Source organism: Corythoichthys intestinalis, chromosome 7 (assembly GCF_030265065.1).
Source record: "Corythoichthys intestinalis isolate RoL2023-P3 chromosome 7, ASM3026506v1, whole genome shotgun sequence".
Classification (NCBI taxonomy): domain Eukaryota; kingdom Metazoa; phylum Chordata; class Actinopteri; order Syngnathiformes; family Syngnathidae; genus Corythoichthys; species Corythoichthys intestinalis.
Window position 1 is genome coordinate 35,163,691 of NC_080401.1, and position 144,179 is coordinate 35,307,869.

At 38.5% G+C, this 144,179-nt stretch overlaps 6 protein-coding genes and 1 long non-coding RNA gene across 12 annotated transcripts; 5 read left to right on the forward strand and 2 right to left on the reverse strand.

Moving 5' to 3' along the window:
• The first annotated feature begins 382 nt into the window (after positions 1-382).
• btf3l4 (basic transcription factor 3-like 4) lies at positions 383-7,346 on the forward strand. Of its 2 annotated transcripts, none has more exons than XM_057841149.1 (6): positions 383-536; positions 736-797; positions 1,425-1,538; positions 1,650-1,851; positions 5,049-5,111; positions 7,032-7,346. In XM_057841149.1, exons 2-6 carry the CDS (start codon positions 744-746, stop codon positions 7,076-7,078), a joined length of 480 nt encoding a protein of 159 aa, XP_057697132.1. In that variant the 5' UTR covers positions 383-536; positions 736-743; the 3' UTR covers positions 7,079-7,346. The 2 variants fall into 2 exon arrangements, with proteins under 2 accessions (XP_057697132.1, XP_057697133.1); XM_057841150.1 differs by having other exon boundaries at positions 422-545.
• Positions 7,347-12,701: 5,355 nt separating this feature from the next.
• Positions 12,702-53,615, forward strand: zfyve9b (zinc finger, FYVE domain containing 9b). The gene is made up of 16 exons (XM_057841845.1): positions 12,702-12,841; positions 21,561-22,159; positions 22,242-22,341; positions 22,421-22,623; positions 24,771-24,882; positions 30,635-30,757; positions 30,847-31,002; positions 32,499-32,723; positions 33,661-33,743; positions 33,850-33,954; positions 34,022-34,172; positions 43,666-43,746; positions 43,907-44,069; positions 44,824-44,929; positions 45,650-45,829; positions 50,587-53,615. The coding sequence occupies exons 1-16, from the start codon at positions 12,778-12,780 to the stop codon at positions 50,746-50,748; spliced, it is 2,613 nt and encodes an 870-aa protein (XP_057697828.1). The 5' UTR covers positions 12,702-12,777; the 3' UTR covers positions 50,749-53,615.
• LOC130919279 (uncharacterized) lies at positions 21,015-38,604 on the reverse strand. Its single transcript, XR_009063933.1, has 3 exons — positions 38,517-38,604; positions 32,516-32,711; positions 21,015-22,618 (listed from the first exon to the last, which is right to left on the reverse strand). It is a non-coding gene; the product is annotated as an uncharacterized LOC130919279 (long non-coding RNA).
• A 1,442-nt stretch (positions 53,616-55,057) lies between the features above and the next one.
• elovl1b (ELOVL fatty acid elongase 1b) lies at positions 55,058-92,936 on the reverse strand. Of its 4 annotated transcripts, XM_057841738.1 has the most exons (10): positions 92,753-92,936; positions 73,848-73,959; positions 71,100-71,194; positions 61,889-61,983; positions 61,571-61,761; positions 61,404-61,484; positions 57,734-57,790; positions 57,560-57,665; positions 57,257-57,393; positions 55,058-55,817 (listed from the first exon to the last, which is right to left on the reverse strand). In XM_057841738.1, exons 4-10 carry the CDS (start codon positions 61,956-61,958, stop codon positions 55,491-55,493), a joined length of 969 nt encoding a protein of 322 aa, XP_057697721.1. In that variant the 5' UTR covers positions 61,959-61,983; positions 71,100-71,194; positions 73,848-73,959; positions 92,753-92,936; the 3' UTR covers positions 55,058-55,490. The 4 variants fall into 4 exon arrangements, with proteins under 4 accessions (XP_057697721.1, XP_057697719.1, XP_057697720.1 ...); XM_057841736.1 differs by lacking the exon at positions 71,100-71,194; XM_057841737.1 differs by lacking the exons at positions 71,100-71,194; positions 92,753-92,936 and adding an exon at positions 74,072-74,214.
• A 4,708-nt stretch (positions 92,937-97,644) lies between these two features.
• mob3c (MOB kinase activator 3C) lies at positions 97,645-111,600 on the forward strand. 2 transcript variants are annotated; one of them, XM_057841709.1, is made up of 4 exons: positions 97,645-97,704; positions 107,685-108,258; positions 110,756-110,958; positions 111,118-111,600. In XM_057841709.1, the coding sequence occupies exons 2-4, from the start codon at positions 107,841-107,843 to the stop codon at positions 111,145-111,147; spliced, it is 651 nt and encodes a 216-aa protein (XP_057697692.1). In that variant the 5' UTR covers positions 97,645-97,704; positions 107,685-107,840; the 3' UTR covers positions 111,148-111,600. The 2 variants fall into 2 exon arrangements, with proteins under 2 accessions (XP_057697692.1, XP_057697691.1); XM_057841708.1 differs by lacking the exon at positions 97,645-97,704 and adding an exon at positions 104,019-104,129.
• Positions 111,601-115,428: 3,828 nt separating this feature from the next.
• On the forward strand, positions 115,429-132,631 carry mknk1 (MAPK interacting serine/threonine kinase 1). The gene is made up of 14 exons (XM_057842154.1): positions 115,429-115,573; positions 116,315-116,377; positions 116,774-116,879; positions 116,948-117,046; positions 117,114-117,211; positions 119,672-119,751; positions 119,833-119,906; positions 119,993-120,097; positions 120,180-120,235; positions 122,148-122,243; positions 122,408-122,602; positions 125,343-125,507; positions 125,588-125,631; positions 130,983-132,631. The coding sequence occupies exons 1-14, from the start codon at positions 115,454-115,456 to the stop codon at positions 131,209-131,211; spliced, it is 1,530 nt and encodes a 509-aa protein (XP_057698137.1). The 5' UTR covers positions 115,429-115,453; the 3' UTR covers positions 131,212-132,631.
• Positions 132,632-137,347: 4,716 nt separating this feature from the next.
• LOC130918397 (transmembrane protein 275-like) lies at positions 137,348-137,932 on the forward strand. Its single transcript, XM_057840078.1, has one exon. It carries the CDS (start codon positions 137,348-137,350, stop codon positions 137,930-137,932), a length of 585 nt encoding a protein of 194 aa, XP_057696061.1.
• Positions 137,933-144,179: the final 6,247 nt, after the last annotated feature.

Below are 144,179 nucleotides of genomic sequence, written 5' to 3' on the forward strand. Positions count from 1 at the left end.
GTCAGAATGTTAGGCAGTCTTTTAATTAGAGACCAAAAAAAGATTGGAATAACAAAAAATGATGTCAAATCCAAGTCAGGATATTGTTTCCCATTAATAAATTTGATGGGTTGATTAGAGGATATTCATGAAAGAGTGGCAAATGTGACAACCAACCCCGCTTTCCCCTACTGTACATTCTGGAAGACTATCTGGAGGTCTATCGTATAAAACCTACGGATTGTCTCTTAAGTAATGCTTCAATCTGTGTTTAGTGAGTTTATATACTATACTGGTCAAACTTTTGAAGTTTATTGAACTACTGAAATAAAACGAAGCTTCTACAATCCATCAACTTTTCGTGTCGTCCAAGGACGCTTTTTGCTGCAATACCACAACAGTCCAGACAATGGCAGCACCGCTTGCAAACACCTCCATAGTCCATTTAGTAACGAGGAAGAGGCAGGATCCACATCGATTTGTGCCTACTAAAACGTCTTCCGTATAATATAAATCTCTTCTTTTAACCCCGCATGCCTTCTTGGAAGCTTGAGCAGGTTTGAGGAGTAAATATTGCAATGTTTGATACGATGTTTGAATATGTTGTGTCACGTGGGAAATGTCGTCGTTGAATGCTGTCGTTGCGCTATGCTAACTTGAGGCTAGCACCTGGCTTTATGTTGCGCTTTTGCTTGTATCGAAAACAGCTAAATGCCCATTTTAACAGTAAGTCATTCATTGACATACCTTCTGCAGGTGACAAGATGAATCAAGAAAAATTGGCCAAACTTCAGGCCCAAGTGCGGATAGGAGGAAAGGTACGTGCTAACCCGGAAGACCGTTGAAGACTTATATCACCATGTGGTACATTTGGTTCGCTGGTTCTAAGTGGTATTTCCTCGTTTGTTTTCGTCGCATTGACATATAAAAACACTTTTGTTTCCCCAAAAATGTGGGTTTGTGGTCACGACTTTTAAAATTCTGTTTTCCAACTAATTTCTTTACTGTTGTACTTTCTAATGCTTATAAATGTACATTTTCTTCCTTATTTTATAGATTTAGTTTGACCTGAAACACGAAGAAATGACATTTCACAATTGTTTTCCGCATAAGTAGGACGTAAAATCGGAAATTTTGAATATAGCCTCAAATTTTAGCAAAATCAAACTGATACCTTTTTAGTGGCACTTTTTCATTTAGTTTGGACCCAAGCAACACAATTAAAAAAAAAATTATGTAACATGTTATTATCGTGTTGTATCCTATATGGTGTAAAGTAGATTAACACATAAATTGTATCTGCTATTTAGTGGAAAAGCATTTATTTTTCTGCATGTTATTGTCATACAAGATTAATGATACATTATTTTTTATGAATGATTTTAAAAAATGATACAGTAGTGCTTACTGTCAAAGACTTTTCAACATAGTGATGTTTTTTTCAGGGTACAGCACGTAGAAAGAAGAAGGTGGTACATAGAACCGCCACAGCAGATGACAAAAAGCTTCAAAGTTCCTTAAAGAAGTTGGCAGTCAACAACATTGCAGGGATTGAAGAGGTAAATACCCGAGAGCTCACTGAACAATTTGAAGCAAAGAACTGTATTTTCTTAAATTGTTGGGGTAGAGTGCAGGTGTCAGTAACTCATCATGTGGTATTCCCCGCTCAGGTCAACATGATCAAGGATGACGGCACAGTGATCCACTTCAACAACCCCAAGGTGCAGGCGTCGCTGTCTGCCAACACGTTTGCCGTCACAGGCCACGCTGAGACCAAACAGCTGTCAGAGATGATGCCAGCTATCCTCAGCCAGTTGGGGGCCGACAGCATACGCAACATGCGCAAACTGGCTGAGACGTTCTCGCGCTGTGGTGGGTTCAGTTCTAGTTATAGATGTTGCCATTATGGCTGCCTACATTATCGGTTTCAACCAAGCAGTAACAATAGTGACCAAATAACAGAATATTTTTATTACTGATGACTTAAAGGGGCTACCAAAAACCTGGTTCAGGTGGTTAAAAGTCTGAACAGATTTGGGATAAAATAGGTTTATCGACAATAAGAAATGGGAAAAATAAATGTTATTGTTTTAATTTTTATTTTCCAAATATTTTACCTGTAAATAGCATATTTGTAATTTATGTCACGTTTTAAAAGCAAAAATAACAAGGAAAAAAACGTGTAATAATAATATATACTGTACTGTACAATACTATTGAACTAGAATATTACTAGTTTTAACTTTTCTCAATTAGTGCATAGTTTTGCTACTAATGCTCATTTATATGAGCCTATTAGTTGACTACAGTGATCCCTCGTTTTTCGTGGTTAATGGGGACCAGAACCCACCGTGATAGTGAAAAACTGCAACATGTTCTGTTCAGCTGCTTGGATACAGGAGATTTTTTCTTTTTATGTGTAGTACATTCCGTATAATTTTTTTTGTGTATACAGTACACTAGGTTTAAACATTAATACAATATACATATACAATAACATGCATGAGATGGATAAAATGTACTCACCACACCGATGATCTTGATAAATGAAGAAAACACTGCAGAACAATGGAGATAAAGAGGATAAAGATGATTTACTGAGAAGCTTCTGCAGGAGATGTCCTGCGCACAAGGAACATTGTGAAAAGCAACGTCCTGGACGGCATTCTCTTCCAAAAAAAAGGCCAGTCTCATCCATGTTAAACACCTGCACTCTCCTCAATTAGTTTGGAAAATTGGTCCTCGACGTAACGAACAGCTGTGTCTTGGTCTGCCGAGGAGGCCTCCCCATACAACGTACAGCTAAAAAGTCCAAACCTCTTTTTGAGTTTTTCAAACCAGCCCTTGCTGGCAACAAAACCACAATTTTTTTTTCACTTGAAGCACTGATACTAGGCTGTGGTTCATCTTTGTCTTGGTCGTCATCACCGCCACCTTCATTCAACTCTTCTTCAGGATTAAGGCCATCGTACAGCGCTTTGGCTTTTGCCCGAATCATGTTTGTATCGAGACTCTCCTTGTTTTCCTGACAGTCCAATATCCACATTGTTAATGCATTATCCATTTTTTACAATCCTCTTGTTGCGAGGAGTCACAGCTCACTAAGTGTCCATGGAAAACGACATTGAGGCCGTCGTACGGATCTTTTTTTATGTAGCGAACTGTTGATTCGTTTAATCCATAATGGCTCGCAACAGACCCATAGCTGCGGCCGATAATTGAACTTTTTCATGCACTGTCATCATTTTTCTTGTGTTCTTCGGTTCGCTAGAGCATACAGCAGGTGTAGGACACTTTGGAGCCATTTTCAACGAAGTCAAAAACTCAAGAAGGCGAGCGAGAGAGGTCCTCTTCGAGAACAGCAAGGTTAAACATCTCGGCCAATCAGCTTGCGATATTCCCGAGCAGAGGTTGCGCTAGACTTTTTCGTTGTCTGTCATTTTGACTGACAGGGTAAAAAAAATCCGGTCATAATCTATTTTTACCCGTCACTTAAATTTTTAAAATGATAATAATGACATTCAATAGTATTTAGTTTTCATTCATTTTTAATTAATATTCTGTCCGAACAAGCTTAACAGAGAATCCACACCGTGCCATCACACATCAAGCAGATGAATATGTAACTTTTTCTCCGTAGTGACAAAAACAGCTGACTGTGGCCCCAGTAGGTAGGCTACATATGGAACAATGAAATTAACAGTTCACCTGCTGTGGCCTGAATGCAGTCTTCCTCCTGGTGCACATGGACTTGAATTGCGTGCCCGCTTGTGCATAATCAAATGTCTCAAGTGGGATTGCTGCAGAGGCTATTGTCATGAGGTTTTGGACTTTTGCCTTGGACAGACGACTTATCATGGCCGTTTTGATGTTGTTCTGGAGGCTGAATCCGCGCTCTGCGGCCACACTGGAGACTGGGATTACAAGCGCCACTTCAGCCAAAGTTTTGAAATCAGGGAACATTTCTCCAAGTGACCTGATCAAAAGTCGACAAGACTCTCTGAACGAGGGGTTTCCTGAACCCGCAAGCACCCGCTTCAGCGGAAGGAAATCCCTCAGCATGCGCTCCTTCGGACACTCAGTTGCCTTGACGTTTTTCCGAGTAAGGCCAACGACGTCATGCATCAAGAGAGACAATAGCTAATTAATATGCTCACTTGCCACCCTGTGGTCTGGGGTATGAATTGCAACCTGTCAAAATGACAGATGGACTTCAGTTTTTCCTGTCACCGTTTTAAAAAAATTGGTCAACGACGGAAAATATTGGGTTAACGCGACCTCTGTTCCCGAGTGATGCTGGCCAGCGAATCAGAGCGGTAGATTTTGAGTTTGACGGGCTCTCCTTGCCTTCTGCTAGGGAACGAGCAGCTTTTACACCATATTTTCTCAATTATTTTTTATGTATATATATTTATATATATTTTTTTTTTGACTGAAAAAAATCCGCGGTAGGCTGATGGTGAGAAATTCGAAGCGCGAAGTAGCGAGGGATCACTGTAATTGCAAATTAATCGATTATTTAACTACACTGGTCTACAAGCAAAATGCTTCGTGGATAAAAGTAGTGAGACTTTACTAAATTTGGATCACTAAACAAGAAAAAATACCGGTAGGTCAAACATGTCAATTAGCTATAGTTTTTGAGATGCAGTATCTCGCCGAAATTTTAAAATCCAAGCAAAGTAGGTGAAAATGGAAATAAATTGAAATGGTTATTTTTGGTTAGGTAAACTTTTATATTAAAAAAAGAAAACATGTTGACTACCATTTCAGAATAAAACCGTGTAGGCTTTGACATAATATGCTGTTTACAATGTATTCTGTAAATCCTGTTGCTTTGGAAGTGGACAAAATGCATTAATGTAGACACATTTCATAAGCGGTGCCACACACTGATAAATCTATCTCATGTCAAATGTAGCAACTTGTAAAACTGATATTACACCAATGTATCTTTGTAATCAAACTTTTACATTTAATATCTCGAATACTTTAGCCAACCAGCTAGCTGTTGTGAAGCCTTTAAATTCTTTCATTTGGGCACTAATGTTTTTTATTTTTCATTTCAGCACTTGACAGCAAAACTCTCAAAGAAGAAGGATTTGTGGAAGAGGATGATGATGATGTTCCAGGTAGATTTTTTTGTTGAGGGTTATCTAATGTGCAAAGCACTAAACAATTGGGGGGGGGGGGGTGACAGTATATCAAAATGTTGACGTATCGCAGAACTTTGTATCCCAAAAGGTTATCGATATGCTGCTGCCAAGAATTGATATATGAAAGAGGTGTAACTGGAAAAAATCTCAAAAGGGAACTAACAGATTGCTACCAAAATCTTCTACTACAATAGTGTCTGTGAGCTCATTGGGTGTCGTTGACAGCTTGGTTGACAGCTTGATGTTCAATACAAGAGTGTCAAAGATAGATTGGAAGTCTAGCACCAACAATGCAACCGAAGCGGAGCATTCACAGCCAGTCTTTCTGGTTTTGGGGGCATGTCACTTCATGTTGATTTTACGGCATTTACAGGTCACTTCTTGTAGATTTTGAGTCCTTTCGTATTCATTTCGGGACATTCCCAGGTCACTTTCTGTTCAGTAACCCAAAATCAACAGGAATGGATCTGTAAATGCTCCAAAATCCACAGAAAACGACCAAGAAATACCCCAAATCATCGTGACCAAACATCAATGTGTTGTGTAATGTAGAAAGATTTCCTGACTTATGAATCGAAAATTGTTGTAACTTAGAGCTGGGAATCTTTGGGCACCTAACGATTCGATTACGATTCAGAGGCTCCGATTCGATTATAAAACGATTATTGATGCACCCCCCCTCCTTTTTTATTTTTTTAAATATTTTTTTAATAAAGTTTTGTACATTAGTTCCAAAATTGTTCAAAAATACTCTCAGGCTAAACCAAACTACTATTTCAGTATCAAGTTAACATATAGCAGTAAACAAATATACAAAAATAACATTAAATAAAAAAAACTCCAGTCCCCATTCTGTATCAGCAGCTTTAAACTACATTCAATTCATTTAATGTTGTGAATCAACCGTTAAAGTTGTTAAAATTGCTCCCGTTATTCCATAATTTCCCTTTTGTCTACTTTTGACATGTGAAAGTTTTAAAACTATTTTAAAGATAGATTCAAGTCAATATTTTACCGATTTAGGAGTATTTTAGATAAAAAGTTAATTAGGTTTGCTTGGAAGGTTCGCTACAACAGCATTGCAGGGAAGTTTACTGCTTTAAGATGGCGGCCGTTTACTAACGCCCGCATCTAGCTTTTTGCAGATGTGCTGTTACCGCTACCGAGTCTATAATCCATCTAGTCCTATATAAATGATATCTACCGCAACATTATGTAGCTTAGCTGTACTTGTAGCAGCTTTTCGGCAGCAGTCAGGTATGTTGTTGTGTTTTTTTATCTCGTGGCATGAGTTGAGCTAGAGCCGTGAGTTGAGCGTTGGCATTACCCGAGGGGCCGGTTAATGAGAAGCATAATGTTTAGCTACTCCCGCTCCGTTCCGTCCCGAAGACCACGCGGCGCGCTGAGTGTGTTGTACTTCCGCTTTACTTGGCATATTTCAATAATCGGAATTTGGATGTTTGTGAATCGTCCTCGAATCTTCCACGGCCGAATCGCGAATAATCTAAGAATCAGAAATTTTGCACACCTCTATTGTAACTTGTATCGCAAATCGTATGGTGAGGAACTCAGAGGTTCCTTCTCCGACTACACAAGCAACAATTTAAAACATTTACTAATAAAAATAAATAAAGGGTACAGATATATATGTAACACAGAAAATGAGAAGTTTACATAAAATCATAATTTTATCTTTTAAATTGAAAATTTTCTAATTTGAATGTGATGAACTTTCCAATGTGATACATTTGTACATTTTAGTTTGATTAGTTTCATTGTTTTGTATCAGTTCTAGAGGCATCCGATAAGTAAGCCTCACTTTTATCAGACATACTGTATATATGTATATATACATATATAAGATTTAACTACCATAGAGATGATTCTTTGTTGCAGATTTGGTGGAAAACTTTGACGAGGCGTCCAAGAATGAAGCCAACTGACGACCGCAATGAGACCAGAAACACTTTGCAATGCTTTCACTTTTTCTGATCCACACATATCGGACTGGGATGGGGACGCACATACATTCTTGGTCAAAAGTTTTGAGACTCATTTATTTGAATAATAAAAAGTCTCAAAACCTAGACCGTGGGTGTTCACACAGCAAAGCCTTTTTTTTCCCCCTGCAGATGTACAAGTGGTAGTCATTTTAAAAAGTCTTAATTTGTTGTTTTTATGCAACACAATAAAGATTACAATTTTTAGAGACTGCTGTTGTCGTCGTTGATGATTGAAGCGGTAAAACAGTACGAGTTACATAACAAAATTACATTAGTTGCAAGTCATTACTTTGACATTGTACATATTAGAAAGCTTTTATTTTGTTTTTGGGGTTTTTCAAACTTGCGCTGCCCACTTTTTAATATGTCTGACCAGGTATTGGTCAGTACTATATTCCCAAACTCTTAACTGGCATTAACAATAGACATGCAATCATGTGGCTCTTTTCGTCCTGCTGTGAAGTTCATCACTAGTAGACGTCTAATCCATTTGAACTGGGATGGCCCTCCCAGTTCAAATGGATCAATGGCCACCAATGAGTTGAATGAATGAATGAATTTATTGTCATTGTCATCATCATCAGAATCATTGATAGTTACAGAGTGTGTGATAGTTTGGCCAGAACCGTTGGCTCCTCAGCCAAGCACATACACCAAATGTCTGTACCCGCAGGCGTGAACATATCACCCCAATTTTAGCATCTCTTCACTGGCTCCCGGTACATTACCGAATACATTTTAAGATATTATTATTTGTTTTTAAATGTTTGAATAATCTTGCGCCGCCATATTTGTCAGAACTGCTTCAGCCTTACAGTCCAACCAGAACCCTCAGATCAGCTGACCACCTGCTTCTAGTAGTCCCAAGATCAAGGCTGAAGCTTAGGGGTGACCGTGCATTTGCGGTGATGGCGCCCAGGCTGTGGAACCAATTACCACTTACTATTAGACAGGCCCCCTCACTTACGGATTTTAAATCACGTCTTAAAACATTTTATTTTTCGTCAGCTTTTAATGTGCAATGACAGTTTATGACCTCGTCTTTTATTTATTTTATTTTATGTGTTTGTTTTATCTTTCAAAGTTGACTTATTTTGCTGTGTTTTGCTATGTAAAGCACTTTGGTCTCCTTGGCGGATTTTTAAATGTGCTATACAAATAAAGTTGATTGATTGATTGATTGTACTTGCGGTTCCTCTCGTAGTAGGCAAGAATACTATGGCGACGACACATCATTAGTAGGGTAAAACTAACCTGGAGTTAAGGACTTAATTGGTCTAAAGCTTAGATCGGAATGATAAATTGGTACTTTATCTCTTCACTGGAAATAAAAACGTCCAGGAAAAGTGATTTTAAAAACTCCATTATTAACTCCTCGCCTGCCACTGACTGAGGATGACTTCCGATCCATTTGAACTCTGAGGGTTGGCAGTGAAAGACTATTTTTGAGTGCCACTGACAATCATAGATGTCCAAATCCATTTGGACCTGGCTGGCACAGTCATTGACCCTATTGACACACTAGTTTTCATTTTTCTTGATATAGTTTTGAGTTTATTAGTTTCTGTTTGTATTCATCAGGTGAGGGATTCTTGTGGAAGAGGATTATGGCCATTGAAGTGGGGAAAAAAGATGGCCAAGATTCTGATTTTAAATTCAGAATTCTAACTTTATTCTCCTAATCTTGGCTGTTTTTTTCTTCAGTGGCTCTAATCGTCTTCCGTAGATTCTAAATATATCAATTGAAAGCGCTCGTTTTTTAAAAATGTATTCAATCATTGAATTTTGTCACGTCAATGTATGTACACATTTGAAAAATGCCTCTGGAGAAAAAGACATAAATGATGGGATTAGATCTCTCTATTTTTTTTTTCTTTCCATGTTTGTGTGCCAAATTTAACCGAGCATTTTGTAAATCTTTACAATGATGTTAGGTTTTTCAAAAATGGGCAAAGATTAAGAGCTTTAGAAAGGCTCAACCTAAAATGTCATATTGTCTTAAGTAAAATGTTAGGCAGAAATCAGTGCAATTTCATTAGTTTTTAAAATATACAACCCCTAGCAAAAATTATGGAATCACCAGTCTCGGACGAGCACTCAGACATTTTATCATGTAGAACAAACTGATGAAAAGCTTGAAAAAATAATTAGTTCAAAAGAGCAACTCTTTAGCATTCAGAAACACTTAAAGAAATGAATAAAAAACATTGTGGTGGTCACTAAATGTTTTATTGCAAGTGCATATGGAATCCATTCTGAGGAAAAAAATATGGAATCGTGAGAAACAACTATCAAAACACATCTCTAGTATTTAGTAGCACCACTTCTGGCTTTTATGACAGCTTGCAGTCGCTGAGGCATGGACTTGAGTATTTTTCATCAATTTGGTGCCAACTCTCTTTGATTGCAGTTGCCAGATCATCCTTGGAGGTCGGAGCCTTGCTGTGGACCTTTTTTCTTCAATTTCCACCACAGTTTATCAATAGGTTTGTGTTCTGGGCTATTTGCAGGCCATGACATTGACTGGATGAGTCTTTTTCCAATGAATGCTTTTAACAGTTTTAGCTCTGTGGCATGATGCATTGTCATCTTGGAAAATGACAAATGTATTTTCAATTGAAGGGATAAGAAAGCTGTCTAAAATTTCAATGTAAACTTGTGCATTTATTGACGATTTAACCACAGTCATCTCCCCAGTGCCTTTGCCTGACATGCAGCCCCATATCATCAAGGAGTGAGGGAATTTTGATGTTTTCTTCATCCAGTCATCTTTGTAAATATCACTGGAACAGAACCAAACAAAAGTTCCAGCATCATCACCCTGTCCAATGCAGATTCTTGACTCTTGACAAGGTGATGATGCACATTGTCTCGTTTCCAAAACGGTGACAAAATCCGAATCGAGAAAAAAAACGTAATGCACGCAAAACGTACAGATTTTGAACGTACGGCGTACACATTTAAAAATCAGTGCTCACTTGTACAAATTACGCCGAAACCGTACAACTTGACAGGTATGGATATTTAACCTAATGATGACAGGTTATGTGATCATTGATCAGAAGCGGATTTTTTTGGGGGGGGGGGGCTGGTGGCCGAAAAGTGTCATTGCATGTAATTGACTTTCCTATACAGTATATGATTTTAAAATTAGGAATTTTCCGGTAACATATTGTCTATAAAAGTTGTAAAGCAATAAAACAAAAATGAATGAAATGAACAAAAAAGATATTTTTATAATGGGTCAAAATTTTTTGAAAAGATTTGACGAGCACCTTAGACGGTCATTTGCTTTGTTTAGCCAAAACCACCCGAGGGCCGAAAAGGCAAGATGGATATACATAATTTTTTTCAAATGTAAGTTTTCAAAAGTGACAACAACTACTGAGCAAGAACCAAGGATTGAAAATGTGGACCATGAAACTAGAGACCACCGTCAAAATGGTGAGCGGAGTTTCAATTTGCCCCACTAAAGACGCTAATTGTACAACAGAGCCACCACCGGTGTCTTGCCAATGTCGTTAACCGCGTCAAAAATTGTGTGGGAGCGCGCACACACACATCAGTTATGAGGGTTGTCGACTTAAACAATTAGTTGAAGCCAGAAAAGAACCACAGTTATATAGTTTGGACGTCGACATTTACTACACTGGAGAAACTCCATACTGGACTTGAATTATAGTTATAGGTCATCCTATGAGTAAAACAGTGAAACATTGCCTTTTTTAATGTTCAGTAAGTATGTTACAGTAAACGAAAGAAAGTTTTTTTTTTGATGGATGTGCCATGTTTTAAAACCTCGTGGATAACTACATCACCAAAACACGGAAATCAAGCAAATCAGTGCAGTGCAGTGGCTCCACCCAGACTGGGGTAACTACATTGGCACGTCAACGGTGGGCGTACCATATTCAATGGGTGACGATCTTGGAGAAAAGTATAGCCTAAGCAGCCTGATTTTAGAATTCCCCTTAAGAATGATGGGAAACAAAAACACTCATTTTCATCTAATTATTATAAATATTCTCTTAAGTTAATTTTATTGCTGACACTGCGTTTCAGGGTCATCAACATATTGTGCCCCCCCCGCCCCCCCCCCGCCCCAAAAGTCAAACTCCGCCTATGTTATTGATTTAAACTAATATTATGGCAATTTCATAGTGAATATGTAAGCATTTTTGTTTTTTTCTTTTTACCCTGAATCTGCAATAAGTCAAACACTTGGTGTAAAGAAAACAACTGTGGGAGCAATTACTAGAAAATGGAAGACATACACGACCACTGATAATCTCCCTCGATCTGGGGCTCCATGCAAGATCTCACCCCGTGGCGTCAAAATGTTAACAAGAACAGTGAGCAAAAATCCCAGAACCACACGGGGGGACCTAGTGAATGACCTACAGAGAGCTGGGACCACAGTAACAAAGGCCTACTATCAGTAACACACTGCGCCGCCAGGGACTCAAATCCTGCACTGCCAAACGTGTCCCCCTGCTGAAGCCAGTACACATCCAGGCCCATCTGCAGTTCACTAGAGAGCATTTGGATGATCCAGAAGAGGACTGGGAGAATGTGTTATGGTCAGATGAAACCAAAATAGAACTTTTTGGTAGAAACACGGGTTCTCGTGTTTGGAGGAGAAAGAATACTGATTTGCATCCGAAGAACACCATACCCACTGTGAAGTATGGGGGTGGAAACATCTTGCTTTAGGGCTGTTTTTCTGCAAAGGGACCGACCAGGACGACTGATCTGTGTAAAGGAAAGAATGAATGGGGCCCTGTATCGAGAGATTTTGAGTGGAAAATCTCCTTCCATCAGCAAGGGCATTGAAGATCAGACGTGGCTGGGTCTTTCAGCAAGACAATGATCCCAAACACACAGCCAGGGCAACAAAGGAGTGGCTTCGTAAGAAGCATTTCAAGGTCCTGGAGTGGCCTAGCCAGTCTCCAGATCTCAACCCCATAGAAAATCTGTGGAGGGAGTTGAAAGTCCATGTTGATCAACGACAGCCCCAAAACCTCACTGCTCTAGAGGAGATCTGCATGGAGGAATGGGCTAAAATACCAGCAACAGTGTGTGAAAAGCTTGTGTAGAGTTACAGAAAACGTTTGGCTTCCGTTATTGCCAGCAAAGGGTACATAACCAAGTATTGAGATGAACTTTTGGTATTGGCAAAATACTTAATTTCAACCATGATTTGCAAATAAATTCTTTAAACATCAAACAATGTGATTTTCTAGGTTTTTTCCCCCACATTCTGTCTCTCATGGTTGAGGTTTACCCATGTTGACGATTACAGGCCTCGCTAATATTTTCAAGTGGGAGAACTTGCACAATTAGTGGTTGACTAAATACTTATTTGCCCCACTGTATTTTAGGGGGGCTGAAGCCCTCCTAAAATCGACCTAACGACGCTACTGCGTGACGTCACATCATCTTGACGCAATTTGTGAGTTTCCTCCTTTTGAAGAGCCGCAGAGAAACACAAGAGAGGGGGTCGCTCGCAGAGGGGGCGGGGGGGTAGAGAGGCAACCCCCCCCCCCCCTCTCTTTCACCCCCATCTCCTCCCCCAACCCATCACAGTCATTTCTGCTTGCGCTGATGTTGCTGTGTGAGTGTGATGTAAGTGCAAGACCATGTTGAAGTTGTTCTCCGCGCGGGACGACGACAACGAAAGCCTCCTGGGGGGTGTCACAGAAGGTGAGAGGTGCACTCATATTTTTCTTGTATTCCCATCCATGTTGCCTGTGCATGTGCGTCATGATGACGGTGATGATGATGTGCGCGAAAAGCTGATGCGGCAATTATCCACCACGCGCCTTTTTCACGTTGACGCTCGCAAAAAATGAATGAATAGTTAAAATTGAAAGTACGAATTACTGGAGTGGAGGGTCCTGTTGGCGCTCACGGTACCGGATGAGTGTCGCATTGGCGACGGATTGGACTCAATGCGTCACACAACCTGCAGCAAGCGTGCTACTTTTATTGCCATGTTTTATTGCAAAATAGGGAACGTTGCATCCGTGATCTGCTGATTGTGGGTTTATGCTGCAACAATGTACGCAATTGTTGCGATTTAAAGGATGTGTTCGTAAGAAACCGTAATGTGGTTGCCATATACGATTTAGTTGGGATACAGGAGTAGTAGTCTGTTAATGGGCATGTATGTTGACGTTATGATGAGTCGGTAAATGCATGATAAGGGGTTCCTCGTTTTACGACGGGAATATGTACGTAAATCGGAACTGCAAGGTTTGTTTTTTTTTAAATGACCTGTACAAACGACAGAGGAGTGTCACAATGTCATTCGGTTCCTAAACTTTTTAGATCCATGCAGAATGGGCTCATTAACTCGTTGCCTGCCATTGACAACAATAGCCGTCCATTTCGACTGGGAGGAAAGGCTGTAAATTCTCATATTTCAATGCCATTGACGGTGCTAGACGGCTAATTCAATTTAACTGACAGGGCCGAATATTTGCCCCCTCCCAGTCAAAATGTCTAGCACCGTCAATGGCAGCCAGTGTTCAAAGTGAATCATCGCTGTCAGCTCTCCCAGTCAAAATCAATTGGATGCCTCACGGCGTCAATGGCTGCCAATGACTTAATTTGGCGTCAATGGCTGCCAATGACTTAATTTGATTTTAAATGTTTTTTTTTTTTTTTAACTGCACCCGAAAATCATAAAATTACATTTTTAGATTTAATCTCAATCCCTGATATATTTTCTATTTTAATCTCTGCCATATTCTTAATTTTAATTTTGATCTAGTATTCAATTTTAATTCTACTTAAATACCATCCCCGTGCATAGCATCAATCGCATTCTCAATCCCAACCTCAGTGCTGGTCGCAGTCTCATTTATTTAATCCCAACAGTAGCAATTTTGACCTCAGATCCAAATCAGTTTTTTTAATGTCAACATAATAGTAATTTCGAAATCAAGCCTAATATCCATTGTAATATTTACCGTATTTTTCGGAATATAAGACGCTACTTTTTTGCCCCTCATTTTGAATCCTGTGGCCTATTTGTTGATTTACTTGGGTTAATTGGTAACACTATTTGTAGCGTCATAAGACTGCCATAAGACCGTCATGATTATGACATGACATTATCATGGGCATTAATGAATGCTTATGACAGATTTCATTGTGTCATCCCGACTCATCCGGCAAATTATGTCACTAACTCCATTTATGTCCAGCTCGGATCTTTTACATCCATTCAAAAGGGAGATAATTTGTCGGATGACACAAAATTACATCTGTCATAAGCATTCAGTAATGCTCATGGCAGTGTCGTGTCATAATTATGATGGTCTTATGACAGTCTTATGGCGCCACTGTCAAATAAAGTGTTTCCAAATTTAATCACTAGTAATTAATTAAACAACTAGAACAGTAACTGACAAAATAATTAGCACAGATCATAAATTTTATTTGTTATTTACATCTGTAGCGCTGCAATATATGCTAGGAGGTATGTTGGACGACAACAGTATCGACAGCAGGTGGCAGCAGGTTGACATTCTCCTCCAAGAGAACAGTGATGGCCATATTGAAGCTTCTTGAAGCAATGAAGCTTTGATCCAATTGGCTGCAAAGCTTCATTGTTGTTCATTTGGTCATTTTGACAGTCTTATGATGTCGTTGTCAAAATAAAGTGTTATCTCTTGGTGTAAATATCCCATAATACAGTGAGGACAGCTGCGGTTTATAGTCCAGTGCTGCTTATCTATGAACAAGTGCCGTTTTCGTGTCAAATTTGGTTGGAGTCAGTTTATAGTCAGGTGCGCCTTATAGTGCGAAAATTATGATATATATCAATACCTCTTATTTTTCTTTCAACTTTTCCCTTCAGGGGTCGCCATAGCAAATCAACGTAATTCTATTCTCAATCTTAACTAAAAGCATAATGGTAATTTAACAATCTCGATTTAACAATCTAGTATCAATTCTAACCTCAGTCATAATCTCGAACACAATTTTAACATTGATGTAATGTCAATTTTAAATTTAAATGTACTCTTATTTTTGACCAAAAATCAAATCTCTATTTTGAATGCAAACATAATGCACTTTTAATTCAATTTAATCAATCTAGTACTATTATAAAAATAATGACTAAACTCTGAACTCTATATATAGATTAAACTATAGCCAGAGTAAACTATCTATATATAGATTAAATACACGTCAAACATAATCTTAGACCTAATGTGATTTTTACTATGGCCCAAAACCAATTCACAATGTAAATGTTAAGTGGTACAAATTTAATCTCAGTCATGAATTCTGTAATTTCAGTCTAAATCTCATCTCAGCCATAATAAATTCAATCCTGGTGTAAATTTTAAATCAAAGATGTAATAATTGTAACACTATTACCAATCCCAGGCCATGAATGGTATTATCAATATACTAGTAATCCATTGTATCTTAATTTTAGGCATACATTTATATCTTTTTGTAAAACCTCCTGAATCCCTAATCTTAATTCTGAAACAAAAGGTACATTTTCGCTTTGTCATTCATTTTTGCTGCAGTCTTGCTGGACAGACTGATGTCGTATAGACACTTTGTATAGGTGACTTTTGAGGCTGTTGCTACATCATCTTACGCGCCTCTCAAGGGCGACCTCCAGATAATTCAACACATGTGCTTTAATGGCCACTTAGGGAACCTGCACCTTTCTCCATTTATGAGGAGTTCTGTAAGGTTTGGCATATGTGCAGAGGTGACAAAAGTACTCAGATGCTGTGTTTTACGTTAAAGTACAGTACAAGATACAGTATGCACTCTTGCAATACTTGAACTTTTAACCATTTCACAAACTCATAAAAATAACACCATGATTAATTCCAAATCTATTTATGTGTCAATAAGAGCTCTAGCTCTCTGGGTCTAGAAGAAGATCTTGCCCCAGGCAGAAGAGTTTAAGTATCTTGGGGAAGAATGGAATGGGAAATTGACAGTGGTGCAGTGTCAGCAGTGATGCAAATGCTGCATTGGTTTGGGGTGGTGAAGGAGCTGAGCTGGAATGGCAATGCTCTCAATTTGACGGTCGATCCACAGTCCTACCCTCAACCAGGGGCCCCCAGGAGTTACACAGGATGTAAGTGAACGTAGCGTATAAGCACAAAACTTTACAAACAGCTAACGAAGACTGATAATACATATAAAATCATAGAGGCTAATGCCATGACTTTCACTCACCACACAGTAATTGTTTGTTCCAAAATAAATCGCACAGATTACGTTTTGGGCATATATATAACAAAAATGTCTAATTTCAAACCCTGACAAATGCTACTAATCACTTGAATTTCCGTAATATCTGGGTCGTGCTAATTTCCCATGCACACAAACATATATCCAAATATTATACATAACATATTTCGATACATGCATACATACAGTACAGTACATGCCTGGGGGGGGGGGTATGTATGCTATACATACAATCATGTTCTTGGCTTTCTCCACTTTCTCATCATTAGTCTCATACTCACTTTTTATGTAGAGGTCTCTCTCCTGTCACCCTCTTTGGTCCTCTGCTCTGACTCCAACAGGTCAATAAAGGTGATTATTAGTTGTGTATTATTATGACTATCCACTAGGGTTGTTCCGATCATGTTTTTTTTGCTCCCGATCCGATCGTTTTAGTTTGAGTATCTGCCGATCCCGATATTTCCCGATCCGATTGCTTTTTTTGCTCCCGATTCCAATCATTCCCGATAATTTTTCCTGATCATATACATTTTGGCAATGCATTAAGAAAAAAATGAATAAAACTTGGATGAATATATACATTCAACATACAGTACATAAGTACTGTATTTGTTTATTATGACAATAAATCCTCAAGATGGCATTTACATTATTAACATTCTTTCTGTGTGAGGGATCCACGGATAGAAAGACTTGTGACTTTGTATATCTTGACTAAATATTGCCATCTAGTGTATTTGTTGAGCTTTTAGTAAATGATACTGTAGCCATGGTCAAATGCATGATGGGAAGTGGAACCATGACTGTGCGTAGTGCTACCAATGGATATATCTTCTCTGCATTGGGAAATAACATAAGGTGTTAAGAAAAAGATCAATTGCTACCTTGCTTCCCCACATTGCTTCCTAAGATATTTCTAATCGTAGGGAGAGGGATTGTATGGCTTTAGCCAATTAAAATAAGGCTCCAAAGGCTGCCAAAATTCACTCTACTCATTATACGCTGCCTTTTATCTCTCTATATAGGTAAAATGGCGCCATTACAGATTGAGCGCGACAATGCATGAGTGAGTCGTGCAGCGCATGCATTAATTGCATTAAATATTTTAACGTGATACATTTTTTAAAAAATTAATTACTGCCGTTATCGGGATAAATTTGATAACCCTACCTTAAGCCTTAACTAAAGACTCTGGATGGCTGTAATATATTATGTTTGTAACCTTAAATACAATTAGAAAACAAACAAAAATACAGTATATTAGGGCTTTCAAACGATTAAAATTTTTAATCGAGTTAATTACAGCTTAAAAATTAATTAATCGGAATTAATCGCAATTCAAACCATCTATAAAATATGCCATATTTTTCTGTAAATTATTGTTGGAATGGAAAGATAAGACACAAGATGGATATTAGGGGTGCAACGGTTCAGTTAGCCCACGGTTCGGTTTGAACCTCGGTTTTGGGATCACGGTTTCGGTTCGGTTTCGGTTTGCGTTTTGCTTTTTTTTTTTTTTAAACTGCCTTTATTTTGCTTTTAAAAAATGAAATAAACACTTAAAATGTAAACATTTTCGACTGTTAAAATGCCTCTTAGTGTAGTAACTGACTACTGAAATACACACACAGTAGTAAAAAAAGTTACTTGGCAAAGTAACTGGTGATACCTTTCATGTTTTTTTTTCATTAAAACAAAACAAAACAAAAAAAAAAAAAACATAGTAACCTTTGCTATGTTTGGAGGTCATTTAATGTTGTGAATCAACCGTTAAAGTTGATAAAATTGCTCCCGTTTTTGCCTTAGTTCCCTTCTGTCTACTTTCGACATGTGAAAATTCCAAAACTGTTTCATCCTTTAAAGATAGACTCAAGTCAAGATTTTGCCGATTTACGAGTATTTTGGATAAAAAGTTGCTTAGGTTCGCTCGGAAGGTTTACTACAACAGAGCCTTTCTGAGAAGTTTACTGCTCTAAAATGGCGGCTGTTTACCAACGCTACCGTGTGTCATTTCGCATGTAGTTCTATATGCATGATATATCTAGGCGTAGATTGTATGATGTCGGCCACAGTCAGGAAATATTGGAGCCGCCTAGCATCGCGTTTGCTACAAACCAAACGCGTGACCAAATCCAAACGGATGGAAAAAAAAAAAAAAAAAAACGCAATGCACGAAAAACGTGCAGATTTTGAACGTAACGTACGGCGTACACATTTAAAAATCAGTGCTCACTTGTACAAATAACGCCGAGACCGTACAACTCGACAGGTATGAATTATAGTGGACCGTCACAGTTAGGTAGTAGCACTCTGTAGCACGGGACGTCCAACTATCAGCGGTCAGGGCGAAACTATGTGCTTTCGCGAAATCATCTTCGATGGCTTTGCGTGCCATTTCATAAATGTAGGGGATTATGTTGTTGGCGAAATATGTCCGCGAGGGAACAATATAACGCGGGTCAATTGCAATTAAATTAACCAAGCCCGCATCTTCAACCACGGAATATGGTTGCATGTGTTTTGCAATGTACATCCCCACTGCGTGGGTTATTTTCTTGTGTTTTTCTGACCTGATATTGTAAGGCTTTTGGAACGCCTCTTCTATAGAACCGTGTGTTTTCACTGGTGTCATCTTCGGGGTTGTCCTGCTCTGAGAAAGCGATGTCTGTGGGTGATGCCGGCTGAGGTGCCCATGTTAGAAGTGTTGCCGTTAGCGTAGGGAACAAGCGCTAAGCAATGCTTGCAATTATTATTATTTTTTTTTTCTCTCCGTCTGCATTGTAGTCCACGGGGAAACTGAAATGTTGCCACACTGCAGATTTGAAAGAAGCCGGTGCCTCCTCAAAAATCGGTCTGTCGACTCCTCCGCTCGCCATAACTTTTTTTGTTTTCTTTCTTGTTTCACTTTCACCTCGCTCGTAAGCGAGAGAGGGCGTTACTCGGCTCCTATTACACAGGTGCTTGACAGCGATTGGACATTTACTCGCGGGGCGGGAATTTCTCCACAGCTGCCCTTCACGTCACACACAGGCACACAGAGTTTGACCAATTCATTCCACAAGCGTTCGGAATAAATTACTGTAATTGCAAAACCAAAAAGGCGCGGTTCATATAGGCGTATTGAACCGTACAGGGCGAACCGTACGGTTCGGTTTTGAACCGCAAACCGTTGCACTGCTAATGGATATATACATTCAACATACGGTACATAAGGACTGTATTTGTTTATTATAACAATAAATCAACAAAATGGCATTAACATTATTAACATTCTGTTAAAGCGATCCATGGATAAAAAGACTTGGACTTCTTAAACGAAAAATGTGAGTACAAGTTATAGAAATTTTATATTAGAACCCTTTTTAATGTTTTCGTTTTAATAAAATTTGTAAAATTTTCAATCAAAAAATAAATTAGTAGCCCGCTATTGTTGATGTCACTAATTACTTACACAATGCTCATGGGTGCTGAAGCCTATAAAATCAGTTGCACCCAAGCGCCAGCAGAGGGTGGCAAAAACATAAAACACAACAAGTGAGCGTTTCACTGTACTGTCATTTAAATCTGTCTGAGCGGGGCATCTGCGTTAATTGCATCAAATATTTTAACGTGATTAATTTAAAAAATTAATTAACGCCCGTTAACGCGATCATTTTGACAGCCCTAATATATATTTAAAAAAGGCATGGCCGATATTTTTTTGCCGATTCCGATACTTTGAAAATGACGTGATCGGACCCGATCGATCGGCGATGGTAATCATACGTCAATGAGATCAGCTCCTGTACTCATCTATGCGTAAACTGAGAAACACAGCTGATGCTCCAGAAGGAAGTCACCCCAAAGATAGTGCTAACAAGAGTGCACACATAACTCTACTAGGACCTTCACAATGCATTTCAGACTAACTAGCTAGCAGCAGCTAAGTAGCAGCGTTAATTTAGAGCTGGGATGTAATTTTTGACCGTAAAACAACAAAGGAAGACGTGCGCAGAGACCGACTGCCTCCCAAAAAAAGGTAGTACCGACTGCTAGCAATGTCACAGGGAAAATGCAGACTGGATTTCAGAGATGTGGGTGTTCTCTATATGTACAAGTGGAATAAATTGGTTACAGACACACTGAAGGGGCGCTCTACCTTATTCAATGAAGTAAGGGGGAACTGACAGATTTGTGATAATTTTTAAGCTAATATTGACAGGTTATATGATTATTGATTTAAACTAATATTCTGGCAACTTTATTGTGAATATGTCAGCATTTTTGTTGTTGTTGTTGTTTTTTTTTTTTTAAATAAAACAACACCAAATTATTTAGGGGGTCTTAGGAATATTTTAGGGGGGCGCAACTATAGTTGTGATCCGATGTCAGGCACCTTGTAAGGATAGCTCCCACACTCTTCCCTAGTGAGGTTTTCAGGGCAGCAAGAAGAAGTGTGTGGGTCAAGCTGGAGAGATTACCATTTTACCATGCTTCTGTCCTTTTAAGTTTGTTGTTAAACCAGTTTCCATCTCCTGACTCTAAAGCTTTTAGTTTTAAACTTTTCATACTTTTTATTTTCTACTTGCTGGCCTAGGAATGCTTCAGGACCATTTATTTTTCCTATATGAATGGCTATGCAAAAAAGTCGTAATTAACGAAAAATCCGAATTGAAGTAGTCTTTGGAATCGAGAGTATGACAGTGCCTTTTGGGAGTTGGAATTTTGACAAAATTAATGACCTCAAAATGTGTGAGACCGGCCTTGAATACAAAACATTAGTTTTTTTGTTTGTTTTAAACCTGTCTTGTACAGCTTCTTGGACATGCGGAATGATAAATCTGAAAGTTGTTAAAAGCTGAACCAGTTTTAATGTGCCGCGAGGGAGTTTGGTATGCAGTACACACTTTGTGGTTGTTTATTAGGAAAATGCAGCTGAACAGAAATGGGACAGAGAAAAAAACAAAGGGAAAATATAACTGAATAAATATGCTATTTAGTTGTAATTAGTGTTGCAAGCCCTTGAAGGCGATCTTAATGAAGGGACACTATGCGGTAAGGGGTTACACCTAGTAACCAATAGAAGAGGAAGAGGGAGGATAGGTCAGACTAGGGTGTGACAGGGCAGAGTGAGTGTGCAAGCAGTCCAAGTGATGTGTAATGAGGAACCCACAACACTGATAATGATATGATCTTTTCGAAACAGATGAAGGAGACAACCCATCTCTCTGTGACACCAAGCTGCCCTGGATGAGCAGACCATATCTCCTCGTCCTCAAAGATGCGGGAGACATGTCCAAATCAGGGCAAATCAGACCAGAAGTCTCTCCTTCGAAGCCCTTCTCCGATAAAACGGTCACTCCGAGTGTAGAAAAACCTCCTGCAAAGATGCTCAATGTGGAGGAAGGTGGCTGCAAGGTGACACCATGGGTCGAAGGGCAAGGCGAGGAGTCTCCCAGCCCTCTAGTTCTGAGTTTGGCCGAGGAGGAGGGCAAGCTTAAGACTGTGCCTTCCAAGGAAGACTCGGTGATTGAGGAGAAGGAGATGGAGGAATCCGAAGACTTCCAGAATCATCTTAAAGATGTTTTGTCCATTGGAGAAGAGGAGGGAAAAGCCTCCACGTCCTCGCCAGTCAATCCTGACAATGAGTCCGGTCCGGTCGGGATCATGAGCAAGGAGCGATCTGACGCATTGGGAGAGGTGGCTCCGGTCTGGATCCCCGACGCCGAGGCCCACGTGTGCATGAAGTGCGGCATCAAGTTCACGTTTACCAAGCGGAGGCACCACTGTCGCGCCTGTGGCAAGGTGAGGCGCACACACTTTTGGCTTTTGGTGCACTATTCAAGTCATTCAATATGTGTGTGCATGCGCACGTGTGTGTCGTCAGGTGTTTTGTGCACTTTGCTCCGGCCTCAAGTTCAGACTTTCACATCTGGACGGCAAGGAGGGGCGGGTTTGTGTTTCCTGTCATTCAACTCTCATTAAAAGTGAGCCACTTACTGATTGTTTCTCGTTTTTAGTCTTTCATCCATTTCACAGCACCAACACCTGGCCTTTTCTTATCAGGCACATCGCCGAGGGTGAGAAGGAGGGTGTGGTTCGCAGACGAGCTCCTGATCCAAAAACAGTCAGAGTCCGCTCCCGCCACACCGGTCAGAGGGCCAGCTTTGCCACCTTTGAGGAGCCGAGCGGCACGCAGCGGGACTGTCAAAAGTCCGGGAGGGTCGCCACAGCTCAGGAGGGCCTCCAGACCACATGGGGGTGCTAATGTAGGATCATACAAAAGAATACATTACTATTATTCTGTTAACATCCATTGTAACCAAAAAGTCACATTTAAAGTTGTTCACAATCTTACATTAATCTGCAATACAATCCACACAACCTGTTTTCTTAACCCTTTACTGCCAAATGTATCACATTTGATACTTAGAATTTCATGATTTTGGGACTAATTCAGAATTTTGAAATATCTTTCCTCAAAAAAAAAAAAATGTATGCAAGTCAACGCATGCATCTGCAGGTTCCATGAGAAAAAAATTTGATTTAGCTAGGGTTATAGATATTAGAGCGCTTATTACACATATTCATTTTGTTTTTTCGTTTTTACAAATGTGAAAAAAAAAGTTGCATTAATAGCTTATTTTTCAAATTCTCTGATAATTACTTCATATTGCAGCATTTAAGGCAGGGGTGCCCATTACGTCGATCGCGATCGACCAGTCGATTCCAACGCTAGTGTGGGTAGCTCGCGGCATCAAAAAAAAAAAGAAAGAAATTTTTTTTTTTTTTAATGTACATAGTTAATTATGTTATGTGAGCAAGCATAATTTACCGTCAATTTTTTATTTATATATTTTTTAAAGTACACAGTTATTTGTGTTTTGTGAGCAACATAACCTCATATGTTGCTCACAAAGCATAATTACTGTAACTGTACATTTAAATTTTTTTTCTTTTTTTAGTTCACCCTCCTCTCTTATGGTAGATCGCGGGAGGTTGTCTCATTTAAAAGTAGAGCAAAAAACATTGAGCACCCCTGATTTAAGGGTTAAATCACCACCCCCCTACCCGACGCTAATTAACCTTAAAAATCCTAAACTTAAACCGTAGAGACAGACAACACTTAAAATTAATGAACTTCATGTGAAAGACTGTTGCTTAATTTAAGAATTTAGCAAATGTAAATTTCTTCGACCGCTGATTATGGAGAAAATGTTTAAATACAAAAAATGAGTGCGGTCATTTTGTGAGATCAGTTATATGCACGCAGATACACACTAACTACAGCACAGGTCCACGTGATATTGAGCAATGGAATACTCCATTTGATTGGCTAAATTAGTACCAGCATTACTACAATGATGTCCACCATTTACGATGGCCACTTCCTGCAAACTTTTCATTTTGATCTCAAATTGAGTGCTAATCTTGATATACAGTAGGTTTGAATTTTAGTCCTTGCCCGGATTCTAACATTTGACGTACCAACATTTCTTACAAATACCAATTTGTTCTCACCAGTTTATTCAGAATTTTAATATTTATTTATATGTTGGTATTAATATGTATTGCTGGTAAATTTCTATTTTCAATCTCAGCCTTGGCAGTGAATTACTACGTCAAATCCATTTCAACTGAAAAGAGCTGGGAGCAAATGATCGCTAACAGCCTTCCCGGTCGGAATTCATTGGACGTCTGTCACTGTCATTGGCAGCCAATGATTTAATCCTAATTTTATATTCGAAAATTTAATAGGGCGGTCAAAATTATCGCGTTAACGGGTGGTAATAAATTTTTTTAATTAGTCACGTTAAAATATTTGACGCATTTAACGCACATGCCCTGCTCAAGCAGATTAAAATGACAGCACAGTGTCATGCCCACTTGTTACTTGTGTTTTTTAGTGTTTTGTCGCCCTCAGCTGGCGCATGGGTGCGACTGAATTTATGGGTTTCAGCACCATGAGCGTTGAGTAATTATTGACATCAACAATGGGGAGCTACTAGTTTATTTTTTGCTTGAAAATATTACAAATTTTATTAACACGAAAACATTAAGAGGGGTTTTAATATGAAATTTCTATAACTTGTACTAACAATATCTTTTAAGAACTACAAGTCTTTCTATCCATGGATCGCTTTAACAGAATGTTAATAATGTTAATGCCATCTTGTTGATTTATTGTTATAATTAACAAATACAGTACTTATGTACAGTATGTTGAATTTATATATCCGTCCGGTGTCTTATCTTTTCATTCCAACTATAATTTACAGAAAAATATGGGATGTTTTAGAGATGGTTTGAATTGCGATTAATTACAATTAATTTTTAAACTGATTAACTCGATTAAAAATTTTAATCGTTTGACAGCCCTAGGAAATTACTATTTTGACTTGTGTCTTTCTATTAGGAGGCGTGTGCTGCTCGAAATTGGGGAACGTCTACTCTTGTGAGCAGCTCCTCTAACCTCATCCCGCTCGAAGGCCTGCCGCCCATCCTCACTTCCACAGGCGTCAAAGGAGGTGAACAGTGATTACACTCTCAGTGATGGCACTCTCATAATTATGTTTTGCCATTCATCAATAAATTGTTTTCCCTTATAATTGTCACAGAAAACTCCATTGAAGTGTTTCTGTACCCTAAAATCCCATAAGATGGCGACAAATTTCAGTGGAAAATGTAAAAGCGGCAATGGACCTATCGCAAATCGATGCTCCCAAATCACAAAAGTCGCACACCTAGAGTTGCACAGGAATACTGTGTGGTCGTGACATAAAACATCTTTTTTTCTCACTTTAAAATAGTAAAAACCCAATGGTTTAATGCTGTGCTGTGCCTGGTGCACCTGTAATTCTGACACCACGTACCCTGAAAGATTGGGAGTGGAATTGTTTTGTGAAAAAAAAAAAAAAAAAAAAAATTAAGCCATAGTTATGAGGTAGATATCCGTGACCAGTTTACAGACGCTATTTTTTCATTGTGATGTAATTTGTTTAAAAGTTTAAAATATGCGAGTGAGTCATTTTTTAAAGTCATTTTTTAAAAACAAAATATTAGACATCAATTAATGATTCTAAGCTAAAACGGATAGACATTTCAAATAATAAATATAATTACTTGGCTATTTTTTATGGCTGGGTTGAAACAAAAGCGGTTACTGGGTGTCTGTAAACGGGGGTCTCCAGGGTAAAACGGACACATTAAAAATAGTCTAGGCGCATAATGCGCCACGAAACTGCTATGGCAGCCTATAGACATATTGTTCTATCAAACACAACAGTTCTTTTGGCTTAAAATCCAGCAATTTATTTTAAAGAGCAGAAACTGCTTTTTCAGCCTTGTCTGTGTTTTCCACCATATTTGATAGCATGTAGTAAAAACGTAGACATAATTATTAACGTTAGTTAGCTAACATTTACTGCCTACTTGTATACTAGCCTGCCACTACACAAAAAAAAATTATATATATATAACTGAGCTGTTAAGACCCAAGCACCGAAAGTCCAAAGTAAACATCACAAACTTTCTATTAAAAAAAGGAAGATGTACTTACATTTGGTCACGGATGCACACAAAGGAAAGTTCTCATGCACACACCTAGCATTTGGCTGCTGCTGTCAACTCGAATGCACGCTGCTCTCTCAGCTTTGAGTATTTATCTCATATTCATGTTTCACATGTACTTTTATGATGTAAGTTGTTTATCCAGCACTTCTGGATGATTTTGAGAATCCAACTGAATGTAAAAGACTGCTTATTCATCGCCACAAAAGCTTTGGGAGAAAAATCTGACTGAACACATGACATAACGCCACTAAGTATTTATCGGAGCCAGATACTTGGGGGGGTCTTCAAACACCACTGAAATGCAGAGAAAACTACTTTTGGCACAGTTATAGCCATAACACATACACACAAAAAAATGGTTTTACACATGCATTAGGCTACTGTATTACACATACTATCACAAGGCAAACATGAGAAATTCATTTTCATTCAAAATTGTATTTTTCAATTATTTGAAAAATAACAGTTAACAAAAACAGCAGTAACCCCGATTTTCTCATCGCCTAATTTTTGTTTTCCTTCATTTATTCACATCTAAATGCATAACCTCAATTTCAACTACTTGAGAACATAGGATGTACATTAAAATTGAAGATATTGTAAAAATGTACTTATTTTTTTTAAATAAAGATATGAGTAAACATTCTCAAAAATAAATACAAATGACTTACATTATGCACAATGAAATGGTTTGAAGATAACACAAAGATTGACTGTTTTAAATTATAAAGAAATAAATAAGTAGCCTAACATAAATGAACAAAAATAAGTCCAAAGTGCACATTGACATGGAACATGTTCAGAACCTCTCCATCAAAGCAAATAAAATAAAATAAAATAAATTGGCCTCTACAAATATTTCCTTTCTCTTAAAGATCTGATCAATTTTCGGTTGCATTGCCCTTTTTTATCGCATTAATTCAACAAGCTTGTTGATTTTTTCTTTTTTTGCTGTTCCAGAAAATGTGCTTTTGAACTTATCAGAGCTAACTATCTTTGCTGATGTCAGCCAATTGAAAGGACAAGTGAGTCCATGCGCACGTCGACGCGATTGCTCGTACCTGGTCTCGTCAGACTCCGATAACTGCTGGAGCTGCGGAGAGTTCCGTGCTGTCCGTGAAATAAATAAATAATAAATATCGGTGAAAATGGATGACGCTACACAAGCACTTTATTATGCTTGTTGTTAACACTTGTGTATGCAAATCTGACGTTAGTAGATTGTTTTCCTCTCTGAGATGTTTTTAGCATGGGGTTTTTACAGTTGCCGTCATTTTTCGGGATCAAAGCACCGTTCCGCCCCACTTTCACCCCTGGTTATTGCTAGATAGATATTCGGCCAGTGGGGTTTCTCGTTTGAGCGAATGGTAGCATTTCGCCTCTATTATAATAATTGGTCTGCTCTCTGTAAAGTTTGATAACATGGACATAATGCTCCACTGCATACTGCAACCCACTCTTTCTGTTGCTAGACAAAATTCATGAACCCCCCCACCCCCAAAAAAAAACGTTTCATTTAAAAAAAAAAAAAAAAAAAAAAAAAAAAAAGGTCTATTGTCAGCTGTGGTAGTGGAAATTCAGAAAAATTGAACTCCCGCCATCATCCATAAATCGTTCGTTCACTCAATTACTGTCAGTGAGAGAATTTGATAGACCCTTGGGTTGACTAAGTTTTTCAAGGGGTGGGGCTAAACGATAGTTTGATTGGTGTTAAGGAAGTATATTAAAGTAATGCACGTGCATTTCCCCTAGCTCATAAAATAATGTTAAAATATTTTATTAATTAACCACCTAAACATACTTAGCTAGCCAAGTACACCATCATGCCCAACATTAAAATTCAGCAGTTTCCTTTTAAAAGCCTTCGTCTTAGTTTCCTTTCGGCTTTTCCCTTCAGGGGTTGCCACAGGGAATCAGTTATCTCCATCTAACCCTGTCCTAGCTGCATCGTCTGCTCTCACACCAACTACTGTACCTTCATATCAAGGGCGTAGGTTTGCATAGGGACGGTTGGGACAAAACACTACCAACTTTTCAGGATGCTCAAATTGTCTCCACCAACTTTTAAGCAACCTTATTTGCGTTATGTAATGACTTCAGTTATATAGGTCATATATATTGTGTTCCCATATGTTTTAATTGTTGTAATTGACCCCACCCATTAGAGATGCCCCGATTGATCGGGGATCGGGTCCGATCACGTCATTTTCAAAGTATTGGAATCGGCAAAAAAAATCGGACATGCCTTTTTTTAATATATATATATATTTTAATTAACTCGTTTTCTAATTGTATTTAATGTTACAGACCAAATGTCTTACACTCATCCAGAGTCTTTAGTTTTGGCTTAAAATAGGGCTATCAAATTTATCGCGTTAATGGCGGTAATAACTTTTAAATATTTAACGCAATTAATGCATGTGCTGCACTACCCACTCACACACATTGTCACGTTCAATCTATAATGGCACTGTTTTATACATAGAGTTAAAAGGCAACGTTAAATGAGTAGAGAGAATTTTGGCAGCCTTTGAAGCTTTATTTTTAATTGGCTAAAGCCTTACAATCCCTCTCTCATCAATTAGAAGTAGTTGTTCTTTTTCTTAACACCCTATTTATTTCCCAACGCAGAGAAGATATATCAATTGGTACCACTTCGCACAGTCATGCTTGCACTTCCCATCATGCATTTGGGCAGAAGTTAAATGGCTACAGTATCATTTACTGAAAACTTAACAAATACACTAGATGGCAATATTTAGTCACAATATACAAGGTCACATTTATCCTTTAATAATTACAAGTCTTTCTATCCGTGGATCCCTGTAACAGAAAGAATGTTAATAATGTAAATGCCATCTTGAGGATTTATTGTCATAATAAACAAATACAGTACTTATGTACTGTATGTTGAATGTATATATTCGTCCGAGTTTTATGCATTTTTTTCTTAATGCATTGCCAAAATGTATATGATCGGGAAAAATTATCGGGAATGATTGGAATTGAATCGGGAGCAAAAAAAAAAGCAATCGGATCGGGAAATATCGGGATCGGCAGATACTCAAACTAAAACGATCGGGATCGGATCGGGAGCAAAAAAACATGATCGGAACAACCCTACCACCCATATTAAGTGAATTATTTTCCATTATGTTTAGATTTTGAAGCCAGTATACATCTCGCCTAATGCAAGCTTATGATATGCTTGGAAGCATGACCAGTTGTTTTTCACAGAAAACCTCTGACAGTTAGTTTTGCCTCAGATAATCATGGACTTTTAACTGCCAACCAGCCAGGCTCATGACCTATTTTGTAAGATGAGTTAATCACCAAACAGACACACCTCCTTTTAAGTACAGCATATAAGCAACGCAGAGCTCTCTGTTCGGTGTGCATTTCTCCACACAGCTTTGTTCTGTCATTGAATGCCCCCAGAAATTTCTGAAATCTGCGCGGGAATGATTTCTTGCCTTCAGTCTTTTACTCTGCAATCCAGTCTAGCCGTCTCACCTGAATTGAAAACGAACACTCGGACGACCTGAAAGACTGCCTCCAACATTTTATATGTACATCTTTTCACTTGCTGAATGTGCTGTTCCATTTTTGCTCCTAAACGCACATTTGATTGGCTGATGACTTGACCCTCACACACACGCACAGTAGAAATTAGAGATATGAGAAGGTTTTTTTTCAGCCAGCAGCAGCCATTGTTAGAAATGTAAAAAGACATCATTGTTTTTTTGAAGTAGGGAACACACCATTAATTTTGCTACTGTAGGTCCGACCTGCATCAGTGTTAGCATAACATTAAACTGTGTGAACTTGCTAACCTGCAAAACTCAAACAAGAAGTTGCTTCGAGAGAAGTGTCCTTCTCATTGTGTTTTCTACTTTTAACATGTAGTGAACTCTGCTGGAAACTATGGAACTAGAAAAACGTTAGCAAGAAGCTGCTTAGAGAGAGAGGGGTGCTGCATAACCTCATATGTAGCTCACACAACACAAAATACACACAACAATCATAATTAATTAGGTACATTTTTTAAAAACTGGTTTTTGGGGCGGATGTCGTGAGCTACCCACACTAGCTTTGCGATTGACTGTTCGATTGTGATCGACATCATGAGCACCCCTGATTTACCATATCAATTAATTAGGTTCATATTCGTGAGAAATGTAGCCCTGACCCCCGTTCACCCAATCTGTTTGGTCTTATTAATGTCCCATCCCAAGCAAAAAGTGTACATACAGGTTATGCTGTAATGTCGTCCCTACCAATGTTGGGACCAAACCTACGTCCTTGCTTCATGTAACTACATCCATAAACCTCCTACTGTATTTTTATGCTTGCAAATAAAACAAACTTATTAATTACATCTGAACTGCATTTAACAGATTTCTTTCATTTAGTGAAACATACTTTGAGAACATTCCAAGAGGAGACATCAATGACTCATTTTTTCACTATTGGTGGCAGAGCTCGTTCTCTATCTCCCGCGAACAGCCTGCTATTCACGCTACCATAATTGCTTAAGACTTAAAGTTGCGACCTTGCAACTTGAGAAGAAACAATTGCACGGTGATTTATTGGAACGCAGCATGAATCCATTTGGAGGTCCCGTAGATAACAAATCCAATGTCGGAATAATTACTCTTTAGGATGCCCTTGGCCTGCTTAAAGCTCTTGAATCCGCTCTCTGCTCAGATTACACCGTAGAGGAGCAGCCCTCGGAGACGTTGCTCATCCACGAGCTGGAGAGCGGCCGCTCCAACCCCTTGGTGTTTGTCCTTAATGCTAATCTGCTCGCCATGGTCAAGATGGTCAACTGTAAGATGTTTTTTTTGTTTTGTTTTGTTTTGTTTTAGTTTCCTACCTGCGTTGACTACATGAGATCATACTGCATGCTTGTGGCTCAGATGTTAATAGGAAATGTTGGTGCGTGACCACCAAGGGGATGCACGCTGTTGGCCAGGTGGAAGTGATGGTGCTCCTGCAGTGTCTCCCAGAGGAGAAAAGCTTTCCTAGCGACATCTTCAACCACTTTATCCAACTGTATAAGGACAGCCTCACTGGTGAGAGACACTCAAATGACATTAAACCCCTGATATTTGAGTCATTCTAGAATTGGAGGACATTTGGGCTTGAAAATTGTTGAAATACTTTTCTGGTTTTCTACTGCATATTCATCAATAATAGGTAATAATAAACTATCAAAGGCTTGATTAACTCATCTTACAGATCAGTGGTAAAAATATATTACATAGGGCTGTCAAAATTATCGCGTTAACGGGCGTTAATTAATTTTTAAAATTAATTACGTTAAAATATTTGACACATTTAACGCACATGCCGCGCGCAAACAGATTAAAATGACAGTACAGTGTCATGTCCCCTTGTTACTTGTGTTTTTTGGTGTTTTTCCGCCCTCTGCTGGCGCTTGGGTGCGACTAATTTTATCGGTTTCAGCACCATAATTATTATTAACATCAACAATGGCGAGCTACTAGTTTATTTTTTGATTGGAAATTTTACAAACTTTATTAAAACAAAAACATTAAGAGGGGTTTTAATATAAAATTTCTATAACTTGTACTAACATTTATCTTTTAAGAACTACAAGTCTTTCTATCCATTGATCGCTTTATCAGAATGTTAATAATGTTAATGCCATCTTGTTGATTTATTGTTAGAATAAACAAATACAGTACTTATGTACAGTATGTTGAATGTATATATCCGTCTTGTGTCTTATCTTTCCATTCCAACAATAATTTACAGAAAAATATGGCATATTTTATAGATAGTTTGAATTGCGATTAATTACGATTAATTAATTTTTAAGCTGTGATTAACTCGATTAAAAATTTTAATCGTTTGACAGCCCTAATATTACATTATTTATCTGATCATATAATACTCAGCATAATCACAGTGACAGGGTTGCAAATTCATTCTTATGTTAGCTTTTTTTAAGGAGTAGAAGCTAGCTGTTACTGCTCGTCAATAGGACAATGTTACTTGTGGAAATAATGAAAGAAAATGCTCTTCTGAGCATATGCATAACAGGGTTGCACGAGTTAGATTGTGGCATTCAAACAAGGCTAACTACTTTATATAAAATTTTGAAAAATAGAAAGGACTTATCTAATTCTTTGGGAAAACTGATATCAAGTCTTTCAGATCATGTGACCCACTGATTTCTTCTTCTATTATGCTAAAAATGTATCGTAAGATTGTTGGAGGTAGGGATGCTCTGGTCACCTGATTTTGAGAATTTGCTGATACCGAATCCTGATCCTATACTGAAAAAAAGTGTTATTTATTTATTTATTTATTTATTTTTAAAGAAAAGTTCCAAACATGTTACAGTATTTAAGATTCACTTTGGTCATTAAAGTGAGTGAGACAAGAGAAAATGGCTTTTTAGGAGGTACCAGTCTTATTTGGTGTTTTATAACAATATTTTCAGCATAGTTTTCTATTTCTATTTGGTCTCAAGACTAGTTTCATTTTGGGAATGTATATCTTCTCTAATTTTGGAATGACTTTATCATCATCAAATCTGCAGGGAAGGTGATCAAGCACCTGTCACTGTCCCTGTCCACCGGCTGCTTCCTGGGCAGTGATGAACACGCGGGCTTCTTGTTTGTCCGTCCCACTCGTCAGTCCCTTCAGGGTCTTCCCCTACCCAGTCAGCCGTACCTCTTCGGTCTGCTGCTCCATAGGGCCGAAGTGGTTTGGGCCAAGATGTTCCCTCTCCGCCTCATGCTGCGCCTAGGGGCTGAGTACAGATGTGAGCTCTTTATTTCATGCTTTTACCCTTTAATTTGAATGATTTAAGTACAGGTTTTAATATTTTTCCTCAAGTTTGGTAATGTGACAATGTTTAAAGCAGCTCACTTTGCTCCCACATTACATGATAATTTCCGCCTAGCAACCTAGTCTCATAGATTATTTCTAGTAGGCGTTGTCTGAATACAAGTGGCAATGTAATAGTATATAATAATATAATATAATATATAAATAAATATAAATATAATAGTATAGGAGTGGGAACCTCTTGTTACCTCACGATACGATACGATACGATTTGCGATACAAAGCTCACGATAACGATGATCTGACAATACGGCGATACAACGATTATCGATACATTGTAGAATATCCTAGAATGATTTCCAGACCAAACAACTAATAAACAGAAAAACAAGCTTCTGCTGTGAATTGGAATGAGTTTATCACTAGTAAAACGGCCAATCCATTTGAACTGGGAGGGTGGCAGCGAATGAACATTCGTTCGTTCGCTGCCATCCCTCCCACTTCCTCGTATTTTCGGAATCAAAGCACCATGTACAGGAACAGCATTCCGGCTCTGAATCTTATACCGGAACTGTGTTCTGGTCCTGAATCATATACCGGAACTGCGTTCCTGACTGTTCTGGCCCACTTTCACCCCTGCACATTGTGAACATGTGACAGAAACTATGGAGATTTTTCGTCTCGTCAGACGAAAACTGGCATTCGCGTCGTTATGTTTTAGTCTCCCAAGACACATTTTTAGCTCGTTATCTTCTCGCTATCATCCTGAAAAAAATTGTTCGTCGACAATATATTTTCGTTATAGTCATTGTTAATGAAAAAAAAAAAGGTCTAATCACACATTAAATGTTGTGGTACTAATGTCTAAAATCAAGTTTTTTTTTTTTTTATCAACACAATATTTTCTACAGTTTACCCTTGCCCACTATACAGCGTGCGTTTTCGAAAGCCTTTGTTCGGAGACGTCGGCCACACAGTCATGAGGCTTTTAGTGGTGAGTGAGTATTGTGTGATCTTCGATCAAGCAACATTCATGCTATCAAACTTGCAAATTTTCCATAAATAGTTCTGAATATGAAAAATCCCTCCATCCTCGACAGGATTTTAGGAATTTCCGTTACAGTCTCCCAATGGTTCAGGGGCTCACCATGGACCTGGAGGCTCAAAAAACCTGCATAAAGATACCGACGACAGGGTACAATGAGGTGAGATGGAAGAACATTCCTTTTGTAGGACTTTTTCCATTCACATCACACATTTCTTGCCTGTCAGTTGATGAAAGCAATGAACAAGTGCAACGAGCACGTGCTGGCTATGGGAGCTTGCTTCAACGAGGAGGCCGACTCGCACCTCATCTGCGTGCAAAAAGATGACGGCCAGTATCAGACGCAAGCCATCAGTATCCATAACCAGCCCCGCAAAGGTAAGGCGTGTGACAAACTCAACAACTGTGAGGCAGATTTGTAAACCACCCTCCACCATGTTGCTGAGATATCAGGTTAGAATGAAGAAAAAAAATCGTTAAAGTTAAAAAAAAAAATTTGAGGAGAATATGAGTAATCTTGGGATCAACAATGTAAGAGATGCAAACTAAACAAGCAGCTGAAGTTGGACTATGTCAGAAAAGTTAATTTCAATAATTCAATTCAAAATGTAAAACTCCCAAATTACACATATACTTCAAACCACGGGCAAAACTTAGCAGGCTACTGGGGGTGCAGGCCTCTAAGGCAGTGGTTCATCAACCTTTTTTGCACTACGGTTCCGTGTGATATGGGCCATTTTTTCACGGACCGGCAATGTGTGGCAGGAAATGACAGTAAATATGAAATAATACGGCAGGACTAAAAACGAACATTAAGTGCGGGGAAAATGTAACTCACCATACGCCAAATAAACCTTTTTTAACAGCCGCCTCTCCAAAAACTTTATTGGAAATATCCTTGGCTGCAGGCATAATGAGTTCTCCAATCGTGAAAGGTTTCTTGGCTTTAGCCATACAGTTCGCCTCGAGGTATGATACTCTAAATGCATTTGCTTTTGTTGCCATGTTTGCTAGCTTTTAGCCACATATTCTGGAGAATGGACTTGTAGGCTCCCCGTCTGGCTCAGCAGGTGGCCTTTTCCCCGTAAAAAAGCTGTCCAATGAGCAGCCAACAGCAGCTAATGTTACTGTTTACATTGACTGACGCTGGGCAGCTACAGGCAGGGGCGTCGTACAGGGGTGAAAAGTGGTACTGATTCTAAGGGCCCATGCCCTGATGGGGGCCCACAAAGAAAATTATAATAGGTAATCGTTTGCAAATTTAAATATTGATCATTATCATTTTAATAGGAATAAAACGAAGGGTTTCATTTTCTTGTTTTGTTTTTGGCAAAAAGTAAACACCAAGAGAGCAAATTTATTGCCAGCCCTCCCTCCAAAACCCTCGTATTTTCATTAAAAGGTTTGGTCCGCCCTTCCTTCGATCAGACCAGGAGCAGAGCGGTGCACATTTACACCACTCAATGACTCGAAATGCACGCAGCGCAGTATTGCAGAAATGTTTTCAAAACAAAAATCGGGTTTTCAAAAGAGGAAAGAAAAGAAAGCAAAACCGGAAATGGGTAGAAAAGGCCAACAGGATGTGACAAAGTACTTCACAAAGGAAGGTTGGCGTCTTCTGTCAGTGTAGTGGTGAAAATTAACCTGTTCTCTTAGCTCCGAAGCGAGGTCCCAGCTCAATCCGTAGAAATACCGGATTTTCCCGGCCTCAATGAGCGACATGCACCTATTCAAAAACATGATTTCCAAATAATGACGTCATTTTTTTGGTATCCTACAGATGGTGAAAGTTGGTGTGGAAATCGTCTTGAATCCACTTTGTCAAGAATTTATTGAATTTAGTTTGTCATCAATTGAATTTAGTTTGTTAACAAGGGACCTCGCTTCGGAGCCGTAGCCTATAGAGGAGATCGCAAATTTCCAGATGAGGCTAAGCTTACTCCATAATGAAATACTGCAATTGTTTGCTAGCTAGTGTTTGCTCCATTTTTAGCTTACATTTAATCAGTACAGCAGGCAAATCTAAGCAATCTCTTCATACTGAAACAGTTGTATACTGTATACTGTGTTGTATACTGTCGTATAGTTAAGTTCAAACAAAATATTTATTCTAAGTCATTCATTATGGTATTTGCTTTGAGAATATTTCTAATAAAAATATATTTAGACTGTAAAAGATGGCCTTCAGTAAATTTCTTATAGATGATATCAGTCTATTCATTATTGCTCTATAAGCTGTATGTTTACTTAAATATATTTTCATCTTAAATCAATGCAGAAAATGTACAAATTAGTGTTTAAGGATTCACCAGAATACAGGGAATTACGTTGTTGATACTCTAAATGTGTGTGTGTGTCCTGGCACTGGTGGTGGGCCCCAAAGTGATATCTTTTCATGGAGTCCAAAATCCCTGGCAACGCCCCTGGCTACAGGTGTGCAAACACCGCAGTAATGATTGCCTGGTACACCAGACTCACCACTGTTCCAGCTATTGAGTCTGGCCACCATTCACGCGGATACAATTTCCAGGGCGGAGCAAGCCACAGCAAACAGACAGCGGAGTGGACCAATCAGCGACGGGCAGACGTGACGTTAGTAAAATGACGAGGGAAGGACGAGGGACTTGCGCGCGGAAGTAAACATACGAAGAGAGCGGAGTTTATTCAACATGGCTAGCGCGAGACAGACTGTTGTCAATGACTCGTGTCGATGTGTTTTTGGTAATTTAAAACGGACTTTACCGTGGACTGGAACATATTCTCGGCTCTCGCGTTCACCATCTGTGTTGGAGACGACTTTCGACGCGCAAGAGTGACGTTGCTCGTTAAGAACACGTCACGCAAATAAACAAATCTGATTTGTCGACTGATTTTGTACCTGCTCGAGAGGCCGTTAATGGGCTGGTTCCCAGACTATACTCTCAGTGTTTGAAAAATACAGGGATAATAGTCTGGCAGAGCCAGGCAACAGTAATGGTGGCCAACCACTAGAGGGTGACGTACACAAATCTCTGCTTGGATTAGTCAATTGAGTTACAGACATATTGATGTGTCAAGCGCAGTGTTGTTAATAACGGCGTTACAATATAACGGCGTTACTAACGGCGTTATTTTTTTCGTTAATGAGTAATCTAATTAATTACTTTTCTCATCTTGGCAACGCCGTTACCGTTACTGAGGCGGGAAAGGCGTGCGTTACTATGCGTTACTAAGTTGGTTGAATAAAAAAAAGTCTGAGAGAAACGGACTCACGGGGACGAGAGCAGAGCAGGAGTGGGGAAGACGCCGTTGCAACCGCGATGCTAGATGGCTCCAATAATACCTGACTGCAGCCATAGCCGACAAACTACGCCCACATGACACGGTAGATATCATATTATAGAACTAGATGCAGATGACAGACACTGCTGCATTGCCAACATGTTTTAAGGACTACATGCGTTTGTAAACAGCCGCCATCTTAAAGCAGTACACCTCTCAGGAAGGCCCTGATGTAGAGATCCTTCCTAGCGAACCTAAGTAATTTTTTTTTTATCTAAAATGCTCCTAAATCGGCAAAATCTTAACTTAAATCTATCTTTAAATGATGAAACAGTTTTAAAACTTACACATGTTTAAAGTAGACAGAAGGGAACTAATGCAATAACGGGAGAAATTTTAACAACTTTAACGATTGATTCACAACTTTAAATGACTTCCACACATAGCAAAGGTTACTAGCTAGTTATCGCAATACCCTTGTGTCTAGTTAAGTGGAGGGTAAAGAATTGGGCTTGGGCCAATTGTCCCCCAAACCCTTTAAGCTTCACATTGTGTGACCTGTTTTTTTTTTTTTTTTTTGGAGAAAAAAAAAATCCCTAGTTACTTTGCCAAGTAACTAATTACTCTTACATTCAGGTAACTGAGTTACTAACGCAATTACTTTTCTGGGAGAAGTAATTTGTAACTGTAATTAATTACCTTTTTAAAGTAAAATTAACAACACTGCATGGCACTAAATGCGTTAGTAGACAGCCGCCATCTTAAAGCAGTAGACTTTTTAGGACGGCTCTGTTGTAGACAACCTTCCTAGCGAACCTAGGTAACTTTTTATCTAAAATACTTCTAAATCGGCAAAATCTTGACTTGAATCTATCTTTAAATGATGAAACAGTTTTAAAACTTTCATATGTCGAAAGTAGAGAGAAGGGAACAAATGCAATAATGGGAGCAATTTTAACAACTTTTAACAGTTGATTCAGGGTAAAGGGTAAAGAATTGGGCTCAGGCCAATTGTACCAAAAACCTTCACAAAAAACTTCACATAGTGTGGCCAATGTTTTTTTTTTTTTTTTTTTTTTGAGGGAAAAAAAAAAGTAATTATCACCAATTACTTTGCCAAGTAACTAATTACTCTTACATTCAGGTAATTGAGTTACTAACGCAATTACTTTTTGGGAGAAGTAATTTGTAACTATAATTAATTACTTTTTTTCAGTAAGATTAACAACACTGGTCAAGCGGCATAAACCAGATTGCGGTCGTTAACAAATTATTTATTTCTCTGTGGCCCGGTAGCAAATGCGCCACGGACCGGTACAGGTCCCCGGCACGATAGTTGGGCATCACTGACCTAAATGGCCTGGTTTGTAGGTGTAAAGCGGGCGTGGGTGGCAAGGGGAGGGTCAAAGAGGGTTAAGATGATGCGCAGCGCTGTAATGTAGTGTTTAATTGTTAAAATACCTATTCCTTCTGTGTTGTCTGGAGGGGCCCGCAAGAATATTTCCACTTGCACCAACACACACACATCAGAAATCATCTTGAGAGGCCTGCGAAATATACAAACAATGATCCACTACGAACAATAAACTAAATCAAAAGTAAACCAAAACAATAATAACGACATGAAATTAGCATGATCGAGCGCTTTTCTGGGTTTTCCTCTCTCATTCCTCCCAAATCATTCATGTACTGAAGCCATGATGAAATATGTAATTTGTAACATTAGCCACTAGAATGCACTGCAACACTCCAATAACTCGACAAGGCTAACTTGTCTCTCGCCTCTGAACAAGAGTGGACAAATACAATTCTAATGTTCTTGCCTCCAGTGGTGTCCAAACTATTCCACACAGGGCCACAGTGGGTGCTGGATTTCATTCCTACAAAACAAGATGACATATTTTCACCAATCTGGTGTCTCACAAGTGTAATCAATCAGTTGATTGCAGTCAGGTGCTGCTTGTTTTAGCACAAACTTCACTGGTTCAACTGTCTGTGCTCAATTGGTAGGAACAAAAAACAGGACCCACAGCGGCCCTTGCGGACAGGTTTGGACACCCATGCTAACAGCTTTTTATAGCTAATAAATATGTATACAAAGCAAACAAGCTAGCTTATAACAGTGTGAAACCTTAAAATACCATGGAGAAAATTTACAAAAATATTGCAAAATATAAATGAATGAAAAATACAATACACGCAAAATTCTGATAATAAATGAAATAATGAATGAAAAAGAGGCTAATTGGTCCTTTGACACTGTAACTCAAGGGCGTAGGTTTGCATAGGGACGGTAGGGACATAACACTACCAACTTTTCTGGATGCTCAAATTGTCCTCACCAACTTTTAAGCAACCTTATTTCATTATATAAAGAGTTTAAATATATAGGTAATTTAGATTGTCTTAAGTTACCATATGTTTTAAGGATAGAATAGACCCTACCATTATTAAGTGAATTATTTTCAATATGTTCAGATCTTTATCCCCTTTCACTTGCTGAATGTGCCAGTCCATTTTTCCCCCCTCAAACGAACGTTTGGTTGGCTGATGACTTGAATCCCCCCGTGCCGCCACAAAGACACACACGCAGACATACTCACACAACCCCTACAGATTCATGTCGACAATATGCCACCCCCTTCGGAGAGGAGGGATATTGGAAGGTTGTTTTTTTTTTTGACCAGCAGCAGCCACTCATGTAAAAAGACGTCAATGTTGTGGAGGCAGGGGAAACACCACTAATTTTGCTACTGAAAGTCCGACCTGCAACCGTCAAAACTACTGCGGTCAGGCCAACCTCCACAAGGCACAAGGAACAATGAAGTCAAGCTAGTCATCCCTTTTTTGGATCATTGTTTGCATTATGTGCATTACAGTAATATTGTCCCTACCAATGTTGAGACCAAACCTACGTGCTTGCTGTAACTACTCCTTACTGTACTTTAACCACCAATTTTAGGCCTACTTATGCACCCATCCCAACCTACAAGGGGTGTCAACAAGGAAGTGACCCAAAATTAACTCTTTGGCTTCCATTGACAACGAGAGACGTCTAATTCACTTAAACTGAGAGGACTAACTGTAAATGCTCATATTTGAGTGCCAGTGGATTTATTTAATATATTTGGCCTAAAATAAACCGGTCCTAACTGAAATCCCTTGTACTACGCAATTTGTTTGTGGCGGAAAACACTCAGGTGACTTAAAGTTCCGCTCTGAGATGCCCAATTTGGCCAAATTTCAAAATGTCCCTATATGCATGTGTGATACATAATTGGAAAGCTTAAAATCTGTATTTTCTGGGGGAAGAAACATTTTGAACAGGGGGGCATTTTTTGACACCTTAAAAGTAGGTCAGATCAGGTGATTGAAAAATAGACATTTTTGAGACCTTTGAAATTTTCTCTAAGTTTCTTATTTTAAAAAAAAAAAGGTTTGGACACCCAACCTGGTACATAATAAATAACGAACACTTCAAGATGATCCCATTTTGTCTACTCAAGTCTCTGACAATCAATATGGATGCACCAAGACATGTGGGTGGATGTACATACCTGTCAACCCGAGGCCATTGGCAATCTTACAAACAGTGACGTATGCCCTTACAAATTGGTGACTAATCTTACAACGTTGTATATAGCGTGCAATATGAAACAAAAATAAAAATCAATTTTTAAAATAATATGAATTTATTGGTAATATTGTAAAATATAACCTGGTGCAATTAAAGAACAATCAATTTCTTCAGCTACATCATGATTACTAAAATTTAACAGTGACTTTTGTTATAATTGTATGTAGCACTTTTGGCAATTTCTATCATGTCTTGACGGCTGCACTTCAGCTCGCAATTCAATTTGACTTGAAGGTAGTTCGTTGTGTGTCCAATTATAAATTAAAAAGGTCAATTGATAACAATAACTTACCAATGCAATCTTTGAGTCAGGGAACATTTCTTATGCTAATTCAGAGAAATGATCAGCAAGAGTTGCGGGCAAATTGTGTTCGGCAACAAATTGGCAGGATAAGATCCCCGCTTTCGTCACTTTTCATTCTGCTGACTTCATCTTTATGACCAGTGTTGTTAATCTTGCTTTTAAAAATTACAGTTACTCCTCCCAAAAAGTAATTTAGCTAGTAACTCAGTTACCTGAATGTAAGAGTAATTAGTTACTTGGCAAAGAAACTGGTGTTACCTTTCATGTTTTTTTTTTTTTCATTTAAAATATAAAAAAACAACAAACATAGTAACCTTTGCTATGTTTGGAAATCGTTTAATGTTGAGAATCGACTGTTAAAAGTTGTTAAAATTGCTACCGTTTTTGCATTAGTTCCCTTCTACTTTCGACATGTCAAAGTTTTTAAACTGTTTCATCATTTAAAGATAGATTCAAGTCAAGATTTTGCCGATTTAGGAGTATTTTAGATAAAAAGTTACTTAAGTTCGCTAGGAAGGTTCACTACAACAGAGCCTTTCTGAGAAGTCTACTGCTTTAAAATGGCAGCTGTTTATTAATGCCGCCGTCTATCATTTCGCATGTAGTTCTATAAGTGTGTGATATCTAGGCGTAGCTTGTAGGCTGTCGGCTACAGTCAAGAAATATTCGAGCCACCTAGCCTAGCATCGTGATTGCTACAGCGTCACAACACGCTTCTCTCTCAGTGTCTGTGACTGTACCCGCGTCATTCAACCAACGTAGTAACGCATCGTAACGCAGTCTCGTCGAAATGGTGACAAAATCGGAAAGCAGAAAAAAAACGTAATGCATGAAAAACGTACAGATTTTGAACGTACGGCGTACACATTTAAACATCAGTGCTCATTTGTTCAAATTAAGCCGAAACCGTACAACTTCACAGGTATGGGTGTACAATAATGAAGGAAATTGGTGTGTGAGTAAATGTAGATTTATTTTAGCCCTGTGTTTTATTTAGTAAATAAACATGGCTAAACGGGGAGTTAGCTGTATAGTTAATAATAACTTGCAAAGAAAAAACATCTCCTGGGGAATTTTAGGGGTTAAATTCCAATACCATAATATTTTAATTTTTACAGTGGGCTTTTAAAATATTTTTTTCAATAATGATTAAAGAATGTGAATGCAAGATACTGAGAATAAAAAGCTCCATGTGCATAAAAGGAACATATAAATGTGAGTACATTACACTATCTATTTATTATATTTAGCCTTGAAGCCTAGGACCTAGGCTTTATGTTTTAAGCATCTAATGTATCTCATACATCGATATAATCCCATATTAAGCAATCCAAGCGGCAACAAGTGTCGAAAATATAATGGACAGCATGCTAGTCAGTTGGCCTGCTGTGTCCATAATTCTCGCACTAGCGTTCGACTGCAATGTATGTCTTTTTTGTGGCTTTCCGGTAACTCGAGCATCATTAAAGACATCATGATTTTAACAAGATTTTAACAAGTATGTATCACCGAGTGTCAAGATACAGCTGTGAATGGCCACAGTCGGACTTTGTGGGGATTTTATGGGTGAAACTTGGTAATATAACAAGGGTCACGATGCAGAATTCACAGACAACAAGGAGTGGTCGAGATTTTCAAATATTTACCCTTTTAAACGTTTTTGAAAAAAATGTCTTTGTTTGGATCCATTATTTATAATCTAAAAAATCAGGGAAAATGCGACAGTAACAACAACAACAAAAAAAGACAAGTGATAGTTAGGAGGTAGATCTCTGTGACCTGCTTACAGACGTTATTTTTTTCATTGTGATGTAATTTGGTTAAAAGTTTAAAATATACGAGTGAATCAGGGGCGTTACATTTTATCAGTTTTCACCAGTGTTCACCTGGCTGTTGAGTTTGGTGAGTTTTGAAGCATTCTGAGGGGGTCAAAATAGGGCTTAAAGCATCAGCGGGACAAAGAATTACTGCTAGGGGGCACTACATAGTGTATTTGGAAATTTTCTTTACACCGTACCAAAGATTGCACCTGTCTTGACCTGCCTGCTGATTTTGGTGCATTTTGAAACATTCTAAGAGGGTCAAATTGAGCTCAAAGGGGCAGCAGAACAAAGAAAAACTATAATAATAATAATTATAAAACCGAGGAACCACAATAGGTTACCTAAAAAAAACATTGTCACCTGCATGTCCATACTTTTCAGTTATGGATGTGTTCTAAGTCAAATAAAATTAAATCAACTTTTATTTGTTTAAACCAAATCACAACAACAGTTATCTCAAGGAGAAAACAAAACATGTTAAACTAAACATTAGACATTAATAATTCTAAGCTAAAACTGCTAGACATTTAAAATAATAAATATAATTACTTACCTTCTTTTTATGGCTGGGTTTAAGCAAAAGCGGTTGCGCAGTCTGTCAATGGGGGTCTCCAGGGTAAAACGGACAAATTAAAAATAGTCCTGGGGCATAATGCGCAATGAAACTGCAATGGCAGCATATAGACATATTGTTCTAACACAACAGTTCTTTTGGCTTAAAATACAAGTTTATTTTAAAGAGCAGAAACTGCTTTTTCAGCCTTGTCTGTGTTTTCCGCCATGTGTTATTATTGTCCAAAACTATTTTCCAACCGTGTTTGTTACCTTTTTTCCACTCTTCAACAGTCACCGGATCCTGTTTTTTCATCTTCAGCAGTGCCCTGAAAGCAACAGCAGGTTACTTTGCCAAATCCAGCATCGTAGAAGGTAACACCCCCCAAGACAAGGGAGATTTTACAAGAATTTGTGTTATTCACCTCTAATTCATCCCCAATGTTGACATAAAAGTGTTTGTGATCACGTGAATGGCCTCTTTTTCACTGTGTCTGTCAGTGATGACAAATCAGTGTGTATGTGCCTCCCCTAGATGGCTTAATGGTGCAAATCACCCCAGAGACCATGGCAGAGCTGCGCAGGTCTCTTCGGGAGATGAAGGACTACGTCGTCACTTGTGGCCGTGTGGATCGAGCGGACAGCCAGGAGCTTGTTTGTGTTCAGTGGGTGGAGGCCAAGTGCCTCCTCAATAAAGGGTGGGCAGGGCTCTTCAGTCATCTTATCGCAATCCTGATATCATGCACAACAGAGCTTATATGAAAGGGCTTGTTCATAATTTTCAAAATGACACAATGTTATATATGAATCATTAACGGATTTGTAAATAGGGGCTGCAAAGCAGTATATTAACGCCATCTTATGGCATTTTTCTTATGACAAACTATGTTGAAATGAGTTGATCGGCTTAATAGTGACAAAAATAGAATTTTGGTGCCAACTTGGTGCTTAATGGTGCCAAAGAATGAGCTAAAAGCAGTGCTTTGTGGTCATCTTGTGGCATATTTGTGCTGATTAAGTCTGTTGAAGTTAGTTGAGCAGCTTGACATATAAAAATGAGTGCTCATCTTGTGGCATTTTAATGCTGATAAACAATGTTGGAGTGAGTTGAGCTGCCTAAGAACCGATGAACTATGTAGAAGTAATTTCAGCATGTTAAAGTTGTTCTTCAGTACTGTTTTGTTACATCATTGTGCAGACAAAATCATCACATAACAGTGAATTGAGGAGCTTCATTTAGTCAAAAAGTAGTGTTTTGGTGTCACATTGGTGCAAAGAAATATTTTTTTCCCATGCACATTAGTTTCATTGTAAGTGACTCTTTAAGTTGAAGTCCCACCAGGTTTTTACTTTTTCTGCCACATTGTGTCAACATTTTTTCAATTTTTGTAAACTGTAAATCCTAATAGCAGTGAATTGTAAAAATGTGTTGTTGTTTTTTTATTGTTCAAGGGTTGTAAGTCCCATTGATGGTAAATCCATGGAATCCATAAGTAGCACAAAGATGTTCCAGAAATCCGAATACAAAGAAAATGGAAAGATTATCCACTGGACAGAGGTATGCTACTAAACTATGTTATTATTCATATATTTTTCAATTTTGACATCTTTTAACCTTTTTTCAGTCAAGTGACTATTTTCTGTAATTTAGAAAAAATCAATACATCCATAAAGACCTGGTGTGCAGGTACAGTGGTATGAAAATTATCTGAACCTTTTGAATTTCTCATATTTCTGCATAAAATCACCATCAAATGTGATCTGACCTTGTCAAAAATCACACAGATGTAAAAACAGTATCTGCTTTAACTAAAACCACCCAAACATTTATAGGTTTTCATACTTTAATGAGGATAGCATGCAAACAATGACAGAAGAGGGAAAATAAGTAAGTGAACCCTCTGTCTAAGGAAACTTGAGCAATTGAAACCAATTTTTACCAAATAAGTTAAGTCAGGTGTGTGCGCCCAATCACTGATGAGTGGTTAAGATATTAAATGTGATGGTTCACTTACTAATTTTTATCTATCCTCATTAAAATATGAAAACCTATAAATTTTTGGGTGGTTTTAGTTAAAGCAGACACTGTTTTTTTCATCTGTGTGACTTTGACAAAGATCGGATCACATTTGATGGTGATTTTATGCAGAAATGTGTGAAATTCCAAAAGGTTCAGATACTTTTGCTCATTCGCTCCTCCCAGTTAAAATGTCTACCTCCATCATTAACAGCTATTGAGCTCAATGAGTGCTCGATAATACATGCATGTCGTTTTTAGGTGTTCTACCTACAGCGGGCCGAGCCACCAAAAGGTATAGCAGCTAACGCACCGGAACACAACCGGCTGACGGAGCGGATAGCCAGAGCCTTTTGCTTGGCGCTGTGTCCGTACCTCAAACTACTCAAGGAGGACGGCATGGCCAAGTTGGGCCTGCGTGTCACCTTTGACCCCCAGCAGGTCAGTCCCTCTTTGCATTGTACATATATAAGACAGATGGCACTTCATTGAACAGCTGCACGTTTTCAAAACATTTGAACATTGTAAAGATAATAATAACAATGTTCGCTTTTGATTGATGCTGTCAAAGTGGTATTCGTTTATGTATGTTTTTTAATATGGTATGTTGTATTGTTGTAGTAGTTCACTGTGTCATACTGACAGCTGTTTCTTTTTCTTCATATTTATTTTCTTAAATTCCGCAAAAACAGCAACACTAGGATGACGTCTCTGTATGGAAAAATAAATATATATGGCGGAAAACACTCAGGTGACTTGAAGCTCCGCTCTGAGACACCGAATTTGGCCAGCTTTCAAAATTGTCCGGTATGCATGTGTGATACATCATTGGAAAGCTTAAAATCTCAATTTTCTGGGGAAGAAAAATTCTGAACAGGAGGGCATTTAAAAAAAAAAATTGTTTTTTAAACAGCAAAACTATCTGGAGGTGAGAGCACGCGAGAGCAGAATTACAGACGCCATGACTTTAACGAGATATTATCGCGTACTCAGAGGCGTAGCAAGGGTCCCAGGGGGCCCCAGGCAACAAGCAACATGGGGCCCTTTGAGCGTGTGCAAGTAAGGGGGACAGTTGGACTTGGAGCAATAGCATATTTAATAAAAGTATAATAACACCTCAGTCTCATAGAGTGCTTTTTAGGACACTCAAAGTGACCGGCTTCTACTACATTAGGACATAAAACTACAGTAGCATAGTACACTCACCGCTGTCTTGCTTCCTTTTCTCCTCTTCTGCTTTTTTTTCTTTCTTTTTTCATTTCCAGACGGATAACTTCCCTTCATTTTGCCAATTAAAAAAAGGCCCGATCGCCGCCCACTCTCACTCTGAGTCACGTGACACACATACATATTTGCGCAGTAAAATGAACACGAAGGTGGAGGGGGGGGGGGGGGGGTGGTTCGAGTACGCGCTGCGTGCGGTCATCTTGGCCATAAAAGTGGCGAAAACTAAGCACTTTACACTCATATGGATGTACAACATCATTTTAAGATGCTAAACTAACACCTTCCCTCTTAAAGCAAATGTGCAATACAAATATAATGTAAAGAACGCGCTCATCGACGCAGCGAGAACGAGTGGGATCAACCAGCCGACGTAACAGGAAAAACACGAAATGGTCGCGCTGATAACGGCTCTAACTTATCATAAGAACTTTATGGCATGAAGAGGAAATACTTACATTCGTTCATGGACGCACAGATTAATCCTCTAACAGGTGGGGTGGCCGTCCTCTGCTCAAAATGCGCACCTTACGCTTACGCCTATTCTCGTTCTCAGAATATGTAGCGCTTGTGACGTAGGACAAAAACAGGACTGGTTGCTATGGGAACGTACGCGGCGGCATACCGCATACCCAAGGAACCTTGCTAAAAGGAGTATTAAAATTGCTAATAAAATCATTTGGGATTATTTTAGATGCATATATGTTGAATTTTTCTTATAGAGTATTCAACGAGGAATACGATAGACCCATTAATAGACTTTCTTGGAAAAATCACCATCTCTTGAAGTAGTCACATGAATAATGACGTGGCCTGTGAAAACCAACATAAAATATTACAGCAAGGACTTTTCATACAGTTCTTAGGGAATCACTGTTTGCACATACATGCAGTGTTAAAACTGATTGGACTTGCTTAAACATGTATGCTAATTGGGACTGATAAAAGAATTGTTAGATAACCTGCCAAATGATTCCATGGTATTGATTCACTCCCAATACTTGTACGACAATGCGGTGAAGCCGAGTGTGCTAAATCTTTGTGTGCCAAATCTGTTGGCCCTCTGGGGGCCCCTGCTGGCTGGGGGCCCTAGGCAATTGCCTGCGTATGCCTAATGGGACGCTAGCCTCTGCGCGTACTTACCATGTTTCAACCCAAAAGCTCTGTGTAGCATGTATCACCGAGTGTCAAGACACAGCTCTGAATGGCCACAGCTGGATTTTGGGGGGATTTTATGGGTGAAACATGGTAATATAACAAGGGTCGCGATGCAGAAATCTCAGACATCAAAGAATGGTCTAGATTTTGTTTTTTATTATTTACCCTTATAAACGTTTTTTTTTTTTTTTCTCAATTTTTCTTTGTATGGATCGATTATTTATCCTCTAACATTGGAGAAAATGCGACAACAACAACAACAAAAAATACAATTAAGCGATAGTTATGAGTTGGATATCTGACTTATTTACAGACGCCATTTTTTTTTCATTGTGACATAATTTGTTTAAAAGTTTAAAATATGTGAGTGAATAATTTTTTTAAAGTCATTTTTGGGGGGGGCGAAATGTGAGACATCAATTAATGATTCTAAGCTAAAAATGACAGACATTTTGAATTATAAATATAATTAATTACCTTCGTTTTATGGCTGGGTTGAAACAAAAGCGGTTGCGGGACGTCTGTAAACGGGGGTTTTCAAGGTAAAACGCACAAATTAAAAATAGTTCGGGGGCTTAATGCGCCATGAATCTGCTATGGCAGCATATAGACATATTCTATTAAACACAACAGTTATTTTGGCTTAGAATACAGCAGTTTCTTTTAAAGAGGAGTGCAACAGCAGAAACGGGTTTTTCAGTCTTGTCTGTGTTTTCCGCCATTTACTGCATTTATACATTGTTGGAGTTGGCAAGTTGTATAACGTAAATATTATCACTCAAATATTCCCTTTTTAATTTTTTTTAAACACCCGTATTGGCCCAAATACAAGACGGTGTTTTTTGCATTGAAATAAGACTGAAAAAGTGGGAGTCGTCTTATATTCGGGGTCTAGACATTATAGACCCTACTCACCGACGTCACAGAATGTCGCTGTATCTGGCCGCCATATTGTCCGTCTCTGTTTAGCCCTATTCTCAATGGTTTCAATTAGTCGTTCAGTTTATAGAGCAATTCATGGAAGCCCCAGTGCTTTCAGACGCTGCATAAAAGGCGTTATGTGGAAAAGCTTCAGTCTATCCATTCGCCAGATCCATATTTGATGCCTAAATCGATATTTTTCGACCCGCTGTCTTCGCCCTCTCTGCCTGACATCTGCTACCCTGATATCTACAACTATCTTGTCCACACAAAATCAGCCTATTCTCACAAAAGTTTGAAAAACTTTAAGAGCAGCACTCTAAGCAACATTACCCTGTGTGATTTCTAAAATGGCGGCAATCAAAAAAAAAAAAAAAAAGTTGACTGCGATGGCCGACGCTTCAAGGATAGGTGGATATTGGACTATTTCTTCAATAAAACACGCAACAACTGTGTCTCCCTCATTTGCAAAGAGACAGTCGCTGTTTTCAAAGAGTTCGATGTGACGCGATAATATTACCGAACAAGACACGCTGACATGTACGACATTACTGGGAAGATATGCAGCGAGAAATTATAGCAACTAGAAGCTAGTTTAATTTCACAGCAGCAGTATTTCGCAAGAGCCCGAGTGTCGAAAGAGAACGCCACAAAGGCGAGATTGTTGAAATTATGAATTAATGAAAAAAAAAAATAAAGTAAATGTGACACACAGAAGGGCTTGCTAAAATTTGTTTAAATATATTGTTCTATGTAAATCAGCCAAGGTAGCCCCCCGTATTTTTACCACACCAAATCTGGCCCCCTTTGCAAAAGGTTTGGACACACCTGTTTAACTGGTGATCCGTAGACGAGGCCAGCTTCTTTCACTTGGTACCAGCTAAATATTATTCAAAATGTAATGATGGTGGAAGAAATAAGCATCCTAAATTTTGAAACTGTATGTTGTCGGCGATTAGCCTCACAATGATCTTAATTGTGGTTGTCAGCCAAAAACCCTCTAAATATATATTAAATGCATCTTACCAGATATAAAATGACTACTACATAATCCGTGGTAATCGTTTGGAGCCCAGTTTTCTCGTCCAATTGCAGCAGTTCATCTCGCTCTCCGGGTCTCTCGGAATACGGTAAAACTTCAAGTCTCTCCGTCTATCTTCTCTGTTACTGCAACCAACCGCCACACATGCCTTCACCATTATGATTATTAATGTTAACGAGAAGAAAAACACGCCATAATAGGAGGAATTTACGTAGCGGTAATGCGTATACACGACAAGTAGATGGACAAAACATGGCGCGGAGGCGTGGTTGTGACGTCATGCGAGTAGGGTCTATACCCATTCACGACGCTAGATGGCGCCAGATATCATTGAAGCGAATGCTGAATTTCAGGAGTAATGTTCTGTCATGACAGATCTCAGCGACTCTCAAGTTTAACCAGTTTGCATTATTTTTTTGCAATGTTTTTCCTTATTCATATTTGTTTCAAGACTACAGTTACAGAACTCACTTTGATGGTGAATGCAGTTATTGCAATTTTGTTGTTTTATCACAATAGATTGGTTTATTTACATTTCAAAAAGCAGAAGCCATTCATTTACAAATGTGATTGCACTTTAAGTTTTCATATTTAAATGTTCAGATATTAAGATTTGAATGAGGCAAAATAACATGCTTTTTCTCTCAAATATATTGTTATAATCATTTGTTTCAAATGTACTGTAGTTATTTTCTGTATAAAAAATTGGTGTTCAAAAAGTCTTTTTTTTCCCCAAACTTGAGTCTTGAAAAAGACGGGGTTGTCTTATAATCAGGGCCATCTTTTATTCGGGCCAATACGGTACGTATTTTAACTTTATGGACTATACCATATACTGTATCTGCAATTTCAGGTGGGCTTCGTGGCAGGTAGCAACGGGCACCCTCTGCCCCCTCAGTACCTGAACGCCCTGGACACCACTCTCATCCCCGTCATCCATAGCAGAGGGCGCAAGAGGGGCGACGAGCCCGTGGTGATGGAGCTCATCTTTTACATCCTGGAGTACATCACTTAAAACAAATCCCACCTGACGACAAGTTGATTTTTTTCCCCTGAAAGACAATCCACTCACGAGTGGTGAGAACTCACTCGTCGTAGTGGTTTTCAGAGCTTACCCAGCAGCAGCGTGGGTAGCGAGCAATCAACCAAGAAATCAAATAAACAGCATTAAGTAGCAACCCCACAGCTCGCGTGGGTAAAATACCTTTAACGTAGAAGCTGGAATCAGCCCATGCTAGTTGAAATCAAAGAGAATGACTTTTAGTGAGTAGTGGATGCACATTGAATGAATGCCTGAACGGTGGCCTTGCCTTGAATGGAATGTTCTAAAATTAAATTTTAAGCTTGGAAATAAACTTTGCAGCAAAATAAGTCATCTTTCTGTAGAAAGAATGGCGGAGTTTGACTTTTGGGGCAGGGGGGGCACAACATGTTGATAACCCCGAAACGCAGTGTCAGCAATAAAATTAACATATCAGAATATTCATAATAATAAGTTGAAAATAAGCGTTTTTTTTGTTTCCCATCATTTTTGAGGGGAATTCTTAAATCAGGATGCTTGGGACAGCTATACTTTTCGCCAAGATCGTCATTCATTGAATATGGTACGCCTGCCGGCGTTGTCAAATTTTGCACCCCATCTGAAATTGCAACTTTGTGTTAAAGATGGCCGCGAATACAGCGGTTACAAAGTAAACACTCCAAACTTTATTTAAATTAAGGAATATTTGCTTACGTTTGATCATGGACGGACATGTAGAAAAGTTCTACTCAGACACATCCTGCCATGTTAGCTGCACACAACAACTGCATGCCGCTCTCTCACTGTTTATGTCTTATGGCCCACGGGACAATATTTTGCGGCCCCCATTTGACATCCAACTGTAGTGTTACTGTTGCCTGCACGTAATTTTATTATTTTACAAGCAGAAAAGCCCGGCGTTTGCCGGGCCATATACTTCATTATCAGTTGACGAGACACTGGGCTCTAGGCGGATCTATAGGGGGCCTATTTTTTTTAAAACTTTCAAATTCAAATATTTTCATAACCAGAGCCGCTAGCGACTTAAAACCAGTTTCCCTAATAAAATCCCCAATAACAATTTTTTTTTTGTACAAGTATAACAAAACCTATAAAATTCTCAAATTTTACGCTAGATGCACAAAAATCCCCAAAAGCAGAGATAATCATTATAATAAGTTACCCTGCTAAGCCAGAAAACTGGCTTCGTAGTATAGGCCACTGGCCTCTGCCTATTACAGGCCTCTCTAATATTTTCAAGTGGGAGAACTTGCACAATTAGTGGTTGACTAAATAATTATTTGCCCCACTGTATGTGTTGTGGTTTTTGCTCAACTGGATTTCTAACATGGAGCTGAACGGCAAACTTCAAAGTGCAATGTTTATGACTTCAGTGGTATTTTTTTCAACTATGTGTTAATTATAATGGGTTGCAGGGGTGTTAAACTACAGTGCTCTCTGTCTTAGTGAGCATGCAGTCTCTTCTGATATTCTACAGAAGTTAAACATATTTGTAGAGGAAAAAATATACTAAAATGCTATATTGCTTCACCATGAAGTGTGCATAGACTTCATAACCTATTTACATGACACGGGAAACGGGGCTGATTCGTAGGGGGATTATTTTCAAGAACTTCAAATTCAATTATTTTCAAAACTAAAGCTGCTACCAACACAAACCTACAGTGAATCACAAAAGTGAGTACACCCCTTGCATTTCTGTATTTATCTCTTTTCATGGGACAACACTGACAAAATAACACTTTGACACAATGAAAAGTAGTCTGTGTGCAGCTTATATAATAGTTAATTTATTTCCCCCTCAAAATAACTCAAAATATAGCCATTAATATCCAGGCCCCTGGCAACAAAAGTGAGTACACCCCTTAGAAACTACGTACATCCCTAAATGTCCAAATTGAGTACTGCTTGTCATTTTCCCTACAAAATGTCATGTGTTACAGGAGTGCTGTCAGCATTGCTGCAGAGATTGAAGAGGTGTGTGTGTGTGTGTGTGTGTGGGAGTTCGGGTCAGCTTGTTAGTGCCCAGACCATACGCCGTACTCTACATCAAATTGGTGCGCATGGCTGTCACCCCAGGAGGAAGCCTCTTCTGAAGACGGTACACAAGAAAGCCCGCAAACAGTTTACTGAAGACATGTCAACAAAGCACACGGTTTACTGGAACTATGTCCTATGGTCTGATGAGACGAAGATTAATTTGTTTGGTTCCGATGAGCTCAAGCATGTGTGGCGGCGTCCAGGTGAGGAGTACAAAGATAAATGTGTCATGCGTACAATCAAGCATGGTGGTGGGAATGAATAGAATAGCCCTTTATTGTCATTATACAGATGTACAATAAAAACTGTGGAGCATTTCCCTTTGCAGTGCATGATAAGTTAAAATCTCAAAAGTGACTTGCGAGTACAAAATCAAAATAACTATAGAATGCATATGAGATTGCCCTATGTTCAGGCAGTGCAAATGATTGGAGTGAAGTAGCAGCATTTTGACAGTTAAGGCTTTGAATATTGCAGGTGAGTAAGTATTGCACTTAAAATATTGCACATAAATGATTATTGGACGATGCCTTGGAGCATTTCTCTTTGCAGTGCATGATAAAATCTCAAAAGTGACTTGCAAGTATAAAATCTAAATAAACAAATACAAAATGCGTATGAGATGGCCTTTTATAGATATGGACTTAAAACAGTTGATTCTTGGTTAAAAGCAAAAGAAACTGCGCAGGTAGCACTTATTTTACATAAAAATGGCGACTGTGCGGCTCAACCTTAAGTTCACTGTGGCGCCGTCTTACTCTCTTTATACGCTAAAATTCTTGGGAATAAATGCTTAAATCCCTAAAGTCTTTATAGATATGGACGTAAAGCAGTATCGATTCTTGGTTAAATGCAAAAAAAAAAAAAAAAAAAAAAAAAAAAAAAAAGGGGCAGTTTGAATTTACTTAAATCTGTCGAAGAATGATGCTAGTCTGTTAGCTCCTTGTTATGATAAGGGAGCTGCCACAACGGCTTTTTCCGTTCAAAATTCTAGTGAATAAATACTTAAATCACTGAATTCTTTATAGATATGGACATAACCTCCCAAAACGGGCAGTTATGCATCTACTATACAAATGTATGTCAAAGAATGACGCCAATGCCGTAGCGGTTGCCATTCTCCCATTGATTTTTTTCACTTTTCATAATGCATGCATGGAACGAAAAATATAATATTTACCTTGAATCCTCGGAAAAAAATCACTCCTGAGACAATCCTTCCTGTTTGTATGCGGTACAGCTTTCGTAGTTCAAAAATCCAAGCTTAAATCCAACATGAGTGTGTGCAGTCTTCTGCTATTACTAAATGAAGCTCAGCCCCCGATAAGGCGTGACACAAAGAATGACGAAGTGACAGGTCAATAGGAATTATGAAGTCTATGAAGTGTGATTCGAAAATATTTTTTGAAGCGGTAGGCCAATTAAAAACAAAGCAAATTAGTCTACTTTGAAAACATGAAAATGTTCAAAATGGCATTTAAAATACTGTATTCATCAGCAATACTCTGGATGTTATTCAATAAAATACATAAATCTTACTAAATAAACCATAAATAACACTACACATTAGGATTTTTGTTAAATCCATGAACCGATGTCTTGTAAATATAAGAGCAAATTTACCCTTAATAGGGCAATTTACTTTTTGGTAACTAAAAAGACCTGGCATTCTCAATTTTTTATTTATTTAATAGGGACATAATTAATCATTTTTCAAAATATGCTCTCAATGAATACATTTATATATAAAATGTTAATGAAAACGGGCAATGGCAAAGGCCTGCCATAGACAATAGACTTCCAATTCCTTTAAACTGTGCGCTAGATGTCCAATCCATATTGACTGGGGGGCTGGCGTCTTGCACCATCATCGGCTGCCGATGATTTCCCCAATAATTCATTTTTAATTCCAACTTGCCCATTACCAGAGTACCGAATGACACAAGCGTCTCTTTCTTTTTGTCAATGAACCAGCTGAACCGAGGGGGCGTTTTCTTTTCTACTTGAACAAAGCTGAATGCGTTGCTTGTGCAACTCCTACGAGCGAGCACCACATTCTTAGCATATCCCGGCCAGGAGGCACAAGACAAGCGCATGCTTTTCTCTTTGTTACGACACAGTAACTATCACACTCCAGGGTGAGGATGACACGATGGCCACGCGAGCGTTGAGTCACAAAGGTTAAAGATTAAAAAAATTCTCCCGACAGAAAGGCACCAAAAAAAAACAAAAAGGCATGAGATCATTTATAGCATGGTTTATTGGCAATTTATTTTTAAATACACAATTTAGAAAGTAGAAAGCCTTACCAATACAATTAGTCATTTTGTAGTAAAACTATTTACAGATAAAAGTATGTTCAAGTCTTCTGTACAGTCAACTGTCCACAAAGGGGTGGATGAGGTGAAAGGCAAACAGTGTGATACAAAAATGGCATGTCAGTGAACATCTTCTCTTCATACATTGTGCTTCCCAAAAACTCAGAGAGACAACCTGAACAACCGAATGTGGGATCCCCCTTCTATGTGGAAGTCTTGGACAGTGTCATTCCTCCCTCCCACCCCTCTACGTGGAAAACTACAAACAGGACAAGAAACAGCCAAAATCGTCTTTGGAATCCGCGGTAGGCGCAACGGGTTCGCGAGGTCATACTTTGTGAGTTTCCTTCCAGCGTCCTAGGCCTTCTTCATCTTGCCCATGGGCGCGCTGCCGTTTTCGTGGTGGGCCGAGCCATTGCTCGTGCCGTGTTTTACGCCGTTCTCGTAGCGCTTGCCATTGGCGTACACGGCGAGAGCGGGGGCGGAGCCGTTATGGCACGACTTGATGTCCTGCTTGGGTAGCCGCTTGCCCTTCACGTACGCCTGTACCCAAAAGTTGGAGAAGAGCACGAAGAAGAAGGTGCCGTACATCCACACCAAGTGAATGATCATGGGGAACTGGTAGTCGCAGCTGTCCATGAAGTAATACTGAGTCGCGTGAAGTGATACCAGGACAAATTGGGTCTGTTGGGACAGCGGAGCAAGCCGAATAAATCAGATTTGATTGAGTGAAAAGATGAAAAAATACAACCCAAAATGAAAAAAAAAAGTAGTAAAACTGAAAAACCCAGGAACATTAAAGAAAATAATAGAAAAATTAAGGAAAAATAAAGCAAATGACTCCCAAAAGAAAAAAGCAAAAGGGAAAAAAAACGGAATGAAAAAAAAAAACAAAATGTAAAAAAACGTACAAATGGAAATTAAACTGAAAGGTTAGAAAAAGGATTAAAAAATGGGCAAGGAAACTCAGCAAAAAAAGATTTAGAGGGAAAAACTGAAAAATACAAAAAAGGGCAAATGAAAAAAAACAAACAAAAACACAAAAAAAAAGGGGAAAAAAATTGAAAAATACTAAATATGAAAAAGAAACACTTAATGGATCAATTAAAAAAACATCCAAAAACATACAAGAAAAAAATGGTTGAAAAACAAAAGAAAACAAAACAGAAATAATACAAAAGAAGATGACTAAACCAAGAAAAAAAAAAGAAAAAAAACAACAATTCACCGTGAGCAGAAAACCAGATACCATAATTTTCGGACCATAAAGCCGCTACTTTTTTCCCTCCATTTTGAATCCAGCGGTTTATATTCCAGTGTCGCTCATTTAATGATTAATTTGGGTTAAAAGGTAACACTATTTGACAGCAGTGTCATAAGACTGTCATAATTATGGCATGACATTATCATGGGCATTAATGAATGCCTGTGATGGTTGTCATTTAGTGTCATCTGTCAAATTATGTCATTAACTCCATTTATGTCCAACTGGGATCTTTTACATCCATTCAAAAGTGAGATTATTTGCCAGCTGACACAAATGACAACCGTCACAGGCATTCATTAATGCTCATAGGCAATGTCATGTCATAGTTATGATGGTCTTATGCCAGTCTTATGGCACCAATTGTCAAATAAAGTGTCACCAAATACCACTACTAGCAATTAATGAATCAACTAGACCAGTAACTGAAGAAATAATTAGCACGGAACATGAATTTTGTTTGTAATTTACATCTGTAGCGCTGCAATGCATGCTAGGAGGCAGGTTGGATGACAACAGTGTTGACAGGAGGTGGCAGAAGAGGTTGACTGTCTCCCCCAAGGGAGCAGTGATGGCCAAATTAAGCTTTTTGAAGCAATGAAGCTTTGCAACCAATTGGTTCGAAGCTTCATTGGTTTCATTTGGTCTTATGATGCCGCCGTCCAATAAAGTGTTACTGGTAAATATCTTTTGGTGTAAATATCCCAAGATACAGTGAGGACAGCTGCGGCTTATAGGCGGCAGCTAATAGTCAGGTGCGCCATATAGTCCAAAAATTACGGTAAATATGGTAGAAAGGACTAAAAAAAAAAAAAGAACAAAAAAGGAAGGAGAAGATTAAAAAAAGGCAAGTACATACAAGCTGAATGGCAGTCATGTATTTCTTCCACCATAGGAACTTCTGAAAGCGAGGTCCGGCTGCAGCCAGGAAGTAGTAAAAGTACATGATGACGTGGACGGAAGAATTCACCATCGCGTGGAAGGATCCCATCCCACCTGATGACATAACAATCATAAAATAATCGTAAGCGGACATACCAGCTTGTCATCAGACCATGCTAAACACTTATCACCCAGTTTCCAGAGACAAAGGCTATGTGACAAGATAGCAAATGACTGGTATGCGAGAACGATCCCGTCGACTTCATTCGTGCGTACTCACCGGGAGCGTAGCCGACTCCCCACCACCAAGTCCAGGGCATAAAAGAGTGGTGGAAGATGTGGAGGAAGGTGATCTGGCCGCTCTTTTTTCTCAAAACAAAGAACATCTGCCATAGAGAAAAAAAAATATTAAGGACTGCAACAAAAACACTGTCTCCCTTTAAGTACAACTTACTGTGTCCATGAGCTCAATGATTTTGGAGAACCAGAATAGCCAAGCAACCTCGACCATCTGAGGGAAAAGATAGAGAAGTTGTCCCATCAGATTCATCCATAAATATTCACAATCACTTCATGCATAAAATTATATATATATAAGACTAGTGACCAAGATTGGTTCCAGCGCCCTCGTGGCACATACTATAAGTATAATGCCTTAAGCATGTTTATTGAATCACACAACTAGAAAATAATAGCCAACTAGGCCTGCAAGCAGGACTGAACGGGTCCTCGCAGTTTGATGAAACTGACGCCATGTAGGTCAGGGTGGTGGCAGATCATCCCCCTTTCATCGTCTCATGAGAACCTAACATGCTCGAAACTCCTCTTTTTTGGGATTAGAAATACATTCACACACCTAGGGAGGAAAAAACCCCTATTGAAGAGGTTAGGGTCCTACAAAAAGGTGGCGCTACCGAGCTGTGTAGCCACGTCCTTATTTGAAACCAAAATGAATCTTCTAATTGGGCCAATTCGACCAAGTGTGCTAAATTTTGTGGCTCTACAAGATGCTTATTCGTAAAGAAATCTACCGTACTTCCTTTTAATGGCGAACAATGGGTCATCACGGCAACAGACCGAAACATATGAACATGGGCCTTAAAATGGAATATTGCAAAGGTCTTGTAACTACAACGACCAATCTGAAAAGAACCATGACATGTATAAGTAAAATGAGTGACTTTCTGTTGCCACCAGTTGGTGCTGTAGGGATGATGCAAATGACCCCTACAGGACCTTTCAGGGTTCGACTCTCACGAAGCATGGGAAGTTTGGCGCAGATATGTTGTATGTCTGCCAAGTTATGACTGTTCAAAATTTGTGGCGAGACAAAATGGCGACAGTCATTTTCAATTTCTTGTCTGGACCCTTCTGCTTCAACGAAACCTCAATATTTTTCATCAAGCACTTGAACACGTGTCTTAAAGTGCATGCGACACGAAAAAGCATGTTTATTTCATAATACACGCGGTATTTTATGCTCCTGAATGATATGGACCGCTTGGATGTGTGTGGAAGCGCTTGCTATATTTATTTAGTTTTTTGAATCCAGCGCCATGAAAATGAGTGACTTCCGGCTTCGGTCTTGCATTGAGGAGGAGGGCGCTGTGACGGGTACGGGTGAAGCGGTCCTCTTCACTAAACAGCCGTACCGTTGTGTATGAGGACTAAGGATTCAGCTGATTTTGCGGATTAATACGTTTATTTTTCGCATCACGCCAGCCAAACGGCTGCAGAAAAATCTTGCTTTATGAGGGAGAGGCATGTGCGCCTTTTTGGAGTTTCAAAAGGTTCCCATTCACCGTGGATATTGGCCAAGCCCTACTACTGTGGGACCAATGGACTTACGAGGAAGTGAGTAAACATCTTGTTTTGTATTGTGTCAAATATTAATACAGCGATTACAAAGTAAACACTACAAACTTTCTTTAAATAAAGGACTACTTACGTTTAATCTTTGATAGGCATGAAAAAGCTCTCCTCGTGCACATTAGCTGCACGTTAGCTGCACAACAACTGCAGCCGCCCTCCTCCGGGGAACGAACTGTAAATTGCTCTCCACCGGGCGGTTTGCCGATCCGCAAAGACAATCGACGACCCAGTCGTTATGTCAAATAATCCGGGCTAGTTATGTGTGATTTTCCTCTTCGAAGACTTTGAAACATCACTCGGTTCAGGTTAGCATGTCGGCTAGCTGTCACGCCTCTTGGTTTGTTTACATTCTCCGAAGCCACGGAAGGGAAATGACATATGTCCGATTTAGGTGTCGGACACTTAAAATATCGTTCGTATCGGTCGACAGTTTTGACCATTATGGAGTAATTTTGCCATGTCGTCCTGAATAAGTGCATTTTTATTATTTCATATTCCATTTAGCACAAGCCTGTTATTTGTCATGACCATGCCATTTATTTAGCAATTGGGGAAAATACTTGGATAAAAAGAATATCCTCTAAAAATATTGAAGAGACAGAAACAATGACATTTTGCAGCTCTCTTCGTCGCGTTTTCCTCGTTGTGAATAGTTCCCCCTCGACGGGCTGACTGGTCCTTCTCAAGCCATTTATTTAGCTATTGGGGGAAAATACTTGGAGAAAAAGAATATCCTGTAAAAATATTGGAGTAGAGAGACTGAAACAATGACATTTTGCAGCTCTCTTTGTCGCGTTTTCCTCGTTCTGAATAATTTCCCCTCAATGGGCTGAAGAGTAAAACCGATGAGCCCAGTCTCCCGCTGACATCATCCACCTGTTGGGGACGCTAGAGCCCTATAAGGGTAGGCGTGGCTAACCGGCAGTTTAAAAGACATTCACAGAAATTCACATAATAACGCTATTTAAGACTTTTTTTCTCATGTCGTATGCTCTTTAAGGCTCCCCTGACGCAGGTTTGAGGTTAATTGATTTTTTTCCCCCTTGGATGAGGAGCCCGTCTAGTAAACAAGAGCGTTTCATGTTCCCAGCAGAGGGCGCCAGGCCTAAGAGGAAATATATTTCAATGCAGTCGTGTTCAGGCAGGAATACCTTCTATACATGCCAGATATGAAAAAGACTGAACGTGTTACCAAAAAATGGCCGACTTTAGCATCCCGCCCAGGTCAGGCCCGTGAATGAAAACTCACCATTTTGATAACTTAAGATCTCATAAGTCGCATGAATAGTCTCACCAATTTTGAGGAGGATCCAACTGACTCCCTAGGTGCCAATGTCTCAGATATGCTACATGTAACTCGATATAAATTTCACACTCAATCCAAAATACCCGATTTCCTGTTAGGTTTGGAATATGGGTGCAAGAGACTTTTTGGAGCGGTTTTACACAACGTATCGATTCCCCAAATTTCATCGCTTTACGTAAAAAATCCTAATAGGAGAGGCCTTTTTTTAATTTCAAGGATGTGCCACTAAGCCATTTTGTTATTGTTTTTGTGCAAGGTTGCAAAACTATTAAAATTTACGCCAAGTCGAATGTATGTGCAAATTTTGGTGAGTGTTTGAACATGTTAAGGCCTCCAAATTGGGCGTTTTTATTTGCCATGAAAAAATAATCGTTTGCATTACAATAGGGCTATCGCGCCAGTTGGTCTTCTGGCCCTAATAATAGGGGGTTGCGTGGTTCAGTGGTAGAGTAGTCATTCCCCAATCCAAAGGTTGTGGATTTGATCCTCAGTTCTGGTAACCTCATCTAAGTAATCTTGAGCATGATACTAAACCCCGCGCTGCTCCTGGTGCTTCGTTGGTAGGTATATGAGGATATAGTGTGAAGTGCTTTAAGTGCCTTAAAAAGGTGGAAAGGCACAATACAAGTGTAACTCCATTTACCATTATCCTTAACCAATTGGAGGACGGTGTAAATACTAGTGCAGGTGACAGAGGCGTGGCTGCATCTGTGGCGAAATAACTCAGTTGTAAATTGATATCCCAGCTGGTCGTATTTAAAAAAAAAAAAAAAAAAAAAACAGGCTAATACAGATACACGTTAAATTCCCAAATATCAGCGCCGATAATCGGTCTTTCTTTAATCTCTATAATATACAGCCCGCTATTTTTTAGTATCATAAATTATGTGTACATTCTCTGCACTCCAACCAGCGCATCTTGACTTGGCACAAACCCCGAACCTACCCTAAGTGCTTGAGGGCTGTCAGACGTATCGATTGCGTCACATCGCCAAGTATACGTCGTGGCCCATCCAGACATCAAGAACTAAAAATAAAAAGATTCACACTTAATAATTCAAATAATAGTCAAAATACAATCTCGACAGGGTTGAGGTTGAAAAATCGACCCACCTCATAGACGATATATATAGATAGGGCAACTAGAGCAAAGTTATAGACAATCATGGCTTCCTTCAGCTGGAAGGGTTTGCGATTGGCCATCATGCGAGGGCCCAGGTACAGTACAAAGAACAGGTAGCACAGCAAAATTACAGTCATAGGAATAGGACTTTGCATCAGGAAGTGATCCTTCAGCCGAGGATCTGAAGAAAGAAAACACTGAGTAAAGGATGCGAATTCAACTACACTTACAATAAATTTAAAAAAAACAACATGTCATTGACCAATTAAGACATTTTTAATGAAAAGTGAGTTAGGAAAGAGACTGACCAACTCCTGCGACGAGGTAGTCATAGATATCGATGGCATGCGAGCCAAACTCCTTGATCTCCTGCAGCATGCTTGCTATTTTGTGAGCCAGTTATCTGAGGGAAAAACAAAAATCAAGATATTACCTCCAAGCCAAACACCGAACATCACAAAAAAAAAAAAAAAAAAAAAATCCTGCAGTAAAATGTTTTGTTCCTCCAATCCTATACTATTATATGCAGGGTTTGTACACCTTTCTCATGACCAAATGCAAGTACTTTAAGACCAATTGTCTTGTTTTTTTCAGTAGGCTACTAATTAAATGTTATCCTATTGCTTCTTTTTTTTTTTTTTTTTTTTTTTGAGGCAGAAATAAAATCAGGCATCAAAATGGGTCAGGGGTTGAAAAGGTGAGAAGGGTGTGGAGGAAATATGTTCCAGTACACTGTACACCCCAACAAAATATTGAGCTCTGTCGACCCACACTGTGTTTCAGCAGGGCCGTGCAGAGACCGGTGGAGGGGCGGGTGCTCGTAGATCAAAAGGGGCACATGAACAAGTATTTAATACACCTTAAAACAACATAACTTCAATTTTAACCAGCTTTAGATAATTGGCTGCGACTGTGACATACTTTAATTGGGAGGGGGCAACAGTGTATAGAAATCAAAACTGTCATCAACACTTTCTGCCTGTGACTCAGTCAGTCTGCCTCTTTTCTTCCTTCAACCTCTGCATCAAAACTTCCTTCCTCAACTTGTTCATCTGAGAACAAACCACATCAGATGGTCACTGAGCCACCAACAGCAGTTTTCTTAAAACTATTATTTCATTATTATCCATACTTAACAACTCTAGCACCTAATGATTAATAAAGCAATGACATAAAAATCTTATAGAAAAATAACATTGTAATTGTGTTTATAATTGTATTTAATACCCGACTATCCTTGCAAACTTGTTCTTACCAGGTCTGCTATTCACCCAGCTGATGAGGTATCCACTGACTTTAGCAGCCTCATCTAACTCCTTTTTTTATCCCTCAATCTCCCTTCCCTACGACGCATGTCTATGTAATGAAATATAAATATTTAAAAAAACAAAAAAACAGACTCCACGGTGGCTTTTAGTTTTAAAGCTTTCTTATTATCTTTCTCTCTCAATAACGATGGAGGTAGATTTGTGTTTTTATTATTCAATCAAAAAACAAAGTTACTTCTATCAAAAACAAAGTTGCTTCAATCAAAATACAGTATATACTTTTAATCCCCAAAAAGTCACTTCAATTAAAAAAATTGTTTTTGATTGCAAAAATAAATTTGAGACAAAAAAAAAACATTTGAAAACTATTTTTCTTGATTGAAACAAATTTTCCCATTCAAGTAATGTTGTTTTGCGTTTGGGCCACATTTTGGCTAGGACAATTGTGTCTTTATTATTCAATCAAATAAGTTGCTTCAAACAAAAAAATATATATAAAAAGAAAAACTTTGCACATGTGTCAATCACCGTTTACCAAAGCCTGAGAGGGTCTGAGTAGACTCACTATGAAGCATTTAATAAAGCCAAGCATTTTCTTACTACTTTATTCTTGTTTAAAAATAATTCGGTGGGGCAGTAACATGTTTAAAAATCATAATTCTTACATTTTGAAGTGCTTGAAAACCATTTATAAATGATACTTTGGTGAAAAAAAGTGAAAAAACATGTCATATATATGTATCTTTTTTTTCCAATGTAAAATCTGAATAAATGCATTGAACACGCACAAAAAAATGGGGGGGGGGGGCGCTACTTCGCGGTTTTCACTTATTGCGGTGGGTTCTGGTCCCCATTAACCGCGAAAAACGAGGGATCCCTGTATTTCTGAAAAGCTTTAAGAAGCAGGACTCATTCCCACCACTCGTCGGGCCGGTGTTGTGCCGACACCGGCCGTCAGCTCAAATCCAAGCCGAAAATAACGCGGACGACGGGAGCGATGTGAGGCGCCCCCTCCATCCGAGAGCATGCCGCTTAATTTGACTCAACAGTGTGTTTCTTCGTTTATATTACCGCTAAATACACAAGCTTGACGCCAATTTAACGGGAGCTATTTTTTTCATGGGAGATTTGGCTATCTCTGGCAGTGTTCAACGCAAGCTGCAACGAATGGCAGTAACTTTTTTATATCGAAAAATGTGAAAACGATTGAAGCCATTACTCACCAAATTCAATCTGCTGGCAAATACAGGCAAGTGTGTATGCTGCGCTCTGGTCTGCCCCGGTGTGGATAAGGCCTACTTTTTGTTTTCGCAGCTTTGCAATGCAACCAAAGGCTCTCCGAGCACTCCATGTACAGTAAGGAGTGCGCGCGTTTGGAATAATGGAACGCAGCTTGGGCCGATGATTGGTTCTCGTCAGCGAAGCATCTAGAAGGATTTGCTGACTGTTCTTAAATGCTCAGTTTACGTACTAAGTTAATCACATGATGATAATAATAATGATAATTAAATAAAACCTCCCGACCCCCCCCAAAAAGAATTTCTCCTCGGATCTACGCAATTCACGTAGATCGCCCTTTTTGACTTCAAAACGGCGAATTTCGCCGAAAGGTGAGAGATTTTCATGCCTGAAAATATGCCTTCTCTCAAGTACGCAAATGTCTTCCAAAATGTTCTACAACCCCGTTTATCTAGTGTCCGACTCTGAACCCCCCATGGGAGGGTGCGTTCCCGGGCGCAGTGAGCGTTTTGTGGCAAACTTTGAAAGCATCCAATAGCAGTGATGCTGGCGTAGTGATGGCATGCTGTTCGGTGGATGGAGACACACGTCACGGCCGAGGAAACCTCGATAAATGCACTTTTCTTGGAAGTTTGGGACACTGGAAAAATTGTTCTCACGCCTTCAATTGCGCACTACATGATATCTGGATGGATGTTTGTGGGGAACTGTCGTTCAAAACAACAAAAAACGTCCGTTCTCGATGAAACTTGTAAATCTCTTTAAAAGGCAATTACTCTCCTACTCCTTAATATAAGTGGCTGTTTTCTTCTGAAATAAGGGAAGTCAGTGGAGAGCCAGGCGAGTACACAGTCCAAGTGGGGACGAAGCTGAGCAAAGTGGCTCCCAGCCAGAGGTCGCGGGAAAAAAAGTTACCAAAAAATAAAATGGAATTGGTCGTACAATAAAAGTACTAAATGACAGCAAATGCACGCGTATGCATTTAAATATTGCTCCATTTGCATTCGCTTGATTAAACGCCAAACTTCTCCGAACAGGCTCAAATGCACTGTACTTGGGTTCGTCAAGGGAAAGCAATTTTTGAAGGAGTGTGTAGCAGCGATGTAGTAAATTTATTTTCCTTCATTTAATAATAATTTTAGACAGGGTGCTGAGAAATATTGTATTCAGAAACAAATGTACGTGTCCCGTATTAAGCTTTAAAAAAGCACACACTTTGACGCTATCACGAAAATCCAAAATAGTGTTTTATTTATAGAACAAACGAATACTGGTATGGTTCTTTTGAAGAATATGTAAGGGACCACATTCCCCCACCTCTCCTGCTTTCTGACCAATGGGCTGACAGAACAATGACCATTCCACTCATTTTATTGGTCAAGGAGGTACTGTCGCGTAAACGGAAGACGACATAAGTGTGGGAAATCAGAAGTCTGAGTGAAGCGCAAGTAAAAAGCATGTTCAAAATGGTGATTATTTGTTTTCTTATTCTCTGTGTACTTTATTTTCATTGTTTGACAGTGCACAGAAATACAATTTCATTTGCATTCCCACAGCGATCATTTGCGAAACTTATTGCCGAGAGGACTTTGAACGTACAAAATTTTTTAAAAAAGTATACCTCAGGAGATTGTTTGCACGTTTTAAAAAAATATTTAAAAAAAAAAAAAACTGCCAAAAATAGACACGCACACACACAAGGCTTAAGACCTTAAGTTAAATTATACAGTTTTAAATTTAGCATGATAGATGCTCATTTTATTCTAGTATTTTTTGTATTAAAAATACATTGCTGATAATTATCGTTTTTCGCATATCACTCAAATATGTACCTAATTCAGGGGGGATTGGCAACCCTAATTGTGTGCCTAACACTTCCAAGTATTTTTAAGGACAAAGCAAAATTCAAGCATTTTTCAAACCTGCAAAACATGACAGTAAAATCCAAGCACTAAAGGATTTGGAGGGCCCATTCGAACCCCGTACTTGACACTTATTGCAATGACGGTACAAGTTCCTTCCCTGTTTCTTTGGCAGAACCTTGTGACATGTTTGACATTCTGCACGAGTTCACGCCTTGTTTAAATTTGGGGTGGGGGGTGGGGGGTTATTACAACATTGGAATTTCTAAAGATGTTGGGAAATTAAACAGTCACATGAATTTTCTGACACACTGTGTTTTTACTCTGGGACCTTACCAGAGGCAAATATTAAATGCAAGGAGCCCAATTTAAAAACAAGCCCCGATTAAGCTGGACAAAAATGAAATTTGAACCCAGCCAATTACTTCCCAACCCAACAACCCCATGAAAATCCCAGGATGCCATGCTTCTGCTCATGCGACATGGCCTGACATCAGTCGAGGAGGGGCTACGGGGGAAGTGGGCCGGCATTCCTAGCCCTGAGGCGAGAGGCACTCCTGGCTGCTTCCTCACCGCTTGTCGCAACACCCAAATATTGAGGTTAAAATTGTCAAAGTTCCTCAGCAGACAACGTTACTGCGGCTTTATTCAAACAGGTTAAGTGTTTCTACAAATAAGAATGTTAATCGTACAATTCACCCTAAAGGCTATAAGGACAAACGGGGCGTGTTTTCCTTTGAAAATCCAGCTGAAAGAGCAATTGTTTGATGTACAATTAACAATGACCGACCGCAGAGAAAGAGAAACGCTCCTTGAGCCAATATCATTACAAGCCGATACGATGTCAAGAAGGAACGCAAACAAAGGAGGGTTAAGTATTTACCTTAGATAAGGTTAGGAAAGAATATAGTATAAGGACTTAAAACATCCACAGCGATTCATTCAGCAGAAAAACATCTTGGGAAATAATTAGACATTTTTAAAAGTATTGTGCCTAACTGCCCTTAAGTCTGTTCAGCTTCATAACACCATAGTCGGGTGACAAATAGTATTAATATCACAACGTTATAAACCTTTCAGCAACAGATAGACTAATGGTGGAGCAACACTTGTAGACAGACAATATAACAGTCATTATTTATCCTGAGTAAAAAATGACCCAAAAAAACAGCACTTTGCTGACTCACTTGTAAATAGTTGTTAGTATATCTATTTTATAGGTCCAAAAGTGGCCAAGGCGTGTGAACTAGGCATGTGCCGGTTACAGTTTTCAAGACTTACAGTGGGATGAAAACGTCACGGTTTCATAACCACTAAAATTTTCCATCATACTGTATTTGCTATTTTTTTTCATCTCCCAAAAAATGCACCGAGAAATGGCTTGGCGCGGTAGCGCTCACCCATCCCCCTCCGGTTTTTGCTCCGTCAGTGACACTGCTGTTGCTATTGAAACTACACCAGTGGCCTATACTACGAAGCCGGTTTTCTGGCTTAGCAGGGTAACTTCGAGAGTAACTATCACGTGCTACGTAAGTTCGCGGCTATGCGAGACTACGAAAGGTGGATATGTTGGAACCGAGAAGTGTTGCCATGGCAACACACGCCACACGCCAAACCTGGTCGTGTCAGAGTTAGATCTTGCTTAACATCAGGATTCCAATTAACCACGCTCTATTTAAACAGCACTCCTCCGCGGACGTGTCCTCCTGACAATGACAGCGTACTTGGACGACCCATACGACATTGGCGCGCGGATTGTGAGGGGCTCTCTCCGGAGGGCACGGGTATTTCGGGACCGCCAGAATCCGCTGGCGTACCCGGAAGATGTTCTCCATGAAAGATATAGATTTTCAGCTGAGGGAATTCTTTACCTGTGCCAACTGATCTAGGCAGACGTCACTAATGTAACCCGCCGAGTCAGGCCCTCACAACCGCGCAGATTGTGTGTGCCTGTCCGTGCGCTCTTTCGCCAGGGACAATATATGTATTCCATCGGTGATGCTGAATATCTGCGTAAGAACACTGTATGCCGTGCGATTCGGAGTGGGGTATGGAAACGCTTCAAATTGATGCATTTATAATAATCATAGAAATATGTAGACTATTTAAACTTTGAGAAAACTTGCGTTTTTTTCTGCCAACTCGAGGAGATTAAATTAAATGTCAAATCCACTGATAGGACAGACGCACAAATATAAAAGATATAAATGTTTATTGAATATGCATCTTACTGTCTTGTTTAACTGTGAAAAATCATTACAAAAGACTGGCTTTTATTCACGCAACAACGCATGGCATCCCCGCATTTCCTTCTTCTCCTGAGTCCTCACAAATATAACATTTTTTTTTTGGGGGGGGGTCGGGCTCGGGCCTGCAAATCAAGTTTATTGATCAGACTCTGGTCGGGCTGGATTTTTTAGGCCCAAACTAAAAAAAAAAGAACATACGTATTCGTACAGTCAAGGGGACTAAACATACAATCATCCTGTTTCGTGTGGTGATGCGTGACAATTATTTCTTACTGTTAATGTACCAAATCTTATTTTATTGTCCTGAAAGCAGGCTTTATTTCTTTTCATGGACATAAGTAAACTGGCATATTGACGCATTCACAAATCACACGATCTGTAAATTTGCTGTCAACAGACCCATTGCGCTCTACTCGCCGAAGCGGTGTTGGATTTCGCGGTGAGGGTGGATTTTAATTCCTCATAATTCCGCATGATCATCGCGCATTCCTCCTCCGCGAAGTAAGGTGCCTGTGCCATCGTCACAAGTAGTGTTTGACTCTGGTCACCGCCCCCTTTTATGTGAACGCGCAGTAACTCTGACTGGGTTGACACAGGTTCGACTAATCAACCTCATAATCAGCGTCGTAGCACCGATTGACCACAAACGAGACAACCAGGTTTTGTCAACTCCGGTTACCCGATGGTAAACTGGATTACTTCTGGGGAGGTTGAACTCTGTTCGTAGTATAGGCCACAGGTCTAGTATGGGAGTTTTTCGGCTACCGAAAAGAAACAGACGGCCGTGGCTTAGAGGAGGAAGGACAGCCGACGTGCAGGCAATACATCCAACATTATTTCACATTTACGTGACCATCATCAGTCACTTTAAACAATATTTAAGGTAAGCAAACCCTATCATGAACGTTTCCCACCAGCTACGAGAGTTCACTCCAGTGTGTTTCGGGTGTCAAGCTATGGTAAAACAAATACAATAACGTAAGCTTGTTAACAAGGCTGTTAACGTGGCTGGTTAGCATGCCAAGATGGCCAACTAGTTTCCTCACTATAAGAGTACTTTTGCAAAGTTTTTCGCATTGGTTCAAAATAACATTTTCTTTATACAGCATGTGGTGTTTTTCCTCTCTGGTGACTTTGTGTTGCGAGAGGGTGTGTGTATAATGTGTAAATAATCATATGTGTCATGCACACACGCTCTATCTCTTGCTCTCACTCTCCATTGATATTTAACTATTTAATATTAATAGTAGTAGTGGTGTATTAACCGAGAAAACCATACTCGCATTCCTGCATCACAACTTGGACAGAGAAATATGTAGAAAATGAGCAAGTCTCAAAAAATGTTAAGATAGAGCTATAAAGTCAGTGAAATGCCTGCAATATTACATTTTAAGTTTTATTTAGAAGTGTTTTTAATTTTTTATGGAAAATATTTTTGTTCTAATATTGAGCAACTTGAGCTGTGGCTTGATTCTATATATTCTATTTCAATTTTATTTAAAATATTTCAGTTATTTTGTGATTTATTACAACGTTATATTCATGTTGATGTTGCACTTTACAAATACAGTGACCCCTCGCTACTCCGCGCTTCAAACACAGCACCCACAGTCCATCGCGGATTTTTTTTCCAATTTGAAAAATAAATAAAAAAGCTGTCCCGAGCCGATTGCGTAGTCTCACTTTTGTCCCTCCAGCCCTCCCGCTCTCCGCTTTTTGTTGGTCAGGCAGTGAGGGCACTGGAGTTGCTTATTAAAGTCAAGAATGATTGACAGACGATGTTTGATGTTGCCAGAGAAGCGAGCTTCAAAGCACTGCATGTGTCAATCATCGTTTAACTTGTTAAACAGTTGCTGTGGCAACTCTAAGTGAGCAGCTTGAGCGGATTTGAGTGGCCTCACTCAATGAAGCATTTAATAAAGCCAAGCATTTTTCTGCTTTATTCTTGTTTTAAAATTCAGTGGGACAGTAACATGTTTCAAACTTATAATTACTACATTTGAAGTGCTTTAAAACCATTTATTAAAATATATATATATACATATATATATATATATATGTTTCTTTTTAAAATTATATACATTAAAAATGTGTAAAAAGTTATATCTTATAATATTTCTTAATCTGAATACATTGAACACAAAAAAAAAAAAAAAACCACTAATTTTTTTGGGGGGGGTGCGCTACTTTGAGTTTTTTCACTAATCGCGGCGGGTTCTGGTCCCCATTAATCGTGAAAAATGAGGGCTCACTCTATGTTGTGAAAAATAAAACAATCCTGTTCAATTGATTTTTTTAACCCATACACCTCAAAATAACACATTTTAGAGCTATAACTGCAATACCATGATACCATGAAACCGCGGTATTTTTAAGGTTATAATACCGTCAACATCTCATACCGGCCCATGCCTAGTATAAACCAATTGAAAAAACTTACGACGCTACAGGGAGAACTCATACGATACTCTCCAAAGTCAAGATCCCACTGTGTCAGAATTTTACCTAGCTCACCAAATAAACCCACATGAGTTCTCAAAAAAAGTGTTCCAAAGTTCCAAAAATACATACAAAAGAATGTTGCGACTTGTATACAAAATGGACAATATTTTTGGTGGCATAAAATGGCCACCTTTAGTTTTGCAACATGTTTTGCACTTATGGGAATCTCTTTAGTATAAATCTTGGTACCACCAACTTCAAATATAAAAACATTTGGGCCTTCCTGTATGTAAAGACCACCACACTTCCAATCAATCATCAAGTTCACAAACGCACGCCTACTACCTCCCGCTGACCCGTCGAAACTCACATTATGTAGCAGTTTCGTCTGAGCATTATCACAAATGGCGGTGTGTGGCATGACAACATCAGATAAATGACATTTCACAAAACTCTTACACAAATGCTGTGGCTGTTTTTGAGCAACGGCACGGTATGTGGTATTCTGCAAGTGCACCCTCATGTCTGATGAGTGCAAACTTCAAGGTCTTGTTCTGAGGAAAAATGCTGAACAGTTAAGTAGACCAGAATCATCATCTGATCAGAGACACACGTGTGGAGAAAACAGAGGTATGCTGGACGTTTTTTTTGTTTTTTTTCCTAGCAGCAGCATGAGATTTACACTATTCTACTGACTTTCTTTAGCAGCGTTACGTGACTAAAATTATATATTAAAATTAGGGCTGCAGCTATCGATTATTTTAGTACTCGATTAATCGATGAACTAGTTAGTTCGAATAATCGTATAAGGAACATGAAAAATCAAAACACCTGAGCTGAGCATCAAACGGCATTAAAAACAAATAAGGATTTATGTACAAACAAATAATTGGCTAACTTACATAACAAAAGTCAAATAGTGTTTTATAGCATTTAAGCTAAGGTTTTTTTTTTTTTTTTTACACAATGCTCTTAACAAATGGTTCAGACACATATTTCCACAAAAAACTGCTAAATATACCGATGAACTAAATAACAAATGCATTAAAAAAAAAAACTCAAAAATTTAGCTTATGTTGGTTTTAACATGAAGCAGCTGGATTCAGCCATGTGAAATGAGGAAGACTAGAGGGCAGTGTATCCACCCAAATTAATAAAACTAAATGCAAACACTTTCAAAATAAATAAACCATTACAACGCCACTTTAATTAAACGAATACTCAAAGCAGCTAAATTTAATTCGAATATATATATATTGTTTAATCGAATACTCGAGTTAATCGATTAATCGTTGCAGCACTAATCAAAATCATGTCCACTGGATTTCAGGAATCAGGTGTAAAAATTTTCCAACCATGACAACCACAAGAAAAGGGAGAAACATGCCTGTCACCTGAGAGCCAGATAAAGAGCAAAACTGAAGGAAATTGCACCTTTGCACCTTGATGAAAAATCATACAACTTGACATTGACAGCCATTTTAATGGTCCTCTTTCCACTTTGTCAATAACTTTCACGCACCTAAATAGCACCACCATCTGTCCTCATCTGCCTTATAGTCTTGTAAGGGTGGTAAATTCGGCCATTTACCAGTCCTTTTAATCTCAACACCCAAACTGGCACTTTAATTCCCAGAAAGGACACACACACACAAACAAAACTGCTGTATAAAAAAATGGTAATGAACACTGACAAGAAAGGTTGACTGGAGATTCTTTGGGGTTGACGCCAAGCTGATGATATCATTGAAATTATTTTCAGATGCACACTCGCTTTGCCTCCAAACAAAACCAATCACCTTCGTTTTCAGTGGCCCTACACACGACTTGTTCAACCAATCACATTCAGACACGGCTTGACAGACTGTAGGAACTTGGATTTTTCTGACATCAGTTTACACATGACACTGACACAAGGTTGATAACTTGCAATTTGTAAAAGTATTCAAGAGTGACATAAGGATTTAACGGTATTTGTCAACTAGCTTTAGCTCTTGCGCTTTTGTTGTATTTAGAGCTGGATTATGTAACCCATTATAAAAAGTATTTTCACATAATTGAGATTTTGCCGATACTAAAACATGGCATTATCATCATGTGCGGTGTAGTTATTTGTTTCAAGTCAATATTAAAAAAAAAAAAAAAAAAAAAAAAACAATACCAAGAAAGTGTCCTGCTTTAAAATTGAATAAAAACAAAATGTGGGTGAATTTATTCAATTATGGCCAAAAAAAGCCATTTTCTTGTCTCTCTGACTGTTCTCAACTCCCATTTTCTTTCTAGTGTTGTATTGGGCAGATCATAATATGAATGACACTCAATTACCTGTTATTGACGTCATGTTATTCTTCGAAAGCAAGTGGAATGAATCAACAACTCTGCCGGTTTAAGCCAAGTAGTGGAGCGGCCACTGCCTCAATCGCATGAAGAGACTGTTCCACAATTTTTTAAATTTTTTTACAAATTCATTGACAAGAATGCCAATCCCTACTGACAAGTCAATAAAAGGTAGCTCACGACCCATATAGTGCAACAATCTCAATCTGTCAAAATGCTGCACCAGAAGAAAGGAACTTCTCTAATAGTCAAAAGATAGTTGCAAAAAAGCGTGTCGCTTTTTCCGACCTGCATGACACTGTAACCCATGATCTCCACAGCAACATATTCAGTGCTCCAACCAGTAAGACTAAAGTTCAACATTATGGCTACATTTGATATTTTTGACCATGAGTTGTTTTACGAGAGTTGAGCCTTGACAACAAAGTGACTGGTTTACACCCAGTGAAAGAGACAAAGTGGAGTGTTTCCTGTTCAGAGTCAATGAATCACCGGATGGAAAAGAGGTGGGAAGAGTTAATGATGAACCAACAAACAAGAACGGATCAGGGAGTTAAAAAAAAAAAAAAAAAAAAGGAACCACCAAAGTACATTTGTTAGGCAAAAGGCCAAAACATGAACCTCCAGCACCACAGTACAGATAAAAAAAAACTAGTAAACGCAAAATGAAAATGAATTGATACAAACAAACAAAAACTTAATGATGGACATACAGTGGGGAAAACAAGTATTTGATACACTGCCAAAGGGAAAACCACAGTGTATCAAATACTTGTTCTCCCCACTGTATGTCCATCATTAAGTTTTGTTTGTTTGTATTAATTCATTCACTGTATATAAACTTAGTTTGACTACAGGTGAGTGACTTACCTTACTGAAAAAAGGCACTCCAGCTTCGGTACACTAAAGCCAGTGTTGAGAGAATCCTCTTCGGGAAGCCTCTCTCTCTCTCTCCCAGAGAGAAGATTGGAGCAAGTGGAAACTGCAGTAGGATGAGTGAGAGAATGAAAGAGGGGGGGAAAAAAAAAAAAAAAATCAACCGACAAACGCGACTGGTACGGCCGTCTTCCGAATCTCCGCCCTGCCTGACTCACCCAGCTGGATGAATAACCAGCATAGAAACAGAAGAAGGAGGGAGAGAAGCTGAGAATGAGAGTCAATGAGAGTAGAGAGAAGAGCCAAGCAGACCCTATTTAAACATGCACCATCCAAAATGAATCTGCTCAGTATAACTACCTCCTGACTTTCAGCGTAACTACCCCCACCCTTTCATATCTCCTCCCACTCCGCAACAACCCTTCTGGCCACACCCTACAAACATACTCGCATGGAAACCTGGCTTTTCAGTTGCTATTTGTCCTCTAGGGTTAGCATATATTCGCATGCAGCGGGCGAGGAGTTACTAGAGTCCGTTATCATGAAGGGTGTCCATTGTTCTGGGTTTCTTGCAACATTTACTACACTGTGCTTAAGGTTAACTTCAGTTTTAGAAGAAGTAACAGCATAATGAGTTGTATGACAGTATTTAAACTGGTCCCAGATAGACATGGCTGTCATACCAGATGAAGAATTATGTTATTACACAGTTTTTATAAAGAACAATTTGTTAAGAGTACTATTCTCTTAATTGAAAAGTAAATCTCCCAACCTGATAGAGTGAGATTTGGAAGTTTTTTGTTTTTTTTTTTTTTTTACTGCGTTCTTACAGGGTTTATCAAGTCAAATTAATTATTTAAACCATTTATGACAGAATTTAATGACAATTCAGTGGCAAATTTCAGTGTTAAAAACAAACAAACAAAAAAACCTAAAAATCGGTAACTCATAGAATCAGAAAATTTTTCTGAGAATTTCCTGCAGTGCATGGTAATTTGAACTTTTAAGTTTTGACCAACTAACCAAAAATACCTTTTCCAAACACTTTATAAAGATTAAAAAGGCCACACACAAAATACAGCTTTTGTTTTAAAATGCAACAAGTGGTACCTTTAATACTGTATTTTTCTTATATAGGTCAACGTACATGACCACTGCGGCACAATATATATTATCCTGTTGGAATAGTTTTGTTCAAATTAAAAAAAAAAAAAAAAAATGGACGTGCTTTTCCCCACCCCCTTCATCCTTACATTGTCGAAGTATTGGCTCAGGACTTGGTATAAGCAGATCCTTAAAATCAGTTGAATGGGACCCATAAATATGTGATTGGAACATCGGCATCAAAATTTTAGGGAAGGATTTGACAAAAATGTATCTAAATTAAAATATTTAACTCAGAGTTTTTCGAATTACAAGCGTGGTCACAGAACTAAAGACTAAACATCCGCACAAGTAAATGTTTGAGTTTTAACGTACCGTAATTTTTTCACTATAAGGCGCACCTGACTATAAGGCCCTTCCCACCAACTGTGACACAAAAAAGGCATTTGTTCATAGATAAGCCGCAGCTGTCCTCACTGTATTATGGGATGTTTACACCAAAATATATTAACCAGTAAAACCTTATTTGACAGCGGCATCATACGACCGTCATGAGACCAAATGAACCACCATGAAGACTTGAACCAATTGGTTGCAAAGCTTCATTGCTTCAAGAAGCTTCATTTGGCCATCACTACTCTCTTGGGGGAGACAGTCAACCTCTTCTGCCACCTGTTATCAACACTGTTGTTGTCCAACATGCCTCCTACCATGCATTGCAGTGCTACAGATGTAAGATAATAAAAAAATTCATGTTCTGTGCGAATGATTTCTTCAGTTACTGTTCCAGTTGTTGTATTAATTGCTAGTTATGGTTTTTGGTAACACTTTATTTGACAGTGGTGTCTTAAGACTGTCATTAGACAACCATAATTATGACATGACACTGTCATGAGTATTAATGAATGCTTATAGCAGATGTCATTTAGTGTCATCCGGCAAATTATCTTACTTTTGAATGGATGTAAAAGATCCGAGCTGGACATAAATGGAGTTAATAACATAATTTGCCGGATGATGCTTAATGACATCTGTCATAAGCATTCAATAATGCCCATGATAGTGCCATGTCATAATTATGAGTCTTATGACGCCGCTGCCAAATAAAGTGTTACCAAATACCAAAAGAAACAATGAAACAACTGGAACAGGAACTGAATAAATTAGCATTGAACATAAACTTTGTTATTTACATCTGTAGCGCTGAGATGCATGCCCGGAGGGACGTGCTGCCTATCAACACAAATAAATCAACAAATAAGCCGCACTGGACGATAAGCCGCAGGATTCAAAATAAAGGAAAAAAGTCGCTGCTTATAGTCCGAAAATTAAGGTACGTTTTTGACAGGTTCGTGAAAGAAATAAAGCCTGAAAGTTGAATCATATTACCTGTCACTGTATAATTCCCATTACTGTACACTACAGTATTTTAAACATGACACTGCAGATGTGAGAGATGAGTTATAGTGAAACAACTAATATTGCGTACTGTATTTAACAAAACATTTGAAGAAAACCTAACTACCTTTGTGACAAAAATGTGGAGTGCCACAGGTCACAAAGAATATATATTTTTGCATGTTTTTATGATTTTTCTAATAGAGACACTGAAAAAATGACATTAAAACCAAGAAAAATCCATCCATCCATCCATCCATCTTCCGCTTGCTCCGGAGTCGGGTCGCGAGCCAAGAAAAATCACAAATCTAAATTAGTTCAATTGATGTCAGTTCTTCATACTTGATTTTATATTGTATGTATACTTCTCATTGTTGGATTTTGCAACATTGCCAACACATACATTTGAATTGGCACAGAAATTAACACCATAGCTTTGCGCCATTACAAGCCAACCATGCGGTTTGCAAAAGGGTTGGCAAGCACAGCTGATGGCATTCGATGACAACTGATGCTAAACTACATAACTTAATACGAGAATAATACCTCAAATTCTTCCAATTGTTTGTTGTTTTTCTCTATGATGAGCAACTTCCTAAATCTGACTTTACCGCCACACCTTTGTTTAGTCATAGTCCAAAAATTAAGCAATAGTCATGTCATATAATAGCAATCATGACATTATTTGGGATTCTTTTTGAGAAGACCTTAAATGGCCACTGAGGAGAACAATTTATGCGGAGAAGTCAGGCAATAAGAGTCAAGTGGCACTTAGGCTATGTTCATACTACAGGTCTTAATGCACGAATCCGATTTTTTCGTGTTTTTCCGACTCGAGTGAGGCATTAACTTGACGGTCCGAACGTGACAAGTCACATAGAACTGGACCATTTCAAATCCGATCTGGGTCATTTTCGTATGTGGTTCAAATCCGATCTGGGCCAAATTTTTCCAGACTGTCGTGGCGGTCTGTACTGTCCAGTCTCTCAAATCGGAATTCATGCAGCAATTACGTCATCAAAAAGCGAGAGCGACGCTACGGTAGCAGTACAGCTGTGCGTTAATAGCGCCTAGCTTGCCTTGAACATGGCTTTTTAGGAAGGGTCGGACTTGACAACCGTCATAAAAAAACATAATAATAAAAATGGGTTGAGGATAATCCTGAGAATGATCGGTTTTCTGTCTGCTCCATATGAGCAATATTTCAACATTGCTTACACGGCCGAGAGTCGGGGCAAACTGGCCATATGTGTGTGTGACATGCACGGACAGTGCGTGCATGCTATCGATCCATATACTTTGAATATAAGCCTAGACAGGGATTATTTATGTCTTATTTGTGTCCTCTTTTTAAAAAGCAAAATATGATATCCCTGGAATGACTGAAGACAGCCAGCATGTGGGTTCATTTGTTTTGATGCTTCTGCGAATGCGTAATACTTGAATGGTCTCAATGGACTAAGGCAGTCTGAATGGGCACGCCAAAAAAAACAGATATGATAAAAAATCGGATTTGTGCATTAAGACCTGTAGTATGAACCTAGCCTTAGACAAAACATGACTCGGCAAATGCTACATACAGTAAATAACAAAATAATTCAGCTTTTAAGTAAATATAGACTTGACTAAAAGAGGCACTTTGCAAAAAAAATTACAGACCGACTAGGCTGGTTTGACTTGTCACTCAAGCAAAGTAGGAGTGAAGGTTGGCGGGTGGGTAGGTGGCGGTGGAAGTGGCTGAGTGGCAGTAGTCCAGTGCCCCTCCTCCAAATACCACAACACACCTGACAACAGAATACATCATCGTATTGCGCCGCAGTCGCTGACAGCACTGTTTCAGTAATGATTGTCATCTCGTCCCGAGAGGCCAACGCCTCGTTAAGTGTATGACCTGAGAAATTGAGACCTTAAAGAGGAAGTGGAAATGCCAATTATTGTGGGTTTGTGTAAAAGTAATAATACAAGAAGATTTTGAATATTCATTCCAATAACCCTTTTTCTAGTGCAGAATATCAACTTCATACAGCGTTTAGCACAAAGTTTTTTTTTTGTTTTAATTTTTGTATATTATGTAAAAACTAGGGCTGTCAAAATTATCGCGTTAACGGGCGGTAATTAATTTTTTAAATTAATCACGTTAAAATATTTGACGCAATTAACGCACATGTCCCGCTCAGACCGATTTAAATGACAGTAGAGTGAAATGCCCACTTGTTAATTGTGTTTTATGGAGTTTTGCCGCCCTCTGCTGGCGCTTGGGTGCGACTGATTTTATAGGCTTCAGCACCCATGAGCATTGTGTAAGTAATTATTGACAACAATGGCGGGCTATTTGTTTATTTTTTTTGATTGAAAATTTTACAAATTTTATTACAATGAAAACATTAAGAGGGGTTTTAATATAAAATTTCTATAACTTGTACTTACATTTATCTTTTAAGAACTACAAGTCTTTCTATCCATGGATCGCTTTAACAGAATGTTAATAATGTTAATGCCATCTTGATTTATTGTTATAATAAACAAATACAGTCCTTATGTACCGTATGTTGAATGTATATATCCATCTTGTGTCTCATCTTTCCATTCCAACATTTTACAGAATATATATATAATTTACAGAAAAATATGGCATATTTTATAGATGGTTTGAATTGCGATTAATTGCGATTAATTACGATTAATTAATTTTGAAGCTGTAATTAACTTGATTAAAAATTTTGATAGTTTGACAGCCCTAGTAAAAACACTTTGCTGGCTTGTACTATATATGTTAGATACATTAAATTGCAGTTTTACGGTACGTTTTCTATTGCGACATTAACAATTTATTTGGGGGGAGGGGGATCATCAATACATGTACTATCAATCTAATGGATTGCGTTTACCTAAAATTTTGGCCAGTAACTATCCTACCAATCACAATGTGCTACTGGCTCAAGCCTAATTATATGTTAACGTGAAGATAACAGATTTTAATCATTATACAAAATTATCTGATTTGGTTAAACATTTACTGTAAAGTACATTTCCACTTGGTGTGAATTGAAACAAGCACTGTTGATCTAGGGTTTGGCAATCTAGAAAAAAAGGATTACTTTTTTTTCCCTTGTTGTCCAATCTTGATTGTTTTCAAACTTTTTTTTCTTCATTTTGGTTTTTGTAGTCATTGATTTATTTCAACTGTGGCATCACCACTCAGTTCCATGGGGTGCATTCAACAGAACTGTGCAATGTGATGGACCGCAAACACTGAAGGCCACGATTACCCTTCTTAATCTACTGCCGCTACTGAACAGATAAGCCACAACACGCAGAAGCCAACAAAATTCCATCAAAGAGAGGTAATGCAGACACACTTGGATGTCCTACATTGCACCTCCATTGATAACAACCTTAACAATGAGGTTGTGTACTAATGCATTACATGGTTAGGTGTGGAGTTAAATGGTTGTGATATGCTGCCACAATGATGATCATTATAATTTCTGTACATTTAAATACAGTTCAAGCGGCCATTTAAGGTCTTCTTAATAATACAACACACACTAAATTAAATATTCAGAACCTCAAGCATGTGGTGAATTAAGGCAGCACAACATTTATCGCCCTTTTCCATACTAGTGGGAGTCAAATATTGCTGCCAGGGCAAGACATGGTGCACAGGTCTCTTTAGTCGTACCGTGTGAAATGTTTGCGGTGCACTGAACATGAAATAAATCCAAGTTTAGAAAGACCACACATAGAAAAGTACTTAAAAAACAAAACAAAACAAAAAAAAACAAGTGTATGCCAAAGCAGCAAGTGGTGCAAGAACACCTCAACCTAAGGCCATTCTAGTGGTTCATTATCATTTCCATAAAATTCCTAAACATAAAAACAGGTATACAGGAGAATACACCTTACCTACTGATGAGATACTGGTTACAAAAGTTGGAATCTTTCAAGAAATTTGAAAGCTTTCAATTGGAACAGATGGGAATTCACAATAATACCATGAAAGTCATGAGAATTGGATCTAAACGGGTTTTACAGATCATCCCCATCAATGAGGTATCAATTTAACAACATACAGTATTCATAAATGTGGTTGGTGTTCAGGGAACAAAGACACTGAACAATTCGTTATGAAGCAGTACAATTCTACACTGATGCAGAACTGCAACCACAATAATGAAAAACTGGTTAAATTAATCCCTTAATGACAAGTGTCAAAACTTTATAAAATCTAGAATTGGAGTTCACAACAAAAAGCTTTTTGTCTTTGCATGGAAAATGTCTTCAAAATGAGCAAACATAAAAAGCCCCCCTTCAAAAACCAAAACAAAGCAACTTGTAGTTACATACCAACGTTGAAAGATACAGCACGTTATAGAATAACAAAAGAATGTTACTCGTGGAGCAGTTACTACTCTAGCGGTCACAAATGAAAAAGTAGAAACGTGTTTGACGTTGCAGAACACACGCCAATAGAATTTAACCACCTTAAAATTCAATAAATCAAATCAGTGGGAGGACAAAAATATATTAGGGTGACACCTGAGGCAACCACGGATGGAGCCAATGTAGAAAATGAGCAAGAACATAACAAGCAGGTGTCACTCTATGCTAGTGGCAATTCAATGTCAACAAGACTTGCTCTACTACTATGTCGTTACGAGAGAGGGGAAAAAAAACTTAAACATCCTCAGTTATGTAGTATGAGAGAAACACTTTCCAATGTTTAATTTACAAAAGGAAATCATATTATAATTCCCCCTTCAAATGAGGGATTATTTTGTGCATTGTGGTCAACACCATATAATTTGTAATTTATGAAAAAGGTCCAACAGTTCACAATACCATGTGTTTTTTTTTTTTTTCCATTTGGGGTGGTTGTTTGTACTGGAAAAACACAGCCAAAATAAATAATGTTGTAAATTCATAAATATGTGATGGATTTAACAACAACAAAAAAGGCTAGTTTATTTCCACCATTAATGCAACCTAAAACTAAAAATGATCTTTTCGAGGGGAACCAATCAAATAAAATAACGACACCTTCATATGTGACCATATTAAAACAAAAAGGGAAAAAAAGTTCTAACTAGGACTAAGCGATTTTAAGATCCAACATCAGAACATTTTCAGATCAATTTCAGTGGTCACTCGGGGTAATATTTAAATCGACTGTATGCATATGCAGAAACAAACCGACCAGTTTGGCTGATTTTGAACAGTACCTAAATGAGTAATGTTTTTTAAGAGGTTCATTGCCCTCCAGGTGAGGTAAACTGTGAAGCTAAACTTATGAAGAACATCACAAATATTGCGCACCAAATGTTTCAATTATTGAGCGCCTGCAAGACCAATGCTAAAACACAATGGCAGAAACAATTGTATTGAACTACCGGTAAAAAAAAAAAAAAAAAAAGGGGGGGGGGGACACCCATCCCTAGCTCAAACCCATGTTTTTATATATATATATATATATATATACAGTGGTACCTCTACATACGAAGTTAATCCGTTCCAGGAGCTTGTTTGTAAGTCGAAATGGTCGTATGTCGAGCAGGATTTTCCCATAGGAATACATTATAATTCCATTAATTCGTTCCACAGCCCAAAAACCTGCACTAAATCCTTAAAAAATACTGCTGGTACTATTACAAATGGCAATTACATATAGCAAAACAAATAAATAATAAATAAAAATCGGATTAATAATATAATAATAATAATAATAATAATTCCTGTAATAGTGTAACGAAACGGGTTCTAATAAGGCGGACGTTTTTTTCTGTACCTGAAGGCACCGCGGCGCTGACGTGACAAAGAGGGAGGGGAGCGAGAGGAGCGGGTGAAAGTTTACTTTCGCTTTCAATGCTTTCTTGAGAACATCGTCAATTGCGGCAGACAGCAGGCGTTTTGTGTTGAATAAGTTGTGAAAGAAATGATGAAAACGTGGCGAAGCTGGCGATTTCTCTGGAGATGTTACCACAATAAGAATTGTCAGCTTAACTTATAAAGACTGGCGAACGATGGTCGGAGGAGGACCGTGGAGATGTATTGTTGAGCCATTTCACGGATGCCCACCCTACGCTCATATTTTTCTGTCATTTGCATCTTCATTTAGAAGGTAAGCGTCAACTTTTTCCTTGTTTCACCACCTGTACCAACCTTTTCTGAAACCTGTGTTGATTTGTCACACAAGAAAATCCGCCATGCATTCGTCTGCGGTGCTGCCATTGTCGTCGTATTTCGAGCATGTCGTCGGATGTAGAAACAAATGGCGAGTCAAATTTTACGTCGGATGTCGAAGCGATCGTATGTAGATACCACTGTATATATATATATATATATATATTATATATATATATATATATCTTCCACCATGTAAAGCGCTTCTGATTAACACCGAAACAAATTTAAAAGGCTTTACTGAGCTATTTTTTTTAATTCTCAAAAAATATTAATAAAGGGGTACATTGATTTTTAATATCCATTGCACATTTTCTACAGGCCCAGAATTATTTTTTTAAAGAGTTGCTGATGCACCACTAGGGAAAATGACAGCTCAGGTCATGCAACTCCAAGCAGCAGTTAGCAGATTATATTGCAGATAAATGTCTGGGAACCCTAACCAAAGCAGGATTCTACTTGCGTTTGCAGTATTTGCAGGGGCTAGAGGCACCTCTGTTCCTTGTAGTTACAAAAGTTGAAGTTAAAATTATTCAAAAGGAAAATTAATGATTGTAATAACAGAAGACTAACTACTGAAGTTTACTGTTACAGCCCCCCCACCAGAATACTGGAATGTCGCACTACTAGCCTGAGGACTGAAATGTTCACACTCCTTTGTCTCATTGTGTTTGGGTGACTGTGGGTGTAGAAATGTGTATGAGGGTGGGCAGTTGAGAGAGCATCACCCCCATCTTGTTCAGACAAGGTAGATCTTTACCTGTCTCGTGCGCCCAATGCCACACCCTCCCTCCTCCGCAGGTTTCTCCCACTTTCACACTTCTGGAACTTTCCACAAACTACAAAAGTGCACAGCTCCATCTTTATGAATGAGCTACTGCCCGATGGTGGAGAAACTGCTTTTAAGAAGATGCAAGTCTATTTGCATGGTGGGTTGGCCAGTTTGAAATAAGAATTCTGTAAATGCATGGGCGTGGCTCTTCAATGAGAAACATTGTGATTACCTTACATCATGTCTGCAATGGACTGTTGGACAAAGTTGAACTGCTAATTTAGCATTGGGTGGATGTAAACTGGATGGTTTGCAATTAGTTTAATTAAAAACCCAGCCTTTTACTGTATGTACATTGTTGCAAGATTTTGTTTGCATTATAAAGGACATTTTTTTTTGGTGAAGCAAAACTATTAATGTTGAGAGATTTGCTGTAACATCATTAGAGTGCCAAGCTACAACTAATAATTCAAAGACACTCACGTGTCAAGAGGTGTGCGAAATTTCCGATTCTTAGATTATTTGCGATTCGGCTGTGGAAGATTCGAGAATGATTCTCAAACATCCAAATTCCAGTTGTTGAAATATGCTCAGTAAAGCAGGACTAATACACAGCCAGCGTGGTCTTCGGGACGCAATGAGGAACGGACTGAGGTAAACATCAAGCTCAACTCACGGCTCTGGCTCCACTCATGCCGCTAGATAAAAAATTTAATACCAGACTGTGGCAGACAACCGCTACAAACTACGCCCACATAATGCTACGGTAGATATCACATGTACAGTATGAAGAACTACATGCGAAATGACAGACTCTGCGGCGTTAGCAGCACATGTGTAGAAAACTAGATGCCAAATGACAGACTCACAACCATTAGTAAACAGCCGCCATCTTAAAGCAGTATATTTCTCTGGAAGGCTGTTGTAGCGAACCTTCCGAGCGAACCTAATTCACTTTTAATCTAAACTACTCCTAAATCTGCAAAACCTTGACTTGAATCTATCTTTAAATGAAGAAACAGTTTTAAAACTTTCACGTCGAAAGTAGACAGAAGGAAAATTATGGAATAACGTGAACAATTTTAACAACTTTAACCGTTGATTCACAACATTAAATTGTAGTTTAAAGCTGCTGATACAGAATGGGGACTTGAGTATTTTATTTACCGTTTTGAACGGTTAACTTGATACTGAAATTAGGGTTGTTCCGATCATGTTTTTTTGCTCCCGATCCGATCCCGATCGTTTTAGTTTGAGTATCTGCCGATCCCGATATTTCCCGATCCGATTGCTTTTTTTGGCTCCCGATTCAATTCCAATCATTCCCGATAATTTTTCCCGATCATATACATTTTGGCAATGCATTAAGAAAAAAATGAAAAAAATTGACGAATATATACATTCAACATACAGTACATAAGTATTGTATTTGTTTATTATGACAATAAATCCTCAAGATGGGATTTACATTATTAACATTCTTTCTGTTAGAGGGATCCACGGATAGAAAGACTTGGGACTTTGTGTATTGTGACTAAATACTGCCATCTAGTGTATTTGTTGAGCTTTCAGTATATGATACTGCAGTGCAGCATGCCCCAAGGCATGATGGGAAAGTTGAACCATGATGGAGACGTAAAACCATGACTGTGAGTCGTGCTAACAATGGATATATCATCTCTGCTTTATGAAATAAGTTGGAGTGTAAAGACAGAAATCAAATAATACCTTATTTCCCCAGAGCGCATCCCATACAAGTGCTAATCATAGGGAGAGGGTTAGCAAGGTTAAGTTAAAAAAGAAAATTAATTCCAAAGGCTGCTACCCTTCACCCTACTCATTTAGAACTGTATCTCTCCACTAAGCAAAACGGCGTCACAATTGATTGAGCGCCACATTAAATGGAATGGACATACAGCGCAGATATTAATCGCTATACAAAATCTAGCGTGAAACATTATTCAATAAATTATTTGCCACCATCTTCGGTATAGTTTGGATAATCCAACATTAAACCTAAACTAAAGCCTCTGGATGAATGTAACATATTATGTCTGTAACGTTAAATACAATTAGAAAACGATTTAATTAAAATATATATATTAAAAAAAAGGCACGGCCGATATTATTTTGCCGATTCCGATACTTTGAAAATGACGTGATAGGACCCGATCGATCGGCCAGTATATTAAGCCTGAGGGGATTTTTTATGAAATTGTTGTAACTAATGTAAGAAACGTTAAAAGCAGCTAATAGCTGGGGCGCATCAATAATCGATTTATTATCGTATCATAGCCTCTGAATCGTAATCGCAACAGAATTGTTAGGCGCCCCAAGATTCCCACCTCTAGGTGTAACGGTACATAAAAATTTAATTTCAATTCGGTTGTTGAAGTGCTCAAATCTGTTTATTTTTGGTACAAAAAAGGCAGGGGAAAAAATACTTAAAACGCTTTTATTTAGTTTAAATGTATTAAATAGAACTTGTGTAAATAAATAAAAGACCCTTCGGGGTGATATTTCAAATAAATTACACTCGAGTTAATAAAACTAAAAGAAATTAACATTTGTCACAATTATAAAATCTGAGGAAGCACAATAATGTTTAACAGCACTGGCATTGGCGGTAGCGTCTCAAGTCGATTGCGGCCCTGGCACTCACCCCAACAGCCACATGAGACGGGCCGGCCCAACAGTATTGAAGAAAGTCTTTTAGCTAAAGCTTCTCGCCTGCATTTGTCATGTCTATAATTTACAGGACTTTACGGGCTGTAAAGTCTTAACTACTTAAAGCCCTGTGTCCAACACTTACGGCATCCGGGCGAAAACTCCAACAGGAGTTTGGTTCCTCACAAACACTGACAATGCACGCTCCCTTCCCTTCCAGGAGGTAGGCATTTCTTCTTCTATTTGTCCAATCAACGAGTGTGCCTTTCGTCCACGTGATGTCACTCGGAAAGTTTGGTTGGCGCAGTGTGAATGCTGAACCTTTTCAACAAGTCATTTGCAAGTGTTTTTGCGAGGTAGCTCTCCAACCGGACCCTGGTCCTCTTGGTCTCATGTGAAACAGCACTAAATGTGCCTTTTCCAGGACCAGAAAACTGCAAGAATGCCTGCAAACTGTCAAAATGCATGTCAAGAGTACATTTCAACATCCCACAACTATTAAAATGGTAACCCTGAAGGTAAAACATTTTTGTTTCCAAGAGCATACGTATGGGACAAGACAAGTGGGGAAAGCGTAAAACTAACTCGGTAGACTAGTTTGCTTACTCGAGGGTTTTGGTATGAATGGTACGACATTCACTTCTGGTGCGTCACTTTTTCATTTTACGCGAACGAACTTTGATCTAATTCTTTCATGAATTAACATTCTTTCATCTTCTACCGCTTATTCTCATGAGGGTCGCATGGGTGTTGGAGCCCATCCCAGCTAACTATGGGCACTAGGAGAGGTACACCCTGAATTGTTGCCAGGCAATTCCAGGGCACAAGGAGAAGGATAACCATTAACTCACACACACATATCCATACACTGTAATTTTCGCACTATAAGGCGCACCTGACTATAAGCTGCCACCCACCAAATTTGACACGAAAACGGCGTTTGTTCTTCGTCATGAGATCAAATGAACCACCATGAAGCTTTGAACCAGTCCGCTGCAAAGCTTCATTGCTTCAAGAAGCTTCCTATGGCCATCACTGCGTAACACTTTATTTGACAGTGGCGCCATAAGACTGTCATTAGACAGTCATAATTATGACATTATCATGAGCATGAATGAATGCCTATTACAGATGTCATTTAGTGTTATATGGCAAATTATCTAACTTTTGAATGGATGTAAAAGATCCGAGCTGGACATTAATGGAGTTAATGACATAATTTGCCGGATGACACTTAATGACATCTGTCATAAGCATTCAGTAATGCCCATGATAGTGCCATGTCATAATTATGACGATTTTATGATGCCGCTGTCAAATAAAATGTTACCTATTAACCCAAATAAATCAACAAGTAAGCCGCAAGATTCAAAATGGAGGCGAAAAAGTATTTCTTATAGTCCGAAAAGTACGGTACTCACAATTTGAAGTGTTCAATCATGTTTTGGGGATCTGGAAGGAAACTGGACTACCCAGAAAAAAAAAAAAACTCACGAAGGCGTAGGGAGATCATGCAAACTCCACACAGGAAGCCCTTAATCTCAGAACTGTGAGGCGGACGTGCTAACCACTCGGACACAATGACGCCATGAATAAACATGTCTTTAAAAATCTGATGAATGACGGCATGAAAAGTTGCACCGTATAAACCATACAGTCAGTGAAATGAATCCCATTTGGAAATAGCAGATAAACAGTTTAAAAAAAAAAAAAAAAAAAGATCAAAAGTCATCATCGCTTAAAGCAATTTTATGATTATGCTTAACAAGACACACGAGACTAGGCATTTGAGCCATTGAAAATTCAGGACTGCATAATTATTATTTTTTTTTACATGTACTATATTTACACAGCAACAGGTTGAACAAGCAAACATTAGGCGCAGATCTAACCTTCAATTACAGAAGATGATTGATAATGCTAATTTTCAAATTTATTAGTCTGTTTTTACAGAAGGCTTGTCTACATAGTGTTTGGGCTTCCTGTCACTCATTGCAGGTTTCTCACTAAAGACTAAAGCAAAATATGAAAATCTCAACTTGACATTCTCAAATTCACCCTCGTAAAATGGAGGCTAATGATAAACTAATAGCTTTGGAACACAACTATGAGGGAACAATTTGCAAATTTAGCAAACACACACTTCCACTAATCTGACTTCCTGTGACAGGAAATTAATAGCTGTATTGACACGACTCTATAAAAGTCTCAAATTCAACCACTCAGAAGCAAGACTGCAACAAATAACACTTTAGATGAATGAGCTTGCCCCTTGCTCATTTTTCACTCAATTATCACAACTGACAGTCAGCAGCAGCTCTTTAACTGTTAAGAGTTTCCATAACTTGACCATCCAAACGTAGGGCTTTCTTTAAAATCTGTGCCAAAAACAGTATATGTATTTGTTTGCTCAGCTCACCTGTTTAACTGTCAAGTGGCTCAGGACTTCATATCCTGCCCACCCATTTTTGTGGCCTACATAGATCAAACTGCATCCTGGCTGGTGTGCATTACTTGCACAAACAACATAGCAGTGAACAGAGAGGAGCAAAGTGTTGCCAGCTTGGCAAATCCCTCTTGTGACTTTTATCTTTTAATTCACACTTATACAGAAAAGGAATAACATACTCATCATATCCAGAGTGCCAATTCTTAAGAGAGGATGATAAACTCTGATAGTTCACTCATGACTTATTGCAGTTGTGATGGTTGTTGTCAAAGATGGGGTTTTGTTTGTTGTGGTTTTAAGTGTTTGTGTAGGCAACATAACGATGGTGGTTGTACATTTGCTGGCTGCTTTGTTAGCAAAGAAATATTCACCCACTTTGATTCAACTTTATCCTTCTAGTAAGGACACATGCAAATATTAGCATTTAAAACCTCACTGTCTCGTAGTGGTCATTTTAACCTGCTGTTAGTAGATAATCAAGCACTGTACTGTATTTTGGCTAAAAATGACCCCAACAGTAACAGTTTGCTGTGTGAACCACTAGTTATACATAATCAAACACCCTGTGCAACACAATATGCCTCACTTGTAAATACAACTTCCTTCATATATACAGTGGGGAGAAGTATTTGATACACTGCCAATGGGTTTTCCCATTGGCAGTGTATCAAATACTTGTTCTCCCCACTGTATAAACCTTTACAAAGTGTGACAAAATAAGTATGACAAGGACATGACCTAATTGGGGGTTGGGAGAGGGGGATGAGCCCCGTTGCTCAGAGCAATTTACCATTAATGTTTACACATCATTACTTTGCATGTAACACAAAATGGCACTCGGGTTAATGTTACAAATAGTTAAGGATATGTTTCAGCGATAAATATTTTACAGTATTGGGTCAAGTTTGGATCAAAAACATGACCAGAAAAAGAAAAAATAAACAAGTACACAAGGCACGTGCCCGTATGATATTCTAACTATATGATAACCTTAAAGACCAAATGTGAAGTAAGGTTGGCCAACCATGTTTTTGAATAATATCAATGGCTAAACAATTATAAGCATATTTTCTTTCTTTTTTTTTTTTTTTTTAACGCAACCCTTCCAGATTCTTTGTTTAACCCATAGCAACGCCTTGACAACGAAAATGCTTTTCTTCAACAATCTTCGGAAATCTTCGGAAATTAAGTCACACAGAACTGCAAGGGAAGTCCGCCATAGAACAGTATTGTTGCATTGCTTCTCGGTAAGATGCCACTGTGGTGTGTGGCTATGTATTGTGCTCAATCTAAAGAAAAGTTATATGAGTGGCCAAAGGATAACAGGGCACGTAAATGGACATCTTTTATTCGCACGAAGCGAATGAATCACGCCATCATCAAGTAGTGTTCTCTGCTACAAACACTTCGAAGATGCCTGCTTCCTCAACTGGTCTGCTTATGATCAAGGATTTGCAAAAAAGTGTGATTTTTGGATAGATGACTGATGACTTTGTCAAAGCAGAGCTGCCAACTGTTGTGGAATGAACAGTAGATGGTAGCGACGTTAGCTGAAAGGTAACTAGAGTCATTTACTTGAATCATTGTTTGAAGGGCTTTGTAGGGCGGCCGTATGGAGCGCTGTCATCGCTGTTCTCGGTGTGACGTATCACTTCCGGGTTCGTCCCCTTTCAGGCTCGAACTTCGGAAACGCGATTATTTTGTCAAATATACGACATATAAATTATTTTTTTCATGCTTTATTTGTTGGACAACGTTTAATTACTTTCATTGTGACCCTATTTGGCATTTTATGAAATTACTTCACATTTGGTCTTTAAGCCAAAATTTAACGGTCTCACGGTATTGCAATTACAGCTCTAACATGTGTTTCTTTGAGATGGAGGGAAAAAATAATAATTCCATTGAACAGGATTTTTATTTTTCAAAACATTCGCAAATTGGAACATAAGTATAATGTTAAGTTAAAATACATTTTAAAAAATATTCTAAAATTAAAATAACTGCAGTCCTTTAGGTGAGCCTAAACTGACAGGCAGAGCTTAACATTGTTGCCATCAGAACTAAAATAATTGAATTATTTTCCATAAAACAGACGTGTGTATGACTCGTATCATGTTTACAATAAACACACACTCGCTCTTTCTCAACACAGACAGTTGCCAGAGAGAAAAAGGACACAACATGTTTTTTCACCGCTAGACACACTAAACATGCTGGAGTTAACTCTCGTAGCTCGTGGGAAACATTCATGACAGTGCTTGCTAACCTTTAATTTTACAAATGCGAAATCCTAGTGGAGGAATTTTTTTCTCGGGAGCCACCCTCCGCATACGTTTTACATGTCGGTTGTCCCTCCTCCTCTAAGCCACGGCAGTCTAACTTTTCTGTAGCCGAAGTATTCCCATACCAGTGATTTTGTTTTCTTCGATGGAGGAAAAATTTCAGGAGCTTCACCTCCTCCAGCCATTTTGTAGTACAGCTGACTCACTGACACTGATGGGGGAAGGTTGAGCCTTACAGCTGCAAGTGAGGGATTTCTCCATGCGTTTTTGGGACATAAAACATAACTAATACTTTAGGGACAGTATGACGGAAAATTTTTGCAGTTTTGAAACCTTGACGTTTTCATACCACCGTATACCTTGAAACCGGTAACAGGCACATGTCTAAAGAACACTTAACTTTTCAGAGTATTATCCAGCCAAGTACATCACATTGACGTCAAAAGCAAAATCTATATTTCTAAATACATGCAATTTATTTATAGATTTATAAAAGATTTTTACGAATTATGGTTTGGAAAGGGTTCCATCAAGTGAAATTTAGTTAAAGACCAAGTTTTTTCCAAATGTCAAGACAAATTTCAACCCCCCCCCCCCACACACACACACACACGCACAAAAAACCTCTATTAAGCAGCAAAAAATAAAATTTAATGAATTTCAGCCCTACCAGATTAAATTCAATGCCTTTTCAAAACACTTGCATAAGGGCACAGGTCAACAACAAAGCTACCAGGATTGCAGGTGACCCTACTCACCCATCTCAAAGACAATTCAGGTTGCTGCCGACTGATTGAGTTATTTGCACCACCACGTACAACCTTATCTTAACAACAACGGTCCTCATGTTGTCACCTGAACTTATTAATACTTTTTATTACCTTGTATGTTAAATGAATGTTGAAACATGAGAGTGGACCGCAACCTTTCATTGCATTTTACCTTGCGTTTTTGTGAATGAAGTCGAAAATCTCATCTGTGCGGTATGTTTGCTATTTATATACACACTTGACAATAGAGTTGACTTGATCAATTTAAACCCTACATACAAATTAACTTTTATGTTCAATATATTGCATTTAATCTATAAGAACTATTGGTTTAGCCCTTTATTTCGGAAGTGACACTTAGTAATTGAAAATTAAATATGATCAATTCTTATAAATTATCAAACATTTATTTTCACATATTTTACAAAAAATTACTTTTTGAATTTTGCAAACGAAATTGAGAACATTTAGATGAAGAAAAATACACCAGTTATGGCCTCCAATAACACACTAAAGTTTATTTTGTTTATTTCATAGTATTTTGCCTGCCATTTACAACGAGAAGACTTTGAATTCATTTAAACTGGAAGGACTGCAACATTAACGGCGCCAGACGTCCAATAAATTTTGACAAGGAGTGCCGTCAATGCAGCCAATGAGGACTGCCCTATTTGCAAGAAATAATTTTTCATTTATTAGCATTCTTGCCCAGCAGGTTCAAGGTCACCTGACCATGCTCATGTATGGCTTTTTAATGATGGGTTACAACAACAAGGCTGCAATTAACTACATTTACTATCGACCTAACATGCACAGTTACTTGGCACACATTGGCTGCAAGTGACGGCGATACACGTCCAATCCATTTTGACCAACCTTCCTAGTCAAAACGGATTGGACGTCAGGCGCTGACCATGGCACTCAAACATCAGCATTCACAACTATTCCTCCCAGTTGAAATGAATTGTACGTCTATCGTTGTCAATTGCAGGTAATGAGTTAAAGTGCGTGTCAATGAGCTCATATTATGTGGCTGCAGGTGCAAACCTATGACACCCAATGCCTGCAACGGGCATGATATCGACATTCACAGTTATTATGGCCACAAAAGTCACCTATGACGTTTAAATAGCAGAAAGTGAAATTTTAACATGATTTCAAAGTCCAGGAAGTATAACTGAGCAGGGCGCTGCTTGGCGGGATGAAAGTGTAATTGAACTCAAGTCAGTAAGCGTACATTTAGAAAGCTTTTTAATGGCGTGTTAGTTACTCACTCTTTGGGGGGCGCAGAGGGCGATATAAAGCCAGCGGAGGAGGTCGAAAGGCGACAGCTAATGCGGGCCAACGACGCGTATATCAAGCTGGCACAACTTGGTCATTTCCGCATCAATCAATGTTTGGAGCCGAAGCGAGCAGCATACCTTTGAGATGGCGCTCAGGAAAGGTGGAGTCAAGCCCCACTTTCTAGTCGCCCCATTTTTACGTCATCAACTGACAGCTCCTGACCCTAAAACAACAGGTGCACTTGAGCAAAAATTGGTAAATCAAACACCAAATTTTCATGTCTTAGGAAAAATGTTTTCTTTATACTTGGACGATTTAAGTTTCTCCTTGAACACCAAGGCTATAAGGATGAAGAGACTTTGGAAACAATACAGCTCGTGTTGAAAAATAACCCTGACCCTTTTACGTATTTGTTCTTGTAATTTTGTTAACTGTATGTGAATTGTTCACCCCATGTTTGGATATTTGTATTTGTAGTGATTGTTTTAATGTACTAATGTACATACGGAGCAAATGATGCCAATGAAATAGCAATGGCAATACATTCCAAGAAAAAAAGGGAAAAATTTGAAGTTGAAATGTTTTTTTTTTTTTTAATTTCACATTAGAAAAATCAGCGCACAACTATAGGCGGAGTTTGACTTTTGTGGCGAGAGGGGCGAAACATGTTGATGACCCCAAAATGCAGCGTCAGCAATAAAATTAATTTACAAGATATATGCTCAGATTAGGGGTGTAACGGTACAAGTATTTGTATTGAACCGTTTCGGTCCAGGATGCTCGGTTCGGTACGGAGGCGTACCGAACTCTTTTATGACGTAATGTAAAGTCCTGTCAAATTTAGCGCGTTAATGGGCGGTAATTACTTTTTTGAATTAATCACATTAAAATATTTGACGCATTTAACGCAAGCGCGGAATGCCCGCTCATCCATCCCATAATCCCACTGTTGTGTCCCACGGACGGCTCGCTAAGGGCGTAACATAAAACGAGCCACACACACAATTTGCAAGTGGACACAAATTTATTCACACAAGTCGAACTCACAATGAACAAAATCCGGAAGAAGCTGGCTTCATCGTAAGCCCAGGCCAAAACAACAACCAAAATGAAACTACACTTAAACCCCACCCGCTAAGTAAACCCTGATCGTAAAAAGGAAATAACAAAAAGACAGCTTCCTGCACTAAACAAAACAGGAGAAAACGAGTTGAACGAAAACGGCAGTTTATGCCTACTGCTGCGGTGCTCTTATTTACAGTGGTGAACAAAAACAATCCAATAACGAATGAACACAAAAGACCTCACCAAAAAAGCGGGGGTGTAACAAAGTAGCGATCAAATGCACAGGTGAATGAATGGCGAGCAAACAGCTGGCGAGGAGAGGAGGTACGCGGCACATATGCCGCAAATGCGAACTCTCAGAGTGTTGACAGCGGCTAGTTTTTGAAGTTGGAACCCTTCCTAAGGTGGCCCATCAGCGGCGGCGACGTCGTCTTCCTGTCCGGCGTCAATCAGAGTACGTCACGCTGGGAGGGGAGCAGCCAGCTGGCGGACGCGACGATCAGCTCACTGACAGTCTCAAAAAAGATAACAATTAAACGGCCAGGGCCGTCACACCACTCAGAAGTGTAGTGAGCAACGTGGGTAACGGTTAAATGTAAACATGGAAGAAAATCAGGTTGGCCCTCTGGGTGGGTAATTCAAATTAAAAAAGAAATATAGATGGAACAACTCTCAGAAAATGTAAAGTTGGTTTGCCTCAGCGAATGGCTAGAGGATGAGTAGGGAAGAGGGCCACATTTATGTGTACACTACACACACTTTGCACACATTATAAATAATACTGTTTTTGTTACTGTTCTAGCACGAAAAAAACAGAGCATGTGGCAATTAAGAAAACTATCGATGTCAAGACAGGACCCCACTCGCCCTATGGACAAGTGGCGGAAAAAAGTCATTGAAGAAAAGCGCCATGAACTGACAAATGTGTTTTTGCTCGCATTTCACAAAGCTAAACATGCACGTTCAATGAGCTCTTATGAGGAGGACATCCCACTTTTACAAAGGCTTGGAGTTAATGTGGGAGTCGCATATGAATGCCTTTTATTTTGAATTAGTGCTTTAATGTTTATTCCTTTACTTTTCACTTCAAAGTAATGGCAATTTTGTTGTGCCAGTTGATGTTAATCAAGCGTTAATTGTTTATATAATGAATTAAAGGTAATTGGCTCTAAGTAAAGCTTGTCATAATTTTTTAGCATCAGGCGGGTCGGCTCTCAAGCTCAATGAGGACCAAGTCACATCGCCAGGTCCTCCTCTGAGAACCTGGGCAAAAAAAATATCTGCACCCCTGGTTATAATCAACAAATACAGTACTTATGTACAGTATGTTGAATGTATATATCCGTCTTGTGTCTTATCTTTCCATTCCAAAAATAATTTACAGAAAAATATGGCATATTTTAGAGATGGTTTAAATTGCGACTAATTACGATTAATTAATTTTTAGGCTGTGATTAACTCAATTACAAATTTTAATCATTTGACAGCCCTAAACCTTACTTTTCCAGGCTGTGATTATAAAGTTAATATGAGAAACTTGAAACTGTTCAGTGTTGCAACTGTTCAATTTTGCACATCAGATATTTTTTGAAGAAAAAGTCTGAGCCAATGTTTTTATTTTTTTGTTTTTCAAAATATCTACATTTAAGAATATTGTATTTTCTATTTTTGAGCAGAATTCTAGCTTTGTATATAATGTTCCTATTGTTGAAAGCACAAAAGTGTGTAATAAAAAACTAGCACATTTATATTTTGCATTTTGTTTTCTTACTGTACCGAAAATGAACCGAACCGTGAACTCAAAACCGAGGTACGTACCTAACCGAGATTTTTGTGTACCGTTACACCCCTAGCTCAGATATTATCCAGATTGCAGACCAACGTTGAAAAGATGTTAGATCAACATTCCGCTGCCGATCTTATATCGTTGAATCCACGTCACTTTTGCACCCTCAATTAATGTTGTTTCAACGTTGAAATCCTTACAAAACCTAAACATCATTTCGATTATTAATAATATTGGAACAACGCTGAATCAAAGTTATGTTTTCGATCAAAACGCCCGCTTTTCCATAATTCAATGACTTTTCAATCATATTCCCGGTCAATCATAAATCAAGTATTTGTCAACATTAGTTCATCAACAATAAAACAATGTTAACCCAACCATCGCCTGACATACCATAGAACAACGTTGTTTCAACGTCATTTGATGTCGAAAATTTTGATGTCATCCGTACTGATGATTTTGATGGAAAATCAACGTTTATTCAATGTCGGTCTGCTATCTGGGTAGCTTAGCACATACGTGTACATACTGGCATCCCAGTTGTGTGTGTGTCTGCATGGGTGTGTGAGCACGCGCTTTTTTTCTGTCTTACCTAGTGGTGAAGTAAACGCCACATCCTTTTTGACTGAATATTCCAGCTAGAATCTGTCCTCAGGTGGTTTTGGCTAAAGCAAAGCAAATGGTTCTCTCTGTTCATTTCATTCATTTTTGTTGTTTGTTTTATTGCTTTATAACTTTTTTAGACAAAATTTTACCGGCAAAGTCTTAATTTTAAATTCATGTATAGGAAAGTCAATTACATGTAATGACATTTTCGTCCCCCGGCATCCCGCATTCTCCGCGTATATGCACAACACACCATAGAAAACTCTTACAGCACCACACACCACCAAAGAAATTTGATTTTGTCATAATTTTTCAATTTACTCACATATTGTCTTACTGTGAAATCCAGACCTCTTGAATTAAACATTAAACTGATATCCTACAATAATCTGTCATTCCGCCTGTTGTCACTACAAATTGCTCGCAATCGTAGATAAGGAAACCTATTATATCATTTTTGTAAATTTAAAAACCCTGTCAAATTAATTCTGAGACTTGTTTAAAAAATACAGTAGATGTTTGAGGGGCCGTTTACATGGTGACTCTCCAAGAAGACGAAAAATTTCAAATGTGCATTTACATGGTTTCGTTTCCATTCGAACAATGTTGCAATTCTGCATGAAAACGATGTAGTATTCAAGCCAAGCCCTAGGGGGCAGTGCAGATTTACAAGGCGACAGCGAATGATGCACTTTGACCCCACGGGGCTCCTCAGCCCGGAAGAAAACATGCCCGCCCATTCGAAGCAATGGCATTTTCCTTTTGTTTTAAAAGGCACAAAAATGGAAACATTCAACATATTTAAATTTTAAAATATTATTAAAACAGTAAATTAAAGCCGACATTCCGCCATTTGCAATTTTTAATGTTAAATAGCACCGCTGCGCACGCCCAATGTGACGTGTACGAGTGCTGACGTTATCGGCGCGGGTCCGGTGTTCTGTCAAAATTTGCTCCCTTATAAAATTTTGCTCCCAAAGCTTTTGTGGAGCTGAAAATGCCCTCTTTTACATTCAGTTGGACTCTCAATGTTATCCAAAGGTGCTAACTAAACTAGATACATCATAAACATACATGTGCAACACGAAAATGGCGTAAATTAATACTTAACGAGACGGCGAAGTCATTAACAGTGAGAGCGCGGGGTGCAGTTGCTGTGTGCAGCTAACATGGTAGGATGTGTGTGAGAACTTTTGTACATATCTTTACATGACCAAACTTAAGTAAATATTCCTTTCTTTAAAGAAAGTTTGTAGTGTTTACTTTGGAATCGCTGCATTCGCGGCCATTTTTAACGTTACGCGCATGCGCAAAACCGCAAGGTAGCAATTTTTGATGGGTTGCAAAATTTGTCAGAACACCGGCGCGGCAGTAGCCTTTGATATGCATGCGAAGCAAGCCCCCCTCAATCCCCCGCAATCGAATTCTTCCACTTTTGAGGCAGGATTAAGAATTTTTCGTCTTCGCCGACACCATATGCACGTGAGGCAATTCCGCTACTCAGTCATTGCGTCTTTGTGTCGCAGAGTCGCCATGTAAACTGCCCCTGACACTGGTGTGCCCTGAATGCCTCCTCAGACTGCTGTTGGCCTAAAAATGTCAAAAGCACTGACCTTCATATAATACATAAATAGAATTGGATTGATTTATTTCCAACAGTTATTTGTCTTTACTCCGAAATGTGTGTCTTAGCTGCAGAGCTTGCTGTCATTCTGTTTAATCAGATTTCAGCTTCGATGTGTTATCATATGAATGTAATCTCCCATTGGCCTTCAAACTAAGGATTGCTGGCAGATGCAAAATAGAAATAACGAAAATCTCTGCTCATTTTCCCCCTTCTTACCTATGTGAACCAAATCAGAGTTCAGCACAGCCAAGCCAACTCAAAGGCTAAATATATGGTGACATCAGTATTTTTCCATCCTTCGTTCAGAGCTACTTGAATGGGATTCTTCACATTGTGTTAAACTGACGAATGAGCAAGTGAGGAGGACAGTCAGATATGAAGTTTTTTTCCTTACTTTTTGACAAAACTGGACATATCTAGATAAGTCACGTAACGCTTTTAGTGGGGTGACAAATCAGAATCGTTTTTACATATACATTTGAATCAATCCATCCATCCATCCATTTTCCACAGATTTTTTCATCAGGATCGCAATATTTGAGATAATCGATCACAATAATTAATCATCCATCCCTTCATCTGAACACAACAAGCTCTAAACTATAATACTAATATCATTCAAGCCAGCAAAAGAAAAAAAGATCAACAGGGTTGTTGCCCTGCATGGCCTACTCAAGTTTCATAAGAATCCCAGAACCTGATCTGAAACAAGGATAAAGCTCTTCTTGTACTCGCCTGTCAAACAACAGCTCAACCGGATGTTTAACAGAGGTTCACTGTAGCACTGAATAAACTATGCTTTCACACCACATATTTGTCATATTTAACACAGTTTAGGTAAAAGCAGCTACTGTTGTGATCTTGACACCCCTTGCCTGGGAGGGACAAGTTAATGAACGTTCAAGCTTAAGTCCAAGTACAGCTCGTCTTGAATGTGAGTGGATGTTTTGTTAATGTGTGCCATGCGACTGACTGACTGGCGACCAGTTCAAGGTGGAACCTAAATGAGGACAAGCGCTGTAGGAAATGGATGGATGGAGCGCTAGCGTATCTAATAAAGTGAATGAATCGATTTCGAAAATGAACTTATAATTTGTTCAAGGCCTTGATGTGACATGAAAGACATGAAAAGTGTTGATTTATAACATCGTTGTTCTAAACACATCAAGCCATCTGTTTTTACAGTCATTTACTTTGTAGTCCTGGCAGCGGGACAGCTGAAGAAGCTTTGAAGTTCCACTTCCTCATGTGTGACATTTCTAACTGCTGACACAAACATTTGGCATTAAGCCTGTGACAGTGGCAGGCATATGTCATGCATCGACATTGCGGTGACAGCTCTCTAAATGAGATCACATAGTTTTTCAATAGGCCTTTCTGACACGCAGCCATTACTGAAGTAAACAAAGTTCAGGTGATGCAATGAACACATTCCTAGAGTGAAGTACATTGTTTAAGCAGAGGCTATATGAGGATATGCCTGACTTAATTGCACATGACTATATCCAGCTACCTTACACCATAGCTTTTCTCTTGTTGTATTTTATTTTGTCTCTTTTGATTTAAGTTTATACCCTGGCCCTAACATATGTTCACATAAACATATACTAGTACTGTATACGCATGTGAATTGATGTTCAAGTTTAATTTGTTCTGTAATTACACTAGGACCCAAAATGTAAATATGGAACAATATGATGTGTGGATCTGCATTTGTCACCAGTTTTAGCAGTTTTCTTATTTCAACACCATAAAGCTGTTTCCTGTATTCAAACGTCTACCCAGAGGCCAAGTTTGCATAAGGGCTGGACAAACAAGCTTTAAGGAGGATTTACATGCTAATTTGGTTAAGCATTTTCATGTTGTCTTTTACCGTAGCCAAAATTTTCTTAATACAAGACTTCACAATTTAAAGCTGGTAAAACGCGGTTTGAAAAAAAAAGTTTATTTTCCTTATTTCTTTCTACTGGCAATGCCACAAAATAATTTAGAATAAAGAGGACCCTCAAGTGGCCGTTTTTAGTTACTGCAACTTCCATTTTTTCTGGGCTTTGGTAAATTCTGTATAAACACAAGTGGCACAAGTTCCGCACTTCACTATTAGTAAAATAACAGGTAGCAAGAACACTCTGGTACAAGTTAGTAGCAGTTGAACTAGACTAAAGTAGGGAAAAGGAGTACAGACTGAAATGTTCTATTGTACAAAATTAAAATAATACTAATATACAGTATGTTTTTTAAACTGTCGTTTATATACAAGTCAGTTTTAGCAATATGTCACAACAGCTTCTAATGAAACACCAGATTGAAAAAAATATTATCTCACCTTATATGTTATCAAAACAAAATGTCTCCAGAGCATTGCTAACATTAGACCCTTTCACAAACATATCTCGGTAAATTCCTGTGTAAGTTGACGCGGGATTTACTTGCGTCATTGCTTTCACACATGTAGAGATATCTCGGGAATGAGTGACGCGGGTTGGACACTTTCACAGACTTGTCCCGTGTTGCCCACTGGCACTCTCTGTGCAAGGGGGGCTGCTAGCGCGATTTTATAACCTGGACATTACGTCATTTTTGGTCGGGATCGGCTGTCACAATGTTGGTCAAATCGTTTTTGTTAAAGGGCCGATTGTGGGAGCGTTCTCGATGTTGTAACTGCAGCCAATTCAAGCTCATAAAGACTGTATTTAAGCCCAGGCTATGCAAGAGAAGGGTGCCGAGATATTAACTTGTTGGGCACCATTCGACACCTTGTACTCTCGAATTTCGTGCATTTGCTAGCTTGTTCGTCTGCCGCCCTTGTCTTGAAATCCCATTCGTTGCGCTGGTATTTGAGTGTATTTGTTTTGTTGTCTTATCGGCTCTCTGCCTACCGCTTAAGTTAGTATTATTGATCCCCGTCAACCTACTGTCACAGACCCATTGTGTTATTCCTCCTTTTCCCGCAATTAAATTGTATTTAATAAACCCTTGAACACATCCTTCCGGTGTTTTCTGTTTTGAGGTAAAACCTTGTTTCCGCAGTTGCGGACCCTAACATCGGCAACAAAATTAACCACACATCCACACATTCCAAAAATGGATGATGGACTCTCTTCCTCAGCTCTAAGATGTAGTTGCAATTTAATTTCGTTATGTTTTCAGTTTAATTTAGCTATTTCCAGCTTGCTATGTTGATAATTGCGATGTTTGTTTACTACTTTTCGTCTTACTGTAAAGAAAGAGGAAGTGACGATCGGCCCACAATGATATTTATGTCATCAGCCATCGTGCTGTGACCCGGTAATTCAACGCTTGCTTTCACATACGCCTCGTCCCGAGAAAGTCCCGGACATTATACTAAGACTTGACCCGTTAAATGTTCGCATAATCTCCATGTCATTCAACCCAGGAAATTGCTTTCACATACAAGGGCAGCTGATTTAAACGGTGTTAGGCGTATGTGAAAGGGCTTATTGTGATCTGACGAACAATAACAAAAAGACAAATTAACCCATTTACAACTACAAAATATACCTAACGATGGAAAACTTTTGAGTAACAGACCCAGGTGGACTCAATGTTTTCGCTAATAAGCATAATTTTTGCTGGAAACATCAACTAACTATCCGGGCCATCAGGGGCTTTTCCACATTGTGACAAGAGAAGCTAGCCACCCACTACCCTGTGAGGTAACAGGCGTACTTCTTCATCTGGGAATTTAAAGAATGACACCGGCTGTTTTATTGACTATTAGTGCATAAATATGGCAGCGTAGTCTCTTTATTAATATAACTGATACAGCGGTAGAACACAAATAAAATTGGACATTTAGTCGGGTTTATCTTCAGCGTTAACAAGAAATGCACTCACTCCCTTTTGTTGTTGTAATGTGATGAAACTGGAATTCGCAAAGAGAACTTGTGTCCTTGTCGCCTGTAAGGAATATCGTCTCTTTTCAACTCTTAATAAAAAAGATTCTTTGAAAATGTCTCTTGCTGTAAAATAACTGGCGATTTGGACTGGAAGTACTGGCGCCAACATTTGTAAACGTTCACCATATTGGTGCACCGTCCTAGTCAATAAACTGTATCACCCAGGGGAAGATGCTTTGTGAAATTATTAGCATAGACAGTTTGCTAAATGCACACAGTAGTTGTAAAAATTTACCTGATACAATTAAGTAAGTTGCGGTTGTGTTGAATAACCACTAATGCTAACAAAGATGCTTAAGTTCTATTCAATCTATTGTATTTCAAAACAAAGCTTTGAATGGACTTTTCAAGGTGTTCGTGAAAATTGGATCGTTCCGAATATAAAACTACTGAATGAGGTTTCATGAGGGAGTTTTTATTATCATTTCTATATAGTGGGCTGACCATATTTTGATTTCCAAAAAACAAAACACTCAGTCCGGCCTCGAGAAACTTGAATATTACCCGAAGAAGTACCCATTTTACCACTCAAAGTTGCCTATATCACCTTAATATATTCAAAGTGTGTCTCCTCCGTCTGGATAGAAAAATTCAGTTTTATTAAAAAAAAAAAATAAAATAAATTAAATTGCCACATAGTATTTGACCAAAGACACAAATTCAAATTCTCAGACGTTACTCAACAGGCTCTATTATTCCTAAAAATAATCGAACAATAAAAAGGAAACAACAACAACAAAAAAGGACTTAAATAATGATAAAAGAACAGTGATATAATGCAAAGTTGCAAACCCATGGAAATGCAGTCCAGTCAATATACACACACACAGTAGGCTATGTGCCAACTAAACATTTTCATAAATTACTATCACGACAATTGTTGTTGACAAATTGTTATTCCCACTTAATTGTTGTTCAATGTTTTTTATTGCATGCAAATAATAACCAAAATAAACTCACAAACGATTCAACCAGGATGTTTCCAAACACAACAGTTTAAAACTACATTTCCCATAATGCCTAGCACGGCTTCGCTCACAGACTGCTACCCTATTAGCGAGCACCAGTAGCCGAGGCAAAATCAAACACAATCAGCATAAAAGTTGTAAGCTATAAAAGTTTACAATCATTGGCAGCACAACAAAGCAACACAAAACAAAGTTCCGACAGAAGTAAACAGTTGCCGAAAAGTAAGTTTAGCAAGTCTGCATACCGAGCTCCTGTCGTGATGAAGGTTTGTTTGTGAATGAGAATTGACAGTTGACGCCATGATAAAGCCAGTCTATGACTGCGGACGCATGCGCAAATTTGTATCCATAGTAGAATGAAGTTATTTTCATCCTAATTACTCTTTTAGGTACATGAGCATTTGATTATAGCCTATATTTATTGAATATAATAAACGTCTTAACAACTGGGTGGGCATGCTCTCTGGGAACACGTCAGAGGGAGCACAGTACCGTAGTATTCTGTGCAAAGCGTCAGTCAATTTCAACACACGCTAATTAGTCCCGTGAAAAATAATGAAAACTGGACATTTTCATGAATTTATAAAATCCCGCCGGACGCCCCGGACAGGATGTAAAAAGTGGACATGTTCGGGCAAAAGCGGACGTTTGGTCATCCTACTATATACAGTAGAATCAACAAGTATAGAAAGTCTTGTGTGTTGCTCTATCTATAGAAAGCAGAGAAACTGATACCTACTGCACTATTATTCACCCCCAAAGGACCAGGGAACACCTTGGGGCTTTAAACTGACAAATGGCCTTACCAGTTAGCCATGCTCCTAATTTGAACTCGACTAAAGCTCATTTTATATTGGCTTCCATGAAAACATTTCAAAGAGGCAAGGGATTTAAATGATATGTTGTCATGAAAAAGTAGCCGGCTCTGCCAGATATTCTGACATATTTGTGGGATTGTTATGCTCTCTGCTCTGTATTTATGGTGGAAAGACGTGGCCCACTTCATGAGAGAGGGGGCCGGGCTTCAGTGGGCTAGTCGGATGAGGAAAAGTGAGTAGGAAATAAAGCGGAAGGATAGAAAGAAAGCCTTTTCCAGGCCTACTCCGTTCACACACTAACGCAATGAGCAGGCCTAGAAGACAAAGTCAGGATGTGACATCAGCTACAGGAAGGGACGGCAAACGACTTGTTCAGCTTTTTCTTGCCTTGTGGTTTGCTGCTGTGTGAAGTTTGATGCCTGTTTAAAGAAGGGGTCTGAGAGGGGAGTGACAGAGGGAGATAGGGGGGTGGTGAAGGGGGTAAAGCAACTGGAGCTGTCCTCCAAAATCCACTACGGCCTCTCCCAGGGCTTTCGCCAAGAATTTTGATTCTCCGTTGTGAGATACCGACCAGGTACAGTGGTGATACCTTTTTTCCATTTTGTCTTATTTGTGAAGAAATGAAGGTATTACTTTAAGAAGCTATTCCTGTGTTTTGATTTAGACTGGGCGGGTATTGAATGAGTTTGTTTTTAGTGCGTGGAGTCAATAAACACAGGGAAACTGAACTCAACTGAAGTATGCATAGACATGAGATGAATGCATGACCAGACATGCTTCAGCTTGAGACTCTGTGCAAAGAAAGTTGCTTTTTCCCTGCATGTGTTTATTATTACTATTACATTATTATTTTAATGCAATTGTTCTTTTTAAATAAATATTTTAATAATAAAAAATGTAAATGCGTATGTTTGGTGGCTGTTCAAGTACCAGTGAGTTTTCCTTTTTGAAGGCTTTTAGATACGGTATGGATCTCATGACCACGTATTCATGCTCCACCACTGAACTGGCGAGCAAAAGAAGGAGTAATCTGTTTTGCAGATCATTAGGGTGACATCATCTTTTTCCTGCATATAAATATTTTGGAGGAATTTTCTGAATAATCAATCATCATTGAAAAAACATGGAAACTCATTGATCCCTTGAGGAATCAAACTTTTGAAAATTTGTGTTAGAGTAGAACAAGAGCACACATTGTATGGAGTTGTTTTACACAAATGTTATATGATAGTGTCATGTTGCACCCAAGGTCACTTGACTGTAGTCCAATGAGGGGAGCTAGGCATGCTCTAATCTCGTCAATGGAAAGTTTGCCAGAGAGCACAAGAACAAGGCAGTTCAAAACCAACGTGGTTTACTTTAAATGCCAAATCAAAATGAAATGTAATGTCGCGTTTACTGCGGTCGAATTAGTCTGGGAAGTGCTTGTGACATTTATCATCAGAAAGAATGATTGCCAAAGGAGTTTGTGCCTGATGGGTTTAATTGACTTTATTGGGTTAAATGCAGAGCTGAAATGTTATTCTGTGCATGTTAAAGATGGGTATTTTACACCTTTATCCAAATAAATTCACAAGCAACCACTCACACGAACCTTCAATTCAACACCTAGAAATAAACTAATTCTGCTCTGCATTTTCAAAGCAGGATTCCACATTTTGTCAGTTGTATTATTAACTGGTCAAAAGCACAGAATCAGTGGAATTCACTAATGTGTCGAAAAAATAACAGAATATTTTGCTCTGTAAATGCTAAAATATTGGTCAATGCACCAAACTTAACTGCCAAACTAAAATAAAAAGTACAATATATTGTCTCATTTCAACAGAACAAGTTCAAATGAACTACGACTACCCGGCATGCTCTCGAAACCTCTCATCAGCCCAGATAATGGAAAACACAACTGAGGAGCGCGCATGACCTCTAATGGCTAAACTGGAACCTACAGTTTCATCAGCCCAGACATACTAGTATAAGATAAGCACAATCAAAGAGCGGACATGCCTCTACTGGCTAACTTGGAACCTCAATTAATAAATCAAATTAATCAGCGCTGAGACAAAAAAAAAACAAAAACAAAAAAACGCAAAGATCTATGTGCATACACGTGTAGCATATAACTGCCAAATTTCATTCTGATCCATCCACAAAAAATGGAGGCGTAGCAATTTTAGTTAGTAATCGTATCCTTACCAAGAACAAAATAAAGTGAGATCTTGAGCCCTCCCTCCAGGTGTTTGAACTAAATGTTTGGTCATTGCAGAGAAAAACAGCCTTTTCAGTGGAAATACATATTTTTTGGAATACCTAAAACTATAACAAAACATAACAATAAGGCTGAAATGGGGCTTTGATGATAAAATGATTATTTACCATGAGCGACACTGATTCCACTGTAAGGCAGACTTTCTACAATGGTGAAGATCATTCACCAATGAACTGCGTCTTCTTTTCTTATAATTGTGACACAATACTACAGTGATCAGAACCCACCGCAGAAAGTGAAAAACTGCAAAATTCTTATTTTTGTGTGTGTGTTCAATGTATTTACTCAGATTCAACATTGGAAAGAGATACATATAAGGCATGTTTTTTCACAGTTTTTCCCCAAAAGTATAATAATTAAAAAAAAAAAAACTCAAATGTATATTTATATGTGTGTATATTTCTATATTAGGGCTGTCAAAATTATCGCGTTAATGCGCGGTAATTAATTTTTTAAAATTAATCACGTTAAAATATTTGACGCAATTAACGCACATGTCCTGCTCAGACAGTATTCTGCCTTTTGGTAAGTTTTACAGCAAGGCTTTTTGTGCTGTCTAACAGCGAACTCTTGTGGTCGCTTTGCGACATGGTTTATTGTTGTCTTGCCAGTTCAATATGGCTGCAGGACGTCTCGGGCTGACGCCTACGTTGTAATGTTGTGCTTATATGATCCTTGGACAAGATTTGTCCGTAAGTATGGTTGTTGTAAATAATGCACATATTATGTTAGTAAGCGAAATGTTATATTTTTTGTATGAGACGCTTTTTGTTTATGTTTTGTGAACCTGAATAGCGTGCTAAGCTAACGTTGTTGCTAATGCGATGCTTGTGTACTTTTTTTTTGTAGTTTTACAGCGGTCTGAAGAGGACAATGGTTTGAGGCCATTTTATTAATAAATCAGATGAAAAAGAAAGAAGTCTGATTATTATGGCGTCGTTCACTAGCTGTCTAGCTTTGGAAAAAGTTGACGCTTCGGAGTGAGGACAGCATAGACAGATTTAAATGACAGTAGAGTGAAATGCCCACTACAGTCCTTATGTACCGTATGTTGAATGTATATATCCATCTTGTGTCTTATCTTTCCATTCCAACAATTTATTTTACAGAATATATATATAATTTACAGAAAAATATGGCATATTTTATAAATGGTTAGAATTGCGATTAATTGCGATTATTACGATTAATTAATTTTTAACCTGTAATTAACTCGATTAAAAATTTTAATCGTTTGACAGCCCTAATATATATATATATATATATATTAATAAATGTTTTTAAGCACTTCAAATGTAATAATTATGATGTTTTGAACATTTTACTGTCCTATTAAATTATTTTTAAACAAGAATAGCAAAATGCTTGTCTTTATTAAATGCTTCATTAAGTGAGTCCACTCAAATCCGCTCAAGCTGCTCACTTACACACAATGAGCTGCCACAGCAACTGTTTAATGAGTTAAATGATTATTGGATGCATGCTGCGTTTTGAAGTTTCTGCTTCCAAGCATTTCTGGCAAGATCAAACTTTAACGTCTGTCGATCATCAACTCCAGTGTAGTGCCTGACCAACAGAGAGCAGCAGGAGGGAGAGTGAGACTCTGTGACTGGCTTTTTTCAATGAAAAAAAATCTGCAATGGACTGAGGGAGCAAAGTTTGAAGCACAAAGTCGCGAGGGATCACTGTACTCTTGTTATTGTCAAAAATGGGCATGGTCTTATAAAGGTGGAATCTATTCTACTAAAGTGTGGTTGCCTTTGGATTGGTTATGACACAAAAGTAATGTTTTTTGTTGTTGTTGTTAGTGGTGGTGATTATTTTTTAAATGTCATTTTTTAAAATGTTTTTAATGCTTTACAGAAAACATCCAAACATTTGGAACCAGTTTTGGCCAGGCTCTTCTACTTTTGTGAGCTCATCCAGGACAGAAACTACCCACACTGAAGACGGCCAAAAACATCTTCTGGTTTCTAGAGACCCCAAACTGCCCACCTCTTGGGGGTGTATGCTGAGGCCATGGCTTTGTGTCTGGGTCAGGTGTTCAGCAAAGACAAAACCTTCCGGCCTAGGAAACGTTTTGAACCTGGCACACAGCGTTTCGAATTGTATAAGAAGGCCCAAGCCTCACTCAAGTCTGGCCTGGACCTGAGGAAGGTGGTTCAGTTGCCCGAGGGTGAGAACCTCAGTGACTGGATTGCCGTGCACGTGGTGGATTTCTTTAACAGAATCAACCTGATCTATGGCACAGTCAGCGAATATTGCACAGAACGTAGCTGTCCGATCATGTCCGGTGGCCTCAGATATGAGTACAGGTGGCAGGATGGTGACGACTACAGGAAACCCACCAAGCTGCCTGCCCTCAAGTACATGAACTTGATGATGGACTGGATAGAGTCACTCATCAACGATGAGGAAATCTTCCCTACCAGAGTAGGTACGTGAAGTGACCTTTGTAGAATGTGCAACCTATCTAATGTGCAAATATGACGGACATTTCAAGCTTCAATAACTAAGGGATTCAAACAAGAGGTTAATTAGACCATGAGGTTGACATTTAGAGGTAATTAAATGGCTTGCTCATTTTATCGCATCAACAGAATAGATAATTACCACATGTGCATTTATTTTGGGGGATGATGGGCTCAGTGGTAGTAAATTGCTCCACATTTATCCCATTCATCCATTTTCTATCACACCTGTGTGTAGTATGCTGGTAGCTGGAGCCAAAGATGGCACTCCTCCAGCTGTTGCATATACTGTTATTTCCTCCCAATAAAAGGTTATCAAAATAAGTGACGAACACTGAGCTTAGTGATGGCTTGATTAATCAACAATTAAATATCAGCACCCACATGTTGCAATGGAAGGAACCTTCAACAATATAAAAATGCCTTTTAGGCAAAGTTTGGCCTTGAAAATTGTATTTTAATTGTTTTTAATACCAAATCAGTTTCTTTTTGACCAAAAATAGGCAAGGGAAAAAAGAAAATGTCTTTAATGGTTTGCTCGTAACAATCAGTTGATCAGAATGTAGAAATGCTAACATTTATTGGGATTATGCTAGCTGGTGCTGTAAAGTGAATTTGAAATCCAGTGAAGAAAGCATACCAATTGCTGTAGTCAGTGGCGGACTTGGCAATTTAGGGGCCTAAGGCGAACATATCCAGAGGTCTTCTTCATTGGTCAGGAGTTAAAAAGTTGAGAAGGGTGTGGAGGATATATGTTCCGGTAGACTAGGGCTGTCCTAAACGACAAATTTTCTCCTGATTAGTCAGTCGACTAGTTTTACGATTAGTCGACTAATAATTTTCTTTTTCTTTTTTTTTACTGATTTAGCAATTAAATTTTTGAGGACGCTTATTAATTCATAAAACTATTTTGGAACACTTAAATTCTTTATTTAAATACAAATAATCATGCAAATAACAATAATTAATCACAAATAAAAAATTAGGTTAAATGCTGATAGCATTTACTAGTGCAAAAGAATGGAAAGTAAACAGATTCAGAACACTGACTTTGCCTTTCCAACATTATTCAAAACAATTCTTTAAAAAATTCTAGCATTATCATTATTGTATACTTCTATATATAATAGGATAATAATTATAATAATTATTCATTAGCAATCATATTTGTCATAAAGAGTGTCATTTGAAAGCTTTTCTTAGTGTAGAATCTGTATTCTGTAGTATTTACTCTACATATTATAATATTAATTCTGAAGTATGTGGGATTAACTTTAGAAATCGTTATTTATATGACGAACATGATGTGCTTTTATTTTGAAATGTTCACCGGAGGTACGTTTGCTAAACCACCAACCAAAAGCTTTACACTCAATAAAACACATTCTTCGTCATTGCTTGTGGTGTCATTAATAGATTTTTTTTTTTTTTCGTTAGCAAATGCTGTTAACCAGCTGTTGAGTGTTATTATATGACTGATTGGAACTGTACTGCATTGTTTCGCCACAGGGTGTGCTGTCGTGTATTTTATGTTAGGTGTGAAGAAGAAGAAGAAAGTTAGAAGAGGCATTGGTGACCTATTCTAGTAGCACGTTCGCTCATGTGTTCGAAATAAACGATAGCTGACGTGCAAAGTAGCAAGTGAGCTGTAAAAATAGTGAGCTTAGTGGTGTGAAAAACACGGGAGAGCTAAGTGAAGCTAACGAACAGCTAAGCGGAGCTAAACGATGCTAAACGGAGCAAAGCGAAGCTAAACGGCCCTAAATGAAGCTAAGCAACTGATACTCAGTCCGTCGTCGTGGAACAGTCCATTGTAGTGTGTGTGTGTGTGGGAGCGATAATATAAATGCAGCATTCAAATGGCTTTCTTTTTTGTTTTGTTATTTGTTTGTTTGATATGCTGACATAATTATACATGACGAATAGTTGGGGGTGCTGCTGGCTCCGGTGGCCCAAGCCCTTGTTCGCTGGGGCAAGGGCAGCTGGTTGTGGGCCCCCTACTGGTTGGGGGCCTAAGGCGAGCGCCTACTTCGCCTGAATAGTAGATACGCCTATGGCTGTAGTTAAGATACATTAGTCATGACTACTGATTGTCATGGCTTTAGTCAGATTATAATGATTGACATGAAAAAAAAGAGGCTGAAATATGATTAGACAAAAAATATATTTCGCATGCAAGAATTTGAATTAATTCGGCCAAGAGATACCCAAAAGAAAATGGACTGTTGGGAATAAATGAATACAATTTCATGCGACAAATAGAATTTTCAGTGCTTCTGATTTTGTGATAGTATTTAAGCCTTGCAGGCCTTTACACAATAACTCACGTGTATTTGTATCAGTATACTGAAACTGCATTCTTTCCAATTAGAAGCTCTTTAAGTGATTTGTTAATAAGTTTTTTTTTTTGGTGCTAAAATAATAAGATAACAAAGAACATTTTTTGGTTCATGTCTTCTACAGGTGTGCCCTTCCCCAAGAATTTCCAGCAGGTGTGCAAGAAAATCCTGAGCCGGCTCTTCAGGGTGTTTGTGCACGTGTACATCCATCACTTTGACAGCATCTGCAGCATGGGTGCCGAGGCCCACATCAATACCTGCTACAAGCACTACTACTACTTCATCTCTGAGTTCAACCTCATCGACCACTCTGAACTTGAGCCACTGGTGAGACATGACAGTGACCTTTACCATGTGTTATGAATGTGAGCAATCATTACAGACTGGGTTTAGTCATTATGAAGCTCATATGACCACAATTTCCTTGATTGAAAATGTAACTTGCCTTTTAAGTGACGACTAATTTATCCGTTTCCTTTCCTACAGAAAGAGATGACTGATAAGATTTGCAATTAAATTGGAGCGATGAAGAAAAAATGCTCAGCTTCGATGGACTCTAAACTATGAACTTTCACATTTATGTGTAGCATATTACAACGTGAGCGTTGTGAGTGTCACTGTGAATGTTTTTTTGTTTTTTTTTTGCTATGTAACCACACTTTTTCAGGTGGTGTCAACATGTTGTCTCTATGTGACGTATGACTTCCTGTCTTTCCGCCTGTGTTTCATTCTGTGCATGTATTTATGGTCAGTCTTTTGTAAGATATTTTTAGCAATTTCAACTTTTGTTAACTGAGAGATTGTATTTTAGAAATGTTTAGAAACTCCGAATTCGGGTAAAGCTGGATGTTGAAGAACATTAATAAATGGAAATGGATCTGATGTGTGTTACCCCGGTATCAAGGCCGGCCCAGCCTATACACAGACTATGCAGCTGCTTAGGGCCCCTGACCACTAGGTGGCCCCCAATCTGGCAACCTCATTTAATACGTTGTTAATAGAACATTGTGAATAATGTGGCGCGCATCTCCGTTTATCCATGCAAACATCCATTTTCACGTCATTTGGGGTGAGAACTTTGAAGTATGCAGTGCAACAAAATATGATTAATATACAAAATATGGACGTATGGGTTGGATTGCATGTATGGGTTTCACAGTACACTGCGACGAAATGGTTGGCCAAAAATGTGGGCGCCTTGGCATTATTTTGCTTAGGGCCCCAAGATGGCCTGGGCCGGCCCTGCCCAGTATGGGTTCTCAAACTTGTGTCCTGACTAACAATTAACAAGCCATGCAAAGAAACTCTGTACTATACTGTAGTTTTTGAACAATAGGAATAGGAGCAAAAACAGTGAAATACAATACAAAAGCAGTATTTTCAGAATTAACACAGAGGGGAGAGGGGGCTACCTTTTTAAAAGCGCTACATATTTACCCCCCCCCCCCCCAAAATCCTTTAAAAAAAAAAACACACACACATACAGTATAATGACAGTCAATACAAAACTGTGGAAATACTATCGAATCCCCACACTCCCCAAGAAAAAAAAGACTTAACAGAGATCACATTGGCTATAGGGCACATTAGATTCCACATTTTAAAAAAAAATCATATCATTTAGGGTGAGTTATTGATAGCTTTTTGCAATTTACAAAAACCGTTTTTGTTATTTGTTAACTGAAGAGTATTTGCCTAAGAACTAAATTCCACAAAAAAATATTTAGAAAATTTGGAAACTAACAGCCAATAGAGCTTTCCATGTAACAACATAAGATTTGTCACAAAATACAGAACTTATAACATTAGATTCGATTTACACTGCTGGCCAAAAGTATTGGCACCTCTGCATTTCAGTCAGATAATGCTCAATTTCTCTCAGAAAATGATTGCAATTTCAAATGCTTTGGTAGTAATATCTTCATTTATTTTGCTTGCAATTAAAAAACACAAAAGAGAATGGGGAAAAAAAATCATTTTACACAAAACTCCAAAAATGGGCTGGACAAAAGTATTGGCACCCTCAGCCTAATACTTGGATTGCACAACCTTTAGACAAAATAATTGCCAACAACCACTTCCGGTATCCATCAATGAGTTTCTTACAATGCTCTGCTGGAATTTTAGACCATTCTTCTTTGGCCAACTGCTCCAGGTCTCTGAGATTTGAAGGGTGCCTTCTCCAAACTGCCATATTCAGATCACTTGTGTTCTATGGGATTCAGGTCTGTACTCGTTGCTGGCCACTCAAACCATTTTCTAGTGCTTTTTTGAAGTGTGTTTTGGGTCATCGTCCTGCTGGAAGACGCATGACCTCTGAGGGAGACCCAGCTTTCTCACACTGGGCCCTACATTATGCTGCAAAATTTGTTGGTAGTCTTCAGACTTCATAATGCCATGCACATGGTCAAGCAGTCCAGTGCCAGAGGCAGCAAAGTAAACCCAAAACATCAGGGAATCTCCGCCATGTTTGACTGTGGGGACTGTGTTCTTGTCTTTGAAGGCCTCATTTTTTCCCCCTGTAAACTTTATGTTGATGCCTTTTCCCGAAAAGCTCTACTTTTGTCTCATCTGATCAGAGAACATTCTTCCGACACATTTTTTGGCTTTCTCAGGTAAGTTTTGGTAAACCCCAGCCTGGCTTTTTTATGTCTCTGGGTCAGAAGTGGGGTCTTCCTGGGTATCCTACCATAGAGTTTCTTTTCATTCAGATGCCGACAGATAGTATGGGTTGACACTGTTGTACCCTCGGATTGCAGGACAGCTTGAACTTGTTTGGATGTTAGTCAAGGTTCTTTATCCACCACCCGCACAGTCTTTCGTTGAAATCTCTCGTCAATTTTTCCTTTCCGTCCACATCTAGGGAGGTTAGCCACAGTGCCATGGGCTTTACACTTTTTGATGACACTGTGCACGGTAGACACAGGAACATTCAGGTCTTTGAAGATGGACTTGTAGCCTTGAGATTGCCCATGCTTTCTCACAATTTTGCTTCTCAAGTCCTCAGATAGTTCTTTGGTCTTCTTTCTTTTCTCCATGCTCAATGCGGTACACACAAGGACACGGGACAGAGGATGAGTCAACTTTAATCCATTGTAACTGGCGGCAAGTATGCTTTAGTTATTGCCACCACTTGTTATGTGCCACAGGTAAGTAACAGGTGCTGTTAATTACAAAAATTAGAGAAGCATCACATGATTTTTCAAAGGGTGCAAATAATTTTGTCTGGCCCATTTTTGGAGTTTTGTGTAAAATGATAACGATTTTTTTTTTTTCTCTCTTTTGTGTTTTTTCATTGCAAGCCACATAAATGAAGATATTACTACCAAAGCATTTGTAATTGCAATCATTTTCTGGGAGAAATTGAGCATTATCTGGCAGAATTTCCGGGGTGCCAATACTTTTGGCCAGCAGTGTGAATCAAACTTTGAATTAGTTCATTTTGTTCTGTTTTATTTTTATTTTTTTATTCGAACTTAAATGCATTCAAATATCTGCCTCAAAAAACAGTCAGTTGGCAAAAACAAAAATGACAGACACATACAGCATTACAAAAAAATAATAATGATGCATTTTAAAACAAAAACATGGTTTAACATGGAAAAATGAGATAGGGCGGAAAACACTCAGGTGACTTGAAGTTCTGCTCTGAGACCCCCAATTTGGCTAACTTTCAAAATTGTCCGATACGCATGTGTGATGCATCATTGGAAAGCTTAAAATCTCAATTTTCTGGGGGAACAAAAATTTTGAACGGGAGGTCATTTAAAAAAAAAAAAAATTAAACAGCAAAACCCTAACTGGAGGCGAGAGCCCGCGAAAGCAGAATTAAAGACGCCACGATTTTAACGAGATATTATCGCGTACTTACCTTGTTTCGATCCAAAAACTCCATGTAGCATGTATCACCGAGTGTCAGGACACAGCTGTGAATGGCCACAGCCGGATTTTTGGGGGATTTTATGGGTGAGGCATGGTGATATAACAAGGGTCGCGATCCAGAAATCGCAGATGACAAGGAGTGGTCATATATTTACCCTTTTAAACGTTATTTTTCAATTTTTTTTTTGTTCGGATCGAATATTTATCATCTAAATTCTAAAATATTGGGGGAAATGCGACAGTAACGAAAAAATACAATTAAGCGATAGTTATGAGGTAGATATCTGTGACTTTTTTACAGACGCCAATTTTTTCATTGTGACGTAATTTGTTTAACAGTGTAAAATATGCGAGTAAATAATTTTTTTAAGTCGTTTTTTTTTTTTTTCAAACTAAATATTAGACATCAATGAATGATTCTAATCTAAAAATGATAGACGTTTCGAATACTAAATACGATTACACACCTTCTTTCTATGGGTAGGTTGAAACAAAAGCGGCTGCGCGATGCCTGTAAACAGGGGCTTCCATGGTAAAACGGACATATTAAAAATAGTTTGGGGGCTTATTGCTCCATGAGTCTGCTATGGCAACATATAGACATATTGTTCCATCAAACACAATAGTTCTTTTAGCTTAAAATACAGCAGTGTATTTTAAAGAGGGGTGCAAGAGCAGAAACTGCTTTTTCAGCCTTGTCTGTGTTTTCTGCCATAGAAATTTTAACCAGAGGCTTCAGGGGGAAAAAGATCATATATTCTCATTAGTTTACTACTTTTTTACCTACTTAAAAATGAAAATTACTGTAGTCTTATTCATTTCAGTGTATAATATATACATTTTCTAAAACGTGAGCTTGTAAAACACGTACGCGTGACGTTTTATATCGGACCAATGGAAGAAGAGAATGTGCGGAAGTGGGCGCGGCTAATAACTGTTCATGTGGGTTCCCGCTCGTTGCGTCACGGGTCGAGCGGGTGGATTTCAGCCAGAATGGACACTTATATCAGCTGCTGGAAGCTCTAACCAGGGAGGTTCGGCCGGTTCGGAGAATGGTCAGGTCAGACTTTTTATGTTTTATGTTGGCCTTGACGTCAACGTAGCATACTAGCATTCCCTAATATGAATACGTAGGCAGGGCATGGACGGCAGCGGGATGGTTTGTTTCAGGTCTGTGCTGGGCTAGCCAGCTAGCTGTGGCTAACAACGTCATGTCGCTTGGGTGCCTTTTCTGATACGTATACAGTACCTTTAACAAGCGGGTGTTATGAAGGTAATAATTTTCCAGCATGTTAATGAAATGATAATGTTAGTAACCGCTAGTAGAGGCGCTTAGCTGTCAATGACGTCACTATCTGGCTTGGATTTGCTCATGTGAGCGAGCTATTGGATTTCATGCTGAAGTTTCCTGGTGAAGTCAAATTTATTTATGTAGCACTTCCGTCATAGAACTCGCAAAGCTATGTCAGTGGTGAAAATAAAAAATAAAATGGACACAATATGAAATTAAATATTGTTATAAATGAACGACATCCACAAGTTTATTTGTACAGCAAAATTCCTAAACCCTTGGTAAAATTCAGGTCTAAAATATGACCCCAGTTTTCTGGCTTGATTTGGAACTACCAATTTAGCCTTTCATTTTTGAGGGCTAAGTTCAATAACTGATGTTACCCAAAAGTTTCTTTTCAGCAATACTTGACATGTGAGATGATCAAGTTTATCTTATTCATGCATTTGAGTATTTTTCAGCTGACGTAATGTTTTCCAGGGCAACTAAATATTTGTGCTGTTCCCACAGTTGGCAGTGATGGTGAGGAACAGGATGATGACAGAGGTGCAAGTCTTCCAGCATTCGCTCCAGGTACGATCTATCAGCGTGATGATGTGAAATGCAGCCTTATCTACCTCAACAAACAGTCGTGCCATCACTCTCAGTGAGTCATGAACTATGACTGGATGTGCAGCTACTTCTGGTATCAGCCGGGGTTAGATAAGGTTGCTGTTTTGCGTTTTCAGAGTGAGCTACTGTTCTGGCAGGTTGCCCAAGCGAAGGGATACTTCATATTTTACGATATTAGTGGTTTAAACAAAACAAAAGCTCCATGCGTGTGGGGACTTCCAAGATTAAAAACAATCTTATAATTCAAAGTAATATTTTTTAGATATGAAAATAGAAACCATCCATTTCCTCTTGTGCTTTCTTGATCATTGATTTCATACCGTTCTTGCATGTTTCCTCATTTCCTGTCTGCTACAGGGCAACTCCATGGCTCTGGGCCAAGTAGTGCAGTGTTGTGGGGAACAGCAGCAGCTGAATGGGATCCCTTCAGAGACCAGGCCGCACATCACTCAAGTCCCTGCAGGTATGGCTGCCATATTGTTCAGTGCAGTACACGTGGTATTAAGTGTCTTCATTTCTTGTTGTCCTCAGAAGTTGAGAAAAGCCAGCCTTTGAATATCCCTGATGCAGCCAAACGAAAGAAGAAGAAAAGATCAAGAGTGGCCAACAGCTCGAATGGCACCTTTGATGGTAATAACAACAGGATTTGAGTACAACTTATTGGGATGAGTATTTAAGTCTTCTTTTTTCATTCAAGACATCTACAAGCTGACTGATGAAGTGCTTGGTCAAGGGGCATTTGCCAAAGTTCAAGGATGTATCAGCCTGCAGAATGGACAGGAGTATGCTGTGAAGGTAACTTTCAAATGCAGTTTCCATAAATGGGCATTTTGTTAAATTTTCATAGGCTACTTCAGCATTTGGAGATTTTTATAAAGGCTCTAGGGGTTCCTAGCTTTTGTTTTTTAACCATACAGTATATAGGCAAAGATTAGGTTCCACCCAGGCCTGTTTTTGCTTTGGTGGGAACCTCTGGGTAGCTCACGATGCGATTCTCGATACAAAGCTCACGATAACGATGATCTCATGATATGGCGATACAGCAATATTGATACATGGGTCAGGAAATCATTCTAGGATATTCTTCAAAATGACTAGTAAACAGAAAATCAAGCTGTTTTCATCCTTCTGCTGTGGATTAGAGTGAGTTTATCTCTAGTAGACGTCCAGTCGAACTTGAACAGGATTGGATGTCTCTGGCTTGGTCTTTGGAGCCAATGCAAGGCAATTTTTAATTAATTCATTATTAATTAATTAAAATAATTAATTATAATTTTGCGGCATTTCACGTCATTTCCTGTTGATTTTCGGTCACTTCCGTTTCCTTTTGGAAATTTATGGGTCACTTCCTGTTGATTTGGGGGTATTTACAGGTCACTTCATGTTGATTTTGGGTTACTGAAAAGGAAGTGATTCAAGAATGTCCCCAAATGAATAGGAAATGACTCAAAATGAACAGTAACTTCTAAATGCTCTTTAAGGAAAAGGAAGTGACCTGTAAATCCCTGCAAGACTGGCTGCGAATGGTCCGGTGTAATTGACAGCGCAAGACGTCTAATCCAGTCAAAATGAATAGCGTACCGCACGTCACACGCCACCGTTGCTCATTAGTATTCATGACGTTAGCAACTGTTGCTAGGGGAGTCAGACTCGTGTTTGTCCCTCATGCTAGATGCATGTAAATAGTGTACGAACGAGATTTTTACTGAGCTAAACCTACAAATTCTGTTCAAAAATGATGTCCCTGGTGCCAAATTCACTGGTAAAGATGTGAAAGAACATACAAATGTTTAGTTAGAGATGGCTTGAGTGCCGAGGGCTGAAAAAGACAGGAAAAAGCGCCGACCTGATCCAGAGGTAGCTTTTTTATCGAGACCTTTTTCTTGTGTGCATTGCCTTTCGCCACTGACAATGACATTCTCCTGTTTCAACAACCTATCTATTACAACAATATCCCCTGTCTTCTTATAAATTATATCCTCCGGTTGTCTTAGTAGCGATCGCAAATGCTACTCAGTGACAGCCAATGAACACTTTTAGTTTTTTCATTAATAATCTTAATTCTATTAATTTATTTACACGTCCCCCTTACTAAAGTTGTTTCTTTACAACAGAAAAAGTAGCAACAGTGGCAGTCAGATACCATTTTAATTTTTTTCCAGGTCATTCATTGTCGGACAGAAGCAGCATGGCAAAACACCGCACTAACAAAATAATAAAAAATTTCAAAATGGCTTGCCTTTTCCAGGCAGGCTATGTATCAAGGTTGTCATCTGTTGACCATGGCCCCCAACAAAATGTTTACTGCATATGAAGGTGGATGGCTTCACCGCGCTGGCGTTAAACTGGTCTTTTGGACGTCCGCACAAGTGGATCAATTTTTCACATTTTTTTCCTCTGAGTATTTGGCTTCGGCAAACGTATTCAGAAGACATCTTTCATATTTCGTAATGTCTAGAGTTATTTCTTCAAGTTCCATAGCACCAGTGTTTTCTTGGCATGTTATTTTTTGAAAGAGTACCGGCAGAAAACAAGCAGTACTAGCATGGGTTATATGCGAGCGCACTTCTATGTTGACTCCCTTCCGGTTTACGATGGTGACGTCACGCAGTCTTGTGGTCTAAAAATAGCATTTGTGCGGTATGCTATTAAATGGCTAGCGCTGTCAATAGCAGCCAGTGAGCTAACATAGACACTATTTTAATGGAAGATTTGATAGCAACCTGTTAGTTCCTTGTTTTGTAAACAGTGATACATTTTTGAATGGATATATCGATTCTTGTTGGGAGTATATCGATAAACTTTTGGGCTACAAGGTATCGCAATATATTACCGTCAGTATATTGTCAAAACCCTTGTTTTTAGAGTATATGGTGCCAATGCCATAAAATTGAAAAGAGACTCAAGAAAAGTGCCAGAGTATGAGTGAGACCAGATACCATTTTTATGATGAAAAGCACCACCGGATTGGACTTCTATCATTGTCAATGCTACTTGTTACAGTTAAACACAAAAATGACCTAGTACTGGCATTTAAAAACAAATATTTTGCCTACCTCTGGAAATATTGGCATTTACTTACGTTTTTTTTCCATGTTTACACTATAGAAAAATTAAATTCTGTATCTTTTCACATTATTAAACAAGATATTCTACCCTGGCATGCCCATTATCAAGGTGTTTTTCAGCCCTTTAAATGAACTATTGATCCCTACACAACATTGCAATGAAAATTGATTTTGGTCCGTCACATAGATCATAGAAAAGAGTGCGGGACACAGCCGCAGCCGGGTTTTTCGAGAGGTGGAGACGCTCTACCAGTGTCAAGGAAACAAGTAAGAACATTCATGTCTTGTATGAAAGACTGTGAAATGACCAGAATTAATTTGATCTAATTAGGGGATATTTTTACTCAGGAACATTCTGGAATTAATCGAGTTCTTTGAAGATGACGCCTGCTTCTATTTGGTCTTTGAAAAGTTGCGTGGAGGTAAGGTGAAAAAAGTCATCATTTTGTCTGCACACGATGTGAGCCTCACTGACTGTATGTTTTTTTTTTTTTTAATTTCTCTCCAGGCTCCATTCTTACACACATCCAGAACCGGAAGCACTTTGATGAGCTGGAGGCCAGCAAGGTGGTCCGCGATATTGCTCAAGCTCTTGACTTTCTACACACAAAGGGTATATCACCTTCTCGTTCAGTATCCTGACTTCCAGTTGACCTGTCTTAAGTTGTCATTGTAACAGCCTGTTGTCTTCACAGGTATTGCTCACAGGGACCTCAAGCTGGAGAATGTCCTCTGTGAATTCACTGATAAAGTAAAACCATTTTTTACAGGGTATTTTAAATGTCTTAAAATTTTTAATTAGAAAATGTGCTGGTGCCTTGAAATTGAATAGTAATTTTTTAGGCTTCTTTCACACCTGTGGTCCATTTGTGTTGTTCCAGTTCAGGCGGTAAATTGATACAGTTGTCTCATTTTCCATAGTTTTTTTTTTTTTTTTTCTCAAGGCAACATTCTGAATCTGTTTAAAATAGATGAACGATACTAATTCCTTAATGACTACTACTTCACCCAAATGACTAAGGGTGTAACGGTACATGTATTTGTATTGAACCGTTTCGGTACGTGGTGCTCGGTTTGGAACGGAGGCGTACGGAACGAGTTTCTGATGTAATCTAACCCTTACTTTTCGAGGCTGTGAGTCGATCAGGTTACAGTTTCTTTGTGTAGATTATACTTACTCTGTCTTCTCTACTATAATGAGGACCAACACGGTAGGACAGTATATAACCCAGAAATGTCAACGGCGCGACAAAGTGGCCACCGCGAGAACGCAGGGAAACGCGGGCATTAAAGTCGATCAGCCAATGCACACCAGTCGCAGTGCGGCCGCATGTAGATGCGTTCCAGAAGCGGCTCAACGCGACGCACGCGAAAAGAACTGCAGAGTTTATTATTTGACGCGAGACGCGACCCTCCAGCGTCAATACTACTACCGGTACCTAGGATCTGGCAGACCGGAAGTCACTCGTGTAAAAATACGGTGGATCCGGTCGATTTTCAAACTTATATGCAATCGTAACCTACTTTTTGACTCCATCTGATCTCTTGAGTGGTAGATCGGGGCACAGTTGACTTGTCTTTGTTGATTTACTGGTGTCTTCTCTGCTATAATAATAACCAACACGGCCCCGTGTTCAATACAAAACCCTCCTACCACAACAAAACAAGTAGGAACTAATATTCACATAGGAACTAAAGAAATCACATTTGTAAAATATAAACGCATAATAAAATAAATAATAGCCCATTTAAATAAATTGAAATGAGCTAAAACTCCTGTAATTAAATAATAGATCCTGCTTACACAGTTAAATTTATTAATTTCTGTGTGGCGCTTTAACTTGAGAAAATCCACCAATAAAGCTTTTAAAAACCGTTCATAAGAGAAAAAAAAAGATTCATTGAGGCATTTCATTTGTAAAATACATGTTAAAATCTTTGTCATTGGGATTGCTTTTCTCTTTAGTACAGGACTTCTTTTTTTCTTCTTTCTTTCAGAAAGAAAGCTGACCAATACCCGGGGTCTGAAAGGCAAATTGTTGTTGGATTATCTTTAAATACCCGCTACTTTTCGAGCACAATTCTAGCTTTGTATAGGCTAATGTTCCTATTGTTGAAAGCACAAAGGTGTGTAATAAACAACTAGCATATTTATATTTTGCATTTTGTTTTCTTACTGTACCGAAAATGAACCGAACCGTGACCTCAAAACCGAGGTATGTACCAAACCGAGATTTTTGTGTACCATTACACCCCTACAAATGATGGATTTGGTGAAAATTTGCTGTGAGAATTAGTACTAGGATAAAGATCTTTTGCATTGATCTTAAAGTGAATAATTTTGTCTGTGTTATGTAATTTCTGTACGGTTCCTGACACAGATGGCAGGAAAAACACAGGCGTTTTTGTATATGTGCGTCTAAGTGCTAAATGGTTAACACATATTGAACATCCGACCGACATTTATCCGCTTTTCCAAGAATAACAATAGTGGAGCATCGCAAGAGTGTGAGGTGATTTCTATTTTTGTGGTTAGTGTACCCGAGGTCATCCAATTCTATCACCAATTCAAAGGTGTTTTTTTTCTTCGTAACAGTCAAAAAGGACAGATGTAAAAGTGTCCCTAGTTTTACTTTATAAACCTTTTATCTGACTCTTTTTAGGTGTCTCCAGTTAAGATCTGTGACTTTGACCTGGGAAGTGGTATGAAGCTGAGCAGTGCTTGCACACCTATAACGACTCCAGAACTCACTACACCAGTAAGATTTGTAAATCAATTTACTATTTCCAACCACTGTACAACAGCGCATCAGTGTATCGTGAGAAATAATCCAATTCAACATGGAGTAATTGGTTTAAAGAATGTATTTGATTGATCTCTATGCTGTTAACTAACATCTGCTTAATTCTGTTCTGTTTTCAGTGTGGTTCAGCAGAGTACATGGCCCCTGAAGTAGTGGAAGTTTTCACTGATGAGGCGTCCTTCTACGACAAACGCTGCGACTTGTGGAGCCTAGGGGTCATTCTCTACATCCTGTTAAGTGGCAGCCCGCCCTTCACAGGCAACTGTGGCAGTGACTGTGGATGGGACCGAGGGGAAAGATGCCGCACATGCCAGGTAGCGTAGACTCACCGGGCTGCGACTTTACGGCGACCTATTAACTAGCCTAATAGTGTATTCCCTATGAAAGATTTTTTAAAAAGCATTTCAAGCAAACTTAAGCAAATTTTTAATGCCTGTGCCCATAGGTGAAACCTACAAAAGGAGGTTAAAGTATTTGGTTTCAAATGTCTTTATATGTTTGTGGTCAAAATAACTCAAGAAGGAATTGAAGGATGATAGTCAAACTTGCATGATATGTTTGTAATATGAAATAGAAGGGGTGATTGAACTTTTAGGTAATGAGGTCAAAGGTCGGGGAAGTTAGAAAAGCAATTTTGTGACAATTTAAAAACAAATTCAGGGATTCTCAAACTTGCAGGATATATTTGTGATATCAAATGGAAGAGAACATTTAATTTTGGTGTACTGAAGTCAGAAAAGTAATTTTGCGATGGCTCGAGGACTAATAAAGGGATTATGATCAAACTTGCAGGATATGTTTGTAATTCAAAACTGAAGCGGGGATTGCATTCTGGGGTTATGAGGTCAAAGGTCACAGAGATCGGAAAAAGAATTTAGCAATAATCAAGACCAAATAACAGCATTATGAAACTTGCAGGATATGTTTGTAATATGAAACGGAACAGTTGATTCAGTTTTGGGGTGATGAGGTCAAAGGTCACAGAGGTCAAAAAAGGAATTTCGCGATCAATTGTTTAATACTTAAAGGGAGTGCCAACTCTCCCAAATATGGCGGTGCTTTGAATTTAGCCGGTTAGGCGAATGATGCTGTCTGTAAGTGGACTACTAGTCGACTTTTTGACTACAAATGACTGTTTCTGCGTACATATATGAACAGTAGGGAACTCAAAGTTTCTTGGTACCAAGATGCCACCAGACCGTAGTCCCCCCCCCCTTTTTTTTAAATTTTTTTTTTTTTTTAACCTGATCTCAAAAACGCTAAATAGGTTAGTTTTTTTAAACAAACAATATCTCACTTGCCCCTACAACAGCTCAAAAACAGTCAATAGTTTTCCTTATAAACGAATAATGAGGGCTTAGTTCCCCTAAAACGGTTCAAAAACGGCGACTAGGTGAGTTTGTAAACCCCAACAAAAGCAAAAATCAACAAATTAGCAAAACCTAACTGCAGGAATCTAGATGTTCACTGCATATTAGGGCTGCAGCTATCGAATATTTTAGTAATCGAGTAATCGACTGAAAATTCTATCGATTAATCGAGTAATCGGATAAAACAAATATATTTTTAGGTGAAGAGCAATTATAGATATACATGAGAAAACAAGACATTTTATCATTTTCAGTCAATCAATGTCTTTATTTTTTATGTATATTGTTGGAAACAGCCAACAATTGCATCTCAGATGTAACTAGAATTAAAAAAAAAAAGACTAATTCACTATATATACATTATATGTGTATATATATATATATATATATATATATATGTATATATATGTGTATATATATATATATATATATATATATGTATATATATGTATATGTATATGTATATATGTATATGTATATATATATATGTATATATATGTATATATATATATATATATATATATGCCTTTACGCTTGATAACACACATCACTTAAAAGTTAGGATTTTTTCCCACATTTTTCAATTGAATTTCTATTTGTGTCAAGCCATTTTTAAGTTCTAGTAAAGCTTTAAGTTAGTCTAAACTGTAAGTCCTGATAGGATTTTGAATCTTTGCAGTGTTCAAAATAAATGTATGATACAGGCTGTATTGGAGCACATTAGGGACTAGTGCTACTTGGTGTTTTATCCAGCAATGACTACTAAGCTAAAATTGATAGTTAGCATTATTGAGTTTTTATTTGACACCCTCATCACTCCACAACGCTATGTTATGTTAAAGCCTGTATGTAAGACACGTTAGCCACGCATCGAAAGTGGTCTTAATTAATAGAAACCTAGCCCTCCGTAGGGCTAACGTTACGTGAGCTAGTAGTGACAGTAACGTTAATCTTATATATTAGCGCTTAGCGCTCTTTATTAGCGCTTAGCGCTCTACTGCTTTAAGATGGCGGCTGTTTGCTAACGCTGCCCAGACGCGGCCTAGTCTATCATTTAGCATCTAGTTCAACATACATGTGATCTCTATGAGACTCATCAAACGCTGCCTGCAACTAACGTAGCATGTGCAGGCTAGTATTTAGCAACGTCGGCGTCGTTTGTAGCGGCTGTCTGCTACAGTAAGTTTTTTTTTTTTTTTTTGCTTCTTCCTCTACGCACGTGACATCAGCGCGTTGTCCCGCATTAAAAGTAGTCCGAGCAAAACGTGATGCTTAGTGCTGTCAAAATAAACGATTACTCGAGGTGAATAAAATTACTCGGATCAGTTTTTAAACTCGAGTTGCTCGAGTATTCGTTTCAGCTCTACTGCATATGCACTTAAATTTGTCAGAACGTTGGTTCTTGATTTATTGCGCCTCATCTGTCACCGCATAGTGTCGAACAAATTGATATATCAAACGAGTGCAGGAGGGGAGAGAATCAGGTTTCTGTTATCACCTGATCATCTGACTCATCTTATCGCAGCCATCAGGAGACACCCGTGTGTAGTCATGAGCAGATCGTCGTCCAAAAAAAGCATGCGATTGCAGTAGGAACATGGAGCTAGCGTGCTGAGAATGTCACCTCCACGCTAGAATGTGTGACGCATGTCTAATTAAGACGCCGTTTGACGTCCGCCTCCAGAGTCACCTATTCGAGAGCATCCAGCAGGGCAAATATGAGTTCCCGGACAAGGACTGGGCTCACATCACAGACGCAGCCAAGGATCTTATCAGCAAACTGCTGGTACGAGATGCCACTCTGCGCCTCAGTGCCGCTCAGGTCCTTAAGCACCTGTGGGTGCAGGGGGTAGGTATAGTTTTGTGCATGGTATTTGATTGTTTATTCATACACACCCGAATTTATATGCTTCACCTGTCTTTACGCAGAATGCACCAGAGAGAGGTCTTCCAACGCCTCATGCCCTACAGAGGTAAGACCAATGAAAATAACAGCTTGGACGGTATGAGAATTTGGTTATTACATCTGGTAAAATCCACAAATAATGGATGCCTTAACCCCACAGGACTCTCATCTGATGCCAAAAGTTGGTGGCAAGGCACTATTTTTCTGTCAGATGGCAAAGGGCTCTGTAAATGAACCTCCTCTCCCTCACTTCAACATAATTCCATAGCACCAAAATGGTGCCAAAGCACTTATTTTATATTAGATAGGGCTTTACCAGTGAATAATCTGTAATCTCCCTCAAAATCAAGATCCGCTGCAACATCTCAGCAAGCATGGTGGAAGCAGTTTTTATAGCCTATAGATCACAGGTCTGAGGGCCCGCCATCTTATTTGTGTGGCCTACAAAGTAAATCATGTATTTCCTGTTTCTTGGAAATAAAATTGAAGTCAACTTTCTGTAGTCCTCAGAAATCGAGAAGAGAGAGAATATATATATATATTTTTTTCACTTTTTAAAAGTTTAAATATAAGAATATTTAGAACTTACACAAATGTTTATAAAAAGAGAATACTTAAAGAAAACCTTTAACTCATTTAAGTTATGTAAAATTTATATATATATATGTACTATAACCATAGACTTCATAATGTATTGACGGGACACGGGTTCGGGGCCGATAAATAGGGGGGCCTGCATTGTTGGTGAGGTCGTCAAAGCTGACTGAGTGGAATCGCAGACAAAGAGCTTTTTTCGTTGAAAATTCTTGTGAATAAATGCTAAAATCCCCGAATTCTATATAGATATGGACGTAAAACAGTCTTGATTCTTGGTTAAAAGCAAAAAAAAAACATAACATGCAGTTGGAATTTTTTTAATGTTAATATGTCGAAGTACAATGCTAGTCTGTTAGTGAATGTAGCTAGTGGCCGCCTGATGCACAGTAAACTGAGCTATTCCAATAAAACTTCTTGTGAATGAATGCCTAAATCCCTGAATTCTTTATAGATATGGACGTAAAACAGTCTCGATTCTTGGTTATAAGCAAGAAAAACGTAGAGTTAGCATTTATTTTACGTAAATATGTCAAAGTGCAATGCTAGTCTGTTAGTGAATGCAGCTAGCAGCCGCCTGATGTAAACAGAGCTTTTCCGGTAGAAATTCTTGAGAATAATTGCTTAAATCCCCAAATTCTTTATAGTACTAGATATGGACATAAAACTGTCTCTATTTTTGATCAAAAGCAAAAAAAAAAAAAAAATGTGCAGTTAGCATTTATTTTACGTTGATATGTCAAAGTACAATGCTAGTCTGTTAGTGAATGTAGCTAGCGGCCGCCTGATGTAAACCGAGCTTTTCCAGTGAAAATTCTTGTGCATAAATGCTTAAAGTCACGAACTCTTTATAGATATGGATGTAAAACAGTTTGGATTCTTGGTTAAAAGCAAAAAAAAAAAAAAAACGTGAAGATAGCATTTATTTTATGTACTGTAAATATTGCGAACTATGATGCCAATGCAGTAGCGTTTAATTTCTCCCATTTATTTTTTTTCATTTTTCAAAATGCATGCATGGTACGAAAAATATAATGATAACATTGAATCCTTGAACAAATCACTCCTGAGACAAACCCTCCTGTATGTATGCGGCACAGCTTTCATACCTTTTTTTACCAGAAATCCGGCGTTTAATCGCTGTGTGCATGTGTTTGTGAATAGCTACTCCTAATGTGGGCAGCCCCCTACTTGAATGCGAGGCGCACTGCATGACCGATCTGGCCCGTCAGTACATTATGAAGTCTATGACTATTACAATGATTTATTTCTGTTTTTATTCATATTGTAATAATTGTTTTCTAATTAAACATAAAATATTGCCATTGATTTAAAAATAGCCTTGTTTTATGCGCACAATGGAAGCTCGGTGTGATGACGTAATTTGTCACCGTCACTAGACGAACACTACCGGTTTTCTGCAATTCCTTCTACACGGCGAGACATCCAACACATGCGCACGTCGGCTGAAAGCGCCGAGTACTTACTATTTATGTTTTACTTTTTGCATGTGTTTCCCTCTCATACTTTTAAGCCTTGTTTTTCTTGTGGTAGCTAAAAGCAGATTGTTAATCTGTTGACCACATTAGTCACGTAGCATATTTAAATCACCCTTATATGATGTAACTCCATTTAAGTATTTTCTTAAGGCATCTTTAGGATGTTCTGTCTGTATGCATCTAAACAAAACAAACAAAGCGCATGTTAGTACATTGGATGTCAAATTCGCCTCTTGTAGGACATTTCGCCGGTGTAGCACATTTGGCAGAACACTGGTTTTGTCCTACTCTCATCTCATCTCATCCCGTCTTTCCTGTTCTTTTTGTTTTTGCTACTCGTTTTGTGAAATATCGACAGTGCTGCCAAGCACATTAATGTTCCTCTGGTTAAAATTGAAAGGGTTGACCAGATGACATGTTTATGTCGAAAGAGTCATACTCTAGAAGCCCGGCAGTGTAACTCAGTGACGTCACTCAAATTGTACAAAAACAAAAACATCAAGAGGGGTTTTAAAGGGTATGTCATGCCCTGGGAAAATGGTAATATTCCATCATTTATCCATAAACGCATGCCTTTTGTATTCATATCATTCCACTTCGTGTAATTACACACAAGAAAATGAGAGAAATTTGGCTCGATTGTCAAGCTAAAACGACCAGCGCCCGAGATCTGGCAGATTGTGTGCGTGACGTCACGACAAGTGAAGAGAGTGCCACCGGCCACTAGGGGGGCAGTGCCTGTCTGCATCAATATAATTCCTTCTAGTGAGTGGAGAATTAGGGGTGTTTTGAGCTGTTTATTCTGATGCATTGTGTTCGTCCTGCACATATTCCAGGTTCCCTCATGAAGAAACACCCCTCGTTGTCAATAAAAGAGAATTCAGAATTGACAGTGAGGGGTGTTTCTTCAACAAGAAAAAGGCTCAGTGCTTTAATACTGAATGGCGGCGATGATCGCAGACAATTTCGTTTCTAGTTTCAGCGACGAATCCGACGTAGAAGGACGTAACGAATGTTCATCTAATGGTGACGAGGAGAGTTACGAAGCTTTAATCGTTTTTTTACGTTACCAATTTGAGCCCATACGAACGCCAATGCAGCGTAATGAAACGGTCATTGAGGGGAGCAATGACACTGATGAAACATCGGCAGCAGATCGTGTGGGAAACACCAATGATTTGTTTTGCATTTGTTTTTGTGAAGCTGATACACCATGACTGCAAAATATAGGAATGCATGGAATAATTATCATTTATTGCGCTATCATAGCTTTTCGCTCTGCCAACAGACACAAATATGAATGGGATCAGAGGATTTGTTCTATATATTTTACGAACGATAATGTATACATGTGTCCAGTCCTGTATCCAATGCTTGACATTTTTTTAAATTAAAAAAAAGAGTACTCACTCTGGCCATTTCGAGCTTGGCTGCTCCCCTCCTTTGCTTAGCCTTAGCCTCCTTTGCTAGTCATCGTCCTCTTTCTTGATATCTCGGGACATTTAGGTCGCTGCGCGTGTATGGTCGGCACCGCATCTCCTTTGAGCAGCAATCTTTTAGCAAAATCCGATTTCACTTGTCCATAGTTCGAGAAGCTTTCAGGTGGAAAATGCGCACCACAGAAAAGCGTGCCGGAGGCTGTGTCTAGAAAATTAGCCCTCTTTGCACGGACGAACTTTACCCATTGTCTGCGTCGTCTAACTTTTTTTTCCGCGTTCGGGAACTCCTGGATACTATATTCCGATAAATAACTATTTGTACACCACACAGCACAGCAGTTTTGAACCATTTTTGTGATGTTTTCGTCAAACAAACCCCAACGCTACTCTCTCGTCGTTAAAAAACAATGGCACCTGGCTCCACCTCGACTGTCAATCACTTGTCGTGACGTCCCCGCCCCATTCGGCTGTTTCCGGAACACTTTCGGGAATGTTCGTCATTTTCGATCTATTTTCGATAATTGCTCATTAATGTGATTGATTTTTTTGTTAACTTTATCAATATTTGTTATCTTGGCACATAACGGTTCCATTGATGTCTCACACCCCCTTTGCCGCTACATACCCTTTAATATCAAATTATTGTAACTCATAATAACATTTATCTTTTAAAAACTACAAGTCTATCTGTGGATCCCTTTAAAACTGTTTTCAGATATAGGGCGCACCACGTTATAAATTGTAGTAGCGTTTGGTGTTGCATTATGCATTCACTACATGGAGCGTCGCTAAAGGGAATGCCATGCCATGATTAACCAATATGTATCCATATTGTAAATAAGGCGCACTGTCGGCTTTTGAGAAAAATGCAGGCTTTTAGGTGCGCTTTACAGTGCTGAAAATACGATAAATGAGAAAATATGAAAAATAAAGATTAAGTAAAAAAATATATATATGTATTAGGGCTGTCAAACGATTAAAATTTTTAATCGAGTTAATTACAGCTTAAAAATTAATTAATCGTAATTAATCGCAATTCAAACCATCTATAAAATATGGCATATTTTTCTGTATTGTTGGAATGAAAACAAGACGGATATATACATTCAACATATGGTACATAAGTACTGTATTTGTTTATTATAACAATAAATCAACAAGATGCCATTAACATTATTAACATTCTCTTAAAGCGATCCATGGATAGAAAAACTTGTAGTTCTTAAAAGATAAATGTTAGTACAAGTTATAGAAATCTTGTATTAAAACCCTTCTTAATTTTTTCGTTTTATTAAAATTTGTAAAATGTTCAAATAAAAAAATTAAAGTAGTAGCTCGCCATTGTTGATGTCATTACACCATGCTCACTCCCCAAACCCATAAAATCATTTGGACACAAGCGCCAGCAGAGGGCGCCAAACAACAAAAAACAAGTAACAAGCGGACATTACGCTGCTGTCATTTTAATCTGAGCGGGGCATGTGCGTTAATTGTGTCAAATATTTTAACGTGATTAATTTAAAAAATTAATTACCGCCCATTAACGCGATAATTTTGACAGCCCTAATATATATATATGAGTATATTTACCATTAAGGAGCCTTAAATCAGTATTAGGGTCAACTTGTACATCAACATGTCTAAGTAATCGTCAACTGTCAAAATAGTTGTTTATTTGATAATTTATTAGTTGTGGATTTGTAGTGGCGGACAATGGCCCTTCAAACGAAATAACTGTGATGTGGCCCACGACAAATGGGAGTTTGACACCCCTGCCTTTGATAAACAGTACTTTAATCATTAAATGCACCACAAGCTGCTGTTATAGTCATTTATGTTAGACCCGCAACTGAAGAAACACCTTTCTTTCTATGTTCAACACATAGGAACAGCAGCACAAAAGACCTGAGCCAGTTTGCTGCTGAAGCCATCGCTTTCCACAGGCAGCTGTCGCAGCATGATGAGCAGCAACAGGAAGAAGTGGAGGGGAAGGTATGCCCCACAATCGTTTGTTCCATGAGACTCTCACCTCCATCCAACTCCAGGCTGGCTCGCAGGAGGGCGCAGTCCAACGCCCTGCGCGGCCAAAACGGCACAACCGAGCTCACGGCCTGAAAAGGAACCGCTCAACAGCCTGTTTAATGCTCCTCCACTTCTTCGACTTTTTTTTAAAATCCGTCCTTTGTCTCCCAATGAGTGTGTATGTGTTGGATTGAAACAACCAGTCTATTAGAAGTTTTGTAGAAATCCTTTGTTTCTTCCTCTTTGCATGTAGTCCTCCCAGTTACAGCAAAGTAGCACTTCCTCTTAGAAACCCCGGGGAAATTCCAAAGATTTTAGAAGTTTTTTTTTTTAATTTGCTTTTATAAAGCATGTCTTGTGTATGTGAAATTGAGTTTCTCGGCATCTCCTAAGCTACAGTGGGTTGTGAGTTTTCATTTGTATTTTCAGACTGTGAAGAAAGAACTTGGGTTTTTTTTTTTCGTTATTAAACTGTTGTATACAAATATTACTTTTAGTTAGTAATACATATTACGATTGTCTAAGATTTGGTGCAACACAGTCAAGTTCAAGTCAGCTTTGCATGAAACATTATTTTTCTAACTTGATACTGCCACGTTTTATACTTGTCTACTTAAAAACGTTCACTCGTTGATGTGAAAGATAATGACACTTTAAGGAGAGATTCTAGAGTATATTGTTAACATTGATTAAGAAATATAAGGGATTCCATATGGTATTAAAGGGATTTATTTTCATGTATGTGTTGTGGATCTATTTAGGGCCCCACCTGATATGTCCATGATAGAAGACTTTGGGTGCATGCTCTTTGTTTGAGTCCAGTTATGCTGTACTCGAAATGCGTATGAAGACCATTTTACTTTTGTAGCACCTCCCTGCGTTTAACTCCATAAAAATCTTACGGGCTAAAATCAGGAGTCACAACAGTCTTTTTATGATGTGCATCATGTATCTCTATCTCATGCTTAGGGCCATTTGTGGTGGATTTTATAGCTCTAGTTTATTGCTGCTGTCCTAAAGAGCAAGTAGAACACATTTTTGGTTTATGACTGAGTCAAAAGGATGCGGTTTAAATCGCATCGATCAGATACCTCGCACATTTCTGTTGTTAAATTGCTGGTCCTGAATGTGCCAAGAAAAAATAAGCTATCCTTTACATTGGATAAATTATTTAAGGAAATATTTTTTTATTGAGAGATTAGTTTATGTTCTGTGTAAGAAAGTAACGTGTCTGCAGGGTTGCCGTGGACACAACATCTCTATAGCAACGCTGAGCCGCTGCCTCAAAGGAAGATCAGCTCAGAAAGGAGTGCTGGCTAAATTAAAAGCTTCTTATCTGATGTCCTTTTTTTGTCACCATTTACTCAAGTAGCCACATATGAGTAAGGTATGCATTTATCCAGCCACTCTCCTTTGTGTTTCTACTACAGTTAATGGTCTTATGCAAAAGGTGCTAAGGATATTTGTCTTGGCATAATACTCCGAATAAAAGAATATCCTTGATAAGCTCTCTTGTGCTGTGTCTTTTATCACTCGTGACGTGCAAGAGCGCCACTCAAATCCAAAATGAGGTTACCAAAATACAAGAAATCTTTAGTGATGGTATATTATTGAAAACAAAGTAAAACTACAATAATAAGCATATCAATGCCTTCTTAAAATAACTCAATATTGTCAGGAAACCAAAAAATAAACCACTTGAGGTTTTGATATTACTGGAAAGTTTTAATTAAAATATATACTGGACTGTCTCAGGAAATTAGAATACACAATATTCTAATTTCCTGACTGTCTCAGGAAATTAGAATATTGTGTATTCTAATTTCCTGAGACAGTCCTGCATATATACACAGGACTGTCTCAAAAAATTAGAATATTGTGTATTCTAATTTCCTGAGACAGTCCAGTATATACTGTATATATATATATATATTGGATGTGCCGATTACCGGTTTTGAGGTATGTCGTGATATGAAAACGTCAAAGTTTTAAACCTGCACAAATTTTTAGTCATACCGTCGCTAAGGTATTAGCAATTGTTTTATGTCCCAAAAATGCATGGAGAAATCCCTCACTTGCAGCTGTAAGGCTCAACCCTCCCCCACCGGTTGTTGCTCAGTGTCAGTGAGCTGTGTTACACGATGGCTGGAGGAGGTTAAACTCCTGAACTTTTTCCCCTATTGAAGGAAAAGAAATCACTGGTATGGTTAACTTCAGCTACAGAAAAGTTACAGTTGGACATAAAACATGTTTGCAGAGGGTGAACACTGTCATGAACATTTCCCACCAGCTACAAGAGTTAACTCCAGCGTGTTAAGTGTGTCTAGCATTAGTAGAACATGTGGTGTTTGTTTTTGTTTCTCTGGCAACTGTGTTGAGAAAGAGATTGTGTGAATAATGTAAACATGATACAAGTCATACACACGTGCTTTTAATGGAAAATAATTCAATTATTTTTGTTCTGATGGTAATAATGTTCTGCTGTGGCTGTGGGTTTAGGCTCACTTAAAGGACTGCATTTATTTGAATTTTGTTTAGAATACTATCTATTTTTTAATGTTAATTTGACAGTATAAATATGTTCCAATATGCTAATAGGTTTTGGGGGGGAAAAATCCAGTTTAATGGAAAAAAAATTTTCCCAAAAAATAAAATTGTTCAAACCCAGATATGTCAAAGTAACACATTTTAGAGCTGTCACTAAAATACAGTGAAACCGTGATATTTTGGTTTAAAGTTATCATACAGTCAGAATATCTTACTGGCACATGCCTAATATATATATATATATACAGTGCCTTGCAAAAGTATTCGGCCCCCTTGAACCTTGCAACCTTTCGCCACATTTCAGGCTTCAAACATAAAGGTATAAAATTTTAATTTTTTGTCAAGAATCAACAACAAGTGGGACACAATCGTGAAGTGGAACAAAATTTATTGGATAATTTAAACTTTTTTAACAGATAAAAAACTGAAAAGTGGGGCGTGCAATATTATTCGGCCCCCTTGCATTAATACTTTGTAGCGCCACCTTTTGCTCCAATTACAGCTGGAAGTCGCTTGGGATATGTTTCTATCAGTTTTGCACATCGAGAGACTGACATTCTTGCCCATTCTTCCTTGCAAAACAGCTCGAGCTCAGTGAGGTTGGATGGAGAGTGTTTGTGAACAACAGTCTTCAGCTCTTTCCACAGATTCTCGATTGGATTCAGGTCTGGACTTTGACTTGGCCATTCTAACACCTGGATACGTTGATTTTTTTTAACCATTCCACTGTAGATTTGGCTTTATGTTTTGGATCATTGTCCTGTTGGAAGATAAATCTCCGTCCCAGTTTCAGGTCTTGTGCAGATACCAACAGGTTTTCTTCCAGAATGTTCCTGTATTTGGCTGCATCCATCTTCCCGTCAATTTGAACCATCTTCCCTGTCCCTGCTGAAGAAAAGCAGGCCCAAACCATGATGCTGCCACCACCATGTTTGACAGTGGGGATGGTGTGTTCAGGGTGATGAGCTGTGTTGCTTTTACGCCAAACATATCATTTTGCATTGTGGCCAAAAAGTTCAATTTTGGTTTCATCTGACCAGAGCACCTTCTTCCACATGTTTTGTGTGTCTCCCAGGTGGCTTGTGGCAAACTTTAAACGAGACTTTTTATGGATATCTTTGAGAAATGGCTTTCTTCTTGCCACTCTTCCATAAAGGCCAGATTTGTGCAGTGTACGACTGATTGTTGTCCTATGGACAGACTCTCCCACCTCAGCTGTAGATCTCTGCAGTTCATCCAGAGTGATCATGGGCCTCTTGGCTGCATCTCTGATCAGTTTTCTCCTTGTTTGAGAAGAAAGTTTGGAAGGACGGCCGGGTCTTGGTAGATGTGCAGTGGTCTGATGCTGCTTCCATTTCAATATGATGGCTTGTACAGTGCTCCTTGAGATGTTTAAAGCTTGGGAAATCTTTTTGTATCCAAATCCGGCTTTAAACTTCTCCACAACAGTATCTCGGACCTGCCTGGTGTGTTCTTTGGTTTTCATAATGGTCTCTGCACTTTAAACAGAACCCTGAGACTATCACAGAGCAGGTGCATTTATACGGAGACTTGATTACACACAGGTGGATTCTATTTATCATCATCGGTCATTTAGGACAACATTAGATCATTCAGAGATCCTCACTGAACTTCTGGAGTGAGTTTGCTGCACTGAAAGTAAAGTGGCCGAATAATATTGCACGCCCCACTTTTCAGTTTTTTATCTGTTAAAAAAGTTTAAATTATCCAATAAATGTTGTTCCACTTCACGATTGTGTCCCACTTGTTGTTGATTCTTGACAAAAAAAATTAAATTTCATATCTTTATGTTTGAAGCCTGAAATGTGGCGAAAGGTTGCAAGATTCAAGGGGGCCGAATACTTTTGCAAGGCACTGTATGTGTGTGTGTGTGTGTGTGTATATATATATATATATAAATATATATATATATATATATATATATATATATATATATATATATATATATATATATATATATATATATATATATATATATATAGGTACAGTATATAAAACTCAAAGCAGGTGTTGCAGATTTGCAACAACTAAATGATAATCACCTAATTTATCATGATTCATATTTTCTGAGCCATATTTAATTCAAAATTGCCATTTTTCCCTGTTACTAAATTTTAATTTGAGCCTCAGAGGTTGACAATATTGAATATATGTTATATATTTTTTAATTTTCAAAAATGTTTAATTCAAGTTTTCAATTTGTGTGAGTTATATTGCATTTAATTTAGTGTTTTGATTATAGGTTATTTGTATGGCTTATAGTTTAGTACAATTTATGTTTTAGGTTTAGTGTTCTTTATAATATGATTTGTTGTCGTGGTCCTTATTTTTCTACAGTGTTATAATTGAATGCAAGTAAATGTGGTGTCATTTCTGCTGTTATTCATTTATTTATTATTATTATTATTTTAATTTAACATCATGATTAAATTTTAGTGATTTCGTTTCAATGTTATTTATCTTATTGTTGTGTATAATGCTTGTATTCGAAGTGTTTTTTCATTTTTATTACTATTATTTTCAGTTTAAATCATAGTAATGTAATTTTGTGTCTGTGTTTTTAGTTCAATATATCTTTATGATCATTTGATCGACAATCTGTTTTACTATTGTAGTCCAGGCTATAAAAGGGGCGTACATGTTAGGCAGTTCATCAGCAGCGTGGTGGAAGTGGCTCAGTGTGCTCCTCACCAGCAGAGAGGACACATCAGATATCTGCTTCTTTTGGGACGAGAATAGACAAACATCTTGAATGCAAGTAAGTGAATCTTAATAATAAATGGTAAGGGAGGGTCTTTGCACAGCATCTGTTGTGCACAATTCACTATCTTTAAAGCATACATTAGGATCTGATACTGTATGCACATTTCTGTAAGTGTTTTGACCTGAGTTTTTGGTAAGCATGAAATGATGATTTCTAGCACGGACAATGTATATGGGGTCACACAGGTTAGTATTGCCCCGCCCCCCACCCAGAGAAAACGATGCGTGAAATGGTTTTCTAATGGTATAACTACTAGTATAACCTTTTGTGTTAACCTGTTAACCATTGGTGTTTGTATATGGGAGGACCTAAGAAAGATGCTCAACCAAGTAGCTTGCATTCATTTGATTGATTGTTGGAAGGTGATTACGGATTGGCTTTGTCGGTGCACTCATTATAGATAGTTTGATTTTTCAGGATTTTGAAGCTTTTTTCTCCTAAATAATTAGAGATGTTCCAATTCAGACTTTTATAAACGTTTCGATTTTTTTTTAATACAGTAGGCTACTGGGTACACAATTTGAATGAAGGAATAACCAAAGCTGAAATTTTATCAACAAACCCTATGCAAATTTTCAGGTGTTTAGTATAAGAAAGTCATCATGGAATATTGAAATGCAAATATTTCTCATCTACTTTGGCTGTTTTCTCAGGTTGCATGATCTCGAAGTGTGATGCGTTTGTCAATTCTACTCAGATTTCAAATATTCTTGCAGATTTGACATGATCTTCGAAATCACTATCAGGATCACCGTAAATTTTTTGACCTGTCAAGTTTTACACTTTTGTTTTCAGTGAACAGTCACTGGCAAACTTGAATTAACTGTGGTAATGATGACCGCACATCATAACAACAGTTCTTTTCATTTCTCTCCAGCCTCTTGTTCACCCTAGGTGATGAGTTCATCGTTTCTTCATTTGAGCATCAGCCAATTTGGACCCCTCTCACACTTCTTCATGGTGCTGCAAGAAAACTCGTGTAGACCCTCCACAGCCAAGCGGGTCCCAAAACCAAATGCGCGTCTTGGCCACCAAAACCTGCCGTCGCCGCCATTGTGTTGTGCGTGCGGCCTATGCATGCTGCTGGCCGGCATCAACATCACATTGGTGGGCGCCTTTGCCTTTGGCACCTTCGTCCCGAGCCACAACCCCCCAATTATCATTGGGCCGCTTCTTCTGCTGACCGCCTTAGCTTTGTTTGCGGCGTGCTGCGCGACTAGCGCCAGAGATCAGCCAGCAAGCTCGGCCCCCCGGGTCAAGGGGTTGATGCAGGCGGGTGCGGCCTTCGAGATGGAGACCAGTGAGCACACGCTGCAGGACACCACGGCGCTCCAGTTTAGCCCTACTAGCTCGCCCGCCTCCTCGCGCGGGTCAGAAGCCGCATCACCGGCATGTCCTGAAGGTGGCGACGATGAGCATGTGCAACGTGACACGTTTATGGTTACTGAAAGTCTAACGGGCTTGAAGTCTGTTGGCAAGTAGATGAAGTGTGGACTATAATGTTGGCTAGCTGGTATTTGGATGTTACTTTGGGAAATAGAGCTAGGAAAAAAACATCACAAGAAATTGATTCTCCCCTTAAATTTAACTAATGATTACTAATTTACGATGATCACCACCGATTAAAAATTTGAGCCAGCAGTTTTGCTGGGACACTGAATATGGGTGATTCTAGAATTATCAAAGAATTAGTGTCCCAGGCAGACAAAAACATGTTTGTCATTTTTTAAAATTCATGCTGCACTTATTACTAGACACAAAGATGAACTTACACTAAAAATGATTTTTTCAAAAATCTGTTTAAAAATATAAAATATGGTTTTTATATTGAGTGTTTTTGCTATATGTCCTTTGTCCCTTAGGCAGGTTTTGGACTCTCCATTCCTCATAAGACTGAAATTAGATTTGATCGAGCTGTAACGTTATTGACAAATATAAAAAATATGCGATTTAAAGGCATACAGTATTATTATTGTATCGATTTTTCATAACAAAAAAACAAAAAAAAACATCTGTACCTAGAGGGATCACTGTCATTTTAACCACCCACCACAAAATGTAACTTTTTTTTTTTTTTTTAAACTTGTAACCACATCACTTGTCGTGTGACTGGAAAGTCAATGGCAGGATATCAGTTTTAGCTCCATGGAAGGAAGGCAAACAAGAAAAAAAAAAAGTTTTGTTAAACCAAATGTAGTTTTATTAATCATAATTCCCAAACATCTCATATTTCCTCTGAATGTACAAATAATGCAAATGTAGTTTTATTGATCATAATTCCCAAACATCTCATATTTCCTCTGAATGTACAAATAATGAGAAAATTATCATTTTACTTTGTGTATTTTGAGTATACAGTGTATCACAAAAGTGAGTACAACCCTCACATTTCTGCAGATATTTAAGTATATCTTTTCATGGGACAACACTGACAAAATGACACTTTGACACAATGAATAATAGTCTGTGTGCAGCTTATATTTACTTTCCCCTCAAAATAACTCAAAATATAGCCATTAATATCTAAAGTCCTGGCAACAAAAGTGAGTACACCTCTTAGAAACTACGTACATCCCTAAATTTCCAAATGAGTACTGCTTGTCACGTTCCCTCCAAAACGTCATGTGACTCATTACAGGAGTGCTGTCAGCATTGCTGCAGAGATGGAAGAGGTGGGGGGTCAGCCTGTTAGTGCTCAGACGATATGCCACACTCTACATCAAATTGGTGTGCATGGCTGTCACCCCAGGAGGAAGCCTCTTCTGAAGACGGTACACAAGAAAGTCCGCCCTTCTCATCAGACCATAGGACATGGTTCCAGTAATCCATGTGCATTTTTGACATGCCTTCAGCAAACTGTTTGCGGGCTTTCTTGTTCACTGTCTTCAGATGAGGCTTCCTCCTGGGGTGACAGCCATGCACACCAATTTGATGTAGAGTGTGGCATATGGTCGGAGCACTAACAGGCTGACCCCCCACCTCTTCAATCTCTGCAGCAATGCTGGCAGCACTCCTGTAACGAGTCACATGACATTTTGGAGGGAAAATGACAAGCAGTACTCAATTTGGACATTTAGGGATGTACGTAGTTCCCATGCCGTGTACTTACTTTTGCTGCCAGGGGTTTAGATATTAATGGCTATATTTTGAGTTATTTTGAGGGGAAAATAAATTTACTTTATTATATAAGCTGCACACAGACTACTTTTCATTGTCTCAAAGTGTCATTTTGTCAGTGTTGTCTCATGAAAAGATATACCGTATTTTTCGGACTATAAGTCACAGTTTTTTTTCATAGTTTGGCTAGGGGTGTGGCTTACACTCTGGAGCGACTTATATGTGAAATTATTAACATATTATAATATCATTTCACATGTTATTTTGGTGTTTTGGAGTGACACTGGTGGTTTGGTAAACTTGTTAGCATGTTCTTTATGCTATAGTTATCTGAATAACTCTTAATAGCTCTGTTACGTTAACATACTGGCCACGTTCGATTTTCGTTGTTCATGCATCATGTAACATTATCATACTGTACACTTATTCAGCATGTTGCTCTCTATTGTATTTTTATTTTAAATTGCCTTTCAAGATGCCATATCTGTTCTATGTGTTGGATTTTATCAAGTAAATTTCCCCCCAAAATGAGACTTATACTCTGGTGCGACTTATACATGTTTTTTCCTCTTCGTTGGGCATTTTATGGCTGGTGCGACTTATACTCAGGTGCGACTTATAGTCCGAAAAATACGGTACTTAAATGTCTGCAGAAATGTGAAGGGTGTACTCACTTTTCTGATACACTGTATCTTATGTTCACTTTAAAAAGAGACTAGCATGACTAACATTTCAACTCATTGGCTGCCATTGTTGGCGACAGATTTCAATCATTTTGGACTTGGAGGGGCTGGCAGCGATCATGGCCTGTAAATGGTAGGGGACTCGATTCAATTAAAAATCCGTAGTGAAAATTGGAGGGGAAAATAGTCCATAACAAGGCTCCAACCTGCAAATGTCAATTGGTAACAGCATGGATTTTATGTCAGTGAATGAGTTAAAAGAAATGCTAAACATTGTCATTTCCGCTTATCACTTTATCGGGATGTGACGCTTTCCTCTGAATGCTGGACCAAAATTGCAAAATAAAGAATCATATTTATGTGATTTCAATACAACCACTATTAGTATTACAGTGGTACCTCTACTTACGAAATTAATTAGTACTGGAAGTAGTTTCGTAACTTGAAAATTCTGTAAGTAGAGACGCATTTTCCATGTAAATGCCCTACTGTAATATGTTCCAAGCCCTGCCCCCAAAATTCAGACATAAATCTTTTTTATTGCATAAAAATGCATCAAAACATGTAACAAATACATGTTACAATTAGATTATTGCCAGGGGTGAAAGTGAGCGGGAACGGTCAGGAATGCAGTTCCGGTGTAAGATTCTGGGCTGGAACGCTGTTCCGGTATACGGTGCTTTGAGTCTGAAAATATGACGGCAACTGTCAAAACGCTATGTTAAAGAAAGAAAACTACAAAGCTGCCACACATGCATTTCATCTCCAAGAATAAAACAATTTACCGACATCAAATTTACATAGACAAGTGTTAACAACAAACATAATAAAGTGCTGTGTAGGGTAATCCGTTTCCACCGATATTAATTATTTATTTTATTCCACGGACAGCATGGAGGTTTCCCCAGCTGCTGCAGTTATCTGAGTCTGACGAATCCACACGGCAAAGCAAAACGCCTGCACTCATTTATCCGTTCAATTGGCTGACATACTGAGATGTGATCACCAGAGATAGTTAGCTCTGATTGGTTCAGATGTGCAATTTTTCAGAAACAGCAAAATAAATAAATAAATAAATTTAAAAAAATAAATAAATAGGGCAATGCAACAGAAAATGAATCAAATCTTTAAGAGCAAGGAAAAAGCTAAGGTGGCTTATTTATCATATTTTGTTTTATTTGCTCTGATGGGGAGGTTCAGAACATCTTAGCTGTCAATGTGCACTTTGGACTTATGTTTGTTAATTTGTGTTAGGCTACCTATTCATTTCTTTATGATTTAAAAAAGTAAATGTTTGTGCGATCTTCAAAATATATTCCATTTCACTCTGGATAATATAAGTCATTTGTACTTATTTTTTCTGAATGTATGTTACTTATATCTTTATTATTAAAAAACACAACAAAAAGTAAATGTTTACATTATCTTCAATTTCAATATACATCTTATGTTCTTAAGTAGTTAAAATTGAGATTTGGCATGTAGTAGGTGAGGAAATGAGGGAAAATAGAAATTAGGAGATGGAGGTTGGGGTTATAGCTGTTTTTGTTAACTTTTATTTTGCAAATCATTGAAAGAAATACAATTTTTAATGAAAATCAGTGTTTGTATGTGTTATAGAAATAACTGACCAAAACAGTTTTCTTTGCATTTCAGTAGTTTTGAGACCCCCCCCTCACCCCCCCCCCCCCCAAAAAAAGTTTTCTATGCATTGCAGTAGTTTTGACCAACCCCCAGCGCCCCCCCTCCCCCCTTGCCCCCCTTGGTGACCTTCACTTCGGGGAGTTCCGGCAAGAAATTCTAACCACTTTCACCCCTGATTATTGCACAATAAACATAAAATCTGAGTTGTGCATAATGTAAAAAAAAACACCATGAATAGAGTAGAGAATAAAAGTTAACACACTCATGAAAAGCTGTCGGAACACGAGGGTCGTATGAAGAGGACGCTGGGATACACACATACACATACAGTAGAGGTCCCTCTTAGCCAATTGGATACCAGGAATGCTAGGCAATAGCCAATTGCAGAGCAGTTATAAGTATATTACGTTCAGTAAACTGGGAGCTGTGAGTACCACCCATACTGTATTTTTACCTTTCATATCCTGAAATTTATTTCGTAACAAGAGGGGATATTTTCCAATTGAGGCGTGTGACACGCCGGATGTCTTAACCTGAAAATTCTGTATGTGTACCTGTAACTGATTTTTTCACATGGAGATGAAGTAGAACAAATCAAAAAAATTCTAGAAAATATGTCTTGATTTTCTGAAAAACCTCACTACTACATTTACTGTAGTTGGAGAATCACCCCTGTCGGATCCTGAGTGTTTGATGATTGTCTTGTTGTCTTTTTTGCAGCATGTACTGTTGTATAAATATAATACTGTTTGATGAATTTATTGACTGTACCAGAATGGTTAGCACTCTTTAAGCTGCAAATTCAAACATTAAAACTGTGAGACAGACATGCCAACCACAAATACACCAGGCTGTCATACAGGAGGTGATTTGATTTAAAGAATTCTTGGTGTGTTTTGAGTCAAATAAAATGGTGTCCTCCCAAAGGAGACGAGACGGCCACATTTGAATGGAAACTATTAAAGATTTTAACCTTTTTCACAGTAAACAACATCATTGCCCATAGCAGTAGTACTGTTCTCAGTTACTGAGGGGGATATACGTAGTCGAGGTGAAGTGGAGAGTGACAGAATACATGTAATGAGAAATACTTTGTCAGAATACAAAAGGTATAAGTAGTTCATTACAATTGCAAAAAACAGTGCAATTAGATTATAGGTACACAATGAATTTGATTTCACGACTAAAATAGTATTTTAGTATTACAAATGTAACGTGCTGCTACTGGCAGGCAACAAGCTCAGAGTGTACCCTGCCTCCTGCCCATTGTTAGCTCGGATCGGCTCCAGCACCCCCGTGACCCTTGTGAGGATAAGTGGTTCAAAAGTTGAATGAATGAATGAAATGTAATGTGGTGTGTGGCATGTTGTTGATTTGACCACACTTCAGTTATCAAGCTAGCAGATCAAACCAACCTTTTCAGAAGTTAGTTGCACAGGAGCGCAAAAGGTGATTTAACCCGTTAAATGGCAACTAAAGGTAACTATTTTTGGGAATTAAAAAAATAAATAAAAATCAAACCTATTCTGATAAAGACCTTGATGTCCACATAAGGGAACATTTTCTTTATGAATAAATAAAATTTTAAATTAATAAAACGAAAAAATAAAAATACAATTAAAAAAAAAAAATTCAAAATGAATGAAAACAGAAATACACTGTAATACAGTTATTGCCTTCGATAACACTTTAAAGCTGATGAAAAATAAAACTGCATAAATAACAAATGATATTTTTGGACAATCCTTTTTGTTTTAGATTTAATACACATTTTGAATAAATGAAGAGAATTATTGAAGGCTGATCCTTTTTATTTAAGTTATTTAAATAAATAAATAAGACCCAATCCATTGTTTGTTTTTTTTCCCTTTTTTGTTTTTCTCATTTAAAAAAAGTCAAATAAGATAATTATGTTTGAAATGGTAAAAAGTTACTAAATAAATAAATGAATATCGGCTGCTATTGACAGTAATAGACAGAAATATAAAGACCATTTGAATTGGGATGGCTGGCATGTTTCAATTGCCACGTTTACATGGAGCCAAATATTCCAATTACAATCGGAATATTTGTTCAAACCGAATAAATGTGTTCCATATAAACACCTCATTCGGAATGAACAGGCCCAAACCGAATGGAATTTCATTCCGATTCACAGGGGCGGAATATTCCTTTTCCCAAACCGATTAGAAGTAAAATTATATCATGTAAACAGGGAAGCGGAATGGTGTCTGGTTGCGTTCTTTCTGCACATGCTCCGTACTGACGTGGTGACGTCACTTTGT

Coding starts and splice junctions, on each gene's coding strand:
- btf3l4 (XM_057841149.1), top strand. CDS start 744: ATGAATCAAGAAAAATTGGCCAAACTTCAGGCCCAAGTGCGGATAGGA. Junction 1,539..1,649: donor ACATTGCAGGGATTGAAGAG/GTAAATACCCGA, acceptor TTCCCCGCTCAG/GTCAACATGATCAAGGATGA. Junction 5,112..7,031: donor GGATGATGATGATGTTCCAG/GTAGATTTTTTT, acceptor TCTTTGTTGCAG/ATTTGGTGGAAAACTTTGAC.
- elovl1b (XM_057841739.1), bottom strand. CDS start 61,958: ATGCTGCAGGAGATCAAGGAGTTTGGCTCGCATGCCATCGATATCTAT. Junction 57,666..57,733: donor TCATTGAGCTCATGGACACA/GTAAGTTGTACT, acceptor TCTCTATGGCAG/ATGTTCTTTGTTTTGAGAAA. Junction 55,818..57,256: donor ACATGACTGCCATTCAGCTT/GTATGTACTTGC, acceptor CTGTCCCAACAG/ACCCAATTTGTCCTGGTATC.
- mob3c (XM_057841709.1), top strand. CDS start 107,841: ATGGCTTTGTGTCTGGGTCAGGTGTTCAGCAAAGACAAAACCTTCCGG. Junction 108,259..110,755: donor AATCTTCCCTACCAGAGTAG/GTACGTGAAGTG, acceptor TGTCTTCTACAG/GTGTGCCCTTCCCCAAGAAT. Junction 110,959..111,117: donor ACTCTGAACTTGAGCCACTG/GTGAGACATGAC, acceptor CCTTTCCTACAG/AAAGAGATGACTGATAAGAT.
- zfyve9b (XM_057841845.1), top strand. CDS start 12,778: ATGTTGAAGTTGTTCTCCGCGCGGGACGACGACAACGAAAGCCTCCTG. Junction 12,842..21,560: donor CCTGGGGGGTGTCACAGAAG/GTGAGAGGTGCA, acceptor TTTTCGAAACAG/ATGAAGGAGACAACCCATCT. Junction 33,744..33,849: donor CAGTCATGAGGCTTTTAGTG/GTGAGTGAGTAT, acceptor CATCCTCGACAG/GATTTTAGGAATTTCCGTTA.
- LOC130918397 (XM_057840078.1), top strand. CDS start 137,348: ATGAGTTCATCGTTTCTTCATTTGAGCATCAGCCAATTTGGACCCCTC.
- mknk1 (XM_057842154.1), top strand. CDS start 115,454: ATGTGGGTTCCCGCTCGTTGCGTCACGGGTCGAGCGGGTGGATTTCAG. Junction 116,378..116,773: donor TCTTCCAGCATTCGCTCCAG/GTACGATCTATC, acceptor TGTCTGCTACAG/GGCAACTCCATGGCTCTGGG. Junction 120,098..120,179: donor TGACTTTCTACACACAAAGG/GTATATCACCTT, acceptor TTGTCTTCACAG/GTATTGCTCACAGGGACCTC.